Below are 144,179 nucleotides of genomic sequence, written 5' to 3'. Positions count from 1 at the left end.
CCAGGTAGATTTTAGGTCCTGGCACATCCAGAATAATTAAACTCAGTCTCTTTAAACAAGTAGTGAGGTGGTTTGGTGAGAGAGACACATCTGGAGAGTTGTAGCTCTGTTGAGGAAGAATGGAAAAACTGCTATTGGGTAAGTGTTTACCACACCAGTAGTCTCAAAACTTGGAACAGCTCAAGATAGTTAGGGCCCCCAGAGGTCGCTGGGCAGGAAGTAAATGACAGCAAGTAGACAGACCAAATAGCTTTGAGAAGGAAATAGTTCAGAATCTGCTGACACTCATGGAGAGGAGAGTCAGAAGTGGAGAGAGAAAAGAACACATGAACTAAGTCAGAATAATATCATATGATAGAAATCTGAGGGGTTGAGGGGTCCTTCAGATCTTGGAAGTAAAAATAAAAAATGGGGTGGGGGCGGGGAGGGTTCTGTTCATTCAACTTACAAGTTACAATAAGGCTTTCAATCAGGCTAAATGGGATTCATGTGTCTGCTCCCATGGACTACCTACAAAGCAATGAGAAAGTATTTACAGTTGTCACTCTCCACACACACAAAACCTTCTTTCTTAGACTTGAAGGACCAGCACCAGGTGTGCTGGCTAGGCTGACCTTTTTTCTCCAACAGTAGGTAGAAAATTGGCACAGAATACCATTGCACAAGATCCCCGGAAAGGGAGCACTTTGGTTGTCTTAACTTCACATCTTGCCAGTGTTTGCAAAGGTTTTCAATGGCCGTTGTTTATTCATTTAGTAGGCTCATAGCATATATGACAGAGCATAAGCTATCCTCCTTCATTCAGTCCACCATTCTTGATCTCCTTCCTATCGGATATAGTCAGCATTACTCACCTACTAAGGTTCAACCCTTATCGTCTCTTATGACAGCTTTGCTGAGTCTACAGATTCTCTCTTCTTTTGACTCCTATTTACACAACACGGCCATCTATCTATCTATCTATCCATCTATTTTCTAGATGTTGTTATATCCACCCAGGAGTCATATGTTTCTTACTTTGACTCTCACCCCATGAGCTCATATTTTGTAACTGTTTTGTGTCCTTTAGGCCATTGGTGTGATCTGTGAATTGGTTTCTTCGTTTCTCTACTTGTCCTTTCTTAAATTCAGTCTCCACAAGGAAATAGAATATACCCCCCCTCTCACACACACAGTTATAGCCTCTACATGTCTCCATTGCAACTCAAATACTTATTACAGATCAAATATTTATCATATCCTTCAGGTCCTGCAAGACCTGGACCATAGCCACCTAACCAACATAGCCACCCCATCCCTCCATGGCTAAGCTCCAGCTACACTAGTTTTCATTGGTTCTTAAATGACCAAGTGCTTTACTCTTGTTGAGCCTGTGAGTGTTGTTTACTCTTCTGTTAGTCTAGCTACTCACCTGCATCTTCTACTTACGATTAAAAATGGTGGCCACCTCTATCCATACTCTCATTTTCTGGTCTAAATTGTATGTTATCACTACAGAATCCTAGAGCTGAGGTAAGGATTCAGTTTAGTGGGGAGAATGCTTGCCTAGCATGCAGGAATCCCGGAGTTCACTCTGCGTCCCTACATAATGTGGTGGTGCACGCAAGTAGCACACGTGGTGCTTATCACTTGGGAAGTGAAGGCAGGAAGATCGAAGATTCAAGGTAATCTTTAACTGTACAGTAACTTTGGATCTGTCTGGAATAATGTATGAAATATACTATTCTTTTTTAAATGAAAACTTTAAAACTGAGATTTTAACAGAACAGTGGTGAACAATGCACAGAGGTGGTTCGCAGTAGTAAACTACAATGTTGGCAGAATTGTGCGCCTGTAAGGAGGGTATGATTAAATTGTGGCATTTGTGAAAACTATTGCTGATAGACTCACATGCTGAGAACCTGCCAGGCTCATTTTTTTTTCAGAGATTAAGAACTTTGTTAAGGATTTTATATTATAGATCATGTGGAAGCTTCCTGGAGCTAACCATATACTTTTTTTTTCCCACTTAGATCTGTGAAGAGTTTAGGTAAAATTTGTAAATGATCTTGCATTTGAGTCTGAAGTTTAAAAGCAACAGTTACTCATTTTGGGCCAAAAACTACAGGCATGACTGTGCATGCTTACTGGCAGCTCTCAGACCATCCCAGCTCAGCTACTGTGTTTGGCTCTCTTCCCCATGCTCAGCACTGTAAACAAACAATCGGACAACAAAAGCATGGGATTCCTGATGCTCTTCTAAGTTTGACCACAACCAAATTGTAGGGTGTACCTGATTCAGAAGCTCAGCGGCAGCCACGTTTGCATCCAAGTGGCCCCCACACTTCAACAACACCAGATTATCAGAAGCACAAAGAGCACCGGCTTGCATTTTTTTCTGGCTCATGGGACAGGTCAGGCACCCCCCCATAGAAAATTATTCTTCCCTATTTGATCTGTATCTACCTTTTCTCAGATTAAGTGGCATTTCCTTTTCTTGTTTATTACCTGGCAGTTGCCAGTGACGGCATTTTCAGTCGTTCCTATGTTCTATTCCTGTCCAGAATGTCTTGCCAGTATATTGTTTTGAAGCAGGAAATGTAAAGACTTCAGGGATAGAATGTTAGATATCAGAAGGTAGGAAGTCAATCTTTTGGGGACTTTAGTAGGTATAAGAATCTTCTCTGGACTTTTGTTTTCGTTTCGCACGTTTGTATGTTATAGAGCACATTAATTGTTGAGGAGTGTTGAAAAACAGGCACTGTAGTGCCCTGTAGCAATGGCTCATGGGAGTCTTCAATTCTTCAACTTTGCTGAAGGGTAAATCACTTCTATGCAGTTTAATGGGTGTGATGTCAATGGTTTCCTAAATGTCTTTATCAACAGAAAATTCCCAGTGTTTTTCAACACAGACAACGCTAGAATTCTGAAAAGTCAATTCTTTACTGTGACATAAGAATGTACTATATTAATTTCCAAGGCTTTTTAAAAATATCAGTCAATCCCCATCTCTCAGTACAATGGGCACACTGGACTATGTCCTCATTAAGATAAATAAGAAGAAGCTTCTATATATGCATGTGTATAATGTTTCTGCAAGTCTGAGAGGTGGACGGATAATCTGCATCGTGATTAAGATTTAGGATGACTATTATAGTCACATTTTTGTCTGGTTCTCTTGGAAGAAAAATATTTTCTGATGCATCAAGGTCAAAGGGCTTCATAGGGGTGGGAAATTGTTTAAGAGAATCATACTAAGTTTTGAATCGGAAAGGCCTCATCAAGTATTAAATATTTTAAAGTAGTGATAATTTCCATAGTGTGCATTGTTTTAGGTCTTCTGTTGCCCTGTGGGAAATGTTTCAAATGGATATAATGACACAAAAATAGAATGCTTATGAAAAGAGCAACGAAAAAGGTTTAAACATTAGAACCATTCCTATCTGTTAGTAATTAGGCTCCTGAACAATAGTTGCTTATACAGGGAATATTTGGCCCTCATTTTAAGTGAGAAAAGAGCCATTTAAACCATTTTTATGAAAATATGCAAGATCTCACAATATGTGTGTTTGTCATTCACACACAAAATAAAAGTTATTTTGCTTTCCTTTCTATATTAAATGATGCTTATATTTGAAATATTAATAATTAATTGATTAAATATGGAAAATGTGTGCAGTAACCTAAGAAGAATATTTGTTACCAAATCAGCAAGTGATAAGTTTAGACCTATCCTAAGTTAGTCTCTCTGAGTTAATTAAATTTTAGTGAAATTGGGTCTCACTGTTTTTCCCATGTGAAATCTCTGGACTCAAATAATCTTCTTGCCTCAACCTCTTGAGTAGCTGAGACTACAGACATATTCCACTGCCCTTGGCTAAATTGTGTTGCCTCATTTCTACCTTTCTCTATGCTGAGGTCCGGGTGGAGTGGACCCACTATCTCAGGCCTATTAAGCACATGGTCTACCTACTACTGGACTGCATGCAAACTCTTTTTAACTGATTCTAACATTAACTGAAATGACTTAAGAATTCCAGCTTTGGATCTGGAACTGTCCTTAAAGCTGTTGTTCCCCTAACTGGGCTGCTTTGCCTGGCCTCTGTGGGAGAGGATGCACCCAGTCCTGCGGTGACTTGAGGTGCCAGGGTGGGTTGGTACCCAGGGGTCCTCTCCCTTCTCAGAGGAGAAGGGGAGAGGGTGAGGGGAGAGTCCAGGAGGGGGGCTGCAATTGGTAGGTAACATGAATAAATAAATTAATTAATGAAAAAAAGAATTTTTTCCATCCTTCAATGATGATTTATAGGTAGCTAATGGTTGATCGAGAGAGATCTTTTCTTTAGTTGTGTACCAACTAATGAAGTGCCCATGTTTGTGTAAGTAAAATCTGACCCATGGTGTTGTAAATAACAGTAAAAAAAGCAAAGAGGAAGAGAGAGTTACAGAGGGTGAATATGATCAAAGTATATATGTTTGGAAATGTTATGAAACATGGCTATGATTAATTTAAATATGCTTTTAAAATAGGAATGCTGGTTTAAGGCTAGAGTGTTTCCTTAGTGTGAGTCAGGTCCTGGCTCCAAATGTCCCCATTTTTCAAAAAATAAAAATAAAAACAATGCTGGTTTCTACGCTATGCCCCAAACTTACTATGTTAGTAAATCTAGAGTCAAACCTAGTTTTCAGCCTGTCGTTCAGATCAGATTACTAGTACCCCATTACTGTGAATACCTCCGAGAGCCCCACTGAATCTCTCCTGCGTACAAACTCATATGTTTATCACTTTCAAGGCTGGTGTTAATTCCAGTTACCCACTGTTCAGGCCTCTGATCATGAGAACCAATGCAGAATTTTGACGGTAGACTAGCAATCAGATACACCAAATGCCACAGTTATGAAAAGCAGAGAAACTTAATAGATGTCTCCAGGATTTATATAGAACCTTGGGGATTAGGAAAGAGCGCCACCTAGTGGCAATAGAGCAAGGCCAGTTACACATATATACCTATGGGTCTTCACAGCTCCAGAGTAACGTTCTGCAGAAAATTGTTTGGATTGGTACTTGGTTAGTTGTTTGACTGGATAGTATATGTGTGCGTGTGCGTGTGTGTGCATGCACACATGTGTTCCCTTACCTACATGATATATAAAAGTTTATAACTATTTTTGATGAAGAACTTTGCTACCATTAATCAATTAATACGATAAAATGTGTTACTTTTTCATTGCAGTAGCATACAGTAGAGCATCAATTTAAAGGACGGTTATTTCTGCCTCAAGGTTTGAAAGTTTCAGTCTATGTTGGTAGTTTTGTGCAGTGGAATAATACAGGCCATAGAAAGGTATCTGGGAAAAGGGTGGAGAAAGAATGTGTGCCCATGCTAGAATATCTCTTTTTTCCTCTTTTCTTCTATTTGATCCCAACCATAAAAAATATAAACACTGCCTATATTCAGGGAAGGTCTTTCCCTCTTAAATAATCCTCTCATGGACACACTTAAAATTATGTCTAGCTAAAATCTAGGTGCTTCTCCAAATAACAACGGCCCAAGGGAGGATGATAGAAATTTTCTCAGAAAGCAAGATAAAATAGACATTAGAAGTGGATGGAGAGGGCTGGAGAGATGGCTTAGCTGTTAAAAGCACTGACTGCCCTTGCAAAGATCCTGAGTTCAAATCCCATCAACCACATGGTGGCTCACAACCATCTGTAATGAGATCTGACGCCCTCTTCTGGAGACAGCTACAGTGTACTTAGATATAATAATAACTAAACCTTAAAAAAAAGAAAGAGAAGTGGGTGGAAAAAGGTAATGGGTGGGAGAGGGGATGGGAAGAGAACAGGATCGGGGGATCAGGTGTAGGGAGAGCAGGGAAGAGAGAATGGAACTTGGTAGTGGGCACTGGAGGCATCTCTGGGATGTATCAGAGACCTGGGACAGGGGTGGTGGTGGCAGGAAGTCTATGGGGGTGACTCTAGATGAGACTGCTAACAGTGGGGGATATGGAGCCTGAAGTAGCTACTTCCTATAGCCAGACAGGACTCCCAGTGGAGGGATAAGGATACCAACCCACCCACAAAACCTTTGACTCAACTTGTGTCTTCCCTACAAGATGTGCAGGAACAAAGACAGAGTAAAGATGGAGGATATGACCAACCAATGACTGGCCCAAATTGCGACCCATCCCATGGGCAAGAACCAATCCCAAAATGAAACTTTGTTATGCTTACAGATATGATCCTACCATAACTGTCCTCTGAAAGGCTCCACTCAGCAGCCAATGGAAACAAATGCAGAGACCCACAGTCAAACATTAGATGGAGCTCAGAGGGTCTTATGCAAGAGTTGGGGGGGAGGATTGAAGGAATCCTCAGGGGATAAGGACTCCCCAAGAAGACCAAGAATCAACTAAACTGAACCCTTGGGGGCAGAGGCTGAACCATGAACCAAAGAGTATACCTGGTCTGGACTTAATGCCACCCCCCACATATGTAGCAGATGTGCAAGCTTAGTCTTTATGTGATTCCCCCAACAACTGGAGCTGGGTCTGTCCCTGAATCTCTTACCTGCCAGTGAATCCTGTTCCCCTAACTGGGCAGCGTTTTCTGGAATCAGTAGGAGAGGATGTGCCTACTACAGTGACTTAATGTGCCAGAGTTGAATGATACCCAGGCCTTCCCCTTCTCAGAGGAAAAGGGGAGTGGTGGTGGAGGGACTGTGTAAGGGGGGAATGGGAGGAGATGGTGGAGCTGCAAGCAGAATGCAAAGTGAATTAATAAATTAACAAAAAATATAGGTGTGTTGTGGATGGGCCTGCTGCTCTTTGTAATTTGATGCTAATTCTGCTTTCCTAGGAGGGGTTGCAGACAAGGAATGAGTCCCGTACTCAGGTGACTTCTTGTGAACCAATCCCCTAAGGAATAAAGAAGCCAATCACTGGGTGAGTAGGCGGGACTTCTGGGTTGGATGGAGGAAGAGAGGAAGCAGGAGAGAGTTAGGTCTTTTTTGGACGGGGATAGCGTGAGGACAAGATTTAATTATGAGTGGCTCCTGGTTTCAATGGTGGATCTGTCAGGATTCGCCACAGGAGGATTTAGATTTAATAAGACTTACAGATTAGAATTTTAGTTGATGCACTCAGTGATTGAGTTTATGTTGTTTCTGAACTAAGCTTGTGTTGTGTTTTCCTTCACACAGCAGCTTGTCGGGGTTCAAGAGAGAAAGATACGGTTGGCAAAGCATGGATTTGCCTGAGGTGCACCACAAAGGTCACGGGGGATTTGAAGCATGGGGCTGGTGTGGTAGAGACCAGCCAGTGGGAACTTAGCGAGCTGGGTGGAGATGTTTGGGGAGCTCCGGGCCAGAGAGTCCCCACAAGATAGTAACAGGCCGGCCAGATCACCAGAGCTAAGAGTAGCAGGGCACAAGCACTGGAATGTGCAGGCTTTTTAAAAAAACAATATTTCCTGCAACATAGGTGCTTCTCAGTCCATTCAAGTTGACAATCAAGGTAACTAATTAATAAAAGAAATTATTTGAAACCACATATACCACCTTGAATGTAAAATGCTTGGAAGCATAATATATACTTTTTAGGCATCACTGAGTTAGCAGTTTCATGTTGAGTAGTGTAATGGCTTGAATGAGAATGGCTTCCATCAGCTCATAGAGTTGAATAATTGGTTATTGGGGAGTGACATGATTTGAGAGGGTTAGAAAGTGTGGCCTTGTTGGAGGAAGTGTGTCACTAGGGATGGGCTTTGAGGGCCCAAGCCAGGCCCAGAGATTCTCTCTCTTTCTGATGCCTGAAAATCTGGATATAGAACTCTCAGCTACTTTTCCATCAACATGTTTGCCTGTGTGTGACCATACTTCCTGCCATGATGAAAATTGACTAAATTTCTAAAACTGCAAGTAGGTCCAAATTGAATAATTTCTTTTCTTTTCCTTTTTTCTTGGTTTTTGTTTTGTTTTGTTTTAGGTGCACAATGAAAAATTTTATTCATGACAGGTTTCAAAACATGGAAAAGAAGACATAAATGCACAAAGGCATCTCACAAAACTGTCACATAATATAAAAACACCAGAACTGAGCTGTTAAAACCATGGCTCAGGATTCATCCATGTATCTCAGCAACACATTCAGTGCCTTAAGGTGAGAAAATACAGTCTGACAGAAGAAAAAAAAAAACCACTCAGTAGGACAGAAGAACTAAGTAACAATTGGTACTGAGTTCTTAGTGTGGAAACCATACACATGGACAGCATTTCTCATGACAGGGTGACATGGAAACCAAGTTGACTCGAATGGATGATTCGTTTGGATTTGTTTGTATTTTGAAGAAAAAAGACAAGACTGTGTGATAGTTTCCCTTCTAGGCCTTTGGTAACCTTGGTTAGCATCCCACATTCAGTTCTTAGCACCCATGTCAGGCAGCTTACAACTGCCTATAATTCTAGCTCTGGGGAATCTGATGTCTATTGTGATCTGCTGCTGACCATTACTGATTAATAGAAGTTGAATTTGATGTTCACCAGAACCAGTGGACTCGAGGCTAGTACTTCTTCAGAGTTCTTTATTGGCAGTATGTGAAGCTTTTATTCCAGATCAAAGTTCAAAACAAAGCAGGGACAGAGAGACACTGAAAAATATACAGGGAATATTTCATCACTATCACCAGATGTACTCAGGATACAAAAGGCCTTATGGCTTAATGAGGAATGTTTGCACAATGCCCTTTAGCATGCTAAGCTGCATTGATGAAGGGGACATTTTGCCCATAGCATCCCATGGGAAGGTGAAGTCATTCCCCGCAGTGGAACAAAGTTCTATGGGGACAGAGTTCACACAGCAGGCTAGTAGGAAAGTCTATCCTATCTAGGCTGCAAGTGGCCTTTTCTGGCCTCTGTGAGTGCTGCAATCAAAGCACCACATAATTAAAATAAAATATTTTGGCAAAAAAGGTTTTCTAGTTATTTGTTGGAATCATCTTTCCTACATGACAATACATCTACACAGGCATAAAACTCACAAACTATTGTTAGGACATACCGGTGCTTCACTGGTGGTGGTAATTGAAAGAAGTCTATTTACAAATATCCAAATGATCCATCATGTAATAGATATACATCACCTATCTTCGATAAGCTTTATAATTGCTGGTTATAAGTTATTCAACAATATGAAATATTTACCCTTCCAAAACTTTTATCATAATTGGATTTATTTTTATCTGTTTCATGAATTGGGGTACAGATTTAGCAATGGGAGCTTAAAAAATTGAGCAAGATTAATGATCCACCTCGGTTCTCTGTGAGTAGTTTCCTAATGTTGTATTCATATACTTTCAGACCTGTTTTACTCACATCATTTCATATATCAATTTTGTTTTTCCAGTTAAGGTGTACTGTTTATTAAATAAGTCATTGTAGGAGAGTTAATTTGGATCTTTATAAAGAAGTTCATTAGCACAAAATGACTTAGCACAAACATATGCTAGGACACCTGCTGTATACTCAGTTTAAGTACAGTTTTCAGTATTAATAATATCAATTTTTGACGGTACCATCACAGAAAAAGAAATTCAACATGGATCCAAATTTTGATGATAATCCTATTAAAAGAGAGACACCCTCATTTTGTCCTATAATATACCAAAATCATGGACTACAGCAAAAAAATCTGCTTCATAAATAAGTATATACTTGTAGCATGAAATATTTAAAAAGGCTGCATCCCACGATAACACTGTCTACTCCCTGGCCCCACAGTCTTGCTGCCTCCATGGCTAGCCCCATGCAGCGATCATCCATCTAGCTGTTGCAAATCCCTGTAACCAGATAAAATAAAAAATCTAGAGGCTTGTAATTTACCAGTCATATTTATATTAGTAAATTCTCAACCCACAAAACGCCCACATGATGAACTCAAAACTCAGTTGATATAAACACAAGCTATACACCTAGTTGGGGCAAATGTGCCCTACTTATTATTTAATCATCTTTCTAAGAAATCCCCAGTACTTATGGCTCCCAGGACTGTGTGGTTCTGGCTCTGCTTCCTCTCCTAAAGGTTCCATCTTGTCTCCCTTCCTCTCCCTCTCTGTACTCTCTGTACTGCTCTCTAAAATTCTCAGCCTGCCTTCCTTTTCCACTGCCCAATCACAAGCTCTCACCTTATCTTGTGCCTCCCTCACCTGCATATAGACAGCCATCCACATATACTCATTAGCCTCACTATATGACAAACCTAAGTAAGAACAAAGATCAAAATTGGAGCAAAGTAGAATTCTTTATATATATATACACTTTTTATTAGGTATTTTCCTCATTCACATTTCCAATGCTATCCCAAAAGTCCCCCATACCCTCCCACCCACTCCCCTACCCACCCACTCCAACATTTTGGCCCTGGCGTTCCCCTGTACTGGGGCCAAAGTAGGATTCTTTATTAGCTCATTTTTACCTTTCTTTTGACTCTTTAGCACAGAACCCATCAATAAAAAATATTTGCCACAGAATACTTGGTGGAGTATCTCATAATTCTCTTTGTAAACTAGAATGCTAAAGATGGCTGATCAAAGTCCTATTTCAGTCAACTATTTTATATCAGCAGAAACATTTGGTAATGAGATATTGAGGTGTGGGCCTTCAAGCCACAATGGATTACAATGGATTAAATGCCTGTGAATCTTGGACAAATTTCCAACCTATTTGGACTTTTATTTGGTAAAACTGGAATACTACAAGGGAATAAAACGTGAAATCACAAGTCTTTATTGCTTTATTAATTTGTTAGTCAGAACTCTTACATTGCTTTGGGATTTTAGTGGATATTAGAGCAATTTTAGGGAAAGGTTTAAAATTATTTTTGAGTTCAATAAATAGACTTTATTGTGAACTTAGTAGCTCAATTAAAAGCAGAGTCGAATTAAAAGATGCATTTGTCAAGGCTATTGATAGCATAGCAATTATGAATACTTGCTGCTATTGTAGAGGACTTGATTTGAGTTCCCAGCACTAACATGTCAGCTCACAACTGTTTTTAACTCCACTTCCAGGTGATCCAACTCCTTTTCCGACCTCTGTGGGCTCCTGTATGCATATTCTTAGGCACTGTGCTGTGCTGTGAGTTTTCTGTTAACTCAAAACAAGCTGGAGTCATTTCGAAAGAGGAAACTGAAATTAAGAACATTCTGCAATCAGATTAACCCATGAGCAAGCCACTAAGCAACACTCCTCCATGATCTTTGCATCAGCTCCTGCCTCAAGGTTCCTGCCCAGTTTGAGTTCCTTCCCTGACTTTCCTCAGTGATGGACTGATGTGGAACTAAAAGCTGAAACAAACCATTTCCTGCCCAAGTTGGGTATTGTTTTATCACAGACTAGAAACACACACACAAACCACACATGCACATGAAATAAAATAAAATAAAATAAATATTACCATCCAAAGTGATCTGTCTTTTCTGGCCATGGTGGTGGATACCAATAATCCAAGCACTTGGGAACAAGAGGCTGGCAGATTTCTTTGAGTCTAAGACCAGTCTGGTCTACATAGCGAGTTTCAGGACAGCCAGGAATACATAGGGAAACTCCATTTTTAAAAAAAAGCAAACAAAGTGACTACTTTCTTTTAAAAGATACATATATAAATATTAGTGTATATTAATATATGTGAATATGTTTTTAGTTTTATATGTATATGTGTGTGAGAGAGGAGGGAGGACATGGGAGGAGCCCTCAGAGTTTAGAGACATCAAATCCTCTGAAGCTGGAGTTACAGGCACTTGTGAGCCACTTAGTATGGATGCAGGGAACCAAACTCAGGTCCTCTGCAGCAAATACTTTTATCATCTCTCTCTATCAATATATTATCTAAATTTTGTGACCTTAATATTTTGTGAGGAACCTAAAACAAGAAAAACATAAAACATAGAGCTTACAAGATTTTGTCCTTTCAATTGAAGCAATTACAGAAAAGGACAAGGGAATACGAAGAAACAAATGTTAAGAGAATCAGGTTATCTTGTATAATTATTTTGGCCATCAAGCCACCATCAGCCATGCATGCCACTTTAATTAGCTAACAAATCCCTCCACACAGAACACTAATTTCCATGGTGGAGTTTGTAAAGTAGTTCAAGAGACCCCGCTATCAGAATCAACTCAGTGGATGTGTTCACTTCTAGAGGAGATCAGGTGTATTCGGAGCAATATACCCATAGATGGAACTATGTTTAGAAAAAAAAAACTTACTTTTTTCCTATTTGATAATTCTTCTGTGAACATGTTAGAAGTAGTTTTCAGAGCATTTAAGATTCTCTTAAGAGGGAACTGGGAGAGATGGCTCAGTGGTTAAAAGTATTTGCTGCAGAGTACCTGAGTTTGGTTCCCTGCATCTATCCATACTAAGTGGCTCACAAGTGCCTGTAACTCCACCTCCAGAGGATTTGATGTCTCTAAACTCTGAGGGCTCCTCCCATATCCCCCTCCTCTCTCTCTCTCACACACACACACACACACACACACACATACATATAAAACTAACAACAGTTTTAACTGTTTTAAAAATTATTCTCTTCAGAAAAAGAAATAACATGAGTTTTCAACTCCCCTGAACTACAACTATCTCTTTATGCACATAAATTGGTAAGATAAAAATTCACCCTTAAGATACCCTTACCCTACTCAAAAGTACCTGAGTGTTTATGAGCATCTTTTTTATTAGATATTTTCTTCATTTTCATTTCAAATGCTATCCCAAAAGTCCCCTATACCTTCCCCCCACCCTGTTCTCCAACCCACTCACTCCTGCTTCCTGGCCCTGGCATTCCCCTGTATTGGGGCATATGATCTTCGCAAGACCAAGGGCCTCTCTTCCCATTGATGACTGACTGGACCATCTTCTGCTACATATGCAGCTAGAGACACAAGCTCTGGGGGGGTATTGGTTAGTTCATATTGTTGTTCCACCTATAGGGTTGCAGACCCCTTCAGCTCCTTGAGTACTTTCTCTCGCTCCTCCATTGGGGGCCCTGTGTTCCATCCTATAGCTGACTGTGAGCATCCACTTCTGTGTTTGCCAGACACTGGCATAGCCTCAGAAGAGACAGCAATATCAGGGTCCTGTCAGCAAAATCTTGCTGGCATATGCAATAGTGTCTGGGTTTGGTGGTTGTTTATGGATGGATCCCCGGGTGGGACAATCGATAAATTTTCTAGCATACCTTGCATGCAAACAATTTTACCTGAATTAAAACTCCCTCGTTGTGGTCATTCATCAATCTAGTTCTCTCTAGTAAATGTAACCCATCTCCCCGAAAATGCATGTATTCCGAGCCCGTAAATTTTATGCATAAGAGTAGCTGAAGGTAACACACTTTGGGTTTCTCTATCATGTCCCACTATTTTTGTGTGTGTGTGTCTGTTTAGTGCCACTTATATTCTGTTTTAGATTCTACTGATTTTTACTATATTTTTGAAATCAGACTGTTCCAGTTTTGTTCTTTTTGCAGATTACTGTGGTGGTTAGCCTTGGTTGCCAGCTTGACTACATAAAATTCAAGCAGCTGAGCACATCTAGGATAGATTTTCTTAGCTGAATCATTTGCGGTGGAAAGACCCACACAAATCGAGGCCATACCTTCTGATAACCAATCACATAAAAGGACATGGAAGTATCAGTCTGGCCCCATAACCATGCATCTTTATTAGTTCTTGTTTTCTGTGGTGCTCTCCTTCCGTTGCCAAGACAATAGTAGTGGTTGCAGATTCTTCCCCCAATAATAAAGACTTCACAAGCACTGAGTAATTAGCTATGTTTCCACTACCAGGCATGTTAAAAGTTACTTAAGTTCAATTAGAGAGCTGTTGGCTATCACCAAGATGAGTGTCACTACTTCACCTATAGAGTTATTGTGCAGTTCATAGGCATCATAGCTGGCTAAGACTGTTGGTTGTTTCCCCACTTTGGAAGCTACCATGGACCCATCTGGTGGGTCAGTTTCAGGTTAGGGATCTCTGGGCCATGTTTTAGAAGTGCATGATGTCTTCAGCAATAAGAACGTACTCTGAGGGTTAACGGAGAGCAACAACCCTGGCCAACAACTCAAAAGAGGGCTTCTCATGTCTGATACTGAGGCGTTTGTTAGGAGATCTTCAGCTTTGGAGGGAGCATTGACAGCCAAAATTCATTACGTATATTATAAGCTCTTTTTCTTTTTCTTTTTTTCTTTCTTTCTTTTTTTTTTTTTTTTTTGGTAAGTGGTTAGTAGTGGTTAGTAGTATGATTCCTTCTGGCTTTTCCAGATATATACATATATCCACCTCTGTCCTTCTTCAATGGCTGCATCTACAGAACAATCCTACACCTAAGGCTCAGAGAACATTGCAGGAGAAGCTGAAGGAAGAGTGTAAGAGACAGAGAACAGGAGAATTTACTGTGAGATTTTGTCTCTTAGTAACACCAGAAGTTACGCCCATAAAGACTCAGCAACATGAATACCCAAATGTGAGCTGTACAAGGATGACAGAACATAACAACGGGAATGGGGAAAAGCCCATAAGGCCTCATATAAACCAATCATTTTATCAACCAATTATTTTTATTAAAAAAGTGCTGGGAGGATGTCCTAGTCGGCCATCAATGGAAGGAGAGGCCCTTGGTCTTACAAAGATCATATGCCCCAGTACAGGGGAATGCCAGGGCCAGGAAGCAGGAGTGGGTGGGTTGGGGAGCAGGGCAGGGGGAGGGTATAGGGGAATTTCAGGACAGCATTTGAAATGTAAATGAAGAAAATATCTAATAAAAATGTTGGATATTTATTGCAATTATGAAAATTCTCAAATGTATATTCAGTATATTAATAAGAATATATATTTCTGAAAAAAAACAATATCCAAATTTGTGTCAAAACTTGCAACAACTATTTTAACCTTTCTATGTGGCTTATGCATGCACATCAGTCCCATACATGTGTACGCACATGTATGAGATTGGAGCATCATGTGGCGGCCAGAGGTTGGCACTCTGTGCCTTCCTCTATTGCTTTCCCACCAAGCATCTCTCAGTGACCCTGTAGTTCACAGATTGGGCCACACTAACGGACCAGCAAGCCCCAGGGAATCTCCTGCCACCTTTGTCTACACTGTAATAGAACTTCCTTTTCTCACTAATCTCTAAAACCATGGACCAGGCAAATAAAATATAACTAAGTTTCAACATTCATTTCTACCAAACTAACAGATCCACTCCTTGAAAGCATGACTGTGATCTGTGAAACTGGTGTCAGGGTCTGGTGAAGAATACAGGTTGATTGTACATGTTTTTCTCAAGGGAAAAAAGTCCAGAGTATAAGATTAGGTAACTGCAGATTTTAACATTTGCATGTCTAGTACCTGTATAGAAGTATTAGAGTTAAACATTCTTATTGGTATACATGATATAAATAAGTTTAAGTTTATATGAATTATGTGTTGTCCTTGCTGGTCTTCCTATTTTCACATTACTAAAGTGTTGTTCTGTTCCAACCTTTGTAAATATGCCAAACAAAAGATGGTATGAAAGGACCACCATTTATGTTAACTTGTCCAAAATAATTTAAATTATTTACTATATTTAATTATGTATTTAATAAAAATATATAATTTAAATATTGTATATGTTTATACAAATTTACAAAAAAACAGAAGCCAGATCCGGCTTAGCATATATGATGCTACACCTTTATGTTAGTTGGAAAATTCAATCCCACATGTTTCTCCATGAACTGTACAGCTATATCCATATTTGTTGGAGCATGTGCAATTAGGAATATATTCATATGAGAGAATGTAAAACTATTGCTTTATTTTTAACTATTGTACAAAAGTGTTGTGTTTTATAAAAGAGAAAGAGCCGGGATATGTTTGGTAGAAGCGCAGGATGATAGAGTGGAAGGGGGCTCCTTTGTGGGCTCATGCTGAGGTATCCCTTCCCCCTGAGGTACCAGCCATACAACAGATACAGTATGGAAAAGAGTTTATCTAGGGCATGGTGAGGGGAATTGAGGAGGGAGTAGAGATAGAGAAAGGCCAAGAGAGAGACAGAGAGTAGAGGAAAGTGAAAGGAGAGGCCAGTCAGGAGCCTGTAGAGGGGGGAGGGGAATGGGGACAGAGAGGGTAAGAGAGTAAGTGAGTCAGGCACACCTGTTGCCAGGTTACTGTGGGGCAGAGCCTAGAAGGAATGCTAAAGAAAAAGTTTTTCTCCTCTTGCTCCTCTCTTGCCTCTCTCTCTCTCTCTCTCTCTCTCTTGCCTCTTGCCCCCTTGCTCCCCCTCTCTCCTCATTCCCTTCCCCCTCTCTCCGCATGGTCGTGGCTTGTTTCTACTCTCTCCCTGTCTGTCTTTCTCTGCCTCTACTGCCCTCTTAGCTCCCCTCCCCATGCCCTGAATAAACTCTATCTATATATATATATATTTTTAAAGAAAGAAAACCCAGTTTTTCTTATGCCATTTTCATACAGAGTTTAGGTTGACTATCCTCCCACCCTTTCCGTCTCCCCAATTTCCATGTCCCCCCTACCTCTGTCTAAGCCTTTCTCATTCATTATTCTTCATTCTACTTTTACATCACATGTTTTGTTACCATATTTATCACTCTTCTTTAAAGTCTCTGTTTACTCCTCTCATGGGTCCCTTTCTGTTCACTTGGCATCCACATCCACATCCTACATTCATCTCTCCCCACCCCTCAAGTACATACATGTGAAACCGAGAAGCCAAGAGCTCTTTTGGGCATATACCCATTGTGTATACCCATATATGCAATCTAACGTATTCAGCCATAAAGATAAAACACATGTAGTGTTTGTTTTGTTTTGCCTGTGATGGCTCACTTAATATATTTCAGTTCTATCCATTTCCTGACAAATCTTGTCTTTTTATTTTCCTTTATGACTGAATAAATTAGAGTGTGCCTATATACTACATATTCATATCTGCTGATGGACATCTAGGTTAATTCCATTTCCTGCTATTGTGAAAAGAGCAGCAACAAGCACGGATGTACAAGTGTTTCTGCGGTAGGAAATAAAGTCCTTTGGGAGCGTATTCGGGAATAGTATAGCTGGCTCACAGAGCAGTGAAATTTCCGGGTTTGAGAAGCCTCCACACTCATTTCCATAGTGGTTGCAGCAGTGTGCACTAATCTTTTTTTTACACTCCAGATTTTATTCCCCTCCTGGTTCACCCTCTGACTGTTCCACATGTCACACCTCCTTCCCCTGTCTCCATGAGGATGTCCTCACAGCCCTCCACCCCACATGACCTCTAAACTCCCTGGGGCCTCCAGTCTTCTCTGACTGAATCCAGACTGGGCAGTCCTCTACTGTATGTGTGTTGGGGGCCTCCTATCAGCTGGTGTGTGCTGCCAGTTTGGTGGTCCTGTGTCTGAGAGATCTTGGGAGTCCAGGTTATTTAAGACTGCTGGTCCTCCTACAGGGTCACCCTCCTCCTCAGCTTCTTTCAGCTTTTCCCTAATTCAACCACAGGGGTCAGCAGCTTCTGTTCATTGGTTGGGTGCAAGTATCTGCATCTGACTCTTTCAGCTGCTTGTTGGGTCTTTCAGAGGGCAGTCATGCTAGGTCCCTTTTTGTTAGCACTCCATGGCTGCAGTAATAGTGTCAGGCCTTGGGGCCTCCCCCTTGAGCTCCATCCCACTTTGAGCCTCTCACTAAACTTCCACTATAAAGGAAGCAAACACACAGAGTGTGAAAGGAGATCTATTCCTATAGAAGTTTTTTTTTAACACAACTTGAACACAAGCTACTTTTACATAAGATCAGAAACATCAAAACAGAGAGTTTCAGGGTTACAAAAATACAATGTAAGTTACACATGAAATTCCTATGATGTCATCTCAGGTATCAGGGGTGGAATAAACTTAGGGAATGAGAATATCCAAGATCAAAGTTAGACTCCACTTTTTTTGCTAGCTATTTAAGCTTGAAATGATTCCCCAAGCTTCAGGGGTTCACAGTGTTCATCTGCAAACAGCCCATGTTTCTATTATATACATCCCGAGACTGCTGGCAATAGGATACAATAACATATAAGAGAGTTTGTAAATGAAAAAAATTAAACGATGAGTGTTAATATTACTCCAAAACTTATTAAAATGGAGACTTGTGGAGAACTGTACATAATTAGCACCTAGTGGTAGTAAGCATACAGACTGAAACTCAATGGGAAAGTCATGCAAACGTTTTCAACCTTCACTAACAATGGTTAAAACATTAATTTTTTTCAAAAAAATGTAAAACAGAAAAACTTTTGGAGGAAAAACCTGGAAAGACCCATATTTCTCAGACAGTCGGCATATCAATAATGTGTTACAGTGATTTACAGAATCATCATGTACTCGGTCTTTAGTCACTTTATTTCCACCACTTATGGTATCTAACAAACGATATTAACTGTCCCCCCCCCCCCAAGGAATCAAGCATGCTTTACACGAGGTGAACAAACGTCTGCTTCTAAATCACATTCAGTGTAGGCATGCAGGAATGCGACACATAAATTGTTACAGCACGTGTTTCTTGACAGTTTTAAACTATGATTCCTTAGGTCCACAGATGTCCCGTTTCCGATGCAGAGAGAATTCTTCAAAAAGTCGTGGCTATTTCATAGGAATCTGGAAACGGGACAGACACGCGTCCAGATCCAGTCACAAGAGGCAGGATCCCAGCAATCGGTATCACTTGCCAGGAGAGAGTCAAAGTGACATTCCTGTTTCCCTTGAGCCCGTGTCCATCGTCAAAGAAAAAATACTTGCTTTTGACGTCTTTCAGGTTCAGCTTGGGGTTCTCGCCTCGCAGAAGGATCTTGTCCCAGAGGACCACCTGGTTCACAGCGTTGCTTTTGGTGGAATATTCTGCCGACAGATAAAGGAAGAGCTGCTTGACGTTCCAGTCGAAAGTCTTCTCCAGATCCGCAGAGATGTGGAAGGTGATGAAGCCCAGGTCGCTCTTCTTTCTGGGTCCGGTGAAGTCTTCCACTTTTTTGAGCAGGATCCTGGAGACGTGCAGGCGCACGGGCGCGCTCCTGTCTTTGAAGGCGGTGGTGAGGATGCAGCCCAAGGTGAGCGCCGCCATGACGCTCAGCGTGAAGGCGAACAGCGAGTTGGCCCGGGACAGCAGGGAGTTCATCTTGCAGGGTGTTCAATCGGCGGCTCCCTCCACGCGGGCTCCACCGGCGCTCGCTGGCTGGCTGGCTGGCTGGCTGGCTCGGCACGGGGCGTGCAGTTCGCTCCGCGGTCCCTCTGCCTTCCTCTGGCTCGCGCGGAATGCCGGGCTCGCGCACGCGTCCCTGGAGCGCGCACCGCCCACGATGCCTGCCCCCTCCCCCGCCCCAAGCCACTAGTTAACCCTACAACCACTGTCTGCTGAGAGTCTAAGGCACTTGGAGCATCTCATAGAAAGCCGCAGCCTGGCTGAATGAGCCCAGCGGTGCCTTGAACTGTCTCACCCTCACACCCAGACACAGTCACGGAAGGTCCCTGGCACCAACCACAGCCCCTGCCCCGGCACACAAAGCCCTGGCCAGGGAACCCTCTCCCTCTGCACACTGCTGCATCATGGCTTCCATACATCCTAGCCCCTCCCCTGGCCTTCTGCAACAGGCTGCTGATGCCTGGACTTCCTTTCCCCCACACTAGGCTAATCCTGCCTCTGCAGTCCATTCTCTACACACAGACCAGCCATTCCCTACAGGTCATGTCACCCCCCTTGCTGGGATCCTCCGCCCTCAGCATACAGTCTTAGTGGCAGAGGAGGCCCAGACTCTGCTGCATCTGCCCTGTCCACCCCTCACCCCCTACCATCCTGATGGTTGTCTGCCAGGCTGCAGCCAGTGGGCTTGCTGTCCTCTGCTCCTGGGTTAGCTGGAGCACACACAGTCCAAGCGCACCAAGACCTGGCCTGTCTGTGCATGGCTTCTTTGCATTCAGGACTCAGTTCTAAGGCCACTTCCAGCAAAGGCTTTCAGTGACAACTCCATGTAATCCCCTGTTCAAACTGTTTTCTGTTTATTTTCTTCACACAGAAATCCCCATATAACTTGCCTGGTTAGTTGTTTTCTTACCCAGTTTTGCCAATGCACAGTGGCCTCTTTCTGTCTTCTTTCTGCTACTTTTCCAGTGCCTAAGCCAGTGTTCTGTATATTCATTACTGAATGATTATTAATAAATTGAAAGAATTACTGACACTTTAGAGAAGATAGAAAATTTACAACTGAGAACTCTGACAAAACACACTAAATTATTTAAGATATTAAAAGATCTTGTTGCAAATAGACATCAGTGCTTTTCAAAACTCAGTGACTATCAGAATCAGCTGAAATCTACCCACCTCAATTCCATGGGTTTTTTTGTTTTGTCTTTTTTATTCAAAAGAGTTTATTCTTCGAGTTTAATAAGCACCAGCAGAAGATTTGAGTGGGGGAAGGTTCCACACTTGGAAAAAATCCTGACTTCTTTTGTCAACATTTTAACCCAACTAATTTAATGGCACCATGCAGAGTTCTGGGACAACTGGAATGTTTTTATTGATGAAATTTATCCAAGTGCCCTGAGAACACAGGTTCTTCCCTACCTGGGATCAGTAAACTCTAGAGAGTAGATCTGTTCATTAAAAGGATTAGCTTCCTTCCTTCCTTCCTTCCTTCCTTCCTTCCTTCCTTCCTTCCTTCCTTCCTTCCTTCCTCCCTCCCTCCCTCCCTTCCTTCCTTCCTTTTCTATGTATGTGAGAACACTGTCTGTCTCAGACACAACAGAAGCCATCAGATGGCTGTGAGCCACCATGTGGTTACTGGAAATTGAACTCAGGATCTCTGGAAGAGCAGTCAATGCTCCTAACTGCTGAGCCATCTCTCCAGCCTAAGGCTTGGTATTCTTATCCTTTTGTTTAGAAGGGACTGGTTCCAGGTAGTGCCCTAAAGATGGAACTCTGATGTCTTCACTCTTACTCCTTTAACCTGATTCTAGTTAGCAGAATCTTCACCCTTGCCTATGGCAAACAGCACAGGTTTAAGTATCATAAATTTAACGAAGAGTTCTAGGAATTCTGAACCACCTGATGATAGTTACTTTAAAGAACTCCTTCCCTCCCCCTGAGACAATAGGATGCTTTCCCATGTAGGATCTCAACCTCAGAGTGTCTCTTGTTCAGGTATGTTCAGAATTGTTACTTGCTAGTGTGGAGGAGACTTGTGGATTGGGTAGTGTTTTACTAAAAGTGTCCCCATAATGGGGACAGAATCTCTCCAGAAGCCGATCCTACTAACTCTACATCAGACTTGTTTCTTCACTCTGAGCCTCAGATTCTGCACTGCACATTAACCATCTTTTCTGGACTATTATAGTAAAAGACAGGGAAGGGAGAAAGCATGTGGAATAGAGATAAAAGCGAGCAGATGGGAAAGGCAGACTCGATTCACTGGAAGCTGTACAGTGATGCTTTTTCTTGTCCCAGCTTTACCCCACAACTCTTCCTACACACCGAACAATGGAACGGAGACTCCCCTAACAGATCTGTGGGCTTTTTTCCTGTTTACTATGTAGCCAGTCCATGATGATGTTAAAGATATTGCTTGACTGAATCAAGCAGGTCAAGTGCCAGAAAGTCCCATATGCTGAGGGGCAACTACATACCATACACTGTCAGTTGCTAGTTTTAGACATTTTTAAAAGCTATCTTCTGAGGTGGGTAGCATTACTTCCTTTGTACAGATAAGCAGATGTTTTAGAAAGCAAATAATATGCTCAAGCAATTCTGTGAAGAAATCAACTTAACACTGAGACTATCTTGAAGGGGCATTTATTGGCTAAATTGTGGAAAAATTAGCACATATATGCATATACATATATATGCATCAATAGCCAAAGGTGGTAACTTCTGAGAAAAATGTGACTCTGAGTCAGATTGACTCCAACATATTATAAATGAGTAAATGGGCAGGAAAAATCTCTATCACATCTCAAATGTCAAGTATTAATTTTAGAAGAAAAATCTGAATTAGAAAAGCAACACATGACAACACCATAGTGATAAGTGATTCAGGCATAAATCATAAGTGAAAGCATAGACCGCATCAGTTTCCACAGCAAGCACTGGGTTGTCATGGTAACCACACTGTCCAAGGAAAGCTGGGAAAATAACAATGGTGGTAATCTGATTTCTAATATGTGCTAGGATCTGAGTAAGAATGGCAAATGGCATGATTTGGTTAGTTAATTTCAAGTATTCCTCATGATAACCATTCCTAGCAGCTCCAGTAACATAAATATACATATGTTCATATGATCACAAATTCATATATACTTATATGTGTATACACACACACACACACACACACACACACACACACACACACACATATATATATATATATATATATATATATATCCTTCTTCCTGTCTTTCTCACCACCCAAGATTCCAAGGATGCATTATGGTAAATTTACTGAGAGGTGAAGAAGCAAAACCACACCTTTCAACAGATTAATTTTGAACCATATATATTAATTAAAGCTGACTTTTCTATGTTCTCTCAACAAACTGATTTTTCTATAGATTGTCAACAAATAAAAACTGGCATTTTGATCCCTAGTTCCTGTATATTTTTGATGACTTCTTGAAACATATGTGAATGTATAGGAAAATGGATGTTAAGCAGGAAAGTACTTTTCACAAGCTAGAATTGTGCTTCTAACCATTTTTTGTATCAGTTTTTTTGAACAATAACTATTGCATATTTGTTCACTAACATTTTGGGGAATATATGATAGCCTGTATTTGTATTTTTGAAATACTGTCATTTAAAAATCACCACAAAATATGAAGCACTTGTGTGGATTATCTATGTACAAGAAGTTATGTCTGTATATTAAATACTACAAGATGTTGCTCCAGTAATTAAATCAGTCAATTGGGAGGCACATCTTGTTCATGTGTCCGAAGACTTTGATTATTTATATGTTAATTTTTTCCAATCTAATCTAAAGACTCATCACAATCCCAGTAAAAATTGCTATCCTTCGTTCTTGATGTGTTCCTCAGGTACAGGTGCTTCACTCAGGAACCAATTCCTGCCTTACTATATATATATCCTGCCTTCCCTGGCATGGCAATTACTTACCTGATAAATGTATTTACAGGGATAGCAAGGAGTTGCTCAGCTCAAGTCCTCTCCTTTCAAAACCCTTGGAGATGGTCTCTTCTGAGCAAGCCTGCTTTCTGCTCTGCATCTCAAGGATGGGTCTTGCAGAAGACTCCCAGCTTTCTTTCCTCTGTCCTTGGCATCTAGGCAGATTCCATGCTAAAAACAGGCATACATACATGCCTGGTTCACTTCTTCCTACAATCTTGCTCTAGATTGCTTGTATCACTACATGATATCAAAATATATTTCACACTTGAGCTCTGAGGTATACAACAAATATCTCTGGAAGAGAACACATCCATTCACTTTGAGATGGTGATGTTAGAGGAAGGCTGACAGATGGTACAGCAGGTAACAGCAGTTGCTTCTCTAACACAGAATTTGGTTTGGTTTCCAGCACCCACAGGAAAGCTCACAACCACCCATAAACTCACTTCCAAGGGACCCAATGATGCCTTATTGTGGATTCTGCAGGCACACATGGTGCACATATATGCACGAAGGCATTCACATATCACAGATCATTGACTAAAGGTGATATGGGAGAGAGCCTGTGGTTGGGCCACAAGAAAAGATGCTTTTTTTATTAATTGAAGCCTGAAACTGGAGAATGTATTGAGCCTATGATGCTGCACTTCAACAGTCCATGTGAATTTCCTATCTGAAGGAGTCCTGTCTATATGTGCCAAAACAAAACAGCTCTCTTGAAAGTTTGTCCTCACCGAAGATGATGGACAATGTTTCAGAACATGCATCTTTCAAAAAACACTTCTCAATACAAACTTAAAAATACATATTCAGATTGAATATTAGCCATGCTACCTCCTCAGGTTATAGCTTTCAAAGAATCTTATGGAGCCCCCAGTGGTGGAAAACTGACCACTGTTCCATATCAGATGAGGGGAGATCTGCAGGTAAGCCATACAACCTTAGAATCCAGCAATAAGATGGAATGTTCCATTTGAATAGGTGAGTATATGGAGAAAGATCAAGAAACCTAAATGAATCAAGGCAGCTAGGGAAGTTGTCAGTGAATCCTTGATGAGTAGAGATAGATGAGTGATGATAGAAATCTATAATGGCTGAATCTAGCAGTGTTGGGGGGGGATTCCATAAGACCTTCTTTGTCATAGATCATGAATATTAAATTTAGTCTATTTGAACTCAATAATAACAGTCCAACTTTGGAGCACAGGGTCCCCAATGAAGGAGCTAGAGAAAGGACCCAAGGAGCTGAAAGGGATTGCAGCCCCCTAGGAGGAACAACAGTATGAACTAACCAGTAACCCCAGAGCTCCCTGGGACTAAATCACCAATCAAAAAAAAAAAAAAAACCACATGGAGGGACTCGTGGCTCCAGCTGCTTATGTAGCAGAGGATGGCCTAGTCGGTCATCAATGGGAGGAGAGGCCCTTGGTCCTGTGAAGGTTCTATGCCCCGGTATAGGGGAATGCCAGGGCCAGGAAGTTGGAGTGGGTAGGTTGGTGAGCAGGGGAATGGGGGATGGTATAGGGGGTTTTCAGAGGGGAAACCAGGAAAGGTGGCAACATTTGAAATGTAAATAAAGAAAATTTCTAATAAAAATAAAAACAAACAAACAAATTAAAAAATAATGGTCCAACTTCATGATTCATATCACTGGGAATAATTCTAGAGTTTGGAAAGAAAACCCAGTCAGACAGTGTGCATATGCTCCATTTTCCTCAAATGAAAAACAGGAACCATAAATGCATAGTTCTAAGGGATAGCACACTAATACACTCTTCATGGAAGCATCTGGCAAACCTACAAGTGAAGCAAGCAAATTACCTGATACTTTATCTATCTTAAATGCAGACCCAAGAGAATCACTCAGAATTGACTCCATATCACTATCCATTTCTAAAATGAAAAGTGTGCAAACAGATAGATTTGCAGTTTTCTCACAGTGAAATCCTACCTTTTTGATACTCTCATGCCCATTGCTTAAACAGAGAAGAAATTCGGTAAAGTAGTCTTACTTTGGAAATGTAATTCATGTCATCTTGCAGAAAACCTCCAGGTGCTACCACCAGGAACTTTCTTAAGAAAAAAAAAGACTATGCAATTTTGCACAAATATTCCACTGTACTGACTAAGCAGGTAGCTGCTTCATAAACCAGACTTGATTCAGTAGAGTGCCTTTCACATAGCTGCTCCATTCCCTGAGAGCAGTGCACCATTCGGGGCAGGGGTTGTTGTGATTGTGTGTGTGTCCGTGTGTATGTCCGTGTGTGTGTGTGTGTGTGTGTGTGTGTGTGTGTGTGTGTGTGTGTGTGTGTAAGATGCTGCAGTCAAGAACTGAGGAGTGGAGACACTACCCTCTGATATGACGGAAACATGGAAACAGATAGGCATTCATGGTTTCATTAAGGTGTCAGGACTTAAGGCTCTTCTCATAATGGTTTTTTACCATTCTGGTCCTAGTGCTATTCGTGAGCACCTGTTGATAACAAAGCAGAAAAAGAAACATGTGGCTTCACTATTATTGTGCCCACAGAGACATTTTGGGATGGTTTCAACCAATATTTTTAGTATTCTATATATTACATCTGTGCTGGCTAGTTTTATGTCAGCTTAACACAAGCTAGAGATATCTGAAAGGAGGGAATCTCAATAGAGAAAATGCCTCCATAAGATCTGGCTGTAAGGCATTTTCTTAATTAGTGATCAATATGGGAGGGCCCAGCCCATTGTGGGTGGTGCCTTCCTTGGGCTGGTGGTTCTGGGCTCTATAAGAAAGCAGGATGAACACACCAGTAAGCAGCACCCCTCCGTAGCCTCTGCATCAGCTCCTTCTTCCAGGGTCCAGCCCTGTTTGAGCTCCTGTCTTGGATTTCTTTGATGATGAATAGCTGTGTGGAAGCTTAAGCCAAATATACCCTTTCCTCCCTAACTTGCTTTTGGTCATGGTGTCTCATCACAGCAATAGTCATGCCAACAAGGGCATTTTGTTGGTGGTGGTGTTGTTATATTTTCTTTATATGTTGCTATGATAAAACATTCTGGTTTGAACAACAATGTCTCCCATATGCTTATATATTTGAATACTTGGTTAGCAGTTGGTAGAACAGTGTGAGAAGTATTGGGAGGTGTTGGAGGAGATGTGTCACTGGGGAAGAACTTTGATGTTTCAAAAGCCCATCCTCCCCTTCTCTCTTGCGCTCTTTCTGTCTCTCTCCCTCCCTCCCTACCTCTGCCCCCCTCCCTCTCTCCCCCTCCCTCTCCATCTCTCTCCCTCGTGCTTGCTCAGCTACTGCTATAGTGCTATGCCTGTCTGTCTGTTAGACTCTTCAGCATGCTGGTCATGGATTCTACTACCCTCTGGAACTGTGAGCTCCAATTATTAAATGCTTTCTTCCATAAGTTACCTGGTCATGGTGCTTTGCCACAGAAGTAGAAAGGGAACCAAATATAAGGGGAAAGGGTTTGTTTGGCTTACATTTTCAGATCATGGTCCATCATTGAGGGAAGTCAGGGTAAGAACTCAAGAGCATGGAAGGACACTACTTACTGGCTCTCCCTCTATCCCATGTTTAGCTTGCTGTCTTTTATAGTTTAGTACCACCTGCCTAGAGATAGCATTGCTCACAGATGTCTGGTGTTCTTATTAGAGAAGCAGTGATAAATGAGTTTTTTGATACATGTCTTAGCCCTGACACTCAGACACACATGACATTTGAAAGGTTATTGTAGTCTCATTCGATGCCTCGTACACTGGGTAGTTCTCTCAAATACTGTTAAACAGTTGTGTAAGAACAAGGCCAGTCCTGTTTCCCGTGTTAAAAAACTCAGGCTCATTCTTACATGTTACTGTTTTGTTGAGCATTGTTTTGCGTTATGTTCATAGTGATATTGGCCTGTTGTCTTTTTGCTGTTATCATGTCCTTTTCAGGTTTGGGTGATATGGTAATGAATGAGTTTGAATGGGGGGGGTGCTCCTTCTCTGTGGAATATTTTTAAAGGCATTGGCATTAGCCTTTAAAACTTTGGTTATATTCAATGGTGAAATCATTCACTCCTGAAATTTCCTTTTCTGTCACTAGTGTTTTTGTCTAACTTAGAAAGACCAGCTGTCTCTTGATTGCCCAAGAGTGATGACACTCCAGCAATTTACAAAGATGTGGCAGAGGACAGTGTATGGGACATACTCTGTAGTAACCCCCATGAGAATGGTGGCATGATGTGGGTTTCCTCCAATTCTGTTGATAACTGACTCTGTTACTGGTAAGTGTAACTGATACTGGAATGCTCCGGTAATGGGAAATGGTCTGAAGCACTTGCCCTCTGAGTATATTCTAGTACATGTTCCAGGGTTTCATAGGAAGGGTCAGCAGTGAGTGATAGGAAACTGTATAGCAATGACATAACATACATACATAGGGGATCCTTAGGAGTACAGATATAGGAAAAGTTGCGTTCTTCTGTTCTGATGTAACTGTGGTCATCTCCACTCACAAGTGCAATATCAAATCCCTGACTCTATACACACACACACACACACACACACACAGAGAGAGAGAGAGAGAGAGAGAGAGAGAGAGAGAGAAAGAGAGAGAGAGAGAGAGATGCATGTATGCATGTAAAGAGAACAGTGGCCAGGGTATTACATGGAGTCTTTGCGATGTAGTGCTCAATTAGGAATTAGATTAAGCAGTAATAAGTTGCATTTGAAGCAAGGCATAATTCCTCTCAGCTAAAATGATCACAGAAATGAGGAACAGTGAAACTAGGCCAGAACCAGGAAGTGTTTCCTGTCACTGGACCTTCTTTTCCTCAGGCTCCTCTCCATTTTCATCCCTGTAATTCTTTCAGACAGGAACAATTTTGGGTCAGAGTTTTGACTGTGGGATGGCAACTCCATCCCTCACTTGATGCCCTGTCTTCCTGCTGGAGGTAGGCTCTATAAGTTCCCTCTCTCTACTGTCTGAAATTTCATCAAAGGTCCCTCCCTTTGAGTCCTGAGAGTCTCTCACCTCCCAGGTCTCTGGTACATTCTGGAAGGTTGCTCCAACCTCCTATCTCCTGAGGCTGCCTGTTTCCATTCTTTCTGCTGGCCCTCAGGGCTTCAGTCCTTTTCCCTCACCCAATACCAGATCATATTTCCTTCTTCCCCTCCATGTCCCCTTTCCCTCCTATGTACCCCCACCCACCCAGAAGATTACTTTCTTCTCCATCCCAAGTGGGAATTGGGGCATCCTCACTTGGGCCTTTTGGCTTGTTCACCTTTTGGGCTTCTGTGGACTGTATACTGGGTATTCTGTACTTTTTTTGTGTGTGGCTAATATCCACTTATCAGTGAGTGTATACTAGGCATGTCCTTTTGGGTCTCAGTTATCTCACTCAGGATGATAATTTCTAGTTCCATCCATTTGCCTGAAAATTACATGAAGTTATTGTTCTTAATAGCTAAGTAGTATTCCATTGTGTAAATGAACCACATTTTCTGTATCCATTCTTCTGTTGTGTGACATCTGGGTTGTTTCCAGCTTCTGGCGATCATGAATAAAGTTTTAATCTTTATTGTGTTGACCTTTGAATTTTTAAATTATTATCTAATTGATTTTGAATTTTTAATTATTTATGTGTATAGATGTTTTGCCTGCATGTATGTCTGTGTACCACATGCATGTCTGGTGCCTACAAAGAACAGAAGAGTGCATAATATCTTGTAATCATATAAGCCATTACAGGGCAGAAGAGATGGCTCAGCAGTTAAGAGCACTGACTGCTCTTTCAGGGGTCCTGAGTTCAATTCTCAGCAACCACATGGTGGCTCACAACCATGTATAGTGAGATCTGTTCTCCTCTGGTGTGTCTGAAGAGAGTGACAATATAATCACATACATAAAATAAATAAATAAATAAACAAATAAATAAATAAATCTTAAACAACATGTAAGCCCATTATGTGGTGCTGAGGATTGAACATGGATTCTTTGGAAGTATAGTGAGTGCTCTAAACTTCTGCTCCATGGTTAGTAGTTTTTTATTGTCAACTTGACACAAGTTTGAGTGCCTTGGGTTCATAACTTCAAAGGCAAAAGGCCATATCCATTCTTTGGTTTCTCAAAAATCTACTCTACAGCAAGGTTCATTCCCTGGGAACCCACTGGCTCCATGGGCCAGGGAAGCAGGTAGGCTATCTTCAGAGCTTCACTCTCCCTCCTCTGAGCCAAATCCAACCCCCAGTCTCATTCCCAGCTCTGTAGCAGGCCACCTGCTGTGGCCTCAGATCTTCTTCTCCAGACTTCTTGTCTTTATTTATCACGTCATGTCTTTATTTCAGCAGCCATCTCCCTACAGGCATTTCCTAGGAATTCAACATCAACAGCAGCCAGAGAAGCAGAGAGGGGAGCATCACTCTCCCTCCTCTCCTCCATGTTCAATCCCCCAGTCTCATCGCCAGGTCTGTAGCAAACTGTCTGCTGAGGCCTTTTCTCACTCTCTGCCCCTATTCCCAGGGGACTAAGCAGATTCTGGTCACATACCCTGCTCTCCTCCCTCCAGGTGACACCCCCTCAGCTCCCCCACCCTCACTTCAAGCCCATCTCTATCTCTGTTAGCTCCCAATACTAAGAAACACATTCTATCCAGAAGTCCTAGTAGCTATCTGACAGGATTTCAGATGCATTCCCCACCAGGCAACCCACAGCCACCACACTCTCCCAAGGACCAGAGAGGGCAACAGAAATCAAGGGACAAAACACCCAACCAACAAAGACAAAACCAGATATCAGCAGCTAGAATTACAATCATTTATGTGCTGAAACACCAGCATAAAACCACAATTAGTAATAGCCAGAACAATATGTCTCCACTAGAGCCCAGCAATGCTATTACAGCAGGCCTCAAGGAATGTAACTTGGCTGAATCACAAGACAAAGACTTCAAAATAGCAATTTTGAAGGATGTTAGGGGTCCTTCAAGAGAAAATGAATAAATCCACTAAAGAAATCTATGAAAACAGAAACAGTGGAAGGAAATAAAACATATAGTTTAAGACATGGAAGTAGACATAGGATCAATAAAGAAAATTCAAACTGAGGGAAAACGATATCATCCAGGAACCTCAAAGACAAGCCTCACCACAGAATGCAAGAGATGGAAGAGAGAACCTCAGTCACTGAAGACAAAGATACACTAGTCAAAGAAAAGAAGTCTTTAAAAAAAATTACATTGTTACTTGTTGTTATGGTTACCTGGCTAGTTTTTCTTTTTTGTCAACTTGACCCAAGTTAGTTATCTGGGAAGAGCACACTCAGTTGAGAAAATGTCTCCATCAGATTGTCATAGGCAAGTCTTGACTAGATTGATTAGATAGGGCCCAGTCCACTGAAGGTGATACTGACCCTGGGCAGGTGGTCCTGGCTTGTGTGAGAAGCTTGCAATAAGTCTGTGCCAGATGGGGTAATAGAGCTGAAAGAAGTGGACCCAGTTCCCCATTCCTAATGTAGAGTCAATCTCCAATTGATAGCCACTTGCAAATGAAAATGGACTTTCTCTACCAACGGATTCTCACTAGGGATACCAACTACTCTTAAGGGCAGGCACTGTGCCTAGATGGCCAACAAAATATCAATACAAAGTCATCTTTTGGAGATTTCTTGTCTCATAATACTGTGTCAGGGCATTTTCTTTTTAAAGTACTTTATTTTTTGTAAAGTGTTAAAAATTTATCTTATTTTCTAGTTTTGCTTTCTATTATTTATATATCTTCTCTCTTTTTACATGAGAGATCCTTAGTATATATATTAAGGGTTCCAATTTAGTGTACTTATGGGATTCCCGAGTGTGCGAACACGTAGGTCTCTGATTCTTGTGCTTTCTCTTCGTCTCTTTTCCTTCTGTTTGTTTGTTTTGTCCAAGTCCAGTGTGTTAGATTATTATTTCTGAGAAGCCTGTTTGTTTTACAATGAGAGACAGAAAAGGAGAATGTGGATAGGGGAGGATGTAATGAGAAACTGTGAGTAGAAAGAGAGGAAACTGTAACCAGGATGTATTATGTGAGAACAAAATCTTTTTTCTGTAAAAGATGAAAGGTAACTGAGTTTGTTCTCACAGACCATGACCGAGCAAACCAGTAAGCAGCTCTCCCCCATGGTCTGTGCTTCAGGTCCTGACTCCAGCTTCCTGACTTCTCTGGATAACAGACAACAAGCTATGCACTGAATGAACCCTTCCTCTGCAAACTGCTTTTGATCTGTGTTCTATCACAGCAATAGAAACTTATCTAAGACATTACCTAGCTGGAAAATTAGTGTGTGTGTGTGTGTGTGTGTGTACATGTAAAACTGGGCAAATATATTTGAACTTGCAGAGACTGTGGCCACATGTACAGCATCTGCACAGATCTAAGACAGACTGGATCCTAGCTTTGAGAGGGGAAGTAGACACAAGCTCCCATCCCTTACCTAGTATCTATCTCCAATTAACAACTGCTTGCAAATGAAAAATTAGTTCTCTCCAGTGGAGTCTCACTGAGGATACGAACAACACTTAAGAGCAGGCCCCATGCCTAGCAGTAGATGGCCAAACAGAAAATGAATTCAATGGTATTTTTTGAGAGATTTTTTGTTTTGTTTGTCTCATGATGATCCTTTGTCTGGGCTCCCCCCATCCTTGTAGGTCTTTAGCTAATCTATTATGGTTTCTGAGTTTGTGTCTTTATGGGATCTCTTTGTGTGTGAGTATGTCTCTGCATCTATGTGTGTTTCTTGGGCTTTTTCTTGGGCTCTTTTTTTTCCTGTTCATTTGTTTGTTTTGTCCTATTCAAGCTTGTTTGGTCTTAATCTTATTTTCTTTTTCTTTAGATAACTGTCTGTTTTCTAACGAGAGAGAGCATAAAAGGGTGTGGCTTTGGGTAGATGAGGAGGTGAGAAGGATCTGGGGAGAAAAAGGAAGCATCAGAATATGAAATGAATCTATTTTGAATTAAAAACATTGTGCAAATCAAAAGCATCACAAAATATATCAATCAGACCCAACGAATGTACATCTTAATAAACTTCACATTGGGTTTTACACATTTACTACCAAATATATTTTATGTACTTTTCCACCACCCCAAAATGAAAGATCCATGACCGAATTAGAACTAGAAAAACAATTAAATTTAAATTCTCTTTCATAAGTCATGTCCATTACCTACACTCACTCCTTCATAATTTTCTAATATTAGTCCATTCTTCTTCTAATTTTTATATGTTATACTATTCCCTCATGTGCATTTGTTCACATATATACAAATATTATTGGCTAGGTTCTCATATGAAGAACTTGTGGGTTTTTTTTCTTTTCTGAAGTTGTATGACCTGGGTTAATATCATACATTCTAAATCCATCCATACACAAACACACACACACACAAATATAATTTATATATACATATATATATATATATATATATATAATTTCCATTAACCACTCATCTGTTAATTGACAACTAGGTTGATTCCAATTCTTTGCTATAGAGCATAAAGTAGCAATAAACAGGGATATAAGTATTTCTGTGGTAGGGTATGGAGTTTTTAGGGCATGTACCTGGTAGTGAAACAGCTGATTTATATAGTAGTTCTACTTTTAATTTTTTGATAAATTTCCAAACTGATTTCCACAATGGCTAAATTAACCTGCACCCCCATCAATGATGAATAAGGGTTCACTCTCTCTCATCATCCCAAACTTTTGTTGTTAGAATGCCTAGATAGTCATTCTGACTGAGGTGAGGTGGTATCCCAAAGTCATCTTAATTTTTATTTCCCTGGTGGCTAGGGATATGTAACATTTTAAAATATAATTATTGGCCACTTGTGTTTCTTTTTTAGAAAACTGTTCATTCCATTCACGTGTCCATTTGTTGACTGGTGGTTTTACTTCCTTGGCATTTAATTCCTTCAATTCTTTGTAAAAAAAAAGTTGGGATTCTGATTTCTGAGGTTCCAGGGGTCACTGCAGGACCTAGAATGTATACTGCTGTCATTCCAGAGGTTACTTTGGATCTGTGGTTCTTCAGTGGATTTGAAGTTTGTATCCTGCCTTGCCACCTTCACTCCAGTGAAGTCTGGGACACAAGCCCAAAAGCTTGTCCACAGTCCTGAGGCAAAAACTTTCACGGAATCTGGCCTTCTGGAGCCTTGGCATCCCATAACATGGATGCTCCAGATATGTCCTTGTGATAGTTAGTGAAGGGTTTAAAGTGCTTCCCTTCAGTATTGTTTTATTTTAGGTGCCTCCAAGGAATGATTTGACAAATACCTAAGTTACATTGAACTTTGCTCCTGGCCTTTACCAATGTTCTAGGCAGTCCTTGAGATGGCCCTAGGCTTGGAATTTTGTAAGAATGTTACTCATTCAGACAAAATGCCTCCAGTGTTGATAGTTAGAAACCAGGCATTGCAGTTTGTGGGATAGGAGCTAGAAATCTCAGGGCTAGTTCAACAAAGTAAACTTAAAATTACAGCCAAGTCACTCCCATATGCAGGAATTTACAATGGTCTAGGAAGAAGAAGGGTTGTGGTTTAAGGAGGAACTAGAGTATTGTATTATTCATGAAAAGGTTAGCAAGAGCAGAAAAACCCTGGTGGTGGGTTATACATAGACCAGAATTGCACCTGGGCATATTAGCCCTTTCACCTGACTCCTGTGAATAGCTGACTTTAGATAGGGCTGATCTTATCTCAGTTGTAAATACTGCCTGGTTCCTGTTAGCTTTTATGTATGCATTGTCTCTGTTTTGTGTATAGAGCTATTATGCATCCCAATGTACTTTTGCTGATGTATCACCTAACTTCCTTGTTTTTCTTCTGTATTATAAGTCTGATGCTCGCTTTGAGAAGTTACATTCAGACCAATACTCCCTTGTGTTCACGTCTGTTTGTCATTTTTATGCTGACTTCTTGCCCACCTGAGTACCAGGACCCTGATTCTCCCGCAGATTGAGGGACTGACTGAGTCCAGTCAGAGGCACTGCCTCCAGTAGATTCATAGAATCTAAGAGGTGGCTAAAACCTTGACTCCATCTGCTCATCTAGGTGGTGAATATCCAGATCCACACTTCATCCTGTAGACACAAGTCAAGATGAGACTATTTAAGCAACATATTCCATAATGAACACCCAGTTTCACCAGACTCCATAGTTGAAATCCATGCAGCCACCCTCAGAAGACTCTCAGACAACAGAATATCCCAACTGGCATGGAAGAAGAGAAAGTCAAAACAAATAAACTCTAAAACATAATAAAGCAACATACAAAATATATAGAATGAAGAATTACAGCAACAGGTGAAATATCAGAAAAAATTAGAATTTTATTGTTTAAAATAATTACTGATCATAAAGAAGAATCAAACAAAGCAGTTCATGAATTAAGGAAATATATCCAAGCTCTTGACAAGACTGTCTCTAAAGTGAATAAACTAGAGGAAAAATTTACAGAAAAAGGTGGGTGTTTGGCTAAGTTTCCAAACACAAGAGGCATGTAGAACTCCAAATAGATACAACCAGAGAGGAAACTCTCTATGACATATTAGTTAGAATGTAAAAAATACAAAATAAAAAATTCTAAAAGCAAATGAGAATAAAGACAACTCACAGATAAGGGCAGAAATATCAGGATTATGCAGATTTTTCATTAGCAACCATAAAAGCCAGAAGAACATGGAATGAAATAGCTCAATATCTAAAATTAAACAACTCTGAACCAAGAATGCCGTGCCCTGCAAAAACTATCCCCCAAAACTGATGAAAAACAAACAAAGGTATTTAAAGACAAACACAAATTAAGGCAATTATGACAACCAAGATGGAATTGCTAAAAGTTCTTAGTGGAAATGAATACTTTACAGAGAGGAAGATGAAAAATAGCCTTCTTCATGGGAAAACATGAAAAATGTGATTATTAATATTTTGTATATGTTAATGCTGGAAATTAATACGGTGGCAGTTCTTCCTTAGTCAGATAGCTCCCCCAAATAATCACACAGAGACCTTTTAATATTTCGAAGCTTAGACCTTAGCTGGGCAGACTCACATCTAGCTCTTAGTTAGTCCAACCTCCCAGCCCCATCCAGCCACGTGGCTATCTATACATTTCATGCTTGTAGTCATGTCTCTCTACCGCCCAATCACAGGCTTTAGCCTTTTATTGACCAGTTAATTTGGAGAGCAAAGTTTGCACAACAAAAGCTGGTGTATGTAAGAATTTGCTCTTGGGAGAACCAGATCTAGGGGTACAGAATTTAGCATTTAAATACATAGCAGCACTAGACAAACCCCAATAAATACATAAAAGCCTGCACTCTGAAAAATACATATAAACTAGATGTGAGAAAGAAATGGCCATTTCCAACACAGCAATGTAGGTTATGTTTGTGATTTGTGAATCCATGGATTTCCTAGGGCTGGCACAACCTTTATGTGTTTATTATTTGCTTGTTCATTTGTTTTCTTAAGACAGAATGTCAGACTGGTCCAGAATTCACTATGTAGCCCAGTCTACCCTCAAACTCCTGGCAATCTTTATGCCTTCACCTCCCAAGTGCTGGAGTTTACAGGTATGAGCCACCACAACACCTGACATTTTTTAAAATTACTTTTTTTTTTTACAGTCCAGTCATTACCCCTCTCCAGGTCTTCCCTCCCACAGTTCTTCATCCTATTTCTCCTGCCCCATCTCCAAGAGGGTGTCCCCTCCCACGACCCGCCCCCAAGCCTGAAGTCTCTCCAGGGTTAGGGTATCCTCTTACACTAAGGCCAGATCAGGCAGTCCTATGTTGTATATGTGCCGAGAGGCCTAGGATCGGCTCATGTATGCTACCTGGTTGGTGGCTCAGTGTCTGAGAGATCTCAGGAGTCCAGGTTAGTTGAGACTTATGAATTTAAATTAGAGATTTATTTTCTTTTTTCTTAAATGTAAAACAAAGGCTAGGAATATGAAATCTAGACCTATGCAGGGCTCTGATTCTACATGTGGTAGGTGAAAATCCTACCACAGCTCTTTTGGATTCTAGTGGGCCCTCCTTCACTGATGTTACCCCAAGATTTGCCTTTCTCTTCACACCATTTTAATACTTTGTTTAGCACATCTCTGTCCCTTTTCTAATGGCCCCAGTTGTTGGATCTAGAGACTACCACATTGGGAACACACAATTCTACCCAACATGATGAATCAAGCAAAAGAACAGGCTCAATGTAATGAGGTATCTTATAAATACATAAGGTATACACACACACACACACACACACACACACACACACACACACACACACACATCACCAAAAGAGATTTTCTGTGGGTGTTAGTTACAATTTGGAATATTATGCTTTCTTCTTTTGGTGTCAGCTCTTTTTCCTATAACATGCACCTACTCTTGCAAATATACTAATTATTAAAATTGCTGGGAAGTAATTACTCAGTGTTTCTAAAAGGAAGAAAGGCATTAACCACAAAACAAGAAGAGAGACAACTTTAAGTGGTGCTCAGGGGAGGGGAACTTTTCATAGTATTTCCAGAAATGATTCTGTTAAGTTCCAAACATTACTACCAAATTTTTCTTTGGGGAGGACAGGAAATCAGTGGAAAGCAATACTAGACAATTGGGTTTGCTTTGCTCCTGAATGTTCCAATGGCTTCCCAAGACTCCAATGATGAAAGGCTAGGTATCCACTGGTCCTGAGAGTCTGTGAAGGATAGGGGTTTTCTTGTCTTTCTTTTAGGCATTTCCTTGGTCTATGCTGAGATGAGAAGGAACCTGCTTTGAGATCCTGTTAAACTTTTCTCACTTCCACTTAACCACTCTCATTTGGAATGTTCTTTAAACAGATACCACTGTGTGTTATACAAGTAGTATCATTGTGTATTTCTCAGAAAAGTGTGTATTGTGAGAGCATTTGGTGCAGATTCTGTTAAGCTGGAGTGGTGATGATACCGCTTCCTAAACTGTGACCCTTCTACTTACTGTGATTTTAAAGCTTACTATTTCTGCAGCTCTGGGCTGATCCCTACAGCATGATGTGCATCAAGCAGCATTCCACTGAATAACTACATAACCTCAGAATTTGAGTTTTTGAAGACTGGGCCATTCTTGCCCCTGCACCTAGATATAAATTAGAATAGGTATTGTCCCTGTCTTCCTTGGTCCTTCTGCTTTTTCAGTGCTGGGATCGAGGGTGTGTACTTCTAAGTTAGGCACATAGGGGTTTAAGAAATTAAAGAGAGAGAACGGGCTTAGTGTCTGTTATGTGAATTGTTTTTTAGGAGAGGTAGGCAGATTTGACTCACTGCAGATAGGACAAGAATGATGGAAACAAAGATTAATTCCAATAAAGTGTAGCCTGGAGAACCAGTTGATTGTATTACAGGAGCTTGGGTTACAATGACTTACAGGAACTTTGGCAGCTTTTGAGTGGCCATTTCTTTCTCTGGAGGAAATCTTTCTCTTCCAGTAACTTGTGAGCTCTCCTTTCTCATAACAATAAATTATTAGGTCCAATCTTGTGCAGGTCTCTCTCAGATAATTACAACTAACAGTTCAAGAGGGCAACACGGCACAGTGTGTTGCTCCACAGTGACAGAGTGGGGAACATCCTTAGGCCAAGGAAATTAAGCAATAGCGTCCCAGAACTAATGTATGAATTAATTCACAGGAGTTTAGTTAGCAATTGGGAGACTTCATCTGTGGATTGAAATTCCAGCTATCCAGAGGATGGGTAGACATTTCTCATAGGTAAGCTTTCCATTCAACAAGCAGTCAAAGCATGTCTCCACTTCCCCAGATTTCAGCAAAGGCTACAAAATCAAGTGTTGTTTCTCAGCCTGCTTCTCCTGGCAGTCTGCCATTGTCAGCTGGCTCCTCTCTTCATCCACCTCGACAGCCCAGCAATTAATGACTCCATAGTGGGGGCAAAGGTTAGAGCCTGTATAAAATCAACTTAATACTCAGCTCCACTGCGTCTAGGAGATTCTGGGTAAAACTGAGTCTGCCCAGGGCCTCAGGAGGGATTGCAAAGGAAATTAATACACTTTTGCAGGCAATTCTTCATGCTACTGAAAGTCAGTGAAAGAAATATACACCCTTCAGGACTACTCGTGCAAAATCAGATCAAGTTCTACATGTGCTGCATTGTTAAACCATGCAAGGGGTCTGACTTCATGCACATTGACTCGTAGAAAGCTTTGCCTTTAACTTATGTGGAGCAGATTGGGTTCTGGAGGTATAGAAAAGATAAGATGAAAGGCACAACAGTTTAAATTAAAGATGAAAAATTAGGCAGGAACAAATGGAAAGATGGTTCACAGTCAAAATGCACTGAGGCATTGCTACATGAAACTGCAAGACTCCAAACACAGCCACAGAATAATGTAAAAGAACTGCACCTAAAGATTCTGTCAATGCTTCCTCCAACAGAAAGACGGAAAAGTTTGCCATGAGTCTGAGTGTAAAGTGACACATAGGCATGTGTCTGTTATTAGTGTGGAGATGTGTGTGTGTGTGTGTGTGTGTGTGTGTGTGTGTGTGTGTGTGTATATATATATATATTAGTAGTGAGATAGTAATAAAACATATTAATTTTATATGATAAATTTTAAAGAAACATGCATATGCATAAACATATTAATATGTAATTAAATGTAGATTTCAACTGTCTGGGGATTCAATATTCTTTAAAGACCAAAATGTTTACATTTCCAAGTACTCTACCCTATCTGTATGACTCCAAAGTCCATATTCTTAAGTATTTATAAAATACCGTTTTTTTCTGCTTAAGGACTGGGGCAACTCGGGCAACATGAATTTCCAAAAGTTTCAAAAATTTCCAAAGTTGTGTAGGTAAGCATGCGTCCTGTATTAAGGGCTCAAGACTTCTGATTTCAGTTTATTGACCAGAAGGACAAACCACCTTTATACTTGGTCTTTCTGTTTTGCCTCCTTGGAATAGAGCAAGGCTGCTATTCCAAGGTATACATTAAAGACAAAAGAGGTTGGTAAGAAAAAAAACATCTAGCAGCCTTATTTATAATAGCCAGAAGCTGGAAAGAACCTAGATGCCCCTCAACAGAGGAATGGATACAGAAAATGTGGTACATCTACACAATGGAGTACTACTCAGCTATTAAAAAGAATGAATTTATGAAATTCCTAGCCAAATGGATGGACCTGGAGGGCATCATCCTGAGTGAGGTAACACATTCACAAAGAAACTCACACAATATGTATTCACTGATAAGTGGATATTAGCCCCAAACCTAGGATACCCAAGATATAAGATATAATTTGCTAAACACATGAAACTCAAGGAGAATGAAGACTGAAGTGTGGACACTATGCCCCTCCTTAGATTTGGGAACAAAACACCCATGGAAGGAGTTACAGAGACGGAGTTTGGAGCTGAGATGAAAGGATGGACCATGTAGAGACTCCCATAGCCAGGGATCCACCCCATAATCAGCATCCAAACGCTGACACCATTGCATACACTAGCAAGATTTTATTGAAAGGACGCAGATGTAGCTGTCTCTTGTGAGACTATGCCGGGGCCCAGCAAACACAGAAGTGGATGCTCACAGTCAGCTAATGGATGGATCATAGGGCTCCCAATGGAGGAGCTAGAGAAAGTAGCCAAGGAGCTAAAGGGATCTGCAACCCTATAGGTGGAACAACATTATGAGCTAACCAGTACCCCGGAGCTCTTGACTCTAGCTGCATATATATCAAAAGATGGCCTAGTCGGCCATCACTGGAAAGAGAGGCCCATTGGACTTGCAAACTTTATATGCCCCAGTACAGGGGAATACCAGGGCCAAAAAGGGGGAGTGGGTGGGCAGGGGAGTGGGGGTGGGTGGATATGGGGGACTTTTGGTATAGCATTGGAAATGTAAATGAGTTAAATACCTAATAAAAAGTGGAAAAAAAAAAAAAGAAAAAAAACATCAATTGAAAAGAAATGACAGGCTGGTTTATATTTTCTACGATCAGATATTTTATCCTACAAATAAGTTAAGGATTTCTCATTACACAAGTACGTAAATATTTTAATTTCTCCTAGGTTAAAATATAATTGATATGTAGGACATTCTCAAAGTCATGCATTGTGAGAAAAATATATACAGAGGAGGCCAGTCCAATATTTTGTACAGAATTCTGTGTCCCAAGTTTTGCTCCCTCCCAGATTTATGAAATATTAATGCATCTATTTGTGGTGGTTAAACATGTCAACCTGGTTGAACTAAGAACCACCTAAGATGCTAGACAATCATACTTCTGGTATGACTGTAAGGGTGTTCGAAACAATTAACTAATATGAGAGGATTCAACCTGAATCCAGGCAATACCATCCAATAGGCTGTGATACATAGAAAAAGAAAGAAGAAAGGACAAACCCTCAGCTCACTTATGCTTGTATTTTTTGTTTTGTTTTGTTTTGTTTTGTTTTGTTTTTGCTTCTTGCCTGCTGTGAGATGAACAGCTCCTGCTACAGGCTTCCAGTGATAAACATTTTTCTTGCTGCTCCTGTAAAGCAATTAATTCATTTGAATTTGCACTGAAAATCCCTGAACTCATGAATAAAAATTAATCTCTCCTTCTTCAAAATTGTTTCTCCCAGGTATTTGCCATAGCAGTAAAAATTTAACAAGCACATAATTTTACAAATGCCTTAGGCCCAGCTCCCAAAAGATTAATATTAAAGGGTTGTAGCCATGTAATTAGAAGCATAAATGGAGATTTGTCATATATACCTTGTCTTTGCATGCATATGTACACATATTATGTATGTATATTAGACAATAAACCACCGACATGTATATGTGAAATATATAAAATATACTCACCTAACATGATATTTTCATTTACCTTTTCTGTATCTCTGTATGTGTCTTAGTAAGTTTCTTCTATTCCTGAACAAACATCATGACCAAGATGCAAGTTGGGGGGGAAAGGGTTTATTCAGTTTACACTTCCATACTGCCGTTCATCACCAAGGAAGTCAGGACTGGAACTCAAGCAGGTCAGGAAGCAGGAGCTGATGCAGAGGCCATGGAGGGATGTTCCTTACTGGCTTGCTTCCCCTGACTTGCTCAGCTTGCTTTCTTATAGAACCCAAGACTACCAGCCCAGAGATGGTCCCACCCTTGATCCTTACAGCTGTATCTCATGGAGGCACTTCCTCAAGGGAGGCTCCTTTCTCTGTGGTAACTCCAGCTTGTGCCAAGTTGACACACAAACCCAGCCAGTACAGTGTGCCTGCATGAGTTTATGTGTACCACATGCATGCAGGAACCCATGGAGGCCATAGAATAATAATACCATCTAGCTTTGAAGTTACAGACAGTTACGTGGCACCTAGTGTGGGTTTATTCTGAGAACTAAGCCCAGGCCTTCTGCAAAAACAATAAGTGATTTTAGCCTATGAGGCATATTTGTAGCCCAATATACTATTTTTAAAAATGAGATAGCGTTTTTTAACCTTTTACTGATTCTTTGTGAATTTCTCATCATGGATCCCAATTCCACTCATCTCCCCATCTTTTTGTTTATGTCCTCTGTCCTTGCAACCTCCCCCCCAAAAGAAAATACAAAGCAAAATAAAACATAAAATAAGTCTCATTGTGGAAGCTGTGGGGTATCATACACATATTTACTTGCAAGGTCATGGCAATTGGTCTGGCTCGAGGCCTTTGCTCAGATAGCCTGTTGTTTCCCTGTGTCATGGAGATCCTGCAGCTTTGGGTCTGCAGGACTGGCCCTTTCACATGCTCCAGCAGTTCATAAATGGGGTAGATGTTGGGGTGGACCAAATCAAAGCCCTGGGTGGTAGCTGAATTGGTGAGTCTGCCAACTTTCCAGTACCTATACCATCTGGGCAAGCTCTCCAACACAGCCTGGCTAGCTCACTGAATGCTGCAGCCAGCAAGGGCCAAGGACAACTCTCCTGCTCTCATGCCCTCTAGGCTGCCTCACCATCTTCACCACCAGAGCCAGTTCTTCTGTGCTGCCCAGGCAAAGGACAGGGCTGGCTCTCCTGAATGCTGCAGTCAGTGAGGGGCAGGGCCAACACTGCACAGCCCTTGGACATCAGCATGGTCCAGGCAGCAGCCCAGACCAGGGAAGTCCAAATGGCTTTTAGTGGTAAAGTGAGACATGGACATGGACACGGGGCCCTGCTGCCACATAGACACAGATTCAGACATGGCCCTCAGCATCAGCACAGGCTTGTGACTTCACCATGGCCTCAGGTGGCAGGGCAGGCTACTCATATCAGGCTGTTCCTTTGTACCCTCGAGTCTCCAGTTCTGCCTCTCTTCACAATGCTCAAACTGTTCTGCATCTCTTTCTCTTCCATCTGTCACCATATCATCGTAGCTCCTACTGCTGGTGGGCCATGTGGTAGGCCGTCTACTCGGTATCTTCTGCCTGCCCTCTCAGCATGGCTTAGGGGCTGAAATAGCATTTTTAATGTCATCATGATGGTCTAAGACAAAATCATTTTCTTAGGACCACGTTTGAAAACTTAATGCACAAGGGGTTTTTTGTTTTGTTTTGTTTTGTTTTCTTCTTTTCATATATGTGGTTTGACTGCCTGTGTGCACACATTCCTATGTGTTTTTGTAAGCCAGAGATTGATATCAAGAATTTTCCGGGGCTTGAGAGATGGATCAGCGGTTAAGAGCACTGACTGTTCTTCCAAAGGTCCTGAGTTCAAATCCCAGCAACTACATGGTGGCTCACAACCACCTGTAATGAGATCTGATGCCCTCTTCTGGTGCATCTGAAGTCAGCTACAGTGTACTTAAGATATAATATTTAATTTAATACATAAATCTTTTTAAAAAGAAGAATTTTCCTTGTTTGCTTTTCGACTTTATTCTTTGTAGGCAAGATTTCTCGATCAGACGCAGAGCTTATCAGTAACTTGTCTAGCCAGCCACTCTGAGGAATTACAGGTGAGTAACCAGGCCCACTCAGCATTCGTATGGGTTCTGGGTATCTGACCTCTGATCCTTTTACTTGGGTAGCAAGCATTCTAGCTCTTCAGGTGCTCTTTTGTTTTCTTTTCTTCTTTCTTTTTTTTATTGGATATTTTATTTTTTTACATTTCAAATGTTATCCCCTTTCCAGGTTTCCCCTCCAGAAACTCCCTATCCCATCCTCCCTCCCCCTGTTGCTATGAGGGTGTTCCCTCATCCACCCACCCACTCCTTCCTCTCTGCCCTGGCATTCCCCTACACTGGGGCATCAAGTCTTCACAGGACCAAGGGCCTCTCTTCCCACTGATGTCCAATGAGGCCAATCTCTCCAGCCAGTGTTGTTGTTGTTGTTGTTGTTGTTGTTGTTGTTGTTGTTATATTGATATAGTATAGTCTTTCTTTGTGGCACAGGTTGGCTTAGACTTCATATGTTGCTCAGGCTAGCCTTGAACTCATGGACATCCTTCAGCTTCCTGAATGTTGGAATTACAGAGGTACATCACTGCATTCATCTTAAATGCAGCTTTTTCCATGCTTTATCTATCTATATATTTGCTTTTCATTCATTACTTTGAATTAGCTTTACATTGAGAAGATTAGAGCTATAATGTAGAAGTCAGTATAGAAGTAGCTCCACAGTTGGCCAAGGGGTCCTGGGGAAATCTCTAAGCAGCCCAGGCTGTTGCTAAGACAATGAGTAGCTCTTTGCAAACTGTGGGACCTTGTTGTCTAGGACAATATCCACACAACTCATTGAACATGGAGAAGTCTGGCTGGAGTCGATATGAAGCCTTCACCCCTACATTCTAGTATCTTTGGTATGGGAAGGTACTCTGCAGGATACCAAAAGAGAAATACAAACACCAACTCAGCTTCAAAACCTTTGACCTGCCTATATCCTGCCTACAAGATATGCTAGGGCAATGGTGGCACAAAATGGAAATAGCCAACCAATGTCTGACTTGACTTAAATCCCACTCCATGAGATGGAATTCCTATCCAACACTGTTTGGGTGACCAAGAACCAGACACTAGATGGACCACAGACCTATGGTAAAACCAATGTTACTGTTCTAAAAAGCAAACAAACAGAAAAACCAATAAAATGATTCCCAATGATATGCTGCTGTGCTCATGAATCAGTGCTTCAGTCAGCCATCATCAGAGAAGCTTCCTCTTGCAGCAGATGTGAACAAATACAGAGACTCACGAACAGACATTACTCAGGAGAGAGAGAGAGAGAGAGAGAGAGAGAGAGAGAGAGAGAGAGAGAGAGAGAGAGAGGAAACACACAGTTCACACAGTTCTAAATGGATGTCTACATCAAATCCCTACTCTCAGAGCTCAGGGAAATCCACGGAAGAGGAGGCAGAAAGAGTGTAAGTGCCAGAGGTGATGGAGGTTACCAGGACAACAAGAGTCTCCCAATGGAACAAGGCGCATATAAACTCACAGAGACTGAAGAAACAAGAACAGAACCTAAAAGCGTCTGGTCCTCCACTTATGTATTCTAACTCTCAGCTTAGTACTTTTAGGAGATTCCTCCTGAGTCTATGATCAAATGAGTCTCTGATTCTTGTGCTTACTCTTGGGGCTATTTTTCTTCTCTTGGGTTGCCTTGTCCAGATTTGATTTAATGGTTTTGTTTTCTCTTATTATTCTCTTTATTTTTGTTATGTTTACTTGTTATCCTGTACTTTTCTAATGAAACAGAGAGGAAGTAGATCTGTAATGTAAGCTGGAATGAAAGGGTATCCTGAGGCACGGGGGTGAGGTGGGGGGGGCAGGAACCACACAGCTCTGAGGGGAAGCCTCCTAAGCAGAGGGAGGCATTGCAGCTCCCAGGGATGCATATCCACAGCTGAGCTGAGGAGCTCAGAAGCCTCAGCCCCTTTGCTCCTTCTCTTCCCTTCTCCGCTTCATTGTTTCTTGTCTTTTGCTGAAGAGAGAGTCACACCAGGCAGTAAATCTCATAAAAGAGAGGAGGGGGAGGAGGAGGAGGGGGAGGAGGGAGGGGAAAGGAGGGGGAGGAGAAGGTAGGGGGAGGAGGAGGGGGGAGGAGGAGGAGGAAGGGATGAATCCAAGGATGGCTGCCTTGTGCTCCCTGTTTGTGCAGCAAAGGATTGGACAAAGGGTGGGGCTTATATAGGATATCTTGGGGGGGGGGGCGGGCAGAACAGAGCTTTTCAGGGCAGAGATTTCCTGATTGAGGATCAGTGGGATTTCAAATCTTGAGCTTAGGGGTCGGTCAGTTTTTCCTGCTCGGGGTTTTCTCCCCACATTCTTTTCACTGCACCAGGCCAGTAAGTTAGGGTTCTAAGTCCTTGCCAGCAGCAGGAGGCTTTGGCCAAGGCTTTCTCTGGAGCTGCTTAGGAAGGCTGGAGAGGAGGCGCTGTCACTGTGGGACAGCTTCTGTGGGACAGCTCCTGCAGTAGTATTTCACCAAGGTTGTAGGCAGAAGCAGGAAAGAAGGTGTATGAATAGTTCCTCACAGTGGCAGCAAGCTAAGGCATTGCCGTTTTGACAGATGCCACCATTTTTTTAAAGATGCTGTCATTTTGGGATCTTCAGTGGCTGTAGACTGGGGCAGGAAGGAAGGAGGGGCTGGAAGGAGGGGACACTGCCACTTTGACAACTTTGCTTTGTGCTGCTTAGGGAGTACATAGAGGGAATGGGAGTTGGGGAGGGACATGTAGTAGTAGATTAAGGGGGAACTATAATAAGGATGTGTTGAATGAAAAAAAAATTAAAAGACAGAGTAGTTTCGACGATAAAGCAATAAATATTTAAAATGCCAAATAAAAAGAGAAAGCAACTAGATTACCTAATCTATGTTGAGTGTACTGTGTGTTACATACACAATAAAATGCAACTGAGCCTAAATGAAAACGTTTATACATGTGTATACAAAAGTGCAACCTTATCTGTTAAAAGAGCAGCTGAGGTGATTAACAAGTGACAGCTATTGGGGAAGGACAGTCAGTTTTTCTCAATGATGAGGCCTCCGAAATGCTACTCATACTCCAGTATATATGGTTCCTCGTCCATATATGTACCGATGATGCTATGGTTCCTCATCCATATATGTACGGATGATGCTAAGTGGAATTAGTGTGGTGTTATACAGATGTGAGGCCTCAAACTAGTAGTTTTCCTGCTTCAGCCTCCCAAGTGGAATGATAGGTGTGAGCTACCATGCACAGCTATGAAATACTCTTAAAAATATTAGCAACACAAAGACACAGTATAGCAAAATAGATATGGCTTTATGGAGCTCATTCCAATTATGCATCAGTGTTGCACTGTCAGGAAAGCCATTAATATAGTTTGTGTATTAATGTGTCTCAGAAAATAATTGTAAGGCCTATCCTTCACACAGAATTGTCATTCACAGACTAAAAAGACCTTGATTCTTAAGAAAATAGATTAGGGGGCTGGAGAGATGGCTCAGCGGTTAAGAGCACTGACCGCTCTTCCAGAGGTCCTGAGGTCAGTTCCCAGCAACCACATGGATCTGATGTCCTCTCCTGGTGTGTCTGAACACAGCTACAGTGTACTTGTCATATACATAAAATAAATAAATGTAATCTTTAAAAAGAAAAGAAATTAGAAGTGGTTTTTTTTAGTTTAAAAAGTATTTGGGATCTTCTTTACATTGAAAGGGGTTTAACAATTTGCAGAGTTAATTAAGTCAGAGAAATTGCAATTACACAAAGGCACTTATGTATACCTACGAGAAAGATGAAATCAGAGAGTTTTTGAGTCTGTTAGTACTCAAAGAAAAAGGTATGATTGAGAGATCTTGCCTCAAAAGAATAAAGTAAAAAAGCAATCAAGGAAGATTCTTGATATCAATTTCTGGCCTACAAAAACACATATGTATGTGGGGATGCCTATACCCTCCCACATACATACATACATACATACACATGAAAAAAACACATATGTATGTGGGGGTGCCTATACCCTCCCACATACATACATACATACATACATACATACATACATACATACATACACATGAAAAGAAGAGAAAGAAAAGAAAAAATGCATGTGCACTAAATTCTCAAAGTGGTGCTGGGTGTGATGGCACACACCTTTAATCCCAGTGCTCAGAGGCAGAGGTAGACAGATAGCTGCTGAGAGTTTGAGGCCAGCCGGTCTACAAAACCAGTTCTAGGACAACCAGTGCTTTTACCCAGAGAAATCCTGTCTCAAAAAACAAAAACAAAACAACATGAAGCAAAACTCTCAAAAGCATATCCAATTATAGCACCTAAGAAAATAAATGTGTGTCTTAAGCCATCATGATGTTATTAAAAGGAAATTTATTAAATTGATATATCACTTTCATAAGATAGAAGTACTACTGTTGTTAAATATTTATTTCCAAAATATCTATACACTAAGTAAAATCCCAGAAAAAATATAATAGATATTATTGATTAACAACCTTATTTTAAAATTTATATCAAATGTAAAAATACTAAACTATTATTGCATGCTGAAAAATATAAAAGTTGTAGAAACACTACCTCCTTTGGAAAAATTTATTAACTTGCAGTATTGAAAAATGGTCTATCAGAGAGTGTAGAGTAGAGACTGAAGGAATAACATTCCAGAGACTGTCCCACCTGAGAATCCATCCCATACACAGACACCAAACCCAGACACTACTGTGGATGCCAAGAAGTGCATGCTGACAGGAGCCTGATATAGCTGTCTCCTGAGAGGCTCTGCCAGAGCCTGACAAATACAGAGGCGGATGCTCACAGCCAACCATTGGACTGAGCTCCGGGTCCCCAATGGAGGAACTAGAGAAAGGACACACAGAGCTGAAAGGGATTGCAACCCCATAGGAAGAACAACAATATCAACCAACCAGACCCCCTAGAGGTCCCAGGGACTAAACCACCAACCAAAGAGTACACATGGAGGGACCCATGGCTCTATCTGCATATGTAGCATAGGATGGCCTCGTCATGCATCAACTGTAGGATAAGTCCTTGCTCCTATGAAGGCTCGATAGTGTAGGGGAATCAAGGACTAGGAGATGGGAGTGGGTGGGAGTGGGTGGGTGGAGGAACACCCTCATAGAAGCGGGGGAGGGATGGGATGGGGGTCTCTGGGAGGGAGGAAACCGGGAAAGGGGATAACATTTGAAATGTAAAAAATGAAAATATCCAATAAAAATAGCTTCTACAAAATTAAAAAAAAAAAAACAATGAAATGTTTGGGTTAAAAAGAAAAAATAAAAATGGTCTATCAGCATGAAAATAGAAAAGTAGACCAGAGGAACAGAATAGGAAATCCAGAAATAGACCCCCATATATATGGACAACTGAATTTTGACAAATATAATTCAGTATAAAAAGAACACTATTTCCAATAAGTTGTGTAAGAGCTAGTGGAGATCCATATTGAGAAAGGGAAACTATGACTCATATACGGCTCATATACAAAAGTCAAGTCAAAATGGGTCATAGTGGTCTTTCTTTCATTCTTGTTTTATGAGAAAGGTTTGCCCTATTGTATTAGTCAGGGTTCTTTAGAGTCACAGAACTTATAGATAGTCTCTATATAGTAAAGGAATTTATTGATGACTTACAGTCTGTAGTCCAATTCCCAACAATGGTTCAGTAGTAGCTGTGAATGGAAGTCCAAGGATCTAGCAGTTGCTCAGTCCCACAGGGCAAGCAGACGAAAGGGCGAGAGAGTGAGTTTTCCTTCTTCCAATGTCTTTATATGGTCTCCAGCAGAAGGTGTAGCCCAGATGTGTGCCACCACACCTTTAATCCCAGATGACTTTGAACTGGGAGATCTCCCTGTCTTAATCTTCTGGAATCCATAGCCACTATGCCTCAAGATCTCCATACCAAGATCCAGATCAGACACTTCTATCTCCCAGCCTCCAGATTAGGGTCACTGGTGAGCCTTCCAATTCTGGATTGTAGTTCATTCCAAATATAGTCAAGTTGACAACCAAGAATAGCCACTACACCTATGTAGCCTAGGATGGCCTTGAAACCCACTATAATCTTGCCTCAGGCTTCCAATTGCTGAAATCATAAGCATGCACGCCATTTCTGGTGTTGATCATATATTTAACCATAAAACTTAAATATATAAGAATTCTAGCAGAAACCACGGGAATCAGTATCAAGAGACAGGCATAGCTAGGCATAGCAGTTCATGTGTATAATCCCAGCACTTGAAAGGCTGGAGAAGAAGGATCAAGAGTTCAAGGGTAGCCTAAGAAAGACTTTGTCTCAAATGAATAGAATAGGAAGTGGACAAATAGGCCTTGCACAAAGCTATAAGCTTTGATTCCTTCAAATGTGTGGTTGAGAAAATGAAGACGAGCTCCTGACTAGAAAATAGCATTCTGGAAACACGCATCATATAAAATATCCAGAATAAAGAAAGTCACATAAAAGTCAACAGGAAAATAGATAATCCAGTGAAGAAATGGGCAACAGCATACATAGGGAGAGGGTGAAGAAATGGCTCAGCGTTCAAGAGCATGTAGTGCTTTAGCAGACGACCCAAGTTCAGCTCCCAATGCCCAATTTCTGGTGGCCTATAAACATCTGTAACTCTAGCTCCAAGGCACCCAATACATCTGGTTTCCATGATCACCTGTAGTCATGTCCACATACCCACCCACCCACCCACCCACCCCCATAATTAAGGATAAAATACAATAATTAAACCTTTACAAATAAAAAATAAATATTTAACTAGCTATGCCACTAAAGAAAAATTTAAGAATATCAAGCCATCTCAGAAAAAGGTGTTTAACATCATCAACCATTTGAAAAGAATAGTAAAAACTATGATCAATAAGGAGCTATTAGTATAATGATATAAATAAAAAAGAATGAATATAGCAAATACTGACAATATTGTGAACAATGAAACAATGAAAATAAGGGGTTTGGAGAGCTTGATAGTGTCTTACAATACTAATCTTCCATTTATATTGCTCAATCATATTGTCACAAAAGGTATAATTGCAGATAGTCTTTATATCTACTTTGTGTATGAATGGCCCAAATCCCAATTAAAAACAAGCTTAATAGGAACATATACATACAAATGTACCCATACATAAAATATCCAGAATATAGATATTTAAAGGTGAATTTTAAAAGCCAGATCTGAGCCTAGAGATGTTGCCTAGTGGTACTGTTCTTGCTTACCACAAAGAAGACCCTGCCCACCCACCCCAACCCCCACCTCCAGAACCAGAGAATAAAAAGCAGAAAAAGGCTCCAATTTTTTTTAAAGCCTTGCATGGTTCCATTTAAATGGCCATGAAACTTAATCTACAGTGACGGAAATACCATGCATTGCTGGGATAAGGCAGTGAGAGTTGTGGCATGTCTGACACTACAGAATTTACATTCTGGAAAAAAATGATTATGAATTTAAACATATCTGGTAATTTAAGGAATGTATCTCATTGTAACTGTAATATAGTGTCTGATATTGTTCTGAAAGGACTGAACTCTGAACCTGGGAATGTGAACCAGTAAACAGCATTCTTTCAAGGTCTCTGCTTCAGCTTCCCTTGATGGCAAGCCACTTGGAAGTGATGAATAAAATAAACTCTTTCTTCCCTGTGTTTATTTTCTATTGCTGTGATATAGGCCATGACCAAAAAACAACTTGGGGAGAAAACAATCACCAAGGGAAATCAGGGCATGAAAGGAACCTGGAGTCAGAAACTAAAGCAGAAGCCACGAAGGAATGCTGCTCAGTTTACTTTGCCGTTCACTTTAGGAACAACAGTCATTAAAAAAAAAAAAAAAAGAAAAGAAAAGGAAAGAAAAGAAAAGAAAAGAAAAGAAAAGAAAAGAAAAGAAAAAAGCCGGGTGTGGTGGTGCACGCCTTTAATCCCAGCACTCAGGCAGGCAGATTTCTGAGTTCAAGGCCAGCCTGGTCTACAAAGTGATTTCCAGGACAGCCAGGGCTATACAGAAAAACTCTGTCTCGAAAAAAAAAAAAAAATGTTTTTAAAAAAGGAACAACAGTCATGTCCAACAGTGAACTACGGACTACACCGAACACTTCCACATTGATTATTCGTCACCAAAATGGCTCACAATCTCGTCAAAGGCCAATGTGATGGATGCATTTTCTAAATTAGGATTTCCTCTTCCCAGATGACATTAGAAAGTCATGTTAAGTAGGCAGAAAGAAAGAAAGAAAGAAAGAAAGAAAGAAAGAAAGAAAGAAAGAAAGAAGGGAGGGAGGGAGGGAGGGAGGGAGGGAGGGAGGGAGGGAGGGAGGGAGGGAGGGAGGGAGTTAGGAAGGAAGGAAGGAAGTTAGGAAGGAAGGAAGGAAGGAAGGAAGGAAGGAAGGAAGGAAGGAAGGAAAGGAAGGAAGGAAGGAAGGAAGGAAGGAAGGAAGGAAGGAAGGAAGGAAGGAAGGAGAGGGAAGGAGGGAGGGAGGGAGGGAGGGAGGGAGGGAGGGAGGGAGGGAGGGAGGAAAGGAAGGAAGGAAGGAAGGAAGGAGAGGGAAGGAGGGAGGGAGGGAGGGAGGGAGGGAGGGAGGGAGGGAGGGAGGGAGGGAGGGAGAAAAGAAAGAAAAACTGGCTGGCACAATCCCACAGGTTGCTTTTGTTCATTACTTTATCACCGAAACAGAAAGCCAACTAGTACAGAATGCCTTTGAATCCACTGCATATTTTAAGCATCCCCTGGGATGTACAAGGTAATTAGTTACTAATTACTATTTATACTGTCATTTTCACAGAGGAGAAAATTGGTCCTAGAGAGAGTTATCCCTGTCATTTCCTCCCATGAATGCCTGGCTTCTACATGAAAAGTTGTTCAAAGACACCCTGGGGCACAACCCCAAAGTCTCAGGGGAAGGGAAGATCTCAAGTGTCTTATAAACAAGACATTCCCCAAAGAGCTCTCTAGCAGGAAGGAGCAGGCTAGGGTCTGAGATTCCCTGAATGTCTCCTCACTCTGCAGAAAAGTTCAGCACTGCTCCCCCCACCCTCACAACTATTCACGCCCTTAGCTGAGTGCAAACACCGGAATGGTACCCTTCTGTTGTCACCACACAATGTCAGTTTCTGTTATTAAGTTGTCAGGGCCATCATAATTACACCAGGTTTCTATGGCAACTATAACATACAGGGTTACTCTCCACTCTCCACACTGGAATTATTTCTTCACATCTGAGGGTCCTTAGGTAAATTTTGACTGAGAAACAGTGATTACATATCCTGAACCCTCATCTTTCTTTTTTTATGATCTTTTTTTTTAATTAGGTATTTTCCTCGTTTACATTTCCAATGCTATCCCAAAAGTCCCCCATACCCACCCCCCCAGTCCCCTACCCACCCACTCCCCCTTTTTGGCCCTGGCGTTCCCCTGTACTGGGGCATATAAAGTTTGCAAGTCCAATGGGCCTCTCTGCAGTGATGGCTGACTAGGCCATCTTTTGATACATATGCAGCTAGAGTCAAGAGCTCCGGGCTACTGGTTAGTTCATAATGTTGTTCCACCTATAGGGTTGCAGATCCCTTTAGCTCCTTGGGTACTTTCTCTAGCTCCTCCATTGGGGGCCCTGTGATCCATCCAATAGCTGACTGTGATCATCCACTTCTGTGTTTGCTAGGCCCCGGCATAGTCTCACAAGAGACAGCCATATCTGGGTCCGTTCAGCAAAATCTTGCTAGTATATGCAATGGTGTCAGCGTTTGGAAGATGATTATGGGGTGGACCCTCATCTTTCAAACCTCTTGGGCAGTTCTGCTCTCAGTGGTAGATCTTTTAGTAGGCTTGCTGCTGTTCTTTATCTGTGTCTTGCCGTCTCAGGAAACGTTCCTATCTCTTTCCTAAAAAGTTTGGTAGATGCCCCTCCTCACCCCACTCACACCCTACCACCTTGAGACTGAAACGTAAGCCAATTAAAAGATGAGGTTTCATTTCAAATGTCAATTCTAATTGTAGAAGATCATTAAGTTGTATAGACTTTGGATCTGGCTAGTTTTAGTGTGTGATGTTTTTATTGACAATTTTTATAATGAAAAACTATTTTAAAATATGAGAAAAAGAGGATATACTGAGTGATTCCTAATAGGGCAATACTGCTGAATGTGACTTAGATTGGCTGGGAAATAGATTCTTAATAATGAACTCCCAAATCTGACTGACTTGCCATTTCAGCAGTGCTTGGACAGCTACAATAGCCTAAGATTGTGACATGTGTCTATCAAGAGAAAGATTGCCGTGAGTTATCTTGATAATACAAGGAAATGCTTCAGGATCCTTTCTTTGAGACACTTCTCAAAGTGCTAAAAAAGACTCCTCTTTTAGATGTATATTCACCAAGTCAATAGGAGAATGATAGGAGCTGACAGGAGCTTCTGCGTGGCTAAGACAGCAGTTTGCAGTGACAGCTTTTCGTTTGCTGAGTAGGAATGACTGTGGTGGAGTCTTGTCTTATGTATGCATAGAGGAGTGGGTTAGAAAGCGTGCATAATGAATATCCTCCTTAGAACTCCCCTCATGAAGGAATTGAGAAATCTTTTTTTTCGGAAATCGATGCAAATAATATCATTCACAGATTATAACTAAAATCGTAACATAGTCCTACCAAGTTTCCTTGTACAGCTATCTGCCTTCTGTTTAGATTTAAGTGCTAGAGGAAAAAAGTCATGAGAGCACTATATTCTTAAACAAGTTCACTTAAAATGTGAGCTAGCATAAACAAATATGCACCAATTACTCTTTGAGAATAAGTTATGAGTTCAGACACTTCCAGTCATACTTTTGGTTTCCAAAAATCCTCATGTCTTTGTGGAGACTTTCAAAACTTTGATGAGTAATGGATAGGAATTTGCTCAATATACAGCATACACATGAAGGAAAACAGCTTTTAGAACTGGAAAAAAAAAGAGTGGGGTAGGACTGAAGAGATGGCTCAGAAGTTAAGAGAGCACTGGTTGCTCTTCCAGATGACCTGGGTTCAAGTCCCAGCAACAATATGTCTACATCCCCAGTTCCAGGGGATCCAACCTCCTCACACAGATATACATATAGGCAAAACACCAATGTACATAAAAAATAAAAACAAGCCATTAAAAATAAAGAATTAACACCAAAATAGGATATATTTATCATAGTGAACCCAAGTTCCAGATAGATAGATAGATAGATAGATAGATAGATGATAGATGGATAGATAGATAGATGATAGATAGATAGACAGACAGATACATACATACATACATACATAATGTAGGTAGGTAGATAGGATATAGGGAATTCTACCTAGGGCCTTGTATATGGCTAGTAAAGTTCTCTACTATTCAACTACATCTTCAGGTCTGAAGTCTTTTTTTCCTTCAGTTCTGGGGTTTGAAACTACAACCTCTATCCACAGTATACTTCTAGGATCTTTATACTTCTATTCCATAGCAAATTTCCAAAAAGTATACTTGTCAGATAATTGCAACTCAAGAAACTTACAGCATTCATCTCTATCAAACTAACAGATCCACTCAGCACTATGCATAGTGAGTTGTTATAGTGGTATCTAGGCCTAGGTAAGGCTTTGCTGTGAATGCATTCCTCAATGACAATGTGGCCAGATATTTTTTTTTTTTAGGTTTGGACATCTGCAGTCTTTATGCTCAGCATCTTTAGAAATTATATGAACTTACAGTTTCTGACTATAAAATAAAGTCAGATCAAAATGAAGTATGTGCTCGAGTATTCTACCTATATTTCTGTCTTCACATAACTATTGTATATTTCTGTTCTGATAAGCTGAAAAGATAAAAAAATATTATATATGTTTGTGATGGAAAAATTATCACCATGCAAGTAGTTATTTCAACTCTTGCCATTTCCCAGACAGAGAAATGGAGATCCTACAGAAACTAAGTGGAAACTCTGGAGCTAACACTGAAACACAGGACATTCCACCTTTGAAGTTTTATCCGGTGGGAAATACTGGTTCTCAAATGCATATCCATGAACCGCGTAACCACATGTGCAGCTGTTTAAGTGCACGTGGTGTTATATTTACATGACGTGACTACGGGAAATGTTACTCATTAGTTTAAACTGGTCTTAGGGGGGAAATAGCCCTTTCTGTTATCAGTGTAGTGTTACTGGATTGTTTGGTCTTAAGAGCAATTGAATAAGCAGTTACTGTATGGACAGTGTTTATTTTCCCACCTTGGAAAAGGCCATTTCAAATGTTATTATGCAGTATTATGTGTATTTATTTAATAAGGTATTTTGCAAACATTCCAATGTTTTTATATTATGAATCAATTAAGTGGAGATTTTATGCAGAGAATGAAGCGCACTCATTTTGTTAGCATAATCCAAATTAAGTCTTTTCACACAAGGTAGGAGACTTCTTTTCATAAAGGATAAAAAGTATTTCCAGAGAAGGGGAAAAAAAGAAATCTTTAAGAGAAATTTGATCACTGTACTGTCTGAGATACAAAAGAAACAGAAGTTGAATTTGGTCATGGTATTTTATCAGAGTGATATAAATCCTAAGAAAAGGGGTGAAGATTACATGTATATATGGGTATAAGGACAAATATTAGAATGCTGGCTTAGTAAAGTGGTTGTAGGTTCTCCTCCAAGACTCGTGCAATAACTAGTACTAGGTAGATGATTAGGTTCCCAGTATCAGATATGATTTCTCTCATGTTGAGTATGTCTCTATACAATTGGAGAGTGCTTGAGTACTGCCAAGGTATGTGTGGCATTGCTGTGCCCTTGAGGTTATTGTACCATACTGGCTACTGTGGTTCACAGGTGTTACAGTTCAGCAAGACTATTGGTCGCTTCCCTCCTTTGGAAGCTTGCTTGGTGACTTTTAGTACCATGAAGCTAGTCCCCAAGGAGGAAGATTTCAGGTTTGATCCAAATTGTGCCCTCTGGGTCCTGTGTTTGAAATGTACAGTAATTTCAGCAGTAGTTATCTTCACCACTTGGGGAGCCAAAGGCAACAGCAATAACCTATAATTTTTTTTTGAGGGGGATACTTTTGGACAATCCTGATCAATAACTCAAAAGAAGAATTTCCATGCCTGATTTGAGAGTGGGTGGTAGGGAATATTGCCAGCCCAGATGTGAAATTTTTATTTAAACTATATATATTCCTACACAGACCTGGTGTATTGTGTGTATTTTAGGTAGATAGTTCACAATATGATTCCTTAGACCTTTTCAAACATTCTGTTATTTTACCCTTTTTCTCTCCTTCCATTATTTATCCTCCCCCCCCTCCCTAATTAGATGCATTTCCCACTTCCTCCTTCAGATTACAGGCACTGGGAATCCCCCACCTATTGCTTCCCCGTCCCCCACTCCTCCGGCAATGGTCTCCTTTTACTTTCCTGGTTTCTGCAGTTACACCAGGTTATATACTCACATGTGAAGATGAGAGAAGCACCAAATATAATCATTCATTTACCTGCAAATTTATTACTTCGGTTTTTGTTTTTCACACCTTAATAGCAGCTGATGAAAAAGCAGAGTTGGGGAGCCCAGTGCGATCTGATACCATCCATTTGTGGATGGCGGTGGTGGTGGTGGTGGTAGTTCCTAAGGCCTCAACCCTAGACAAATAATAGCTGCAGACAACCAAGGAACACTGAGAGTGAAAGCAATACCCTGGGGAAGAACACAGCAATGGATTATTCAATACCAAATGGTCAGCCCTGAGGATATAGGTTATGCAGACTGAGCAGGTTGTATTTAGGAATATATGTATATATTCACATACATGTATAACATATACATACACAGGCAAACACATAGAGATACAGGCATAGACACACACACACACACTATGAATTTGAAAGAACAATGAGATTATCTGAGAGGGTTTGGAGAAATGTAAAGGAAGAGGAAATAATGAAATTATAATTACATACAATAAAAATATTTAACAAAAAAATCAAGTTGTATTTCAAATTTAAATTCTCGTGTTTGCTTGATGTAACAAAACTTCTGAATTTCTGTTTATTTGAAGAGAGCTAATGCATGCACTGCTTACTATTTAGGTTATAGAGAAAAAAAATCTATGAATGTTTGTAAAAATCATACCACAAGTGCAATTATCAACATCCCAATAATGATTAAATAATGGACCTACAAGAGTTTTAAGCAGTTAGCATTTATTTAATGGCATTAAACATACTAGAACATACGATCTCATGTTAAACATGCAAACATTTTCAAACTTCAGCAACAGTGCTAAGACAAAGATACACTGCACAGCAATCTTTGTTGAGAAACCACTGTAAGACACACACTTAAAGAGAGGCAGAATCATTTACAGCCTCAAGATACGTTCACTATTTAAATGGTCACATTTGCTGGCAAGGAAGGAAAGCAGTAAGATTTCTGACTCGTGTTTAACTATTTTGCATGTCAGACTCTTACGAAACAAATCACAATTTTTCTAGTAATCAAACACACCCTAGAAGATATAAGAAAACGGCATTCAATGTGGACCTACAAGGAATCTCAGGAATAAAATACAGTTATTGTGACAATACCAAAACATCTAATTTTAAAATTCTCCCCAAATTTTATATATCACATGGGATAATGTAGTGAATATGACAAAACTGTGTATTATTTTCAATCCTCATTATCCAACTGTCTAATAATAACCTACTCTGGTGAACTTCTTTGTTGTTTCATTGGTAGAATAAAGAAAGTTCCAGAACTCTATTAGCCTTTCCCTCCAACTATAAAATTTGATGTTAATTCTTATACAGAGGAAGAGTGATAACCAATGTCACACACACACACTAAGATCAATGAATATAGTCTCTATGTTAGGCTCAGGGAAGCATGAGGATGAGTGCAGCCAGTCCCAGAACAAAACCAGCATGTTTTAAAATAAACAAAACAAAAGAGAAGTCAGCAAGACTTGAGGGAAATGATGAGGAGATGCGATTTCTTGAGTCCACAGATGTCCCCGTTTCCAATGCAGAGAGAATTCTTCAAAAAGTCGTGGCTATTTCATAGGAATCTGGAAACGGGACAGACACGCGTCCAGATCCAGTCACAAGAGGCAGGATCCCAGCAATCGGTATCACTTGCCAGGAGAGAGTCAAAGTGACATTCCTGTTTCCCTTGAGCCCGTGTCCATCGTCAAAGAAAAAATACTTGCTTTTGACGTCTTTCAGGTTCAGCTTGGGGTTCTCGCCTCGCAGAAGGATCTTGTCCCAGAGGACCACCTGGTTCACAGCGTTGCTTTTGGTGGAATATTCTGCCGACAGATAAAGGAAGAGCTGCTTGACGTTCCAGTCGAAAGTCTTCTCCAGATCCGCAGAGATGTGGAAGGTGATGAAGCCCAGGTCGCTCTTCTTTCTGGGTCCGGTGAAGTCTTCCACTTTTTTGAGCAGGATCCTGGAGACGTGCAGGCGCACGGGCGCGCTCCTGTCTTTGAAGGCGGTGGTGAGGATGCAGCCCAAGGTGAGCGCCGCCATGACGCTCAGCGTGAAGGCGAACAGCGAGTTGGCCCGGGACAGCAGGGAGTTCATCTTGCAGGGTGTTCAATCGGCGGCTCCCTCCACGCGGGCTCCACCGGCGCTCGCTGGCTGGCTGGCTGGCTGGCTGGCTCTGCACGGGGCGTGCAGTTCGCTCCGCGGTCCCTCTGCCTTCCTCTGGCTCGCGCGGAATGCCGGGCTCGCGCACGCGTCCCTGGAGCGCGCACCGCCCACGATGCCTGCCCCCTCCCCCGCCCCAAGCCACTAGTTAACCCTACAACCACTGTCTGCTGAGAGTCTAAGGCACTTGGAGCATCTCATAGAAAGCCGCAGCCTGGCTGAATGAGCCCAGCGGTGCCTTGAACTGTCTCACCCTCACACCCAGACACAGTCACGGAAGGTCCCTGGCACCAACCACAGCCCCTGCCCCGGCACACAAAGCCCTGGCCAGGGAACCCTCTCCCTCTGCACACTGCTGCATCATGGCTTCCATACATCCTAGCCCCTCCCCTGGCCTTCTGCAACAGGCTGCTGATGCCTGGACTTCCTTCCCCCCACACTAGGCTAATCCTGCCTCTGCAGTCCATTCTCTACACACAGACCAGCCATTCCCTACAGGTCATGCCCCCCCCCCACTTGCTGGGGTCCTCCGCCCTCAGCATACAGTCTTAGTGGCAGAGGAGGCCCAGACTCTGCTGCATCTGCCCTGTCCACCCCTCACCCCCTACCATCCTGATGGTTGTCTGCCAGGCTGCAGCCAGTGGGCTTGCTGTCCTCTGCTCCTGGGTTCACTGGAGCACACACAGTCCAAGCGCACCAAGACCTGGCCTGTCTGTGCATGGCTTCTTAGCATTCAGGACTCAGTTCTTAAGGCCACTTCCAGCAAAGGCTTTCAGTGACAATTTCCTGTGTAATGATCCCTGACCCTTGATTCTTAGTCTACCTACCCTAATTATTCTCTTAATCATAAATGACTACCAAATTGCCTTTCCAATTGATTTGTCTTCTTAGTCCCAGTTTCCCAATCTTTAATGACAGGTTAGTGACCCTGTCTTTCCTGTCCTTTATGCTTGTCCCCAGTGCTTAAATCAGAGGCTTGTATACAAATCTGAATAAATAGCACTTAGTTAAGGAAGTAGTATTTGACACATCGGAATAGACAAAAGAAGCAGATACTTGCAAGCAAGTAGCCATAGCATCACTTGAGCACGCATTCAAAATATCCAAAAAGCTTGTAGAAACCCCACATTGCTTTTCAAACCTAGATGGATATTAATTGGAGAAACTACTGAAAATGTAGAGCCTTCTCTCCTCGTGTCCCTGCTTTTGATTTAGTAATGGGGTGGGGAGAGGTACAAATATCTCCCAGTTTAATCCATTTCCCTTGATAATTTCGAAGAAAGCTTCTTACTTGGAAAATTCCAGGCCTAAACAGCTAACGTTTGAGTACCACTAATTTAATGTCACCCATGCTGAGTTTTCAGATAACTGGGTGGTCTTTATTGTGGTAATTACTCAAAGTAGCCCAGTCCCTCAATCCACTTGAGATCACAGGGTACTAAGAAGCTGAGTGCACAATTACCGAGCAGTAGTTCTTGGAAATATTATCTTTTCCCACTGAATTACATTCGGATCTTTAAAAAAAAACTAGTCATTAATATTGATATGGATATATTTCATTATTTAGTTCCTTTGATTTAGCTTCTCACCTCGATGTCTACAGAACACTTTCTTGATTATTATAGGTTTATCAGAAATTTTGAAATCGGGTGTTGCTTATTCTCCAGTTACGTTGTGTTTTCAAAAATCTATGTCTTTTGAGTTTTCACTGCATGTGAAAATCAGTGTGTTATTTTCTTTGTAAAATTTTTTGGATTTTTATTGGAATTATAGTGACTCATTGTTGGTGTTATTTAAGATAATTTAGGGGGAAAGACAGTCTTCTCCAGATATAGTGCTCAGTCAAGTGTACTAATATTAGCAAAAATAAACTGTGATTATATCTACTGGACTACACTCAAAGAGTGAAATCGAAGGGGCTATATATCTAAATGAAGAACTATAACATTTTTATCAGAAAATATGCAAGAGTAACCTTTTGCTCTTTTGGTTAGACACTAAAACCCACAATTTCCAAGTGAGAATCACTAAAATGTTCTTTTTTTTTAATAAACTAAAAAAAAATGAGCTATTTCAAAACTCTACTAAGATAATATAAAGAAGTTTCTGAGAGAAAATATTTCAAAACCATAGTAGCTAAGAGAACTAATAATTAGAATATAAATTGTCACAAAATTAAATATGAAAAAAACTGGCATTTCACTAAATCGTTAAGAATTAAATATATAGCCAGGCAGTGGTGGCACATGCCTTTCATCTCAGCATCCAGGAAGCAGAGGCAGGAGCATCTCTGTGAGTTCGAGGCCAGCCTGGTCTACAGAGTGAGTTCCAGGACAGCTAGAGCTACACAGAGAAACCCTGTCCTAAAAACAATGATGGTGATGATGAAGACAACGCCAAGGACAATAATAAATAAAAAACTGCTCAAGGTCCTCTCCACTGTTACAGTATGGGTGGAGAGGGGTTCACAAAACCTCACTCCTAGCTGAGAAGCTACAGGCAGCTAGCTGACAGCCAGAGGGAGAGAAAGTTAGTCTTCTTCGTGGGTGGTGCCCCGGCAGTTTCCTCATGCTACAGTGGACAGCCCTATACCCACATGTGTGTAACACTAATTAGACCCATGTATATACGTGTGTGTGTGTGTGTGTGTGTGTGTGTGTGTGAGTGTGTGTGTGTGTGTGTGTGTGTGTGTGTATGAAGTGTGGGGAAGGATGTGATGAGAGGGGCCTGCAAAGAGATAAGAGGAGGAGAAAATGAGGGATGAATTTAATCAAAATGAAAAAGTCATCTATGAAGGGAAAAGAGAATGAAAATAATTAAGTAGACAAGTAATGACGGTAGATTAAAGTCAAGTTGATGAAAAGATGCTCAACATTGGTGTTAGAAAAAGGTCTGGGATTCCCAAGAAAATGGCCACACATTCCAAAGCATTCTAATGCGAAGGGATCCTGTGCCTCTCTCTGAGTGATCAGAGCTCCTACCTTCCACTCCCACACAGTTGGCTAACTCCAAACAGTGCAGCTGATAAGCAAAGGGCCACTTGTGAGAACACCATGCAACCTTGAGCACATATTTTGATTTCAAGAAATGCTGACCCTGTGGGAATTTAAATTTCTGCCAAGTGGCTTTTCTAAAAACATTTCTTAAATGGAGTTTTGTCTTACTTAACCCTGGAGTAGAAAAGACAGCATATTTTGTTTACATTTCACCCAGAATTAATCACTAAGGAGAGAAAATTTTTTTAAAAAATGATTATCAATTAACTAATATTATATTCTGAGAGAATAGCCAATAGTTTGAAACACTGAGAAAATTGTTAATTCTGAAACTTTTATACCCTGCTAATGGGGGGTGAAAAAAATTGGACCAACACTTGAAAACACTTCTGTAGTCTCCTTACAGTGTTAATTTCGTGTCTCCTGGATGAGCTGGCCATTAAACTCTTAAATATTATCACAGAGGAATAAAACACCTTTGTGAAATCAATTTTAAAATTTTATTAATACAAAATCTATATTGGCTGCATAAGTCTAATTTTGTTGCTTTGCTGATTCTCTGAAACACGTAAAAGAAGGAAAAATGTATTTTGGCTCACAATGTTAGGTATTTCACTCAGAATATAGTAATGTCCTTCTGTTATTTCTGGGCCTTGGATAATGCAAAGAAAACATATTGGCAGGCAGTCTGTTGAGAGATGGGGGGGTGGAAGGAAGAAGAGAAGGAGGAAAAGGAGAAGGCAGGAAGACTACTAGGAAAAGAGAGAAGCTCCCAGCGATTTACTCCCCTGAAAAGTTCCCATCACTTCCCAATAACACCATTAGTTTATGAATCCATCCAGTGTACAAACCCACTTATTAGGTTAGAGGCCTCTTGAACCCCCTTGATCCAATTACCTGCCCATTAATTGAGGAGAAAGTCTTCAATATATGTGTATGGGGTGTGATATCTTCACATCTAAACCATAACATTGACTAAAGTGCCATATTTACTTGGGGACAGTCAAGGTGTTTGTCAGGAAGAACAAGAGCTGCAGTATTCAGTATGTCTTAGAAAATAATAATAATAATAGCAATAACAATAACAATTTCTGCCAATTTGTTTCCCAAAATGGATATATTTTTATAATTGGGGAAACTGAATTTTAATATTATTTCTCATAATGCAAAATTCTTGCAACTGATATGACATTTTAAAACAAGTAATAAAGCTCTTTAAGTTCTCACCTTTCTTACTCTCATCTCTAGTCCTCCTTCTCTCTCTCCCTTCCCCCTTCTTTCCACGTGGCCATGGCCAGTCTCCCTCTTTCTACCTTCTCTCTTTCTCCCTGTCTTTCAACAATAAAGCTCTAAAACCATAAAAAACCTAAGAAATAAATTCATGTTGTCTTCATAAATTCATTACAGACTAGATTTCAAAACCTGAGCTAGGAAAGAATGCATATTATTATATTAAATGGCTAGAAAGGACTTATACTTAACACTCATTATAGAGATACATAGAAGTCACAGATTATCATTTAAGCAGTCAGAAATAATTTATCATTGTTTAATAATGTAAGGCATTACATTATCTCCTGAGGTCTCTTTGATGGTCCTCTAAGCATTATGAAACTGGGGGAAATCATTGCCTTTGAACAGAGACTCCAGTATGGGTTTTCATAAGATGATCAGTGAATTCCTGATAAGGAGACTTGGTGAACACAGTCTCTTTTCAGAGATCAGGGCTCAGGTGTCTGTAGGTCTTTGAGAGGGCATGAAGGGTGGTATCACCTGGCTGATGTGACCATCAGTTGCATTTTGGGCAAGAATCAGAGACTATGCAAGTGCCTCTGGGGACAGGGATGAGACATAACAATACAGAGCCACAGTAGCTTGTCAACTTGCACTGAACAATGTGGGACTTGACAATCTTATTCCCCAAGTAGTCTCTCTGCATGATGGCCCCATGGAGGCTCCAAGGATAGTTACCTCCTTGAAACACTTAACACCAAGACCAACATGACCACTGTAGTCCACAATAGCGACAAAAGCCTTGAACCTGGTCCCCTGTCCAGCCAGAGTCTGCTTCTGCACTATCATGACCCTTTACAGATGCTCCCGGGAAAATGTCAATAATCTAGGATTCTCTGATGGACAGGGAGAACAGGTAGATATCCTTCAGAGACTTGATCTTCATGTGCTTGACCAGGCAACCCAGTTTGATTGATGGGGGTCCACTCCTTGTTTTTGGATACTGCCACAAACTGTGGCCCCTAAGACCTGTGCTGAAACCTCCATAGACGTTCCCTCCTAATCCTGGGACCCTGAGTCCTCAGTGCTTTCCTGCTACACTGGTAGTAATGGCCACTTGGTGTTTTCCAGAAGAAGGAGGAGGAGGAGGAGGAGGAGGAGGAGGAGGAGGAGGAGGAGGAAGAGGAGGAGGAGGAGGGTGAGGAGGATGAGGAGGAGGATGATGAGGTGGAGGAATGTGAGGAAAAAAGAACAGGATGGGGAAGAGGAGGAAGCAGCACTGGAGGAGGGGGAAGAAGAAGAAAAAAGAGGAGAGGAAGAGGAACAGAAGAAAGAAGAGGAGAGGAGGAGAAAGAGGAGGGTAAGGAGGAAGGGAAAATGAGGAGGAAAAGAACAAGAAGCAGTATAACTGTTTTTTAAATAATACCAGAAAATATAAAGTCTACACATTTTCAATATAGGATCAATGAAAATATGGCTACTAGGAAAGAATTCAAATAAAGATACCACAGTGCTTTCAAATCATCTATATATTTCAACATCTATCTGATAGAGTCACTGATTTTTATTTATTGCCAGAAAAATACATGTAAATACAGTGCAAATTCACACAAAACATCTTGCTCTTCTGATAAGCACATATGAATATTAATATAATGCTTAATAATGTATAACAGTAAGCATTTTATATATATTTCAGATAAAGAGGATCTGACATAGGCATTAAGGGCTGCTACTAAGCATATCAAGCCGATGGAATCAGCCAGATCGAAATCATAAGATAAAAACAGCCTTTCTCCTTCTGAACGTCTGTACTCTCACAGACGCTATCTTATCACATGCTTTTGTTCGGTTCCATGAAATCGCAGGAGGAAAGCATCATACTCCACTGAAGATGAAGGCGTGTCCTGTCCTGAGCACTCCTGCCCTTCTGATCTGGTGATGCTTCAACAGAAGTCACTATCTCCATCCTTAGAGCTCACCTCCTTCCGCACACACTATGATCACCCAAATAAAGAGCTCCCCAGAGAGAACAAAGGAGCCAGGAACCACCATGATCCAGTAAGTTAATCCTTGCCAGGCATCATGGTAGTTACTGGCCAGTGATGAACAGCACTGAAACTGTTAGTGACTAGGCAAGTATCATTATGGGTAGGCTCCTGTCTTAATGTACCTTCAAAGCATACTTTCATTTCTTTTCCATTAAAATTCTATGGTGCGATTTGAAAACACCCAGAAGTATTCTATCCATCACTTTAATATTTTGCATATGTGCTGTTTTGAGCTAAATATGCAACAAAATGCATCTAGTATCATTTCTTTTTAAAATTTTAGCTTATCTGCCTATGCTCAAGCATGTAGTCCTTAACTTAGCGTGTATGGGGATGGGCCATTGGGCCCATTCATTCATATGTATAGATGGAGATGGAGATTGGAGAGGTAGATGCAGATACAGATGCAGCTGTACACACACACACACACACACACACACACACCACACACACATACACACACACACATACACACATACACATACACACACACACCACACACACACACACAAACACACATACACACACACACACCACACACATACACACACACACACCACACACACACACAAGTGCGTACATATCCCTGAATAATTCTTCCTTTACTCTGGGCAAATGTTTTGCAAATGATTTTATTGTTCTCCTGGCCTTTTTAAGATAATACATATTTTGACTGTTTTGTGTCTTATCTTTGCTTATTTTCACACTTAACAAAACATAAAATCTTACATTTGGTTACAAAACAGCCAAGTCCTGATGAAAAGCCTGTTGGCCGGGCATAGTTGCACATGCCTTTAATCCCAGCACTTGGGAGGCAGAGGCAGGTGGATTTCTAAGTTCGAGGCCAGCCTGGTCTACAAAGTGAGTTCCAGGACAGCCAGGGCTCTACAGAGAAAACCTGTCTCAGAAAACCAAAAAAAAAAAAAAAAAAAAAAAAAAGATAGCCCCAGAGACACCAAAAGGTACTGGTGTTTCATCAAAGAAGGGATAGTCAGCACTTCCCCTGGGTTCAATTTGGGAGTGATTTTGAATTTTACACTTCTCTCCCCATGTCTTCCTTTTGCCTGTAATTTGTGGTATCTGGTTTGTCTATGGTCTGGCTGTTGTGCATATCTGATCCATCCCTATTGCCCTATTGCTTATCTCTTACGTGCGTGCCGTGCCACTAACAAAGGACTTTGCTCTGCAATTCCTGAACAGCACCAAAAACATCACATGAGGAAAGAATGGGGGATAGTTTACAGAAATCTTTAACAGAGTTTTACAAGAGGGGATTAAATTATTTACTTCAACTGACCCCAAAGCACTCAGCATGACCAACATAGTGTTGTCATGTAATATCTATTTGTTGTTTCCAACTTTTATGGTGCATGTTTGTTATATAAGGATATTTTTGACCTGTTTTTTGTTTTCAGCAAATAGTATCCATCACACACACACACACACACACACACACACACACACACACACACACACACACGAGCACATTGCTCTCTGGGCTCTCTGGATTGGGGGCATAGAAGCATATATAGTTTAAGATTACAGCTTTGCATCAACTTAGGTTGTACACACTTGATTACATGGAAAATCCAAGGTAAGTGGGGTTGGTTGTTGCATTGTTCTCTTAAAAGTAGGTAAAACAAACAGGCAGAGTACAGCAGAATATCAGACTAAGGTGACCTCAAGCTAGTTATTAACTTGGTTATGAGTTCCAACAAAAGTTGCGGGGCTGATGAGATGGCTCAGTGGGTAAGAGCACCCGACTGCTCTTCCGAAGGTCTGGAGTTCAAATCCCAGCAATCACATGGTGGCTCACAACCATCCGTAACAAGATCTGACTCCCTCTTCTGGTGTGTCTGAAGACAGCTACAGTGTACTTACATATAATCAATAAATAAATCTAAAAAATAAAAATAAAAATAAAAAAATAACATAACCCTGTCCAAAAAAAAGTTGCAATCTCTTAGAATATAAGAGATATTTTCATAAAGTTGTATCACCATATAAAAGGTACAGCAACATCTCCCCTAGGCCTTTCTGCTGTCTGCTTTATCTTTCAAGTTCTAACAACAAATCTGAGCAGGAATAAGGATTCATAAGAACAGGGCTATGTGCTTGCTCTTATTAACTGATGGTCTGGACCATTGTGTGAACATTCAAAGAGAGCCTTTCCTTGTCTTAGCCCCCCATGGACACCCTGCTTGTACATGGAAAGTACTTTCAGGACACCCTGGAACAGGATAGCATGTTCCCAGGGCTGTGAAGTTTCCATACTTCTCTGCTTTAGGAAACATTCCAGCATCAAGGCTGGAAACAGAAATTATGGGACATGAGTCTGGGGTCTCTCTGTTTCCCCATTCTCCAAGGATATTCAGCCCCCACTGCGGGGCTCTCATGCCATCAGCTGAGTCTAAAATACTGCAGTGGGGGGAGGTATTTGCTCTTTGAACCAAGCCCTGGAAATTTCTGGTACAATATTGTAACTGAAGTCGCCAGCAAGACAGCAGGTTTCTATGGCAACTCTGCTGCACAGGCTAGTCCTTCGCATTAGAAATCCTTCCACACAGCTGTCTGCCTCTTGCATTTCACTGAGAGAAAAACACTTCACTCTTCAGGCAACTACTTGAGAAATCACATTAGTTAGTGGAACTATACTAGAATTAGGCAGCGTTCTTTTAACTCTGCTCATTATGATAAAGGAAGGGAAGTCTACACTGTCAACCATTTTGTTTGTATAAAATTCTCAAGAATAAAAATATAACAAAAAATGGCCTTGGGAGGGTATTACCAGTATACTGAGATTCAAGGATGACATCCCCTTTAGCAAACAATGGGAGGAATGTGTGGATGCTGGTGGTGGTAGTGCAAATCTGTGAGCAGGCAATATCAGCACTGAAGAGGCTGAGACGAGCGGAACACTATTCAGAGGCCAGCCTGGGTTAGTGTCTTAAAAAGAAAAAAAGAGTCTGTCTACAATCTTGTGGTTAAATGATGTAGGAATACAGAAAAATGTCATTTATATAATACTAGGTCTATTTGAAAGAATTAGGTGTAAAACAACTGGTCATTTATTAGGGTCATGCCTAGTCATTTTAAACATATATCAGTTTATACTGAGGAGTATTTACCCAACACTCCTAACGTTTTCTTTCACATAGAACGGTACCTGTGGACAATGTACACATTGCCTCTCCACATAGTCCTTCATGACAGGAAAGACTTACTTGATTGGAGAGTTTGGAAAGAGATATGCATTATTCAGCAGAGGCCCTCTTTTTTTCACACACACAAAAAAGGTAACAGAATTCTTCTGCTCAACTATCAGGAATGGATCTTCCCACAGCTTTATTCTTCTGTGTCTTCCTGGCTCTCAGTTCTTACAGTCTTACTTCAAAATAGCCAACAAACAAATGAACAACAACAAAAAGGACAGACACAGGAGCCTCTCGGCTCTAGGGTACTTCCTGCAGCATAGATAACTATTACGAGTACATAATTCAAGGAGAACTGAGTGATGTGGCTTAGGTCTGCCTGCACACAGGACTCCTGTTGCTTAGAAGAAGTACAGTGGGACAATCAAAGTGCAAGGCCTGCAATATATATTTATGTTATGTCTGGTGGAGGAGTTCTGTCTATGTGTGCCTCAGGAATGTGACTGCCTTGCCAAGAGCCATTCTTGTTATAAGAAGAAATATTTCAGAACGCGTTTGAGAAAACACTTTCAGAGTGACTATTCGTTGTTTGGAATGAATGCTTAATAAGCCAACTTTTGCGCTTTTCTTTGAGAGTGGTTTGTGACAACACTCCCTCAGCATCTTAATTCACAGGACTCCAGTGGCCCACTCAGCTTACTGAATTAGGTTCCAAATGTTTTAAGAGCCGCTAGAAATTGGTATACTGTGAAAATTAGCATTATAAACCCCTTCAAAAAAGAATTGACTCCCATAAACCTACACCATAGATTTTAGTTAAAATTATAGGAAAGCTTTATTGAGCCTCACAGGATAAAATAATTCAATTCTCATTTAATAACAGCAAATCACATGGGGGAGGAACGTTTACTAAAAACATAATATTTTTGCTATTTATGTCTGTCAGTATAGCCATCATTCTTTCAGTATTCTACCTGTTGACTCCACTCCGGTAGGTGACTGTTTTCTTGTTCTCTGTGGTGTCTATTATTTGAACACATGAGCACCTGGGGGTTCCAAACACCTGGGTGTGGGGCATAAATCCATGCCAGGAAGTTTGGTAAGGTAGAGCGGGTTGAGACCCAGAGACTCAGTGGGCACACACAGGAGACTTAGGCGACTCCCAGCTCCCTGCCAGACTCCTGGCCTAGAACACATGCCACACTCCTCACTTAAAGAAATGTGTTCATTGGTCATGTAGGCCCAAATAGAGTTCTCTATGCTAATGAGGTACCTAGAGACCCGAAGGGCTTAGCCAATAAGCTTCCCTTCCCAGACATTCCTTCCTGCAAAAGGCATTTAATCTCAGGCCCACCCTGAGAAGTGGGGTATGGTTTTACGTACCCATATTCTGCCATGACAATAAACTGCCATGACAATAAACTGACAATAAACCGTGGAGTGTCTCTTCACCAAGATCCACCAAGGGGAGCCTCAGAGAAGACACTGACAGCAGAGATGCAGCTTAATTCTCCCATAGAAGACCTCTCTGCGCTCCCAGCCACGACTTCCACCTAGCCTGCCCCCACCAAGCTAAGGACAATCACCCATGGGACAAGCCAGAGCTCCCCTTTCCCCTGGCCCTGGGCTAGCCGCTGTCCCCAGCCCATGGCCCCTCTCCCCACTCCATTCTCTGCTCTTCTGCAAATCCCAGCAGCACCTGGATGTCCAAGAGCCTGAGAACCCCATGGCCCCAGCATCGTTGCAGGCCCGGGACTCCCGAACCATCTCCAGCATTCCCACACCTCAGACTCTGCTTTCCCATCCCTAGAGCCTAGTGCTTCCCTACAGCCTAGCACCCACCCAGGTTCTCTCTGCGTTCTGCCTCCCCAAGAGGCTGTGCCCAGAGGCGGGAGACACTGGGGCATTCAGAAAACCTACTCACATGGATAATGTATTTTCTACTGCTGTGATTAAACTATAACCAAAATAACTTGTAAAAGGAGGGGCTTGTTTATAGCTTACAGATCCAGAGAATCAGGGTCCATGATGGTGCAACAAAGACGTGGTGGCTGGAGCAGAACTGAGAGCTCACATTTGAACTGTCAACAGGAAACAGAGAGAACATACTAGAAATGGAACATGGGTTTTGGACCCCAAAGCCTGCTCCCAGTGGCACACTCCCTCCAGCAAGGCCACACCTCCTAAGCCTCCCCCAAAGTGCCAACAACTGATGACCAAGTATTCAAAGGTTTGAGACTAACTGGAAACATCTAAGTACCACAGGAGAATGCTGCTGTGGACATTTGCTGGAAGCTCAGCTGTGGCTCTTGCCTAGAATTCATTGATCATGCATAGAGCCCTCCACATTTTGGGTTGCCAGATTAAAACAAATGATAATCAATCAATGATATTCTGATGGCTCATCAATTTTTTTCTGTATGTTTCTTTTTGTATAAGAGGTTCTTTCAGTACAAGGTTGAGATATAGTTGCATGGTGGCACACACCTTTATCCCCAGCTTTTTGGAAGCAGAGGCAGGCAGACTTCTGTGCGTTTGAGCCTAGCCTGGTCTACAAAGTGAATATGTATATATTTTTTCCCAAGAAGATTGTTCTGTATAATGAGATTGAATCTCATCTAATCAGAGACTTTAAATAAGATGCTTAACCTTCCCAAATAAGAAGGAATTTTCAATCTTGAACTAGAACCTTATATTTAATTTTCTTCTTTATTTCTTCTCTCCAACCCCTCCCATTGCTCATTCTCAAATTGATAGCTTTTTTCTTTATTATTTCATATATATGCATATAAATGCAACCTGCACTCAGTCCATTTAGTCTTACACACACACACACACACACACACACACACACTTGGGTTGATCATTTGGTATTGAATAACTGATTGGGATGCTCTTCCATGGAAAAGACTATTTCTCCTACTCTTAGTATTCCTTAGTTGCTTGTAGTTCCTTGTCCCTTGGTGGGATCTTTTGAGGATCCTTTTATGTCTGCATGTCTATTCAGCTCTTGTTTTACTAGAATTTTAGGTCTTCTCTTGTCCCTACTGTGCAGATTCTGGCCTTTTAGCATCTATCATTGTGTAAAAATATTCCTGAAAATAAATTAACCTCTTATTAAATATAGACATGTATATATATAGATATATACATATATATATACATATATATAAAGAAAAGTATACATTATTGCTTCTGTTTCTGTGAATAAAAAATGCAGTATTACTTCATTTGAATTAAAGTAAACTGTCTATATTTTGATTTGCTAAATTGAGTAACCTAAGATGAGGCGTCGGAATCTGTGACTTTAAGGATTCTCTGAGATGCACTTAACTGTAAAGCACACCTGGGTAAAATGAAATCAGATTTTCAAAGAGATAAAACCTAGTAATTCCTAGTTTGAATTTCATAAAGGAGAAAGACTTCTAATCCACGGTTGGTGCCAAATGTGTGTATAAATGTACTGAGGCCCATGATATTACAATTTAACGCTTTAATGACCTTTGGTACAAAGGCCCTACTTCTACCAACAAGCGCTTCTAGTGAGGGTTTAAAGAAAAGGTCTTCAAGGTTATTCTGCTGTGAAACTTGGACACTGGGGAGGATCAGGGTCCCACTCACCTCAAGGATCAGTGACTACCTCTTGAAGAGGTGTTCAAATCTGAATCCAGTTTCAGATACACCGTATTAGAAGTTGGAGTTAATCTCCTAGCTCAGTGGCACAGACAAGGACGTCAGCTTCTGTGTTGTAGCTAGGGGGAGAAGTTTCAAGCTTTGATATCTTGATTGGCAGGAAGCATATCAATAGCAAATACATAAGGGTATGCACCTGTATGAGACTTGATCTGCTCAACATGTTTGCTGTGTTTACTTGTCCTGCATCTCCAGCATATAATGCGATTTGATTCTCTTCTCTTTACCTTTGCGGAAGTTTGTGGCAGGTGCTGAAGCAGAAGTCGTCTGAAGCCAGTATTTCATCTGTGATAGGAAAATGTTAAAGTTATAGAAAGAATGACATAGTATATGCCATAACTCAGGAGCACAGAACAATTTCTTAAGCACAATGTGGCTCTACAGGTTTGTTTTCCTTTCTGTTGTCCAGAAAGCAGCTCTACAGGACTCCTTGAAGTCACTGTAATTTAAGGTCATAGCAGAAGCTAGCAAGTTATAGCATGGAAGTTGGATGGAGCAATGCCTTTGACTTCCATAAAGTGGTCTGCATCATTGAATTCTTTGATGTTCTTCTGGAGCTTCACGAGTGGCCATTAACTTGGTATCTCGATCTTTACGGTTCCAAAAGGACTAATTTCCACACAAGTTCAAAGCACGGAGATGAATCTGGAAAGAGATAAAAAAAATGTTATCTGTACAAGGGCCTGACAAACTAATCCCTAAGTAAAATGCATACCATGTCTTGTGTAGTGATTTGGGATGTGGGCATGGGAGTTCAGATTATCTTTTAGCACAACAAATCTGAGGATACATTATTTAGCTCCCATCTTCTCTGAAAATTGTACCACCATTTAAATTCTCATAGTTACTGAAGTATTAGTGTAATTTGAGACACTGTTAAATGGATGGACAAAGGGTACCTGTGGAAACCCTCCAAAGCTCTTATCTCTTCTACTTGGAAGAAACACATTCTGTCTCACCTCATAACTTGTAACAGCTAGCTACAAGCCAACGTCTAATGTCTGTGTAGTGTGGCCAATTTGCTTGAGAGAGAATACTGCAATTAATTTATCCATATGGACCATTTGTGGTGGTTTGAATGAAAAATGTCCTCCATAGGCTCAGCTGAGTTCCAGGTTTGGCACAAGCCATGTAGGGAAGGCTATGGCAGGCAAGTGTATTCTCTGGAGATGGGCCACCCCTTTGCATGGCTGTGATGGGTGCACTCTGAGTGGCATGAACCCCAGAGACTTCATCCCAGGATTGCTTCTTCCTGCTGATGTGCCTTTCCTGCCACTATTACATAGCCTAATGATTCCTGGGCATCAGCCCACCATACAGGGCAAATTTCCTGCAGACCAATATGGACGTGTACTTTCATGTAATAGTGATGTTTAGATAAATTGATGTCATAATTTCTGATAATGATTTTATAGAACTCCTGAATTGATTCAAGTAATGTTAATACCCCTGTAGAATAAAAAGCTGAAAATAGAGTTCTCTATCACAAACACATAAGTTGCACTAGGAAGAAAATAGACTTAAAACAAGTTAGTGATCAAGGAAAAGCATTCTAGGTAAGGTCCAAGGATGAGGCCAGAGGTGTGCAGCATGATAAAGCACAGCCATATGCAACTGTTGCCTTGAACTTACAATGAGCTTATACAGTGAACTGTTGCCTTGAACTTACAATGAGCTTATACAGTGAACTGTTGCCTTGAACTTACAATGAGCTTATACAGTGAAATGTTGCCTTGAACTTACAATGAGCTTATACAGTGAAATGCTAAACGCTGCCTTGAACTTAATATCAACTTCCTGCTGTAACTCCTTTTTTTTTTTTTTTTTTTTTTGGTTTTTTGAGACAGGGTTTCTCTGTGTAGCCCTGGCTGTCCTGGAATTCACTCTGTAGACCAGGCTGGCCTCGAACTCAGAAATCCACCTGCCTCTGCCTCCCAAGTGCTGGGATTAAAGGCGTGCGCCACTATGCCCAGCGCATCTAACACTTTAAATACTTACTGTCTAGTTGAAATTTGGATCTCTTTACTAATCTACTCAAAACAGCTACCAGATAATAGCATATATTTTTGCAGAGCAATATTATTTTTTTAATATTCTATTGTTGGAATGGCACACAATTATTTGATTTTCCTCATCATATTTTCATATAAATTTCATATATTTTATATATGTAGTTCAAAAATCAAAGACAGTCGTACAAACTTTATGCCTCACACTATACCCTAGAATAATCTGGGAAATTGATATAAAAACCTTGTCTCTGGGTTTGTATTCTGTCTTCTCATAATGAAACTGAAATTGTGGCACCATGAAAGCTCTATGCACTGAAGAGAAAAGACAATTTGGATGGACAACGTCTTTGCGGAGACTTGTGGCAACACCTACAAGAGAAACCAATGAAGCTCCACCAGCAAGTGCACTGTCAGTCCCGAAAGAGTCTCGGCCACTTGCGCAAGCATGGCTTCGAAGTTAAGCATCTGCCTGCTCTCCTCACTCCAGGTTTTGTTGCAGTCTCCACATTTCACTGCTCTGTATTTTGCCTTATGCTATAGAATAAGCATAAGAACCTGCTCCTCGAGGGTCAATAGTAAAACTAAGGCAACAAGAAAGCAGAGCAGTTAAGAGAAGGGACCATGGCTCTTAACCCTTCTCCAGCCTCTACAGGTAACCTGTCCCAGAGCTTAGCTCTGCCTCAATGTTGACATTTTTAAATTTTATATTATGATTTATTACTATAATTGTAAATATTATGAATTATTGTATAATTCATCCAAATTAATATGAAATAATTAATGATAAATATATTTCATATATCATATGATATAAAATATATAATTCATAAAGAAATCATAGAATTATCTATTCATACAGTATATAATAATATAAGAATAATATATTCTGAATTTCAACACCTACCACAAACTCTATGTTAATGTTTTTTGTCATGGGTACACTGTTTCCTTCTGTGGAGTCAGGAAACATGTGCATATGTAGGTAAGTATATTTGTATATACACATATGTATATATACATATATGCACATGCCTTCACAGTGTTACAATTTCAATTATATGTATATACATATATACATATGCATATACACATATGCACTGCACATATACACCAATGTACATATATACACAAACTTATATACATATATGCTTATATACATATATGCACATTTGGTGGATGGAGCAGAGCCCCAATAGCCACACTTTATTTTTTCTCTCAGCCTTTTTATAGCTTCTAAGACAAGTTCTTTATAAAATTGCAGATAAAATGTTATTTTTAAAAAGGGAGTTACAAGCCGGGCATAGTGGTGCACACCTTTAATCCCAGCACTTGGGAGGCAGAGGCAGGTGGATTTCTGAGTTCGAGGCCAGCCTGGTCTACAAAGTGAGTTCCAGGACAGCCAGAGCTATACAGAGAAACCCTGTCTCGAAAAAAAAAAACGAAAAATAAAATAAAATAAAGTGCTAGATGCTTTTTTCAACAACATGGTCTTAGGTAGTGGCCTAGTTTGCTTAGTCCTTTCAGACCCCTGATCATGCTCCATTAATCTCTGCATTCAAACGAAACTATGGCTCAGGTAACATTATGGTTTGAACAGTGGTACAACCTCCCAAATACTCATTTGTTGAAGCTTTTTCTTCAGTCTTCAGGGAGTGAGGCTTTAGAAAAATGTTGGGATCATCAATGTTCTGCCCTAATCAATGGGCTATTGCACGAGTCAATTCCTATCTGGTGCTCTTACTAGGAGGTGGTAGACACTCAAAACTAGGGCTGTGTTAAAAGCCTCTCTCTCTCTCTCTGTCTCTCTCTCTCTCTCTCTCTCTGTCTCTCTCTCTTTCTCTCTCTCTCTGCTTTGAGGCTGCCATGAAGTAAGTAGCGCTCCTTAACTATTCCACCATGATATAATGTCTCATGGTAGGCCTAAAAGAGCTATCTTAGTTCAGTTTGCTTTACATGGCTTGCTGAGCCTCCTTCTTTCCTTCCTTCCTTCCTTCCTTCCTTCCTTCCTTCCTTCCTTCCTTCCTTCTTTCCTTCCTTCCTCCCTCCCTCCCTCCCTCCCTCCCTCCCTCCCTCCCTCTCCCCCTCTCTCTTTATTTATTTATTTATTTATTCACCTTACCTCTGGATTGCAGAGCCTCTTTTGTCCTCTCCTCCTAATCCCACCCTCACAAATCTCTCCTCCCCTTATTACCCTTTTCCCTTCTCCTCAGAGAAGGGGAAGACCCACTTGGGTATAACCCTGCTCTGGGACATCAATTCTCAGCAAGATTAAACACATCCTCTCCCACCGAGACCCAATCAGCAGTCCAGCTAGGGGAAGAGATCTAATGGCAAACAAAATTATTAGAGACAGCCCCTGCTCCAATTGTTAGGGGATTTACATGAAGACCAAGCCTGTTTCCTTATAGAACCCAGGACCACCTGACCCGGGTCCCACCCACCATGGGCTGGGCCTTACAGAATCAATCACTATTTAAGAAAATGACCTACAGAATTGATTGAAGTCTGATATTACAGGATCATTTTCTTGATTGATGCTCCCTCCTCTTTGATATCTCTAACTTGATGTTAAGTTGACATATAACTATGCAGCTCAGTAATATTATTCAGAATGTCTTGCATTAATATGTAGCACAGATTTCATGGGTTTTAAAATAAAATCTTGAGAAAGTATTACAAAGATATATAAAGAAATATAACTTCATATATAATGATAAAGATATTAAGCTACAGGTTTTAATGAAAAAACACTAAGACAGCTAAAATTTTCAAAAGAAATATAAAGTTTGTATTTTTCTCCCCCTTAAAGCAATGATCTGGTTAATGTGAACTGAGTATTGGCGCAATGGGTTTTAGTATATTTTAAATTGTATTATTACTTATTCTAATATTCTTTAATGCCTTCCTGGATAAAACGTAGTTGGATTTTTATATCATCTTGTGTTTAACAGTGTCTTTAAACACTCAGATAAATTTTATTACAAGAGTGCAGGTAAACTTATTAGCATTCATATAATAAAATAAATATGTAAAATCTTATTGAACATTTCATAATGTTATTTTATAAAAGCAATTACATGCAGATACGGTCATAATAAAGGTAAAGGAGGATTGAAAATATCACACGTGACCAGGATTTGGTTTTTTGTTCATATACATAGCCACCAATCTACTTAGCAGACTTTTAGCATAAAAATAAGCTGTAATATCGTCCATCTCATATAAAGTTTTCACTTTATGATAATAGCAATGCTTAACTTTCTGTCTGATGACTCCCAATACTTCTACCGGAAATCGTTCCTTTTCCAAGCAATCTTCCAGAATGTTCTGAAAGGTAGTTGGACTGCAGCAGCTCCTCTAGCCTCTCCTTCTCAGTGGTGTTCAAACTGTAGTTCAGGATTCCGTCACGAGGTGGCACCAAAGCACCCCGTTATTAAATGTCTGCAAAGAAGCTTCTACAATGTGCAGAAAAATATGACGTCGTTCTTAAAACCAGTTTATAAAGAGAATGATTCCAATTCTTTTAGAGGACATAAAAATTATATTATGTGCATGAGAAACTGTAACAGAGAACCTTGGAAGAATGGTGGGAAGATTTCGTGGAAACCTGCATAGAGTAAGCTAATAGAGGGTGGAGGTCTGTTCCGGAAGAGGACCCCTGCACAGTGTGGTCCCCACAGAACGAGTAAGAGATAAGTCAGGGAGTACCCGCGAGGCTTGTGGTCATCAACAAATGAAATGGCTTTCCTATACAAATGAGGTTTTCCGGAAGATCTAGAAACACAATTGCCTCATTTGTTATTCTGTGCAAAAAGATACTCCTCCTTAAAAGGAAAAGAAGCCCCTTTACCCTTTCACTGTCTTCATTCTGGTGTCATGACCTATAAAGCCCACCCACACACAGATGTACGATCCCCTCCTAAGAGCAAACGTGGGGTGCCTGTGTCTGATTCTGAATTACTTTGCTCCATATAACAATTTGCAGATCCATTCATCTTCCGGAAATTTCACGGAGGGGGGGGGGATATCGAGGGTAATAGAATGCACGTCGGATGAACACGACCAAGGCACTATCCTATGGGGAGGCAGGACACAAGCGCAGGTGAGCTTCGTGAGAAGATGAGCAAAGGAGCCTTTTCTTTGTCTTTTAAGGAGGAGTATCTTTTTGCACGAAGTAACAAATGAGACAAAACAATTAATTTACTGTGTTGCTATGCTGGGACCAGCGTGGCCTTGGTGGGAACAGGATGACATAGTTCCCGCCCCTGGGACAGGGCCAGCAGGTGTGGGCCCCTATGAATATCGATGGTTGCCATGGGCATAAGGCTTGTTTGTATAATAATGTACATAAGTTCGCGTTCCTTCAAGGAATGCCCGCCGTTAGTGCTAATGACTCCATGATCAGCGGAGACAACCCCAGTCTGGGTGGCGAAGGTGTGGCTCATGTTTCAGCAAAATGGTAAACGCTGGGACCTTCAGGGCTGCCCCTTAAGGATGTGTTAAAGAATTCTAAAAACACAAGTTCAAAAATATATCATTTCTCAACTGTGTAAAAATAGAAGGATGCACTATGAATTGTATAAGGCGCTTCACAGATCTAAAGGCACAAAGAGCTAGCTTGTCATAAGATACAAAGAGGCAGCTACAAATGCAGGCAGATTCTTGAGTTCAAGGTCAGCCTGGGACAGAGCAAAGTTAGGCCCAGGAGTGGTAGAAACGGTAGTTTCCTGCCAGATCCTACCCAGAGATCTATTCAACTGTGTTTAACTTTGGCAGGCAGATCTCTGGATTCTTTTACAATGTTAAAAAAAAAAGTGTGTGCTTGTGGTCTCCCAAAGAATTAAGGGGCTGGGGTCACAGGTTGCTGATTCATCTGCTAATGAAAAGGAAACCTGGAGTAAATGACTGGATTGATATGTAAAATAAAAGCCTGGGCTTTTGATCTGTAAGAGAGGCGCTAATTAGAACAGCTTGGAGAACTGTAAAACACAGAGATGGGTATGGAGCTCTCCAGAGAAAGCAGAGCCAAGAGAAAAAAAGCAGAACCTAGAACAGTCTGGAAAGCTGCCTTGAACACAACATAGGTTGCCAGCTCTGACCCACAATTTGACTTGGAGTCCTGTTTCACTGCTCCCAGACACCCCTTCCCCCCACCCCCAACCGCACTCTAAGCCAAGGCTAGTCCTTGACATTTCCAGGTCTTTTGGAAAACTTCATTTGTATATTAAAGCTCACAGGTACTCATGGATTTATTATCTCTTACTCTCTCAGTATCAACAAAACCATATGTGATCATGTGCTAGATTAAAATAATACACAAACCAAGAAATAGAAGAGGGGGAAAAGAAAGATGGAGGTGGATGCTGCCTGGGCAAGCGAGTACGGAACCTGCCGGGAAGGACAGTGGAGCAGACATTCCTGGATTTTCTGGGATTACAGGAAACCACTTTTGTGCTATCAGTGTTTGGACATGTAAGGCTGAGATTGATCCCTGCCTCCCACCCAGCTAAGATAAATGTTCAACAGTAAGTGTCCAGGGTGTCTAGGTGGAGGAAGAGGAAGGAATAGCTCCCTTCAAATCCTGCCAGTTACCTGAAGAAGTGTGTGGGTAGAAGCTGACTTACCTTCTGTGCAAATCTCTGAATTCTGCAATGTTAAAAGAAAATGGGTGCACGCTGCCTCAGTCTCTGTGAGTTTATATCAGCTTTGTTCACTTCATTTACAGGGCCTTGTTCTCCTGCTCTCCTCCATCACCTTTGGTTCCCACACTCCTTCTGCCTCTTCCTCTGTGGGGTTCCCTGAGCTCTGAAGGGAGGGATTTGATGGAGACACCCCACTTAGGACTGAATATTCCAAGGTCTCTCTCTTTCTGCATTATTTTTTGGCCGATTCTCTACTTGTTCTCATCCTAAAAACAGGTTTTTTGTTTTTTCTAAGTTTTAGATCTAAGGCAGATATCATGAAAATAATTTAATTTCTCGGTTTCTTATGTAAGGAAAAACACTAATGAAGCAAAAAACTCAAGACTTTTAGAGGCAGAATTTCTTCTTGTGTATTTGAACATCTTGCAATATCTATTCAATGATAGTCCTTTGAACAATCAAATTCCACACAAGTTTCATGTTGCTAGGAAGACAGATGTGACTTTGAACTTGTTATATCTAGTGGGGAAACCCCCACCCAACTCCTGATTCAGCGTGCACCCAAAAAATCACGAAGGACCATCTCTTGATGTAATTACATGAGGACGTTTAATGACGGACGGAGCTCTGGACTGACATGCATCCCACACAGGAGATAACAGATGTCGGCCACGAGGCTTGAAAGCTAGGGGTTTTTATGGGGTAAGGGGCTTAGGGGTGTGGAATTTAGCATAGCGACACACTATTGGCTTATTCAAACATTAACAGAAAGGGCATCAGGACTTTGTTCCTGTGGGCTGGGGGCTTATCTTTGTTCACATAGCAACCAGTTGATGTATGACTTTACCCGGCACCAAGGGGCAAGAGACAGAGGGGAGGTTCCGGCCAGATGGTGTTGACTCAGATAATATAGCCCTGCTGGTCCTTGCATACCTTTTTATCTTTACAGTCAAGATGTTCTTAGGAATGCCTTAACAACAGCCCTGCCCTGGCATGCCTGGGGGCTGTTCTGCTTTGTTCTTAGTCCCAGGCCGAGGCCATGGGCTCCTAAACTCACAAGTTCAATATTTTATCTTCCTTCAAACTCACTTGGTGAGCTGCAGGACAGGTCATATTTAGGAAACAAAGGTATAGTATTTGTACAGCATCGGCTCTTGAACATCTAGTTACATTTCTATATTTATAGGAGTATGTTGGGCACAAGTACAAATTCAGAAGTACCCAGACCATAACTCCAGCTCTCTGCTCCCTCCCTAGAAGACAAAGCTTTGCTTGTTCCCAGCATTTCTTTGGACACTAATTTTTCATTCCTTTATCAGATATTTTTTTCTTGCTATTTCTCCTATTCTTCCTTCTTTCGTTCCCTTCCATTCTTAACTCTCTTCCTCCTTCAAAGATTCCAAAGAGATGCTTCCACATTGTCTGTTTTCATTCTTTTTTTAAGCCCTGACTCTTGAACTTTATCCTATTGCAATTGGTTTCTGCCCATATCAATGGAATGCACATCTTCTCGAAGGAAGCCAGCTACTCTTTAAATCACGAAGTTCACCTGATTTATACAAATATATTAGCATACTACATTTTATCTCTAATGACTCTCCAAAACAGGCATGTCATGCAGCCTATTTATTTTTTCCTTTTTATTTACTCTTACATTACTTAGAATCACATTAATTATTTATTCATACATTACATCCCTACTGAAGCCTCCCCTCTCTCCACTCTTCCCAGTCTCTTCCCTCACCTCTCCTCTTCCCCAAATCTATTCCTCCTCTGCTTCCCTTCAGAGAAGAGCAGGCATCCCAGGGATATCAACCAAAATGGCATAATAAGTTATAATAAGACTAGGCACAAGTCCTCATATCAAGGCTGGAAAAGGCGGCCCAGTAGAAGGAAAGGGGACCCAAGAAGTAGCAGCCTGCTTCTTCAACAGCAGATCTTTGACAGTGTCCCAGGCTCAGAAGTATAATATAATGGATACTAATCCAAGCTGTTTCACTCCCTGACTGAGCAGCCTTGAACAAAGACATCACTTTCTCTGTCTCAGTTTTTCACTCATAAATGAAGATTCGCCACATTTTCTGCTTTGTGAACATACAGTAATAACTAAATGACTGGACACCTTTTATTTATGAAGTACTTTTCAATGTGCTGGAGAGATGCTTTCGTGGTTAAGAACACCTACCTGTTCTTCCAGAGTACCTGGGTTCAATTCTCTCTCTCTCTCTCTCTTTTTCTTTTTCTTTTTCTTTCTTTTTTTTTCGAGACAGGGTTTCTCTGTGTAGCCCTGGCTGTCCTGGAACTCACTTTGTAGACCAGGCTGGCCTCGAACTCAGAAATCCGCCTGCCTCTGCCTCCCGAGTGCTGGGATTAAAGGCGTGCGCCACCACGGCTGGCCTGGGTTCAATTCTCAGCTTCCAGTGGTGGCCTCAAAATACTGTGTCACAGCAGTTCCAGATGAGCTGGCTCCTCTTCTGGCTCAGTAGGCACTGCATACACATGGAACACACAAAGACATGTAGGGAAAACGCCTACCTATAAAACAAAATGAAAATGAATCTTTGAAAAGTACTTTCCACATAGCAAATTTTAGCCATTTTAATGTCATTTTTCTCCTGATTGGTCATTTGTAACCTTACTAGCCCTATGGCATGAACTGGTGCTTGCACTCAATGGACTTTGAGGTATGCTACTAAGGGCACTGTAGGTTACAAAAGTTAATGTTTAGTTTATGCATATACGTGCTGTGATGGTTTGTATATTCTTGGGCCAGGGAGTGGCACCATTTGGAGGAGTGGCCTTGTTGGAATAGGTGTGACCTGGTTGGAGTAAGTGTGTCACTGTGGGTGTGGACTTAAGATCCTCATCCTAGTTTCCTGGAAGTCAGTCTTCCACTAGCCATCTTTAGATGAGGATGTAGAACTCTGGCTCCTCCTGCACCATGCCTGCCTAGATACTGCCCTGCTCCCACCTTGATGATAATGGACTGAATCTCTGAACCTCTAAGCCAGCCCCAATTAAATGTTGTCCTTTATAAGACTTGCTTTGGTCATGGTGCCTTTTTACAACAGTAAAACCCTAACTAAGACACATGTATGTATTTCTATAGAAATACAGAAACTAATGAAAAAAACTCATGTAGAACATTATACGCAACTCATTAGAAGACTCTTTGATAGGTCTATTATAGTGCAATATTACTTATTTACTCTTCCGTGTTGCTTATAAGCAGAATACACATCTACTGTGCTTGGAATTGTACAAAATAGTCAAAGGGGAGGAAACAAGCATTCTCAAATCCAACATCATAAAAGGCATTGCCATTTAGAATGGGAAATGTTCTTTAAAAAATGTTTCATTTTACATATATGAGTGTTTGCCTTCAGGTATGTAAGTGCACCACACGTGTGCCTGGCACATATAGATGTCAGAGGAGGGTGTTTCACTCCCTGGAACTGGAGTTACAAATACTTGTGAGCTGCCGTGTAAATACTGGGGACCAAAATATGGTCCTCTGCAAGAGCAGGTTCTTAACTACTGAATTATATCTGTAATTCCCAAGAACAGGGGATATTCTTGAAGCTTACAAAGGCTGTCAGGATAAGGAAAGATCTTGCAGAAACAATAGAATTTTCCTTCAATTTCAGCCCATATCAATAGGCATTAGTTTACATTAATTTCCTGTTAACTGGAATAAATGAAGCTACTGGTTTTTTAGCTGTATGTTCTTCAAAGACATGTTGACGTCCCACTTCTAAGTACAATGTAGTCTCGCTATGAGTTACGATGTTAGTAAATGTGATCATACTAGGATTAGGTCAATATGGTGGGACTTAAGTTCAGTATGCCTTGTGTCCCTGTAAGATTAAATACCATTGACACAGAAACATACAGCTAGAGCAGTGGATGGCAGGGGCATAGATTAGAATGATGTCCCTGCAAAGAAGAAAAATCAACAATTCATGACCTCCATCAGTGCCCGGGGAGAAACAAAGAAGGATTCTTCTCAGAGACTCAAAATGAACAGGACAGTTAATACCCGTGTTTGAGACATTCAATTACTACAACAGTGAAGGTTTACATTTCAGTCGTTTTAAGGCATATTTATGGTGGTTTCCTTTGTTTTTTTTTCTATGAGCTGTAAGACTGTAAGCATTATGTAAAAGTCAGAAGTAACGACGTTGAAGAGTTATAACTACTTAGGAGCCACAGAGCCCATGTTCAAATCTAAGTTTTATCCATTCCACAGATTTACCCTCACTGTGCCTCAGTTCGCTTTTATTTAAAATCAGATACCAGTAGCCACTCCATGTGTGTTGTTATAGATTTAACAGTTACAAGAGCGTCAAGAACTAAGGAAATCCTAAGTCTTAACAACTTTCATTTTCATTCCCGAATGAAGTGTCATTTTATATCATGTGGATTAATATTTATTGGCATGCATTAACTTTTATAATATGATGTCCATAGTAGTGGTATGAGAATAGTTTATAAAGACATCATTATCTTATTGTATCATTCTGTTTCTTAAAGATATGATTCATTTTTGTCTACTAGTATATCTAAGTTAATAATGCTAATGCTTCTCCATGAATAATAGAGTTTAAGGTATATTTTACAAGTTTCTTTCTTTCATGTATTCCTCACTTTTGTCTACAACAAGAGAATCCCTGATTTGGGAATTAAAAAAAAATAGGACCAAGTAAGTATCCCCAGACCATCCTACAGAAAAGCAAGACAGAGATAGCAGGAGAAACTTAAAGCTAGGGGAACTAGGAAGCAGATAGTTTAGAACTAGTTTTTCTATCTACATGACAGTCCAAGAGGTGTACCATCAGCCAGGGATGTTAAAGATTCTCAAGGGATAAGCAGGTACATCTCCTAGATAACCCACATTGTTAGCAGTCAGTATATACCTGCTTTGCTGGGTTTCATTGAAGTACATTAAGTGAAATGAGTTTCCCACTGAATTCTCCAAGCATAAAGGCTATTTAATTGGCATTAGTCCCTGTGTTTACCTACCTAATTAATCCAGCAATGAGTCCAGAGGGGAGGCAAGGTGACAGACAGTGAAACTGTCCAGCACTCAAGCTCCAGAGTCTCCCCTGGGATTCAGTACAAAAGCAGAGTCACATTTGGTCCAGGGCCCTGGGAACAGCCACAGAATATGCTCTTGCTCATTAAAGCCTAGAAAATAAGAAAATGGATATGTGCATTGTAACAGCTCTAATAGAATATATGCATGCAAGAAGGCTCATTTTAGTCCTCTAATTGAAAATATGCATGGAGGAAGGTGTGTTTCGATTGCTCTAATAGAAAATATACATGAGAAGAAGCACAGTCTATTAGTTCTAATGGAAAATATGGAAGGAGGCACATGTCCAAGTCACATGCCAAATGTTAATGTCTATTTGTTCTTCTTTATCCCTCTAAATAGATTAAACATACAAAAAATCCACATTTCATATGAAGATTTGTACTTTTGAAATAAAACTGCAATGACATTTATTAAGAACAAACCCCCAAAATTCTTGTTAATAATCATTACAAGACAGGAAGGGGGTTACTATAATTACAAAAAAAGCCCTTTGAATAAGTTTAAAGTGTATATGTGATTCTTTGTATCTTAATTGAGAATTTAAAGATATTGCAAGTTTTACAAGTCTGTAATACTTCCTACAGAGCAATGTCTACATGAGTTTTCACTTTGGTTACAAAATTTACAAATGGCACCTGTTACTTTAGAAATAATGGGAAATGTAGTTAATTTCAGACACAAATAATCAGCAACCATACTAATCATTAATTTAATAGTATCATGCCTTCTTCTGTTGATATTATGTTCTCTGTGTATGTAGTCATAATGGACATTCATTGTCTGTGGCGTCTACTTGTCTTGACACTCAATAGTTGCCAGATGGCATGAAATAAATTTTGAGTCATCTCACATTTATAGTGAACTCTATCTTCCTTTCTGTCCTTCATTATTGAGATATGGGAGGGGGCTTTTGTGAGTAGTCATCTCACCCTGGATAAATATTTCACAGGAGAGAATGAAGAAGATTCAATCAGAAAATGGTGTTTTCCTTAAAACTATCAATGTTATAGCTCTGTATGCATTTATCTGAAATACTAACATATAAATAAATCAGTTTAAGTAATGAGATAAAAGATACTAGTTTGGATTTTTAAGTTTTTTTTTTATTTTACTCGATTTTTTTTCAGTTAACGAAACATTTATTTGTGACTGATTAGCCAGCAATTAATGAAAAATAAGGCTTTGAATTTTCCTCTTATATATTTTTACATAATTTTATTTTATGTGTATGAGAGCTTTGCCTGTATAAGTGTACCACATGTCTGTCTGGTTTCTACAAAGGAAGGTATAGGTTCCTTTGGAAGCAAAGTTATTGGTGACTATGAGATACCATGTGAGTGCTGGAAACCTGTGGAGAGCTCTTGGGGCTGCTTCTAGGAATCTGGCAAGAATATTTGACATTGGGCCAGGACAAGGAAGTAAGCTCAAAAAACAATAGAGCTGAGAAATATGTTCTTTGTATCTTGGACATCTTGATAAGTCCTGAATTCAGTGACCACGGGACCTTTGCTTATGCTTTGCTTGTTCCTTGACTACTTTGTTTATGCCTTCGGACTGACCATATTCTTCGTATGTACCTAGAATGATATAAAAGCAGACTGGGAAAAATTAAATGTACTTCAGCTGCAGTATTAGCTGGGGTCATACTATAATGGTGTCTAATTGTCTTTTCTTTCTTGAATCCTCATTCCCTCCCTCCAGACCCTGCGGACTGACTGAGCTGGCTTGGTCAGGAACCCAACCTGGTGTTCCTACATGCTGAGTTGTCTCTCCAGCTTTAGACTTTTACTCAGGTTTATCACAGTTGCTTGCTTGTCAGCAATTTACTGAGATCACATTGCCCACTTACCTTCTTTTGTCCTTCCCATCCCTACTGAGCTGGTTCTTCCAAACTAGTGTCCCTCCTACTTGGATGTCTTCTGTTTCCATAGTCAGGTCTTCTGCTTGTGTCCACAGCAGCTTTGTGTTCCTTAACTCCATATCCAGACGACAGCTTTGTAGAGTCCTACTCCCCATCCTTCAGCTCTTAAAGCCTTTTTAGCCCTTCTTTGGCAATGTTTCCTGGGTCTCTGAGTACGTGATACAGATGTCCTATTTAGGGCTTAGCACTCCTTTGATCTTAGCACTCTGGCAAGTTATGGAATATCTGTTTTCACTGTCACTCACTGATAAACATGCTTCTCTGATAAAGGCAGAGAGCCTCACCAATCTGTGGGTATAAACACAAGCATATAGAAGGCGATTTACATACATGTTCATTTAGCAAAACATCAGTATTAGATTTCCTCCTGGGGCCCATGACCTGCAGCCATAGTCTTTTAGTCAGGTTTACATTGAGTACATATTCTGTGCTATGGAGTAGGCTTCAGTTTTAATCAGAAATTGGTTAGTTTCTCCTAGAATAGTCATGCCAGTATTGCACCAGTGGTAATATCTATAGAAATGTTATCAATATTAACTTATATATAATATGACAATTTTCACCCATTAAAAGAGAAAAGTGGTATTATATTTGTGCATATTTTAAAGTTGAAAGGTTAAAGCAATAACCAGTCAATGCTAAGATGGAGGACCCTCTCTCTATAGAAACTAATTATGTACAACTCTGTCTTAGTTTATTTTCCTAAAGCTGTAATAAAAATATCCTGTCGGGTGTGGTGGCACACGCCTTTTTAATCCCAGCACTTGGGAGGCAGAGGCAGACGGATTTCTGAGTTCGAGGCCAGCCTGGTCCACAGAGTGAGTTCCAAAACAGCCGGGGCTATACAGAGAAACCCTGTCTCAAACAAACAAACAAACAAACAAACAATATCCTGACCAAAGGAATTTAAAGGATAAAGTGTTTATTTGGCTCACAATTCCAAGTTATAATGCACCACCGTGGGGAAGTCAAGCAGCCGGAACTTGAAGCAGCTAATCATATTACATCCATAGCCAAGAGCAGAGAGCGATACCTGTATGCAAGGATTCATTTCCATTTCTCCACTCTTATATAATCCAGGATTCTTAGCTTAGAGAATGATGCTATCAACAATGGTTTGGGGTTCCAAATAATCAAAATAATCCCCAACAGATATTGCCTGCAGGCTAACCTAATCTAGACAACCCCTCCCTGATACTCCTGGGTGATTTCAGATTCTGTCAAATTGACAAGTAAAACTAACCATCACACTCTTAAAAACCTAATTCACATTTAGATCCATGTAGTACAAGGGTGGGTGGGTGGGTGAGCTACCAATGGAGTAGGAGTAAGCAACTCTAATTTCTAGTTTGAGCAAAACATTTTCCACGAAAGAAAATCAGCTCTTAAGAAGTGGTTGATTGGCTGGGCAGTGGTGGCACATGCCTTTAATCCCAGCACTTGGGAGGCAGAGGCTGGCAGATTTCTGAGTTCGAGGCCAGCTTCGTCTCCAGAGCGAGTTCCAGGACGGCCAGGGCTACACACAGAAACCCCGTCGAAATGGTTGATCATACTATTTGGACAAAGAATGTGTCAATTAAGCCTAAATTAAACTAAATTACAGTAAGTCCTCAAAAAGAACAGAAGCTAAGATAAAGGAATCCCCACAGCATAAAAAAATAGAACATTTTTAATATCTAGTGACTGAAATAGATTAAAACATCCAATATAGAAATAGCAACAACTAATAAAGATGATTAACAAAGTAATAGACCAATTTAGCTTCCTTGGGGGACTTGGGAAAAGAAATTCACTGTTTGAAAAATTGAAAATACTGCAAAAGAATTTAGCATTCATGTTATCTTTCCTAGGCTAACACACTTGTCTATTACTAATGAATAGAGTAATTTACAGCAGAATCTCAGCTAATGACTATAAAATAAATTACAGAATTAGAAAATCAACTACAATAAGTCACAAAGATAGATTTTTGTTTGCATAGTTTGTAGCAATCTAGAGACTTAAATAAAAATTATCTTTTGGCTGCTTCCATATAGAAGTTTCATTTCTGCATAATATCATGGTGTATTTCATTTTTAGACTCTTGGCAGTAGCTGTTTATACTGGAACTCTTCCCTTTTCTACCCAGAATTTTAGAAATCTCGGTAGGATGAGTTTGTATTCACTTCAGTTCCACTCAATGATATTCATAATGTAGTTCAGAATTCCGCCAAGAGATGGCACCAATGGACCCCATTATTGGGGAAAACTGCCTTGGTTTAACTATGTATGACTTGAAAGCAGGAAAGTCAGGAAAGAGAAGAACCAGTGAGAGGTGGGGAGAAGAGGGGGAGAGTAGTATGTCAACAGTCGAGCAAGGTACAATGACACATCAGTATATCAATGAAATTCATTGTTCTGTGGTTAAAAATTAATTGAAATACAGAAATAAAGCACATACATTGTGCTTGTATATCATACAAGGAGAAAAATACCTCAATTATGACCTAGCTTATAGCTCTACAAACAGTAATTTTAGTACTGTTCAAAAATACCTTTAATGAATGTAAACTCATTTCATCCATGGGATGAATTATCAGGTAGCCCCAGCCTTCTGTGGCAGTCAGTAGCTTGTAGGGAGGTATTCTGAAGTGCAGTGCACATGGAAGGTAATGAAGAAAGAATGGCGGTGTCAAAAGTGAGGTCTTGGTACCTGTGTCTGTGTCCGGGAGATGGGTTGAATGAGAGGGGATGGAAGGCAGCCTGACAGGGCTCTACAGAGAGGAGTGAGTTTTTTCGTGATGATTTTTTTCTCTCTCTGGTCATCGAAAGATGCCATCTTCGACTGTGTCTCTGTAGCCATGGCAACCAGAGAAGAACAATATATTGCTAGCCAGGCCCTTAGTAATGGTAATGTAGCTATTGTCATTCCTTAGGGAGAGTCCCGCAGACCCTGATCTAGGATGCTATGAATAATCCCTCTTCTAGTTGCAAATTATCTTACAAGATACTAGGGTATTTAAGATAAATAAAAGGCTGATTGAAAGTAAGGTTCCATAAAGCGATTTCCAAGAGGTCACCATTCCCCATTGGACTGGATTTTGCTGTGAATGTAACCCCTTATATCTGTTTTGTAAAAAAGCCTAACACATTCATTGATCTCATCAAATTTTACTTTGATGAAATTGTTTTTCAGATCCTCACATCTAGGCTCTCAGATAGACGCTGTTACTTGGGGTAAGGGTCCTGCTCAGACAGCAAAGTGCAGTCTCAATTATTTCTAAGAAAATGTCAAGTAAACGCTAAGGTCATCTTGAAGGGGTTTCTACCAATTCTGAAACAATTGGTGCATCAAAATATATAATAACCAAAAAGTCTAACAAAAAATGGGAGCCTGAGTCATACGGATAAATGTATTAATAAATATGTTTTAAATAAGAGAAAAGGAAAATTTTTGCACTAATTATTCTAGAAGGATTAGCAGTGCAGGAAATGACAGATGTTTTAGTAATAAGTGATTCAGGTAAGAGCCCTAAAATGGAAGCTCTAGTGTTATCTGCACCAAATCACACAGCAGTCACTGTGTCACCATGGTAACCATGCTAGCAAGAAGAGATGGAAAAAAACAACAAGTTACCACCCTATTTTGTTTTCAGTATGAGACAGGAACCCATGTACGCTGACATGATGCACAGTAATTAACCTTATGTGTCCCTCTATCAACTTACACAGCAAACACTACTGGAAGCCTCAGTAATCCATATATTAATGTATACATAAAACCCACAGGTTATTTCCCCCTCTCTTGCCTTCTGTCTCTTCTCCCTCCCTTTTCTTTTTCTCTCTTCCTGCTCTAAGATTCCCAGAAACTCATAGAGACAAACTGCTGAAGGGTTAAAAAAGAAGAAGAAGAAGAAGAAAGAAAGAAGAAGAAAAAAGAAAGGCCACACAATCAATACATTGAATTCTGAAAGCATATCTATTTAAAAAAATCTTTTAGAAAATATCTTTTTCAGGTCTCTAGCGACGGCTCCTCAATTAAAAGCAAATATTGTTCCTGCAGAGGGCTCACATTTGGTTCCCAGAATCCAAATCAGGTGGTAAAGAACTGCCTCTACCTCCAGCTCCTGGGAAGTCAGTGCTTCTGGCCTCTGTGAGCGCCAGCACTCATGTGCACACACAGGATTAAACACTCACCATCTAAAAATTAACGTTTTTGCAGATATGATCTATTGCACTGGCTCTAGGACACATTTTTTTCTTTTTTAGTTCCCATACATTGCCAAAAATCTAAGAGGCAAACCAAAAAGCACAAGTAAGTGCAATTACCTTTTCTTATCTGAGATTGTTAACTCTTCAATAACTACTGTCAAACATTTGGCTGCTGAAAGGTCAATGAAAGGAAAATATATCACAAGTGAAATTTAAAAGTTACCAGGATGTAGATGTAGCCTAGGGGTAAAGTACTCTCCATTTGATCCACAGTATTGAAAAGAAAGATTGCTATTTACAGTTGTAAAAGTTAGCAATAGTCTGCCATCTGATATCTACATATTGCTGAACACTACAAAACAGAAAATAAGCATCTAAATAGGAGACAGCATATCTATGAGTTTCAAGAAAGCACTATTAGACTGTTTTCTTCCAGCTATTCTATGGATATAATGTGACTGCCACAAAATTACTAACACACATCTTTAAAAAATAAATTAATTAATTAACAATTTGGGTTGATTGTCAAACTCCTTATGTAAATTGAAATACAAATGCCTATTATATGAAATAACATTGAAAAAAGTCAAGTCAAAGAAAAAACCAATCTGATTTCAGGAATTCTTATAAACACAAACTACTCCAAAATTAATACTGGCATCAAAGTAAAGGAGATCAAAGGCAAAGAATAAAGGATTCAAAAACAGACAGACCATACACATTTGACCACCAATTTTTGAAAAATATACAAAGAAAATTCAGTGGAGGACAGACAGGGTAGTCTTTTCAGGAAATGATGTCGTAGCAACTGGATGCTCATATGCAAAAATGTAAACTGAAATTGATATGTTATTTCACAAACAGAACTCATCAGAATATACATCATAGATCTTAACATAAAACTCAAAATGCGACTTAAGAGACTGGCTCATTGGGTTAGAGCCATTTTCAACATTAGTATAAAATAAAGTCAGCGTTGCTATACACAGAGCAGTTATTCCAGCGCTATGGACAAAGACAGAGGGCTCCCCGGTACTTGCTGCCTACTGAGAGCCTGGTTATAGGCGGAGTGAGAGAGAGAGAGACTGAGGCAAAGAGCAAAGCTTCTCTGGCCTCCATTCAATCAGGGTACATCAATGTACACACTGGCATACACACACATGCAAGTGTACTACACAACACCTCTCTCTCTCTCTCTCTCTCTCTCTCTCTCTCACACACACACACACACACACACACACATTTTAATACCTTTTTTTTTGTTTTTAAAAAAACCTCAATGCTATAAAAAATGTAACGGAAAATCAAGGAACAAATCCTATAAATCTTGGGCTATGTAAAGATTTCACAAATAAGACAGCAAAACAACAGTCTATGTGTAAGCAAACTAAGAATTTCCTCAAAAGCGAACACTTTAACTCTTTGATTTAGACAGCTGAACGAGTTGAAAGGCATAGTTGCAACTAGGATAAAATGTTTGAACTTCATCCAGTTGTTAGAGGATTTGTAGAGTATAGAATATTGGACCAAACTCAATAAAAATAAATGCACTTTCCCTAAGTAAATTATGAGCAATATTTAAAAATAAACTCTGCAAGAGATACAGATATATGAAATAGCCTCATGAAAAAAAATGTACACTATTAATCACTAAAGAAATGTTAAAAAAGACAACCTGCGATGATATATTATTACATTCTAGGATTACATCCAAAACTCTAAAAGGCTGAATGTAAATGAGCACTGGCAAGTTTATTGAGGATGAAATTCTCCTACACAGTTGACAGCAATAAAAAATGTGCAATCATTTTGTAAGCAGTTTGACAATGTTTTTTTTTCCCCAATGTCAATCTTAGAAGTTTCCCGTGACGATCCAGCCCTTGAACTCTTGAAATATACGTCTAGACTATTAGCTATCCCTAGTCCTGCTTGTGGGAGCCTGGGGTCGCCTTTGACAATACACAGTGCAGAGTCACGTAGATTATTAGCCACCTCCAGTCCTGCTACTGGTAGCTTGGGAGAGCTAGGTATGGTTTGGCCCTACAGATAGTGGCAGAGTCCTGTAGGAGCAACTTCCATTCCCAGCCTTCTGGGTAGAAAACAGGCCATAAGTGGCTTCCGTTGAAGAGACCAGCCTGCATGTTTAACATTACTGGCGTTCCTATCTTATCTGTGAGTACAAGGACCTTTGTGCTCCCAACACAGTTTGACTTTGAACGGAATTTCATAAACAAGAAAAAAAAGAGAAGACATTTTTGACATTTTTGCTAACACCATACTATCATGACTTTTGAATACATTTATTTATAAAACATTGTATAAAAAGTGGATACTGAAGAATGTCCACAAAATCTTCAAATGGCCAAGAAGGCCTTCTCATCAACTGTGTATTTCAACTTTTTTTTTTTTTTTGATTTTTTGAGACAGAGTTTCTCTGTGTAGCTCTGGCTGTCCTGGAACTCACTTTGTAGACCAGGCTGGCCTCGAACTCAGAAATCCTCCTGCCTCTGCCTCCCGAGTGCTGGGATTAAAGGCATGCGCCACCACGCCCGGCTAACTTTTATTTTTAATCCTACCTGTCATGAGTAAATGATAGTGACAGGCAGGCTTGAGTGACAGGAGCAAGTGACACCATCTAGTGTTACAGTTTTCATACAGGCTTCCCGCTTCTTATCTCTTAGCTTTATTAGGATAATCAATCTTATGTTGGCCGAGGGAAGTGGAGCAGAGTTCAGTTCTGTAAGTGATATCAATACCACTCTTCTATGGACCCTAGGAAATTGGGATTTCTCAGACCTGACCAGCAGTTGGCTTCACAGATTCATGTGTATTGCCTACAAGGCCGACGTTCCTAGCCCTTGACAGAAAGCAGTGTTACAGCTCAACAGCCCGAGGTGTCTGACAGCACTGGCCCTAAAGGCGTGGCATATCTATCAAATTATTCTAATAATCAGGGTCTGCAATTGCTGTTGATGGGTTTTTCCAGTCTTTGGCTTTCTGTCCTGTCTACTTCTGCCAACTCCCATATTCCTGCCATGGCTGCTCTCTTGATCTGTTTAGTTGCCTTTTTTTTTTTCAGCTGTCAAGTAGACAGCTGCCTTTTCATTTCAACAGCTTGGCTTGCCTACCACTCAGCTGTTGCTGAAGCTAACACTGCAGCTCAACTGTCACTGCCCTTCTTCAGTCTCTAATGCTTCTTAGTTTTCCTTAAGGGAATACATAAGACAGTGTATTCTCCAGCCACTCTGTGTGACCATGAACTGGGAACACGGTTTTAGGTTACTCTGAATTGCATGTTCCAACGTGAAAGGAGTTTCCCTTAATTAGTCCAGTGATACTAGTGATGCTAGAGGTACAGAAAAGACTACTTGAGAGAGGTCATTTATTAGATACCATATTTCAACAAACAGAAAGGCATGCCAGGACAAATATATCTCCCACCCGACTCACCAAGCCTGAACATGTCTTTCCAACCAGCTCCTTACATGACACAGAAAAAGATGTTAGAGAAAGGTATTCAAGACAATCACAGAACATCTAGATGCACAAGAAGATATGTGCCTGTACCAGTCATATGACATCTTGCATACAAATGGGACTTTGTATTAGTGCCAATCACAGCCTTATCTCTTTATTATCAGACATGCCAGTCCCTCTGCTAGGCCACCAGGGAAAGTGCTCTTCCTTTGGCCTAGATAGAAATGTTTGCAGCGTCATCTAGATTTTATCAAGGTTTATGATTGCAAAATGTCTTGTACTAAGTATTTCAAGAAGCCCTTGTGTTCTTGCTCTGATGGAAGGGCATCCTGAGACACAGAGGCCCAGGACCACACAACTCTGAGGTGGGACAGTATTCCAATGGAATTTTGACAGAAGCCACCATTTTGAGGGTGTTTTACTGCAGCCGTAGGCCAGGGCAGGAAGGAGGCCAGCTGCAGCTTTGACAGCTTTTGCTGCAGGCCACTTAGGGGATACAGCCCTGGCTTTGTCTGTGCCTTCAGGAACTCAGGCAATCTGATGTGCCACTGTATACAGGGATGAGCACTGTATGTAATGCTCATCTGTGGAGCATTCGAAATGCCTGTTGCTAGGATAAGAGGTAGGGCAATTAGCTATTTGAATGATTGTCCTTTGTTTAAAGCAACCAGAAAAGCATGGGAGACTCTAACAGCTGTCAATTAGGAAAGCAAATTATTCCATTTCCTACATCTTAGCTTATTTACAGGAAAATGAACATCAGAAAGAGTACTTACTTATAAGAAAGTAAATATCATTGACATTTATCATTATCAATAATAGTAATTTTAACAGGTTTTAGCAACAGTTAACACCTGTCCAGTGCCCTAGGAAGAAGTGCTCTTCTCACCAGATCATTCTTCTCCATTAAGGAGATATCACAGTTGCCATGGTACCAGGTTTCTATAGCAACCATGATGTGGAGGTGCATACATTAACACATTAGAGATTCCTCACAAGAGACACCAAAATGCATTAGTTAAATGTATTAGTGACAAGCTCAAAGTTACCAATATGTATCAGTATCACATTAAAGAGAAGAAATGAAAGACTTCCCCTTGGAGTCGTTTAATAAAAAGCCTGCCCAATTTGGATTATCTAATTCTTTTCCTATCTCCCCTGTCACTCTGTAGCCTATGGGTTTTGGCTATTTGTAATGTTTGTTTTATGTGTCTAAATCTGTGACTGCATAAATTCTGCCTTGTATTGTCTGTGTCTGTATCTGTGTGTCTAACAAAGGGCTCTGGTTCTGTCTTATTGAACAGCACAAAAAGCATTACATGGGAAGGGGAATAAGGGATACTTTACAGAAATCCTTAGCAGAGTTTTACAAGAAATTAAGTCATTGATTCCACTGACTCCATTTGACCCCAATAGGAAACAAAAATGCTATCAAACAATATTTGTATGTTGCTTTTAGTGTTTATAGCAAATATGTAGTTTAGAAGGTCACTTTAGACCTATTTGCTGTTTTCAGTAAATGGTTACCATAACAAACACACAGATACACATATATACTCTTTGGGTCAGAGCCATGGAGGAGTAAATATCTTAAGACTAAAGCTACATATTACCATAGTTTATAAAAGCTGATTGCTTGGGAGATCTGTGATAAGTAAGGTTGACTGTTACATTTACATGCAGACTAAACAAACAGGCTGAATACACAGCATGATATCATTCTTATTTATTTATTTATTCCATCTCAAATGCTGTTCCCCCCAACACATCTCCTCCCCTTCTCCCCTGAGAGGGTAGGCCCTCTGGGTATCTCCTCACCCTGGCACCATCAAGTCTCTGCCTGGTTAGACACATCCTCTCCCACTGCAGCCACACAAGGTAGCCCTATGTGTCTGGGGCCTCGGTCCAGCCCGTGTATGCTCTTTGATTGGTAGCTCAGTCTTTGAGGGAAGGATTGAAGATATCATTCTTAAGTCTTTGGGGATTTTGTGGTGGTGGTTGTTTTTGTTTGTTTGTTTGTTTGTTTGTTTGTTTTTTTGTTTTTCGAGACAGGGTTTCTCTGTATAGCCCTGGCTGTCCTGGAACTCACTTTGTAGACCAGGCTGGCCTCGAACTCAGAAATCAGCCTGCCTCTGCCACTTGAATGCTGGGATTAGAGGCGAGCGCCACCATGCTCAGCTTCATTCTTAAAGTCTTAAATGACTTCAATGTGCATTACTAACTTTGTCTATGAGGTCCAGCAAAAAATTCAATTCCTTAGAATATAAGATGTTTTCATTATACTATATCAGCACTTGGAATTTTAACCAAGACACTAGTTATATCTCTACTGGGTATATCCACAAAAGACTTTATATCCTCCCACAGAATAATTGTGCAACCATGTTTACTGCTGATATATATATATATATATATATATATATATATATATATATATACACACACACACATACATACATACATACATACACAACATATGTGCTATATATCATATACATATGTGTGTATATCATGTATTTAATGTATATTATATTAATACACACATTATATATGTATATATTAATGTGGGTACAGGTCATAAAGCTGCAAAGTGGAGCATAAGGAGTGGGCAGAGGTTTAAGGAAAGAACTGGAGAGGTTACCAGAATCCATATTACATGAAGGTGCTAAGGGAATAAGTGTAGGTAGAAGGATTTGAGCATGGCAGAGAGTGAATGGCAGAGAGCAATGGAGGACAAAGATACAAAAATACAACAATGAGATCTATTAATTTGCATACTAACTCAAAAACAAGGACATGCATACTAAAAATTTCATGTTAGTATGCATTTAACTTCTTTCTAATATTTATTAAAATCTATATTAAAGATAACAACTTTAATGCATGCTTATATGTGAGGGAAAATGCAGAAAAAAAATTAACTTGGAATGTCCAGCCCCAGTTGGCAATTCTACAACATGACTAACTAGGCTAAAAAAAAAAAAAAATTGCAGAAAAGAGGGCAAAATGATTGGAGAGTCAGAGAACCAGGAAGTCTACTGCAAGATTTTTGTCTTCTTCTTTTTTTTTTAAGATTTATTTATTTATTATATGTAAGTACACAGTAGCTGTCTTCAGACACTCCAGAAGAGGGCGTCAGATCTCGTTACGGATGGTTTTTGAGCCCCCATATGGTTGCTGGGATTTGAACTGAGGACCTTCGGAAGAACAGTCAGTGCTCTTACCCGCTGAGCCATCTTACCAGCCCGATTTTTGTCTTCTTGATATGATAGGGATGTTATACTCATGAAATCTCAACAATAGGGCTACTAAAGAAGACCTGAACCAATTGAAATGCTGAGATAGATGGGAGAGAATCTCACAGAGACTCTTTTAGTCTTTTCTATTTCTGTGATAAGACACCATGACCAAGGAAACTTAGAAAGGAAAGTGTTTATTTAGAGCTTACAGTTTCAGTGCGATAGAGTCCATGACCATCATGTCAGAGAGCATGACAGCAGGCAGGCAAGGCATGATGCTGAAGCAGTAGCTGAGAGCTCATATCCTGAGATACAACCATGAAGCAGAAAGATAGAGACTAAGAATAGCATGAGTCTTTTGAAACCTCCTCCAAGCCTTCTCAAACAGTTGCACCAGCTGGGGACTAAGTATTCAAATATATGAACCCATTTGGGACATTCTCATTCAAACCACCATAGGATCTCACCCTACCTGGCGATTTCAGGTAATTAATGGTTGCTTAGAGAATAATTAGTTTCCCCAAGAAATGATCCCCTTAATTTGTTGTTCAATACTAAGTTGTCAGCTCTATAAACATACACAGATAAGCAATACTAAGTGGATTCAGCAGGTTGTATTTATATATTTATTCACACACACATACACATATACATATATATACAATTGTATGTTTGTGTATGTAACGATAATCAATAAGAGAAACTAAGAGAAATAACCAATCTAAGGAAAGAGGCCATGAATTTGAGAGAGAGGAGAGGGTAGGGGAAATGATACAATTACCTTTACTTAAAAAAATGAATATTTTAATACCAAAAAGTATTTAATTTGGCTTTTGGTTTTAGAGTGTTAGGATCCAGGATATCAGAACAAAGTCATGGCATTGAGAACAACTGAGAATTCACATCTTCACCTGCAAGTAGGAGGTAGAGAAAACGAATGGGAATGGTCTGAATCTTCTGAAACTTCAAAGTTTAACTTGAGACACATGTTCACCAACTGGGAACCATGTAGTCAAACACAGAAGCATATTAGGGCCATTCTCATTCAATCCACCACATTTCATGCCCTGGCCCCTCATTGGCTCATAACCATAACATAACACAAAATTCACTTAGTTCAGATTAAAAAGTTCCCATAGTCTTTCAGCTTCAACACTGTTTAAAAGTTCAAAGTTCAAGGCAATATCTTAATTGTCACTCCCCATAAAATCAGAAAGCATATATATTTCCAAAATATAATAGAACAGAATATATATTGTTATTTCAAAAGGAGGAATTTGGACATAGTGAGGAAATAATGGACCAAGCTAAATGTTCTGCAAAATGTAGGGATTTGGGGAACATAGATCAACATAATAAAGGCAACAGACAGCAAGCCAATAGCCAATATCAGACTAAGTGAAGGAAAAAAATTAAAGAATTTTCATCGAAACCAGAAACAAGGTAAGACCTCTTTCTCCACTCCTATTCAGTTTAATGCTTGAAGTCTTAGCTAGAGCAAGAAAATAACAGAAGGAGATCAAAGGTCTAAACACAGGAAAGAAAGAAGCGAAATCAAAGCATCCTTTTTTGCTGATGGTATGATTCTGTACATAAAAGACATCTGAACACTCCACTAGAAATCAACTATAATTGATAAACCCTTTCGTCTAAGTAGCAGTATACAAAACTGACACACAAAAGTCAGTAGCCATCCTATAAACAAATGACAAACATACTGAGAAAAATAGGAGGGCAACAGTTTGATTCATAATAGCCCCCACAATACCTTGGAATAAATCTAACAAATGTGATAGCTAATCTCAATTTTCAACTTTGACACACATGGGAAAAAGGCACCTCAATTGAGAATTGCTTCCATTAATTGGACTGTGGGTGTGTCTATGGGAGATTTTCTTGAATACTAATGTAGGAGGGCCCAGCCTACTGTGAGCAGTATTCAGGTGTCGCTGGGCTGTATAAAAGCTAAGAAAGATCCTGAAGCAAGCTAGAAAACAACCCTGATCTCCTTTATCAGTCCCTGCCATCCTGTTTCCTACCTTGGTTTCCCTCAGGAATGGACTGTAAACTGTAAGTCAAATAGCGCCTCTATGCCCCAAAGTTGCATGTAGTCAGTGTTTCATCACAGTAACATGAAGCAAATGAGGAAATCAAGGAAGTGACAACGTGTACAGTGAAAACTTTTACAACACTGAAGGAAGAGTTTGAACAAAAAATAACAGGAGTTAGAAAAATTAATATTGTGAAAATGGCCATATGACAAAAACCAACTCTAAGTATTAATAGAATTCCATCAAAATTCCAAAGCAATTCTTTACTGAAATTGAAAATAATAATCTTAAATTTCATATGTAAACACAAAAGACTCAAAATAGTCAAAATGATCCAGAACAATTATACCAAAGTGCTACAGTAATAAAAGGCACCATGAAACTGGCGTAAAAACAAACAAATTGGTCAATAAAATAGAATTGAGGACCCAGATATGTACAGGTCAAAGGTCTACTACACTCTGTTGCCAATGGAAGAAATATCACCTGCTGAACGTATTCTTTGATGAGGCGATAAAAGAAGGCTCTGTAACTTCAGGTGACTTTTGTGAAGCTCACAACTATGATGCTAGTTTGGGCCACATAATAAATATATGAGCTACTTTTCTGTTGTTGTAATAGAACACCACAACCACAGGCCACTTAAGGAATTTATTTTAGCTTATCCTCAGGGATAAGAGTCCACCACGGCAGAGAATCAGGATACTGAGATTGAACATCCTCAATTACAGGCACATTGCAAAGAGAGCAAACTACTAATAGGTGAGGCCCCTTTAAAACACAAAGCAGTCTAGTGACATGCTTTCTCCAGCAAGGCTGCACCTCTTAAACAACTGGGGATCAAATGTTCAAATGCCAGAAACTACAATGTGTAATGGAGACTTCCCATTGAAACCACCACAATAAGACATAAATCATCCACGTGAAAAAGGTACACACACACACGGGGAGAGAGAGAGAGAGAGAGAGAGAGAGAGAGAGAGAGAGAGAGAGAGAGAGAGAGAGAGAGAGGAAGAAGAAGGAGGAGGAGGAGGAGGAGGAGAAGGAGGAGGAGGAGGAGGGAGGGAGGGGAGGGGAGGGGAAGGAGGAGGAAGGAAGAAAGGAGAGGAGAGGAGAGGAGAGGAGAGGAGAGGAGAGGAGAGGAGAGGAGAGGAGAGGAGAGGAGAGGAGAGGAGAGGAGAGGAGAGGAGAGGAGTTTGGGTGCCAAGCAATGAGTCCATTTTAAGAAGTACATATTTCCCAGGTATCATGCTAGGCATTGGTTAGTGACCACTATCACTGAAACAATGATTTCCTGATCATAACAATCAAAGGGTGAACTGAATAGGCTTTATACCAGGGCCTTTTTATTTTCTATTCTACATCCAGCAACACTTAACATAACATGAAAGCAATTAGAAGTCATACAAGCATTTATAATTCAGTGGTAACCAGAAGGAAAGCTTCAGGCTTATACTTGTGTGATCACTGATGTTGCCAGCAAGCCTCTGGGCAAAAACTTCGATGACCATTTTACAGAGGGAAAAGCTGGGCTAAGGAAAGCTATCTCCTGTCCTATGCTCCAGTAAGGCACTGTCTGTACCTAGAAGCTGCCTACAGGACATCAAGGAACAGTACAGTACACTCCTGGGGCTAAAAGGGTCCTTTTTGTCTCTCTTCCTAACAAAACATGCCGACACCAGGCCCAGGGCAAGAATGAATAAATACCAGTCTGAGCTCCCTGTTCCTGTCTCTCCACCCTCCATGGAGATTTACCTCCCATCACACGATTTCACTGAGGATAAACAAATGCAGACAAGATCCTGCTCTGCAAATCACCTGAATTTGATGCTGGTGTCCTTTTGTTTTCTCAGTCTTTGTGATTTCTGAGGAAACATCTCAGAGGAGTTATAACACTTAGTGTAGACATTAGACAGAGTTTGTTACAGGGTAAGTAAATCTGACTCAAGGGATAAGAGTGGGCAATAGTCCAAGGGACCACTGTACACCAGAACTGACAAAAGTTTATAATAGTCAGAGAGACCACTGTGCTAATCTACATTTATAGGCAGACTTCACAGTATTTCTAAAGTCTCCAAAACAGACAGCTTTCCTGAGAGAGTTTTCCCTTCTAGATGTTCAACACTTCCATTTGGTTTGACTCTTTTTTAAAAAAAAATTATTTTATCTATTTACATTCTAGATGTTGCCCTTCCTACTAGTTCCCCCTCCCACAACGCTTCATCCCATTCTCCTTCCCCTTTGCCTCTGACAGGGTACTCTCCCTCCCTAGGTTTTCCCCTTCCCTGTGGCCTCAAGTCTCTACAGGATTAGGTGCATCCTCTCCCACTGAGGCCAGACAACACAGTTCTCTGCTACATATGTGCCAGGGGCAGGGCGCAGTCAGATGAGCCTGTGTATGCTCTTTGATTGGTGGCTTAGTCCCTGGGAGCTCCCAGGGGTCCAGGATAGTTGACTCTGTTGGTCTTCCTATGGGGTCACCCTCTTTCTCAGCTTCTTTCAGACTTTCCCTAATTCAACTACAGGGGTCCCCATCTTCATTCCAATGGTTGTGTGTAAGTATCTGCATCTGCCTCAGTCAGCTGCTTGTAGGGGCTCTCAAAGGACAGCCATGGCAGGTTCCTGTCTGTAAGCACATTATAGCATCAGTAATAGTGTCAGTCTTTGGTGCCTCCATCCCCACCCCATGAGATGGATCCCAAGTTGGGATGGTCACTGGACCACCTTTCCTTCAGTCTGCTCTATTTTTGTCCCTGCATTTCTTTTAGGCAGGAACAATTCTGGGTCAGAAATTTTGATGGTGGGTTGATAACTCTGTCCCTCCACTTGGGGCCCTGTCTATTTACTGTAGGTGTCCTCTTTAGGTTCGCTCTCACCACTTGGTTTGACTCTTATAGTATAGAGCAATAGTATTGAAAAAGTGTAATATAAAAACAAAAACTAGGCCTTTAGGCCCAGGCTTGAGAATGTGACCTTTGTGACTCAATGCTCCAAGGTATGCTAATCATAAAACAGATAGCGACATTCCTCCACCCACCCACTTCCTGGGTTCAGGGAGAGTTTATTCAAAAAGGACCACCCTGACCATTCATGGAACCCCCTATGCAAATGTGCTATTGTTAGGGGCTCATAGAAACTGTCTTGAGAAATAACCCGCACAATTACCAGGTATTCCTTGTGACTCTTGTGACTTTGCACTTCCTCATGACTCTTAACTGGTATCTTTGGTATTTTCCAACAACACCCTCTCCACCCCCTTGAGCTGTAGTTTCTTACTTTAAATACCCCCTTACCCAGCTACTCCATTCGCCAAGGTCCTCTACCCCTGAGTGGTGTATGACTGTGGGCCTGAGAGCTCTCTTGAAATAACAGTCCTCTTGCAGTTTGCATCAAGACAGTTTCTCGTGAGTGATTTGGGGTGTCGTCTCTCCTGAGTCAGAATGTGGGGGAGTCCTCACGTTGTGGGTCTTTCAGTATATAAAGCCTCTTGCTAGACAGTCTTATGAGGTTAGGGTTACTAGAACCACATTATCCAGCTATCAATTAATAACTTCTAGATAATTCAGAACGTCTTGTCTCCTTTAGGGTCACAAATATGACTTAGGTCCATTCCTCTGGCTAATAATTAGAGTCCTGCCATTCCAGTTTTTGCTTTTATACGCTGTTGATTATGAAGCAAGGACTAGCTATAACATCCATCAAGTCTGCTAATATCCAACAAGCCATTCAACAATCTCACCAGATCAGGACATTCTCCATTAAATAGTCATTCTGGTCAAGTTTGGGATTGCAGTTTAAGTCTATAACACCAGCACTTAGGGGCACAAGTCAGTAAGATAAGGCTGACTTGTGCTACATAGAAAATACTAAGCCAGCCATGGCTACACAGCAAGGCATCCTTTAAAAACAAATGTCATTCTGGCCATTAGTTGCCTAGACAGCAATTAGGTTTCTATGGCAACTATGAAGAACAGGCTGTTCTAAAACTGAAAATGCCTCGAAATGGTCCTTGCTTTTGGTGCACCAACCTATCCCTTAAATTAAAGTACCTTCACTCTTTATGTTATCTGGTAGAGCATACTCAGTGAAGATGCAGACAATTTGAGAAAGACTGCTTAGAGCACAGACTAGTCTGTTCCTGGATGTGGGCCTTGTTTTTCTCACCAGATCACCTCAGATCTCCATTACAAAGGCACTAAAGATGAGGGGTTTCTATGGCAACCAAAAAGCAGAGGATGTTCTACCAACTGAAATGCTTCCACAAAGCTTTCTGTTCTCTTGCTTGTCCCTGAAAACAAAACACTTCACTCTGCAGACCACTTGAAACAGTACACTCATTAGAGAAACCAGACCAATGCAGGCAATCAGCAGAACACTGCTCAGATGATGGGAATAAAGCATGCTTTTGTGAGGAATTTTGTCAGCTATAAAAGTGAGACCTTATCAGTAAACAGAGTCTCTCGACTTCATCCAAGGGCATTTGGCATTTTCCTAACCCTCTGAAAAAGAACATATTATAAGGGTCCATGATTCCCCAAAGAATGATACCCCGGACTCAAAAAGTATGTAAACACACGGAGTGTTTTATTCTGCAAAAGTCCATCATGCTGGGGTCTCCCATAGACAACCAAGTGAGCTTGCAGGCCTGATTTAAAGAACATTAGGGAATTCTGGGGTAGGTGACCTCCATGTTAATCTGTTGGATCCATCTCTATGGACATGCCACTACCAGGGTGTAGGGGCTGGAAACTGGCTGGCGAGGTCTGGAAACTATTACTGAGGAAGTTGCTGAGGAAGTCTGGAAACTGCTGGGATCCATTGTCCTTGCCTCAGGCCAGGTGGCAGGGCAGCTTCTGAGGCCTGGACTTGCCTGGAACTGCCCAGTTCCTAGAAACAGAGATTTAGGCCTAGTCTCCTGAACTACCAATTTGAAGCCTGTCGTGGAGTCAGCCTAGCCTTCTTAATATAAGATATAAGTAACACTATGAAGTTAGCCACCTATGGTAAGAAAAAAATTAAAACAATCACCAGGCTGATCCAGGAACAATATAATTTGTCACTTAAGGAATTTCATAGTTATTTTAGGGGAGGAAGATAGGCCTGCAAGAGTATAATCAATTCCTAGATAGAAACCTAATCTTTAAGTATACATTCGCTTATCCTGAGAAATTTTTATCCTCCGTTATGTCTATATTCTCCCTTATGAGCATATCTCACTGACACACATATGGCCTGGGTAAACATCCACTCCTTCTCAATAGCAGGAATGGCTTACACAATGGGAGAATTTGGAAGGAGAATAAGAATGTACATCCCACTTCCTCTCTCTCTCTTCAAAATCCTTGGTAGCAACCTATGATGCAACACTTGTTCTGTCTGCCTGAAAACTTGGGCCATTTTTAAAAATTTTTTTTTCTTTCATGCATTTATTTACTTGGGGGGCTGGAGATTTGGATTGGCTGTTAAGACTCCTTGTTACTCTTGCAGAGTGTCAGGGATCAGTTCCCAGTCCTCACGTGAGGACTCACACATGCACCTCCAGGTTCCTCTTTTGACTTCTGCAGGCACTAGGCACACATGTATTATACATACATAAATGTGGATAAAAAATATATATATAAAGCAAAATAAATAAGCCTAAAATTTGTCTCTGTCTCTGTCTCTCTGTCTCTCTGTCTCTCTGTTTCTCTGTCTCTGTCTCTGTCTCTCTCTCTCTCTCTCTCTCTCTCTCTCTCTCTCTCTCTCTCTCTCTGTGTGTGTGTGTGTGTGTGTGTGTGTGCATGTAGGAGTCAGTTCTGTCCTTCCATCATCCCTAGGATTGAGCTCTGGTGATCAGGCTTGGCAGCAAGTACCTTCACAGGCAGTCATCTCACCAGCCATGAGTTGAGCCTTAATTAAAACATGCCAAAGTTCTACTTTTTCTGTGTCTCATTGATTCCCTATTACTATGGTAATTGTTTGCAATGTTGAGTCTTTGAGGATATCCTTAAAATACCTTTCTGCACTATTGATGAGCTCTAAGTCAGTACAAAAAAAAATAAGACAAAATAGCAACACATCAGGATGTTGGATAAACTGGCTTAGAAATTCTAGGACATGGGTTTTCTACTAATGAATTATAGTCCAGGAATTAACCCTGTATTAGAAAAGTCACACAGGAGAGTAGAGCTTGCCTCCAGGAAGTGTCTGACCCCAGGACTCAGGTGAGATCTCCATTTTCTCTCCAGCGACTCTCTAAGGTAGGTCCACTCAGGAGCACACAGGCCACAGAAGCAGCAGAGCAGCTGGGATACGGTCCTACAATCCTACATCAGCAGTCAGGAGGTGGGGTTGTTCCGCAGCCCTCTGTATACTGGTCTTGCCAGGAGAGAGCTGGTCTCCTAGCAGTGCTGACACAGGCTTATAGACTCACAGGAGGAACAAGCTCCAGCCAGAGACAGCAAGAAAACCTAACACCAGAGATTACCAGATGGTGAAAGGCAAATGCAAGAATCTTACCAACAGAAACCAAGACTGCTTAGCATCATCAGAACCCAGTACTCTCACCACAGGGAGTCCTGTATACCCCAACACACCAGAAAAACAAGATTTGGATTTAAAATCATATGATATGGTAGAGGATTTTAAGAAGGACATTAATAACTCCCTTTAAGAAATACAGGAGAACACAGCTAAAAAGGTAGAAGCCCTTAAAGAGGAAACACATAAATCCCTTAAAGAATTACAAGAAAACAACCAAACAGGTGAAGGAATTGAACAAAGCCATCCAGGATCTAAAATGGAAGTAGAAACAATAAAGAAATCACAAAGGGAGACAACTCTGGAGATAGAAAACCTAGAAAAGAAATCAGGAGCCATAGATGCAAGCATCACCAACAGAATACAAGAGATGGGAGAGAGAATCTCAGGTGCAGAAGATTCCATAGAAAACTTTGACACATCAGTCAAAGAAAATGCAAAAAGCAAAAAACTCCTAAGCGAAAACATGGAGGGAATCTAGGAGACAATGAGAAGACAAAACCTAAGGATAATAGGTATAGATGAGAATGAAGATTTTCAACTAAAAGGGCCAGTAAGTATCTTCAACAAAATTATACAAGAAAACTTCCCTAACCTAAACAAAGAGATGCCCATGAACATAAAAGAAGCATACAGAGCTCCAAATATTTTAGACCAGAAAAGAAATTCCTCCTGTCACATAATAATCAAAACACCAAATGCACTAAACAAAGAATATTAAAAGCAGTAAGGGGAAAAAGGTCAAGTAACATATAAAGGCAGACCTATCAGAATTACACCAGACTTCTCAACAGAGACTATGAAAGCCAGAAGATCCTGGACAGATGTCATACAGACACTAAGAGAACACAAATGCCAGCGCAGGATACCATACCCAGCAAAACTCTCAATTACCATACATGGAGAAACCAAAGTACTCCATGACAAAACCAAATTTACACAATATCTTTCCACAAATCCAGCCCTTCAAAGGATAATAAAGGGAAAACTCCAACACAAGGAGGGAAACTGTGCCATAGAAAAAGAAAGAAAGTAATCTTTCAACAAACCTAAAAGAAGATAGCCACATGAACAGAATCCCAACTAACAACAAAAATAACAGGAAGCAACAATTAATTTTCCTTAATATATCTTAATATCAATGGACGCAATTCCCCAATAAAAAGACATAGACTAACAGACTGGCTACACAAACAGGACCCAACATTCTGCTGCTTACAGGAAACCCACCTCAGGGACAAAGACAGACACTACCTCAGATTGAAAGGCTAGAAAAAAAATTTCCAAGTAAATGGTCCCAAGAAATAAGCTCGAGTAGTCATTCTAATGTGGAAAAAAATCGACTTTCAACCTAAAGTTATCAAAGAAGATAAGGAGGACACTTCATACTCATCAAAGGTAAAATCTACCAAGATGAACATCTATGCTCCAAATGCAAGGGCATCCACATTCATTAAAGAAACTTTACTAAAGCTCAAAGCACACATTGTACCTCACACAGTAATAGTGGGAGACTTCAACACCCTACTCTCATCAATGGACAGATCCTGGAAACAGAAACTAAACAGAGACAGTGAAACTAACAGAAGTTATGAAACAAATGGATTTAACAGATATCTATAGAACATTTTATCCTAAAACAAAAGAATATACCTTCTTCTCAGCACCTCAGGGTACCTTCTCTAAAATTGACCATATAATCGGTCACAAAACAGGCCTCAACAGATAAAAATATTGAAATAATAACATGCATCCTATCAGATCACCATGGGCTAAGGCTGATCTTCAATAACAACATAAACAATAGAAAGTCCACATACCTGGGGATCCATCCCATAATCAGCCACCAAACCCAGACACTATTGCACAATGCCAGAAAGATTTTGCTGAAGGGACCCTGTTATAGCTGTCTCGTATGAGGCTATGCCAGTGCCTGGCAAATACAGAAGTGGATGCTCATAAGATGGAACACAGGGCCCCCAATGGAGAAGCTAGAGAAAGCACCCAAGGAGATGAAGGGGTCTGCAACCCTATAGGTGGAACAACAATATGAAATAACCAGTACCACCAGAGCTCGTGTTTCTAGCTGCATATTTAGCAGAAGATGGCCTAGTCGGCCATCACTGGGAAAAGAGGCCCCTTGGTATTGCAAACTTTATATGCCCTAGTACAAGGCAACGCCAGGGCCAAGAAGCAGGAGTGGGTGGGTAGGGGAGCAGGGTGGGGGGGGAGGGTATAGGGGACTTTTGGGATAGCATTTGAAATGTATATAAAGAAAATATCTAGTAAAAAATAAATAAATGAAAAAATAATTAAAAAAAAGAAAGTCCACATACATGTGGAAGCTGAATAACTTTCTACTCAATGATAAATTTGTCAAGGAAGAAATAAAGAAATTAAAGACTTTTTAAAAGAGTTTAATGAAAATAAAGCCACAACTTATCCAAACTTATGAAAGCAGTCCTAAGACGAAAACTCGTATCTCTGAGTGCCTCCAAAAATAAACTGGAGAGAGCACACACTAGCAGCTTGACAGCACATGTAAAAGCTCTAGAACAAAAGAAAGCAAATTCACCCAAGAGGTGTAGATGGCAGGAAATAATCAAACTCAGGGCTGAAATCAACCAAGTGGAAACAAAAAGAACTATACAAAGAATCAACCAAACCAGGAGCTGTTTTTTTTTAGAAAATCAACAAGATAGATCAACCCTTAGCCAGACTAACTACAGGGCACAAGGACAGTATCCAAATTAACAAAATCAGAAATTAAAAGGGAGACATAACAACAGAACCTGAAGAAATCCAAAACATCATCAGATCCTACTACAAAAGCCTATACTCAACAAAACTGGAAAACCTGGATAAGATGGACAAGTTTCTAGACAGATACCAGGTACCAAAGTTAAATCAGGATCAGATTAATGATCTAAACAGTCCCATATCCCATAAAGAAATAGAAACAGTCGTTAATAGTCTCCCAACCAAAAAAAGCCCAGGACCAGATGGGTTTAGTGCAGAGTTCTATCAGACCTTCAAAGAAGACCTAATTCCAATATTCCTCAAACTATTCCACAAAATAGAATCAGAAGGTACTCTACCGAATTCATTCTATGAAGCCACAATTACTCTGATACGTAAACCACAGAAAGACCCAACAAAAATAGAGAACTTCAGACCAATTTCCCTTATGAATATCGACACAAAAATACTCAATAAAATTCTCACAAACCGAATCCAAGAACACATCAAAAAGATCATCCATCATGATCAAGTAGGCTTCATCCCAGCGAAATGTAATTGGCTATATAAACAAACTCAAAGACAAAAACCACACTATCATCTCATTAGATGCTGAAAAAACGTTTGACAAAATCCAACACCCCATCGTGATAAAAGTCTTGGAAAGATCAGGAATTCAAGGTCCATACCTAAACATAGTAAAAGCAATATACAGCAAACAAGTAGCCTACATCAAACTAAATGGAGAGAAACTAGAAGCAGTCCCACTAAAATCAGGGACTAGACAAAGCTGTCCACTCTCTCCCTACTTATTCAATACAGTACTTGAATTCCTAGCCAGACAATTAGACAACAAAAGTATATCAAAGGGATACAAATTGAAAAGGAAGAAGGCAAAATAGCACTATTTGCAGATGACATGATAGTATACATAAGTGACCCCAAAAATTCCACCAGAGAACTCCTAAACCTGATAGACAACTTCAGTGAAGTAGCTGGACATAAAATTAACTCAAACAAATTAGTGGCCTTTCTCTACACAAAGGATAAACAGGCTGAGAAAGAAATTAGGGAAACAACACCCTTCACAATAGTCACAAATAATATAAAATACCTTGATGTGACTCTAACTAATGAAGTGAAAGATCTGTATGATAAGAACTTCAAGTTCCTGAAGAAAGATATTGAAGAAGATCTCAGAAAATAGAAAGATCTCCCGTGTTCATGGATTGGCAGGATTAATATAGTAAAAATGGTTAGCTTGCCTAAAGCAATCTACAGATTCAATGCAATCCCCAATAAAATTCAAACTCAATTCTTCACCGAGTTAGAAAGGGCAATTTGCAGATTCATCTGGAATAACATAAAACCTAGGATAGCAAAAACTATTCTCAACAATAAAAGGACCTCTGGTGGAATCATCATCCCTGACCTAAAGCTGTACTACAAAGCAATTGCAATAAAAACTGCATGGTACTGGTATCATGACAGACAGGTAGATCAATGGAATAGAATTGAAGACCCAGAAATGAACCCAGATACCTATGGTCATTTGATCTTTGACAAAGGAGCTAAAACCATCCAGTGGAAAGAAGACAGCACTTTCAACAAATGGTGCTGGCTCAACTGGTTGTTAGTATGCTAAAGAATGAGAACTGATCCATTCTTTTGTTTTGTTTTGTTTTGTTTTGGAGACAAGGTTTCTCTGTGTAGCCCTAGCTGTCTTGGAACTCACTCTGTGGACCAAGCTGGCCTCGAACTCAGAAATCCACCTGCCTCTGCCTCCCAAGTGCTGGGATTAAAGGCGTGCACTACCACTGCCGAGCGAATTGATCCATTCTTATCTCCTTGTACAAAGCTCAAGTCTAAGTGGTTCAAGGAACTCCACATAAAACCAGAGACAGTGAAACATATAGAGGAAAAAGTGGGGAAGAACCTCAAATATATGGGCACAGGGGAAAAAATCCCTGAACAGAACATCAATGCCTTGTACTATAAGATCAAGAATCGACAAATGTGACCTCATAAAATTGCAAAGCTTCTGTAAGGCAAAGGACACTGTCAATAAGACAATAAGGCAACCAACAGATTGGGAAAAGATCTTTACCAATCTTAAATCTGATAGAGGGCTAATTTCCAATATATACAAAGAACTCAAGAAGTTAGACTCCAGAAAACCAAATAACCCGATTAAAAATGGGGTACAGAGCCGGGCATGGTGGCACACCCCTTTAATCCCAGCACTCGGGAGGCAGAGGCAGGCTGATTTCTGAGTTCGAGGCCAGCCTGGTCTACAAAATGAGTTCCAGGACAGCCAGGGCTATACAGAGAAACCCTGTCTCGAAAACTCAGGTGACAGCAGATACTGGCAAGGATGTGGAGAAAGAGAAACACTTTTCCATTGCTGGTGGGATTGCAAGCTGGTACAAACACTCTGGAAATCAGTCTGGTGGTTCCTGAGAAAATTAGACATAATACTAGCAGAAGATCCAGCAATAGCACTCCTGGGCATATACCCAGAAGATGTTCCAACTGGTAATAAGGACACAGGCTCCACTATGTTCATAGCAGCCTTATTTATAATAGCCAGAAGATGGAAAGAACCCAGATGTCCCTCAACAGAGGAATGGATACAGAAAATGTGGTACATTTACACAATAGAGTACTACTCAGCAATTAAAAACAATTAATTTATGAAATTCTTAGCCAAATGGATGGATCTGGAGGATATCATCCTGAGTGAGGTAACCCAATCACAAAAGAACACACATAATATGCACTCACTGATAAGTGGATATTAGCCCAGAAACTTAGAATACCCAAGATACAATTTGCAAAACACATGAAATTCAAGAAGAAGGAAGACCAAAGTGTGGATACTTCAGTCTTTCTCAGAATGGGGAAACAAAATTCTCATGGGAGGAGTTACAGAGACAAAGTTTGGAGCAGAGACTAAAGGAATGACCATCCAGAGACTGCCCCACCTGGGGATCCATCCCATAAACAACCACCAAACCCAGGCACTATTGAGGATGCCAACAAGTGCTTGTTGACAGGAGCCTGATATAGTTGTCTCCTGAGAGGTTATGCCAGTGCCTGACAAATATAGAAGTGGATGCTTACAGCCATCCATTTGATGGATCACAGGATCCCCAAGGAAGGAGCTAGAGAAAGTTCCCAAGGAGCTGAAGGGGTTTGCAGCCCCATAGGAGGAACAACAATATGAACTAACCAGTAACTCCAGAGCTCCCTGGGACTAAACCATCAACCAATGAAAACATATGGTGGGACTCATATCTCTAGCTCCATATGTAGCAGAGAATGGCCTTGTTGGTCACGAGTGGGAGGAGAGGCCCTTGGTCCTATGAAGACTCTATGCCTCAGTATAGGGGAATTGGCGCCAGGGACAGGAAGCAGGAGTGGGTGGGTTGGGAAGCAGGGTGAGAGAGGAGGGGATAGGGAAGTTTCGGAGGGGAAACTGGGAAAGGGGATAGCATTTGAAATGTAAATAAAGAAAATAATCTAATGAAAAGTAAAGCCGCGTATGTCAAGGAGTACAGTGCAAATCTATCTCTGTTGTGAACTGAAAATAACTGCCTATGCATGCCTAAGGTTGTCCCTGTTGCAGAAGCCAGTGTCCCTGAACACTGTCTTTGAAGAAACACTTCCTACAGACAAGAAAGTCCCTTTTCCTCTCTTGCATACCCACTGAGCAATCATGGCAGAGCATAGCATGCGTGGGCTGGTGAAGTTACTCTTCATTTCTTGAAACAAATGACTTGCAGACTCTTAGTCATATAGAGCAGGACTGGAATTGAGATCTAAAAACCAAAGAATGAATTGAAAGTCATATCGAATTGATTTCTTTCATGGAAATTCCTCCAAGAAAGAACTGATGAAATGATAATACCATATATATATTATAACCAAAAGTATAAGAAAGCCTTTCCAAGGCTTCAGTCAAAGAAAATCTATATTTTTGTTGCTAACAAATCCCAGAAAAAGGGAAAGCTCATCATATCCACAAATTTTGGATATCCATTTGTTTTCAACAAAATGTCCCCAAACAACAGCCATTTATTATCTCTTAGGGTTCTGTGTGATGAAGCCTTTGCTTTCTGAACTATGAACTCTCTTCAGACAGATACAGCCTAAGACATCATAGTGAGCTGTCACCTAAACAATGCATGCTTGCTGCTAAGCACGCAACTGTACACAAGGAAGTTGCTCAGTAGGTTCCCTGAAACACCTAGAGAGGAGCCTGGGCACTTTAAACTTCTGGAGTAAGTATATCAGGAATGGTAGTTGCTGGGGAGCTTAAACTCCGCCTTCCTGTTAAGTAAGAGTCTACGTTTCTAGCACGAAGCTAGACTTGAGGATTCTTCTTCTTGCTCTAGGGGAAATTTAAGGCTTGATGACAAAGAGATACCGCCTGAAGATAATGTTGCTTGTGTACTCTGAAACCTGTCAAGTTTATCGAAAGGATGAGTCTGCAGATGGCTGAGACTAAGTAGCTTTTGAGTGCTCAGAGAGCAAAAAGGAAGAGAGATTTTTCCCCAGATAGGAAAGTCTGATGGTCCTTCCAGTAATAGGGACCAATATGAATGTTTGAGGTGAGGTTTGGATGGACCACCTAACCTGGGCCACCACCCATGAGGTTTTCCAAATGGGACTGAGGAACAGAGGGCCATATTATATTCCCCTCTTCTTATGCTTTCTATGCATGATGCTCTGGCATCTGCAGTCTCAAGGACTGGAGAGGGACTGTCTGTCTCAGAATTCCCCAACCTGAGTAAACAACTCATCCAATCGTCATCACTCCTATCCAAATGGACCAGTGCAGAGCACCATTGCCATCCTCACTACACGGCTCCTCTACGGGACTCTTACACTCCTTACATAGAACTTACATATAGCAAGCCTTGGTACCACACAATTTGGGGATGTTCCTGGACTGTAGCGCCTGCGACTGAGAGGCACAGACTCTTCTCATGGCAGGGATCTCTTGACATATTTTGTAAGCTGTGCCTGAATAGTCATGAAAGAAAGCTACTCTGTGAAACAATGTCCCCAAGACAGGAAACCAGAAGGTTCTGAGACACCACAACATTAACCTAGCATTGTGGCTCACAATTCTAATCCCAGTACTCTGGATGTGAAGGCAGGAGGGCCAGAAATTCAAGACCATCCTCACCTATTATAGAAAGCTTGAGGTCTGCCTAGGTTGAATGTGATGCTGCCTTAAAAAGCCAAAAAAAATTAAATAAATAACAAACATGTATAATTCCTGTTAGTTTATGTATTTTTTTTACTTACGTATGTGTACCATCCATGTGCCCATGGAGGCCAGGTATTGGATTAACTGGAGCTGGAGTTACAGGTGGTTCTTAGCATCCCACTGTGGTTTGGGGTTCTCCCTTCTCCTCAAGGGTCACTGGCCACGGGTCCTCGAGGACAAAGGGAGCAGAAGTGATGAGCAGGGTTTGGAGGGCTGTGAGTATGATGGAAGGATTTCCAGAGATCGCTGCAGTGAGACAACAATATAGGGGCTTTTAGGGGTATGAGTGGAAAGGGATAACTGATCAGAGCATAGGGCCTAATTATCATCTGGGCAGGAAGCCAGAGCAGGACTTGTGTGCTGAGTTACGCAGGCTTGCAGAGAATTCTGCACAAGGTCACTTTTTCAGAAAGGCGAGGCGCCTGTGTTCAGGGATACTCTGTAGATAAGGTTAGGCAGAGCAAGGGAAGTTCTGCTGAGAAAGGGAGTCGTCCATTTTGTTTCAAGCATCGGAGAGCCATCCAGACAAAGGGGACTGTTACCTTAATAGCAGGGTTCTCGAACAGTTATTGCTGGGATCCAAACTCCAAACCTCAGGAAATGTAGTAGCAAGTGTTTTCAATCACCAAGCCATCTTCCCAGTTCTCCTATAAAAAAATAAAGCAAATGTAATGACCAATTGCCCATAAAACAAATCAAGAGGTTATAATCGTGGCATTCTTGCTAAGAGGAGAGAATTTAGAACAAATGGTTTTTTAGAAGACTAAAATACATAATAATAATTAAGGCTAAAATTTACTAGGAAGATATTAGTTGTGAATATGTAAATTACCCAGTCACATACTGAAAATATTTACAGAGGAAAACTTACAGAATGAGCAAGAAGAAATATAAACTTGTATATTAACAAATGTACAATGTTAACATATTTCTTACATCAAAGGATATTCATGTGGGAAAATATGGTATGTATTGAGAAAACTTCAGGAACACAGAATCAAGGTTATTAGAGACAGACATTCATAACTGTGCTACCTGATATCAGACAGTATATTTCGCTTCAGTTGAATTCAAAACACTTAGGGACTTTGGCTATATCATGGACCTAACTGTGCAGGCTGTAGTGACAGTGAAACACATTAATGTGTCCTATTAACATAAGCTAGTAAAATATATAATATATCACAGCATTTAAAACAAAATTGTTCTACTATAAATGTTTGGAATTTTATTGACAAATATGAAAAGATCTGGGCATTCAGGCACTTACCATGATTTAGTTTAGAATTTGATGAAAACTTAACACTGGTGATTCTGATGATATTAAAAGAAAACATGAGAATCTGTAACTATAGAAGTTTCTGAAGATTTTAAAGCATTATATACTCATATCAATAATAATGAAAGGAACAGAACACATATTCACAAGGAAAGTCAGAGAAGTAAGCAGAACATAAAGTAAGAGAACACAAACACAAAGACTAAAGGTGAACATGGATGTAAATAAACTCTGCAAACAACACTGCAGTCGTTTTATGCACAAAGGAAGAGATAAGCCATGGGTGGAATGTTATCCAAGCTGCCATCAACCATCAAATCGGGCAAAATATCTAAACCTAAATCATAAATAAGAGTCAACCAGAAATACAATAAATCCCCAAAGCTCTGGGAAAAGAAAGATATCTTCAAATTTGAGGGCTCTAACAACACAGAAAGGAATCTTGAAATTATGGAAAGAAGAAACATTGTATCCTCAAGTGTATCAAACTACTAACATCACCAACCTCTTGTCAGGACCACTACCTGGATGTAAATGTTTTTATCTCGAGGCTTGGGGGAATCTCAGGAATCATGAAAAAAGTGGTAAGGACTTCCTTCAGCAAAAAATGGGTAAGGACATTTCCCATCCAACATCTATGACACTGAATGGCCCAAAGGTGGCACTAAGATTCCTATGAAATAGAACAGAATGTGTGTTCATCTCTCTTGTTTCCTGATGACTCCAGGGGAAGAGCCATTTTTTTTTTCCTCTATCAAAAATCAGAGCACTTAGGATGGAAAGGAAGCAGGCACTGGCCTTGTGAAAAGATACAGTGCTGAAGTCTTGAGCAAGGTTTCCATTTGAACCTCTAGGTAAAGTCAGTATTTCCTTTTCCACCTCAGGCAGATGTGAAGAGACTGCCAGCATCAGATCTTTGTTTGCTTGATTTTGCCTATGTTTTTAACCAGGAATACTTTCCCTTTAGATCAGTGTTTCTTAATTTTCCTAATGCTGAGACCCTTTAATATACTTCCTCATGTTGTTGTGACCACAACCATAAAATTATTTTTGTTGTTACTTTATAGCTGTAATTTTGATACTATTATGAATTGTAATGTAAATATTTTTGGATATTTTTGACAAAGGGGTTGTGGTTCACAGGTTGAGAACCATTGCTTTAAACGGATGATTTGAGCAAGAGGAACTGACTAATGCCATTCACTGGCCAGTGCACAGTCATTCTAGAGAACAACATGAAAACATCTAGTAAAATTGATGTAATTTGATGTATGTAATTTGACTACAAAGTACATAACTAGCAGAGCAAGTTGAATAATAGCAACAGAGTATTCTGTTGAAAATTTATATTACCCAGCTATAATGATTATGGCAGTATAGTGGTCACATAAGAACAGAAGAACTGATTAATTATATCAGACAGAGAGCCCAGAAAAATAGACCCAGGAATATGCAATAAACTATTATTTTGATATAGGACCTTGCCATGTATCTCAGGATGGCCTCGAACTTGCCATTCTTTTTGTCTCAGCCTTCTGAGACAAAGCTTAAGCTCATAGGTGACTAGACCTGACTTCCCAAGTTATAATAAATTAAATCTTGGCAGGATTGCTGGACATACATAATTGGGTATGGATTGCCACTTTAATAAATAGTTCTGGAAAATTTGAATAGACCCATGCAAAAGAATGAAATGCCACTCACTAAAGGCAATGAATCAGAGACTGACATGCAATTTCTGAAAGAATAAAAGCTGTAGAAGAAAGTACAGAGGACAAGCCACTAAATGTTGGCATTGAAACCTAGCTTTAGTCTCAGCTGCCTGACATATAAACAGAAGCCAGGAATTGGATCTTTAAATGGTGCTTAATTCAGACAGCTGGCATCCCGGGAAGTGAGAGAAAACTCAGCCTTTCCAGTGCCTTCCTTCCTTATCATGTTTTAAGATAACAGGAACAATGGCAATAAATAAATCAGCAAATCATGCCAAAGCTCAGGCTTGTACCCCGGCCAGGCAGTTGGCCTTTTCTCAGGCATTCCTCTTTTCTTGCATTATTGCCTCTGTTTAGAAAGGAGAACTCTGCTTTGCCTCTTTAGCAGCTGTCTGTGTAGTGGGTTAGGATCTGCATACACCAAGGCCATTGAGTCCTGTATTGCTCCTGAGTCACTTTTTGGATGGCATGTAAACTTAAGGTTGACAAGTCTTTACTAGTGTACATTGTTCAGCTGCCTTCAGACTGTATATATAGATTCCTTCCCTACAGAATTAAGTTCTAATGTGTTCTTATAATATGAAAATAAGAAGTGTCCCTATTTTTCTCTACAATGTGAAATAAAAATGTGCTCTTAAAATATAGACTACAAATAACACCAAGGTTGTTTGACAAATCCTCAAGAAATTATATTGATATTCCTCGAGGAATGACTATATATATATATATATATATATGTACATATATATATATATATATATATATATATATATATATATATATATATTCTTAAAGGAAGTTAAGCCATTTGGGCTGATACTGTACCCCACAAGAACCATAGACTAACACCAATCCAGTATCAGGCACAATGAACCTACTTCCAAATGGTTGGTCAGGGTAGTCCATATGACAATATAGATTACTGATGTAGCCCTTAAATTGCATCTCAGGGTTGAGGCTAGCCTCTGAAGACATCACATATTTAAGACACAGGACTTGGATGGTTCAAGCTGGATTTGACCAGAAGGCATGTTTGCTGTAGTCTAGCTTCCATGGTTCTCGAAGACACTATGCAAACTGCTAAGGGAGGGAGGCAGTTAAAGTTTTACCCAGCTGAAACTCATATGAACCACAATTTACTGCTGTGACCAGACACCATGACCAAGGAAAGCCTTATAAAAGAGAACATTTAATTGGGGCTGGCTTACAGGTTCAGAGGTTCAGTCCATTACCATCAAAGCAGGAGTATGGCAGCATCCAGGCAGGCACAGAAGCTGAGAGTTCTATATCTTCATCTGAAGACTGCTAGCAGAATACTGACTTCCAGGCAGCTAGGAGGAGAAACGTATAACCCACACCCATAGTGACACACCTACTCCAACAGGGCCACACCTTCTAGTCCTGCCACTCCCTGGGCTGAGCATGTACAAACTATCACATCTATCTTTGGCACTGTGCTATACCAGCATAATCCCTTACTACATTCTGAATCTATCACAGATAAATGTAGCTACCACCCCTTATCAAGAAGTCACTCTTTATAGCAAATGGAGGCCATTGTAGAAATGTGGGTATCAACAGGTTGTGTGAAGACAAATCTCAAAACATCCATCTATATCACAGCTCCTGCTTCGATGGCTCAGGGAACATTGCAGAAGAGAGCATCCTTGGCAGTGACACTAATCTCCGCATTTCCACTGGGTTTGCAATAGTTCTTTTGGTGTACTTCTTTCTTAGATAAAGGTCATTTTAACAGATGCCCTTGGCATTTCCTACATTGAGACCTCTCACTATAAACTCTTCATCAAGTCCCTCTTGCAATGCAATAATGAAGGAGATTCTCATTTTCTGAGCATCTTCACTCACTTGCAGTTGGTGACCCACTCGTGCTACTGTGAGACTGAACTTGAACTAAAACTCCATTGGTCACCTGACCTCCTCTGTAGGTCTCCTCACAACAATGACAGTTGAAAATTATTAGCCAGTGGCCCCTCAAAGGCCGATATATTTCAGTTCCTTAAATTACCCCTGTGAAAACCTTTGAGTCTTTATTAATGACATAAAAATTGACTGTGATCCAGGGTCTCTCCTTGAGGAAATGTGTGCCACTATATCAGCCCAATACGGGAATTGACTAAGAAACCATGGTAGTTTTGTATTTAGATTAATTTTTTGTAAACTGTCGTAACACCTTTACACACACACACACACACACACACACACACGCGTGCACACACACACACACACACACACACCTTACCACCACCAACAACAACAGCAACAACAATAACAATTATTGTGTGTCTTTTCTTGTCTATGAAGAATATGTTATAAGACCTCCTCCCTCACAGTAGATGGACTCCCTGAAAGTACAGATAGTACTGAATCAATATAATGTGACTCTCCCTTTTATTTTCTACAATATTGCTACATGATATTATAGTTCATCTGCTTTTCTGTGTTTTAGGGCCAGATGGCCCCTTTGCCTTACTACCTTTATGCTTTGGTGCCATTATGAAGTGTTATTGTATTTCCACAGTCAACCTAATAAACTGGCTAGTTGCTAACTACTTAATGAGCAGAATAGGGGTGACTCACATTCTGCAGGACAAGGGAAGGCACTGTAACATACCATCTTGTTCTCAGGATAGCAAGTGATTTGAAACTCATGGAGTTTCAGTTTCTTGTTTTGTTTTTCTTCCAGATGACAGTTGCTCATGGGTGACTAGAACTCTAGAAAACAAAAACTATGGGTAGAAAAGGACTTCTATGTTACCCCGCCCCCATCAATAGTAGATTCCTCATGGGACTCCAAAGTCAGCCATGTTGGAATTTGTCCAGTGGCAGGATGAGATCTTCTATTTGCATTTCAGAAATCATAACAAAGAAGACCAATAGAGTGGTTGCAAGTCAAATACTCCATAGGTCACTACCCAGAAATTACTAATATTTTAGCTCTAGTTCAAAAGAATAATGCAAAACAACAATAACAGCAGCAGCAGCAACAACAACAACAACAACAACAATAAACCCTACCTTACATCTTCAAAGCACTCGAGTAGAAGTAGGGCACCTTCAGTCAGCAGGTGTAGGGCCAAATGCCCCCTCAGCCTTACTGCCTTCATCCTTCAGTGCCATTATTAAGTGCTGCAGTATTATGAAGTGGAAGCAGGTTCCTTCCAATCAGGTCTTCAGTTGATTGGATGTGGAGAGTAATTGGTTTTTATTCCTACATTAGTGTACTTTGTTACTACAATGAAATAAACACCTCAGGCAGGCTAATTTAAAAACAGAAAAAGGGTCTTTTGCTCAAAATTCTGGATGTTCAAGTCCAAGGTTAGGGAAAATATGAAGTTAAACACTGCTCTGGTCCCTAGTGAGGGTTTATCAATTGATGATGTCACAATGACAACATTGCAGGTAGGAGGAAGAGATCACACCATTCAGGAATGCTACTTGCTCTTAGAACAATGCACTCTCTCACTAGGAATGGTGGCCATTTGAAACTCAAAGCTCACCCCCAAGTGAAACGCCTCCTTCTACATGGCCACATCCCCTAATCCTTCCCAAATAGTTCCACCAACTGGGGACTAAATATTCAAATGTACAAGACTTATGGAGGGGGCTCATTCCAATCACCACAAGGAGTAATATTTACTCAACAGTTGATAATCATGTTTATGTTCATTAGACAACTTAGGTGCTAAGATAATGTTGATGTCCTGTGGTTAATTGTGTTCTCTTTTATGACTGATGGTGATTTTTCTGATGGATATCACACTTTTCCATGCTCTAGGCTTGGCTGGTGGGTATGCATATATGGTCTGATCTCCCACTGATGTTGTGAGGCAGATGAAGTCTGGAAATTTATCCAAGGTCAACTAGAGTTAAATGGCTTAAGACTGAGGCTCTGGCCCAAAGCTATATCTCCTCTTTATGCCACCATGGAATCTACTCTAAAGCCATAAGCCCAATTAAATTCTTTGTTTCATAAGTTGCTTTTGCCATGGTGTTTTATCACAGCAATGAAAATCCAATGATTACCCTTTAAAAACAATAGTTTCCTTTTTATTTTTCTTAGGTAAATATAATTTAGTTTATGACAAAGAGAGTGATAATTAGCTTCAAATAAAATATATATGGTTTTACTTATTAATCACCACCATCTGACAGGGTTCAACAAATGTCTTTCTTCATCTTAACAAAATATACTGCAAAGTAAATTGGTAGAAATTAATATTGTGAAAATGACCATTTGAACAAAAGCAATTACAAAATTAATGAAATCCTAATTATAATCATCACAAGAAATGGGAAAAAATCCTAAAATGTATATGGAAACATAAAAGACTCTCAATAGCCAAAGCAATCCCAAAACCCAAAAACAATGCTGTAGGGCTACTACAGAATTCAAGATATGTTACAGAGCCTTAGTAATGAAAATAGATTGGTAGTGGCACAAAAACAGACATGGAAAACAATGGAACAAAATCAAAGACCCAGACATGGCAACATACTGCTCCAACCATTTATATTGTACAAAGGTGCCAAAAGCATACACTGAATGAAAGAAAGCATAGTCAACAAGTGGGAAAATTGAATCACCACATCCATAAGAATGAAATTAGATATGTATCTATCACCTTGCACTAAACTAAAAGGATCAAAGACTTTAATTAAAGCCTGAAAGTGCTAGAAGAAAAAACAAAAACATCACCCTACAGAACACACACACACACACACAGAGAGAGAGAGAGAGAGAGAGAATATTTAAATGGAGTTATGACACTTGCTTTTGCTTGCCTCCAAGAGTCATAGACTCTCTGACCAAAAAAAAACAAAAAAACAAAACAAAAAAAAAAACAAAAAAAAACAGTGCCAGGCATAATGTTCTTTCAAGTTCTTGGTCAGGTGAGTAAAAAACTCCTCAGATTATATAAGCTATTGATGCTGGCCTTAGTTGCCTCCCAGAATCTGAAGGTAAATCCCCATTGTTGAAGACAACACATACTTCAGACATAAGACTCGGGATCCAAGCTGGGTTTGATTTAAAACCTCCTCCTGGAGGAGTAGCTTTTACAGTACCAGAAGGTTCTATGGAAACTGACAAACAAGAAAAGTAATCAATAGTCTTACCCAACTATGATGCCTATGAACACCGATGGCAAGCATGGCAAGATGTTTCCAAGGTGCAGTAGTAGCATGTATATCTTGGTGGTAATCATCAGTTCTCTAATCAGACTTGAGGAGTAGTCAACAGGAGGAGAATCATGCCTGCTACTGGAACCTAGCCACCCACTTGGGGCTAGGGAGCTCACAGATCTAGAGGAGAACCTACTAGCACAACTTTACTAGACAAGCACAATTCCTAACTATGGTCTACAACTCAGACCCACAGAGAAGAGATTTTTACCCAAGAAGCTCTTCTTTTCAACAGATGGAAACCATTATAAAAAGCTCCCTCTGGTCTAAATGAAGAAAACAACTGACCATTGAGTGCCCAGCTGTAACTAATACATCTACAGTATAACTCTATACCTACCTTAGTCAGGCTCAAGGAGAAGAAATATTGTAAGAGCTAGAGGACCAGGATGTCTGCTGGGAGGCTGTATACTCTATATAGGACAAAGATATCTCACACACGAAATCTAAACACTGTGTCTCTCTAAAGAAGACCTGCACAATGACAACACCAACTGATAGTCCAACACGGGTGGGGAAAATACCATAGGTCTCTTATTCCTATATTAAGAACTATAAACAAGAACTACTGAGAGTGGGAGAATTAGTCTTTTCCAAGAATGAGTCCTCTAATTGATTCTCCAATATCAAGTGGCCAACCCTAAAAACATACACTGAACAGACTCAGCAGGTTGCATTTATATGCCTATTCATTTATGTGATGGTTTGAACTGTGTATGATATAGTCCAATAAATATAATCCAGTAACTTTAAAATGATTAAATATCAATACACTGAAAAGTTATTAAACCTTTGATATGGAATCCTATCATATATTATAATATGATGACACTTGGAAATATAATACAAAATAAGCATGTCACAAAAGACAAATAGGCACTGCTCTAGGTATGTGACACACATAGGATGTTCAAATATGTAGAAACAAAATATGGAATGGTGGTTATCTTGAAGTTAGGAGAGGAGGGCAAAAAGAAAATTGTTTTATGTGTAAAAAGTTTAATTTTGCAAGACGCTAAATTTCCGAAAAATCTATTGACCCTTTTTGTGCCTATAGTAAGCACTATTACATTCTGTGTTAACAAATTGTACAGCTAAAAAATCTTAAGTGTTTTAACATGATGAAAGTCATGAGAAGTAACGCTCCAATAAGTAACTGGGTAAAAGTTTTGAAAATGTGATGTTTAAAAGAAGATATACCAATGCCAGACAAAAACATGAATACATGCTGTACATGATTAATGATCAGGAAAATGTAAATAAAAGGATAGAAAAAGTCTCTCTGCTCGCTCTTGAGAGTGGTCACAAGTGAAAAGAGTAACCATAACAAAGGTGGGCCAGGTGACAGAAGATAAAACTATCACACCGTCAGTGGAAAAAGAGCATTTATAGTCACTTTGGAAAACATGTTAACAATTTCTTATAATGTCTATATTTTAAATCTACATGTGACCATGCTTTTGCACTCCTAAGTATTTACCACACAGGAAGAAAGCATGTGTCCACAGAAAGATATAAAGCCAAATGTTCATAGCAGCTTTATTTACAAGAACCATAAATTGAAAATAAGGCAAAATTTCCTCAACAGATGGATGGGTAGAATAAATTGTAGCAGAGTTGACACTCCATATGTCCAGGTTCCACATCTGTGAATTCAACAAACTGTGAATCCAAACTATTTTTATAAACATACCATCTGTTCTAAGCATGTATTGGCTTTTCTTGTCTCTATTCACAAAGCAATATAATATAACAATTATTAGCATAGACTTGACATTATAAGTAATCTGGAGACAATTTAAAAAATAGAGGAGGATTTTAACATGTTGTATGCATGTGAGGCATATGAGCAGCCACAGATTTTATCATTTTCATCAGCTCTAGATTCAATTTCCCTCAGACACTGAGAGACAACAGTTTATGCACATACTGGAAAACAAGGTGCCATAAAAATAACAAACAACTACATACAAATACATATGTATATGTGTGCCTAAAATTCCATAGGCTGAATAAAAGAAGCCAAGTCAGTTAAAAAGTCACACTGAGAATAAGTGACTGATAAGCATTTATGCCTAAATGAGACATCTATATGATATATACCCAAACCCCAGGGAACATCAGGAGAGGCAGAAGAAATGTGGGGAAAGGTGCTATGAAATATTGTTATCCAGTTGTGGCACAACCACTGCACTCAGGAATCCCTAGTAGTCATTGATAGATATATACCAGCACAAGGCTGAACCCTTCAACATTTTGCCATAAGTAGAGAAAGTCCACACAAAGCCCTACCTCTTCCTGAGGAGCTCATAAACATAATGGTTGCTCTGGGATGGAGTGTCTTTTTCTCACAAACCCTGAAGGACAAATTGGAAAGAAGTTCGGAAGGAAAGAAAAAGGAATAATACAGGATAATGGGAAGTGAGGATAATCACAATAAATTGTACATATGTAAAAACCCAAAGTATTATAGCTGTATAAACTTTTATAAAATAAGTTCCTCATTGAAAAAAATTCAGCCTCTGTGTTTCCATTTATATAGAATTCCAGAAAAATGAAACATAATTTGTAATCATAGATCAGTGGCTTCATGGGGCTGAGCTGAGAAGGAGAACAATGTGAGTCTATGAATATAGAACTTAAAATGTCATATTCTGGGAGGATGAACTTGATGCTATTTATGGAAATCTTGTTGTTGGTATCCCCCACCGCACTGAAAAGAGAGGCTTCTCTGATAAAGGCTAAAGGTAGGCTTTATCTAGGGGGAAAAGCATAGATGTTTACAAGGCAGTTTGATGCCATGGCAATTTAAACAAACAACTGTAATAAGTTCCTCACTGGGAACCATGACATCCCCAACCACGGGATTTTGATGAGATTTACAGTTCCAGGTTTGAAATCCTTCCTGCTGAGCTTGCCTCAAACCTAACCATTTCAGTTGTGCTGCTGTTACACCAGTGCGCGCATTTTTACCTAGCAGGTTAATTAGTACTGTAGCTCTGAAGGTTCACAGGTAGGTTAGACTGCCGATCTATTTTCTCCCCTAGCAGCCTGTACAGCCCCTGACATAATGAAGGCTGGCTAACAGGAAGGATGCTTTAAGTTCATTTCCAGCTCTACTTTCTCTTGCAACTAAAGTAATGGGGCTTTATCATCTATTCTGTGGGCAACCAAGAGGAATGCAAAGAGACTTCCGTGGCCTTCCCGGTCAACAGCTCATAAGAGAGTATTCTATACCTGGCATTGGGATTTTTTTTAATAATTCAAGGCTGTTTAGAATCAGCATTATCCAGCCCTGAAGGATCTCTATCATGTCTTCTTTTTAACTTTTGTTTTAGTTAGCTTATAAAATAGTAGGTTTCCATATGTTTTTCATATACTGATCTTGTTGGTTAATGCTCCCAACGTCCCCTTCCCTTCACCCATACCCGATTAAACCTTTTCACGCCCATTATCTTCCCCTAATCTCATATAACTTATATTCTGGCATCCTTCCCTTGCCCCTTAAATCATACTCACCACAATATGGCCATTGTCTTCTTTCCTTGCTGCTAAAGGACTTCCAAGTTAACCACACAAATCTAAAGATTTAAAATTAGGGTGCATATATGAGAAAAAACATACATCTATTGGGGCCCATGGTTTCTCTCTCAGTATATTTTTTCCTGAACTCTGTCTATTTACCTGCAATTCACTTTTTAGCCACTGAATAAAATTTCACTGTGTATATGCACCACATTTTCTTTTTCCATTCATTATTTGATGGACATCAAGGCAGAATCCATTTCCTAGCTATATAAATATCTAGGAACATGGTTGAACACGTATCTCTGTCATAGGGTGTCAAACTCTTTGAATATATCAAGGAGTGGTATAACTGAATCATACAGTATTTCTATATCTAACTTTTTGAGCAACCCCGACACTGATTTTTATAATGGGTCTATATTAGTAACATTTTTGTTGCTGTGATAAATCATCATGACCAAAGCAACTTATAGAAGGAAACTTTTATTGGGTCTTACAGTTCCAGAGGGATTGGGATCCATGACCATCATAGCATGGGAGCATAGCAGCAGGCACGCATGCAAGCAAGGAGGTATGGTGCTGGAGCTGCAGCTGAGAGCTCACTTTTAGATCTTCAGACAGGAAGTGGAGAGCATAATGAGAGTGACATTTGAGTCCTTTGAAAGCCCAAGCCTACCCCTGGTGACACACTCCTCCAACCAGAGCTCAGCTAATCTTTCCCAATCAGTTCCAACGACTGGGAAACAACTATTCAAAGATAAGAGCCTGTGGGGACCATTCTCATTCAAAGCACCCAGTGGCTGTTCCTGTTTATACTCCCACCAACAGTGAATACGAGCGCCTTCTCCCCCACATCCTTACACCATCTTTTGTTATTTGATTTCTTGATGAATGCAAGTCTGTCTAGTGTGACACAGAACCTTAAAGTAGCTTTGTTCTGCCTTCTTCTGATGGTTAATAATGTTGGACAAGCCTGCCAAGAACACAATTGAGAAAAAATTGTCTCCTCACTAAATGTTGCTGAGAAAACTGGATAGTTACATACAAAATAATGAAATTCTTTTTGAGAATTTGGATCCCTAAATTGCACTATGCCCCCTCCCAAAAATTTAAAGTAGATTAAAGATAAAGTGCTAGGTGGTATATTTCACTGATAGATTGCTTGTTTAGCATATAGAAAGTATCACAAAACAGAAACACCAAACATAACAAAGAAGATATCAACTTAATACCTGACAATTTACAACTCATAGAAGAACATGTAGGATGTTCCTTAATATTGGCAGAAGTGGCACTAAAGTCATTGGCACAAACAAGCAAGAGTATACCAATAAAAAATCAAAGATAACCAATAAAATTAAAAACTGTACCTTTAAAATGAGAGAATATACTTGTAAATTCTATCTATAAGAATATACTTGTATATTGCTACTATATACAAGTATACACACACACACATGCATGCAACAAAAGCCAAATCACCTAATTTTACAATATATAAGCAAAAACTTTTAAGAGACATGTTTAACATCACCTAATTCTAAAATACGTAAGCAAAGAACCTTAAGAAATATTTTTTTCAAAAGGACATAGATATGGAAAGAAAGCATGTGAAAAAATATGCATCATCACTAAGAACCAAGAAAATGGTAATAAAAATCAAAACCAAATAACATCTCATATCTGCTTCTATAGCTAATGTCAAGAATTATATGTAATAAAGGTTTGCAAGGATGTGGTGAAAACAGAACCCTTCCAAACTGTTGATGGAAATGTAGATTTATCTGGACAGTATGTAAGCAATATGGGGCTTAATACATATTAAGTACAGAATTACTAGCAGTCCAATTCTCTATCCAAAAGATATGACATCACTAAATAACAAAAATGTCTGCACCCTCATGTTAATTACAGTACTAATGTAGTAACTCATGTAATGACAACGTGTATTTATAACATGTAATAATAATGTGATAGAGGGCAAGAGAGAAGCAAGCAGAAAGCAAGAGTAAGAGAGGGAGGCAAGAGAGTGAGGAGGGGGCAAGCAGCCCCTTTTATAGTAGGTCAGGCCTACCTGGCTGTTGCCAGGTAACTGTGGGGAGGAGCATACTTGACAGTTGCTCCACGTAACTGTAGGGTGGAGTTTAGACAGAATGTTAACATTCCCCTGTTTTGGTTTAATTAAAAAAGAAAAATTAAGCTGGGCAGTGGTGGCAAGCGCTTTTAATCCCAGTACTTGGGAGGCAGAGGCAGGCAGATTTCTGAGTTTGAGGCTAGCCTGGTCTACAGAGTGAGTTAAAAGAAAGCAGGGGCTACACAGAGAAACTCTGTCTGGAAAAACAAACAAACAAAAACAAAAACAAAAAAGGAAGGAAGGAAGGAAGGAAGGAAGGAAGGAAGGAAGGAAGGAAGGAAGGAAGGAAGGAAAGAAGGAAGAAAATAATAAAAATAAACAAAAATAAATGTGGTCATTTCATTGACCAACTTCTCATCAACTAGGGCTGGTAATATTACCAGGGGTGGTAGAAGGAGAAACTGATTAAAGAGTACAAAACTGCACCTATCCAAGATTAGCCTAACTATGCTAGACATAGCATTATTATACTGTAATTAAATCTCTGTGAGTTAATGGCCAACTTGATCTGCATAGAGTTTCTGGATAGTTAATAGTGAGACCCTGTCTCAAAAAAAAAAAAAAACAAACAAAAAAACAAAAAACAACAACTCCCCAAAAAGTCAAAAAACAAAACAAAAAAGCTTCAAAAATGTAGTATAATTTGGAAATTTGGTCAAAGTATACTTTCTCTCTCTCTCTCTCTCTCTCTCTCTCTCTCTGTCTCTCTCTCTCTCGCTCTCTCTCTCTTTCTATTAGATATTTTCTTTATATACATTTCAAATGCTATCCCGAAAGATCTCTATACCCTCCCCCCACCCTGCTCCCCTACCCACCCACTTCCACTTCTTGGCCTTGGCATTCCCCTATACTGCGGCACATAAAGTTTGCATGACCAAGGGGCCTCTCTTCCCAGTGATGGCCAACTAGTGGATGCTCACAGTCATCTATTAGATGGAACACAGGGCCCCCAATGGAGAAGCTAGAGAAAGTACCCAAGGAGCTGAAGGAGTCTGCAACCCTCTAGGTGGAACAACAATATGAACTAACCAGTACCCCCAGAGCTTATGTCTCTAGCTGCATATGTAGGTCAAAGTATATTTCAACTGTTCTCACAACCAAAACATGGTATATATGTATGTATGCATGTGTGTATGTATGTATGTGTGTGTGTGTGAAAAAATAAATGCTACCTTGTTTATTGATCATTTCTGTCTTACAGGTATATAAATTATTGTATATACATATGCATATCTTTTGTTTTATAAACATCCATTACGCTATATTTAAAGATTATAAATCAGGAAAATATATAAAATAAGAATTTACAGAATAAATGTGTGGGTTCATGATAATGGCACACAGATACAGCTACTATTTTTGCAATAGGTACAAACCATATTTTTCATGGGAAAAATAAGTAAATTAATTGTTTCAGGACTAGGCATATACAACAGTGGTAGAGCACTTGCCTAGAATGTATAAAGACCTGGGTTCAATCCCCCAAAGCACAGAAAATTAATAATGTAAACAGTTTGTGTGCATATTTGTTTTGTGTGTATGTGTGTGTTTCACTATAACTGAAACATGACATTGTATGTGCTATATTTTCTGGGTCTTAAATTCGATAACCACATATACACACACAGGTTCAGTTTCTTTTTCCTATTGGATAGATGCTGAACCTCTTATCTTTGGGTTTAGAGATTCCAAACATGATGGATGTAGAAGGATTTCTACCAGTGAATGAAATTTTTAAAAAATTCTGGCTCTGGGCTGGGCGTGGTGGCGCACACCTTTAATCCCAGCACTTGGGAGGCAGAGGCAAGCGAATTTCTGAGCTCGAGGCCAACCTGGTCTACAGAGTGAGTTCCAGGACAGTCAGAGCTATACAGAGAAACCCTGTCTAGAAAAAAAAATAATAAATTCTGGCTCACATAGTTAAGTCAGTGCTCCAGTTCCCTCCCAGGATTATCTGAGTGCTCACCTGAGACCTGTCGAGAGAAGATTATTTTTGCTCTTCTTAAATAGTCTGCCCCTAATTTTTGAGAAGGAAAACAGATCATAGTCCTTAAAATAATACACAAAACAGTATAGAGTGGAAGTGTATGGCCAGTTCTGTTTCCCAAATGTTACATATGCATTAAACACGTTTCTTTTGGTACTGCTGTCTTATATATTTATTGACTATCAACTTTCCCACTGTGTTCCAACATAGTGTCACTTACAGATATGATCCCTTCTAGGAAGCCCTCCACCAATACAAAATAGAATCCTTTATAAGGCTTCCCGCACATCCTCCCCACCCACTTTCTGATATCCGGTGTCCAGGATGCCAAGACTGCAGTGCTTGTACCAGTTTCCCTGAATCATGCTCTGAGCTCAGAGGCAGGCTGTTGCATAGCAACAGTGGTTCTGAGCGAAATAGAGCCCCAGGAGGACGAGTGACCGGATATGATGCAAGTGCTATTAGAAAAGCGAATAAAATCACCATATCCTGGCCCACATCTCTGGCGGAAGCCTCCTTACCCCACCAGAGACCAGGTCAGCATCCTGAACCCCAGGGAGCCTGTAGATTCTATGTAGAGGTCCCAATTCCTTGATAGAGAAATTACATGGAGGGATCAAGTGGTGATGTACTGTAGGAACACAGAAAAGCCAAGGAATCATCCTAAGGCAAAACAAAGTACTAAAGCATACTAAATGTACATGGAAACATGTAAATCTAGTCAGATGTTGTACTACGTAAAACATACAAATAAAAAGGTACACTATGTATCCCAGTCTGGCCTTATACTCAATATCCCCTTGCCTTGCCTCCCAGATGCAAGAATGGCAATCATGTGAACACATAGGCCAGAAGAGGGTGTTGGATCCTCGGGAAGTAGAGTTACAGATGGTTGTGAGCTCCCATGGTTCCTAGGTGTTGAAGCTAGAGGAAAGCACTAGAAACACAAGTCAGAAGACAGGTGAGGCCAAGGAATTCGTAGAAATACTCATCACCCCACCACTGAACTCACAGTTCTGCACTGTTTTAATTTGGTTTATCTGAATTGTTTTAGATAACTTGTTTATCTAAACAGAATATTAAAATATAAAAGAAAACACCTGAAGGTTCACAACAGAAACAAACACAATTAACAAGAGAGAGAGAGAGAGATGGGGAGGGGGCGGGGAGAAAACTATAGCAAGCACGGCGGAAACATGCACTGAGACATGGGGCGGGGGTGGGGCGTGGAGGAAGCAAATAAATATATGGTGGAGAGATGCGGCGCACTTTGTGAGCTATGAAGAGAGGTGGAACTAGAGACAGTGCTGAGGAACAGCCCGCCCGGAGAGGCCTCAGGGTATGGTGATGTCTGGACCCATTCTGTTGAAGACCACATCTGGGCCCATGGCCCTTCTGCAACAGGGGTCTATGTTGATGCTGCGGCTCATGTTATCACTGAAAGCTATGTGCATGTCCAGAGTCTCTACTTGAGCCTGAAGCCATGTTGATGTCAGAGGGCAGAACTGACCTGCCTTTGCCCTTCATTGTCCAGTGCATGGTTGGTGCCAGCAGTGATTTGGGTTTGGGAAAGCTGGTCCTACCCCTTGCTCGAGTGGTATGGGTGAGCTAGTCCTAGATGGCTGCAGCTTTCACCTGGCCACAGAGAGAGCTAGCTCCAGTGGTGTAGGCTGGTGGGCAGACCAACTTAACTACCACCCAGGCCTAGATCCAAGACTTTGAATAGGCCCACCCCAACATTTTCCTCATCTATGAGCTGCTGAAGTGCATGAGTTCTGCAGAGCCAAAGCTGCAGGATCTCCATGGCATAGGGCAACAACAGGATATCTGAGTGGCGTCTCAGACAAGGTTTAGCATTGATGCTGTACTAGAAACCAGAGGCCTTGAACTAGGCTAATGACTCATGCCAATGAACATTCCCAAGTAAAGCTGTTTGGGCAAACTACTGTGTGATCCACCACAACTTCCAGTGCTGCTATGGCAAACGAATATGTGATGGAGAGGCAGGAAAGACACAAGCAGAATGGTACAGCTGCTGCTGCTGCTGGAGGAGCAGATAGATCACTGACCAGAGGGCTCAGCAAGATGGTGTTTGCTTGTTTTCCCTTTTATTTTCTAATATTTATTTTGTTTTTTTTTAAATTTCCTTTTGTGTGAGTGTAATTACAAAGGTGGAGGGCAGATATGGAAGGACTAGGAAATGAGTGGGATTAGAGTGTATGACGTGAAAAATCACAAAGATTCAGTAAAAATTATGTTAAAAAAATAAGCTAGAAAGAAGATGTAAGATAAAATGCCAGAAGGAAAAAGAAAGAAAGAAAAATAGATAAAATCATACTTCCAAGTCAGTCCCCAAAGCAGCCCACTTCCTCTTCTCACCAACACTTGGTCCATGCACCTAACCCTGTGTGCTTAGAGCTCTGTGCTCTGGGAAAGTGCACTGTTTGTTGATCCCTACATACACCTTCCAATTTCCTCGGGATCCCCTTTACAGAAAAGGATAGTATTTGAACAGGCCTCGTACTCCACATGCATCCCGGGATGCAATGCCATCGTCATTACTATCCTATAAGGGAAGAACAGCAATCCCAACTTTTTTACAGATCAGAAAACTGTATCTTCAAGGATGTACGAACTATGCCTGCCTTTTCTCTAGAGTAATTCATGGGGGAAAAAAGCACAAAAATAAGATTCTGGGGGCTTGGGTTTTACTTTCAGTTTCTTCTATAGCCTCAAGGGCAGCATTTTCCTTAGCCAGTTGACAGTCCAGGTCTTCATTTACTAATCAGAGGTTCTTGCTTGAAAAAACAAAATGAAAGCCGGGCGTGGTGGCGCACGCCTTTAATCCCAGCACTCAGGAGGCAGAGGCAGGCGGATTTCTGAGTTCGAGGCCAGCCTGGTCTAAAAGTGAGCTCCAGGACAGCCAGGGCTATACAGAGAAACCCTGTCTCAAAAAAACCAAAAAAAAAAGAAAGAAAGAAAGAAAAAAGAAAAAAAAGAAAGAAAGAAAGAAAGAAAGAAAGAAAGAAAGAAAGAAAGAAAGAAAGAAAAAAGAATAAAAAGAAAAAAAATGAAACAAAACACGAGCAGGGGCTGGCAAGGAGAACTGAGCTGGCAGAAAGATTTGCTGTACAACACTGACTTCCTAAGTTCAAACCCCAGAACTCTTGTAAAAATAGAAAGCCACATTCTGTAGATCACATCTGTAACCTCAGCATGCCTGCAGTCGACTTGGAAACAGAGATAGGAGAAGAGGCCAGAATCTTGCATACGCAGCAGAACAGTGAAAGGAATGAAAAGAGAAACCCTACTTCAAGACAACGAAAGTGACTCCTCAACTCAAGATTGTTCTCTGACTTCCACATGCCACTCTGGCTTACTTATGCGCGTGTGCGCCGCGCCTCGGGCACACACACACACACACACACACACACACACACACACACACACACACCTAGCTCTCTCCCATCTTCTCCTCTAAGCCTTATGAGACTATTCTGTCTACTGCCACTGGGGTATTGAAAGTAGTCCATTTGTCTTTCATAAAAGATAATATTCATAGCTGAATCTTCTTTAGTAATAGGGACTATTTATTGAATCATTAATTTTCCCCATGAATACTATAAATATCCAACTATCCAGATTCTATTGAAAACATCTGGGAAAAATGAATTCAGAAATCACTTTGACAATGTTTCCATCCCTCACGTGTGAGATCCCTCCTGACCCATGTCCAGACATTTCTGCCCAGTCTCCTCTCCCTGTGCTGAATCACCCTCATATATACTCCTGTGTCCTTGGCGACTTTACAAATATTCTTATGATTGTCCCTGCAGGATCTCCTTTCCCTTTCCTCTCAGATCCAATCTCTGAACCACTGCTGGTCACCTTCTGACGACAAGAATCAGATTATTTCTTTGTCATCCATTAGCCCTCCATCCTCAAAATACAATGTGGCCCAAACCTATGATTCTCATGCCATTGCCACTTCATTCCAATTGATCTGCATATTGTCTGTCCTTCAGGCTTCAGGCACTGAGCTTGGCCTCCGGTTCACAGCCCACACACTGAGGGATACTGACAACATCATCTGTTCCTTCCTTGCCTTATCTTGCTACGCAGTAATCAGCCCAAATGCCACTTCAAGAAAGAACTGCATTGACAACCCCATGGAAGCAGCTTGCTTTTTGCTGCTATTTTTTTTTCTCAAAGCATAAGGGGAAATTAACCACTTGGAATAAAGGTGAAGTTAGGATGAGAAAGCATATTAAACAATAGGGAGGGAGTGGTAAAGTCTCGCCTGTATAAACTTGTATAAATCAAAGCTTTGTAATAACTGAGGACAATCTTCCTCAGATTGTCCATAACTCACTATCCCTAGACATGACAGACATGACACTGACTGCAAACACATAATAGACATATGGACAATTTCTTGCTTGCTATTATCTGTTCATATATTCTTTCTGTAGGTAGGATATCATGTCAATGTCCGAGGCATCATACTTATAGAGTAAAGGAGGCAGAGTGGGGTGAGATATTCATATTTCCTAGGAGCCTACTATAAGTCACACACTACATTTTTATTTGTTCAATTTTTTATTATTATTCAAGGCCTCAAAAAGATATTGGGGGATATAGCCATCTTTGCTTCCTTTCTACAGGCTCAGACTAATAGAAAACTCTAAGTAGGTATCAAATGGAACCCAGAGCCACCTTGAATGGAGTGATCCCTATTTTTAAGTACTCTCAGGCATGCATGCCTGCACACACACATGCACACACTCTTTTTTTTTTCGAGACAGGGTTTCTCTGTATAGCCCTGGCTGTCCTGGAACTCACTCTGTAGACCAGGCTGGCCTCGAACTCAGAAATCCGCCTGCCTCTGCCTCCCAAGTGCTAGGATTAAAGGTGTGCGCGCCACCACACCCAGCTGCACAGACTCTTATTTACTTTTGTTATTTATTTTTATTTTTGAAATTGTTTTTTAATTCTAACATTTCTACCTTTCCACTTTTATCAATTGTTATTATGTGTATATATGCATTTGTATATACTAATATACCCAAATATAACATGTGAGCCCATATAATATTACATGTATGACTGTTTTCAGAGCTGTTTGGCACTGAACAACACATATATTTTAATAGAAGTTAAGCTTTTATTTAAAATAATTCTCTGAGTCATACTGATATAATACAAAATAATTTACTTGTAAATAAATTAGACAAAATAATTTACTTGTAAATAAATTAGACAAAATTAGACAAATAAAATTAGACAAATTAGAAATTTCTACTGTATATTAAATAGCAAAGAAAGGAAAAGGTTAAAAGAATCCAAAAAGGCACTGAAAAACTATCATATGTAATAAGAAATGCAGGCAAGAAACGGAAATGGATGCTCATTCTGCATCAAATCCCATAGCAGAGTAACCATGGTAACCATGTTAGTCAAAGGCTAGGAGAAAGGAACAACAATTGCTGTTGATTTCTTTTATAATATGTGGTAGGGACTGCATCAAATTGAATTGACCACAGTAAGTAATCTCAAGTTGTTCAAGTGCTGCAGAAATATGAATTTTTGAAAGCCTCATTAATCTACATATACTTACCACACACACACACACACACACACACACACACACCCCACACGTTTTGCCACAAGCAAGGTATGAGAATTTTATCTTCTACAACCTTCAAACTGTTTGGTGTAATCAGTCTTTAATTTAACCATTTTTTTTAATTTAACCATTTTTATAAAGACACTGTCATTTTGTGATTTCCCCGTATCTCTTACCCAAGATCCTAGAACTTCATTAAAATCAGGTATTGGAAGTGTGTTAATAAAGAAAAATCCCATAATTCAACAGATTCCATTATGGCTATATTTAACTTTTCCCTTTTCCCTTCCCTTATTCTTCTCTCATACGTCAGCCTCTCTTCCCCTCCCTCCTCCAAGTTCCCCTACAAATGCTCCTCCGGCTTCCTTCAGGAAAGAGCAGTTCTCCCAGTGGTATCGTCAGAACACAGCAGAACAAGATGCAATAAGACTAGGCACAAACCCTCACATAAAGGCTGGAAGAAGCAACCCAGTAGAAGGAAAAGGGCCCCATCAGTAGGCAAGAGTCAGAGGCACCCCCCATTCCTCCTGTTAGGAGTTCAACAAAATCCCCAAACTAAATAACCACAGCCAGGATGCAGAGGGCCCAGCAGCACACCTATGCTGGCTCCATGATTTTCGCTTCAGTCTCTGTGAGCCTCTATGAGCCCTTCTTAGTTGATTCTGTGGGCTGTGTTCTCCTGGTGTCCTCGACTTCTATGGCCCCTACAATCCTTTCTCTCCCCTCTTCTTCAGGGTTCCAGAGCTCTAATATTTGGCTGTGGGTCTCTGTGTCTGTTCCCATCAGCAGCTGGAGGAATTCTGTCTGATGACAATTGGGTTAGACACTGATCTACGAGGACAGTATAATATAATAGTGGTGGTGGTGGTGATGTCAGTTGTGTTTGGTTCTACCCTAGGTGTCTGAGCCATCCAGCTTCCAGATCCTGGCTATCCAGGCAGTGTCTGGCATGGACTCCCTCTCATGATGTGAGTCTTAAGTTGGACTAGTCAGTTGGTGGCCATACCAACAAGTTCTGTGCCACTTTTATTCCAGCACATCATATAGGCAGAACAAACTGTAGGTCACAGGTTTTGTGGCAGGGGTCATGTTCCAGTCACACCATTGAGTAACTACCCTGGTTACAGAAGATGGCCGGTTCAGGCTCCATATCCTCCATTACTAGGGTCACCCTCATAGGTTCCAGGAAGTCTGTACTGTGCTAGGTTTCCTCTTCATACTCTCTCCCTCTGTCCCTCCCTTTCCCCGACCTGTTCCCTCCTGTTCCCATCCCCAACCACCCCCAGGGCACCCCCCAAATCTATTCTATTTCCCCTTCCCAAGGAGTTCCGCATGTGCCTCATAGACCTCTCCTCTTTACCTAACTTCTCGAGGTCTGTGAATTGCAATACAAACATCTTTTACTTACTAGCTGTCTTAGTTAGGATCTCCATTGCTGTGAAGAGACACCATAACCAAGGCAACATATATAAAGATAAACATTGAATTGGGGCAGGCTTACACTTTCAGAGGTTCAGTCCATTATCATCATGGTGGGATGCATGGCAGCATGCAGGCAGACATGTGCGAGAGAAGGAGCTGAGATTTCTACATCTTGATTAGAAGGCAAGTAGGAGACACTGTCTTCCAAGCAGCGAGGAGGAGGAGGATCTCATTGCCCACTACCAAAGGCTAAGCATATTCAAACCACTATACCAGCGAATATCCACATAAGTGAGTACATATCATGCTTGTCTTTCTGAGTATGGGGTGCCTTGCTCAGGATGATTTTTTTTTCTAGTTCCTTCAATTCGCCTACATATTTCATTATGTAACTTTTTTTTCCTAACAGCTGAATAATACATTGTGTATTGTGTAGATGAACACATTTTCTTTATCCATTCTTCTGTTGAGGGACATCTAGGTTGTTTTCAGTTTCTGGCTACAATGAATAAAGCCAGTATAAATATGAACAACTATACTTGTGGTATAGTGGAGCATCCTTTAGGCAGATGTCCAAGAATGGTGTAGCTGGATTTTGAGGTAGATCGAGTCTTAACTTTCTGAGGAACCACCATACTGACTTCCACAGTGGCTATATAAGTTTACACTCCCACCAGCAATGGAGGAGTATTCCCCTTGCTCCAATCTTCACCACCATGAGCTTTCACTTGTATTATTAATGTCATTTATGTTGTTGTGCTTTTGTCATTACCCATAAAGACAGATATAAAATGGAATCTCAAAGCTTTTTGGATTGGCATTTCCCTGATGGCTAAGGATGTTGAACATTTCTATAAGTGTTTCTCAGCCGTCTGAGATTCCTCTATTGAGTATTCTTTGTTTAAATCTTCACAGGACGAACATAACAAAAATGGCTATCCTACTAGAAGCAATCTACAAATTCAACACAATCCCCACCAAAATTCCAGCCAATTCTTTCAAACCTTGAAAGGAAAACACTCAGTTTTACATGGAAAAACAAAAAACCCAGGGTAGCTAAAACCAATCCTGTACAATAAAAGAACTTCTGGAGGTATCACCATCCCTGATTTCAAGCTGTACCTCAGAGCTATAGGAATAAAAACTGCATGATATTGACATAAAGACAACAGACACATTAAACAATGGAATCAAATAGACCCAGAAATAAACCTACACACCTATGGACACTAGATTTTTGACAAAGAAATCAGAACCATACAATGCAAAAAGGAAAGCATCTTCAACAAATGGTGCTTGCTGGTCTAACTGGTGATCTGCATGTAAAAGAATGAAAATTGACCCATCTCTATTGCCTTCCACAAAATTCATGTCCAAGTGGATAAAAAACCTCTACATACAGCCAGATACACTGAATCTAACCAAAGAGAAAGTGGGCAATAGCCTTGAATGCATTGACAAAGGAGACAACTTCCTGAACAGAACACCAACAGCACAGGCACTAAGAGCAACAATTAATAAATGTAATTTCAGGACACTAAAAAGCTTCTGTAAGCCAAAAGACACCATCAATAGGACAAAACAGCAACATACAAAATGGGAAAAGATTTTCACCAACCTTACATCTTGACAGAGGAGTAATACCCAAAAAATCAATAAAGAACTCAACAAACTAGACATAAAGGAACCATAAAATCTTATTTAAAATGGGAACATGTAAATTAAAAACTCCTTAACTATTTACTGATATTTTTTTCTTTTCTGGCGATGACATGTAGACTTGTCTCTAATATATATCCCTCTTGTTTCAGCATATTTCCCAATCACTTCCAAAAGACGGAAAAGTCAGACAAATGAGATGGCTGAACATGTAAAAATACTTGTTGCACAAGCCTACTGAATTAAGGATGATTTACAGATCCCATGGGATCCTCAAAGTTGTCTTCTGACTTGGCACAAGCTAGAGTCAAATGAAAGGAGGGAACCTCAACTGAGAAAATGCCTCCATAAGATCAAGTTGTAGGACATTTTCTTAATTAGCGTTAATCGATTACTAGGAAAGGCTCAGCCAATTGGGAAGCTCATGCAATGACACCAGTGGACGGTGTCAATTCTAGGCTAGTGGTCTTGGGTTCTGTGAGAAAGCAGGCTGAGCAAAGCATGAAGAGCACAGCAGTCAGCTGCAGCCCTCCCCTTCTGCATCAACTCCTGCTTCCAGGTTCCTGCCTTGTTTGGGTTCTTGTCCTGATTTCCTTTGATGCCATAGAAGCATAAGTCAAGTCAACAGTCTCCTTCTCAGCTTGCTTTGGTCATGGTGTTTCATCACTTCAGTAGAAACTCTAAGCCAACAGACATGCTTTCCGTCTCTGTCTCGGTTTCCCTCTTCCTCCCTCTTTCCCTCCTTCCTTCCATGCCCCTCTCTCACACACACACAGATATTACATAAAAACTCACACACACACACACACACACACACACACACACACACCAATCAGCCATCACATACCGTTTTCATCCTAGAATGAGGTCTCAGTCAGCAACTACTGCTTAAACATTTGTTTGGTAACAGCTCAATAAAAATGCAAAATGTTATTTCAATATACTGGCATTTATAAATCTCCAGAAAACATGAAATATTGAGAAATAATCCTTCCTTAGATGAGCAACATCTATACATTAAACACCATAAAACTTTGCTAAGAAAATGTAAAGAAGATCTGAGTAATTAAATGTATAAAGTATTTTAATGATTTAGGACGTTTAATTTCATCCTGATGTGGTCTCTTCAAACTGATTAATCTATTCACTTCAACTCCAACAATAATTTATGGTTTCTTATATCAGAAATTGACATGTTTATTGTAAAGTTCATGTGAAAATACAAAGGGCCTGAACTACAAAGCTACTTTTGAAAAACAATTAAGTTGAAGACCAAAGAATATTTGATTTCAAGCCTTCGTACAACCTACCACAATCCAAACAGTAGAGTCAGTTATCAGGCAATGCAGAGTGGGCTCAAAAACAGGAAAATAACAGGATTTATTTTCTGACAAAGGTGTAAACTAAGTTCAGTCATAAAGGATAGTCATTTCCATATGCTATACTAGGACTTGATATTTACGTACACAAATAGGAACTGTATTTCATCTATTATACCATATGCCAGAGTCAACTTAAAATGTATTATAGATAAAAATCTAAAACCTAAATCTGTAAAACTTCTAACATAAAACATAGTAAACATCTGTGTTTTTCAGTTAGGTGACAATTTATAGATGGGATACCAAAATCACAATTCATAGTTGAATCCATTAATAAACATAAAAGCAAATAAATGAATAAATTGAGGTGCTAGATAGTTTAGTGGTTAAGAGCACTTGCTCTTCTTCCAAAGGACCCCGAGTCACTTCCCAGTATCCACATGATCCAACAGTCTTTAATCCCAGGGACCCAGTAGTCACTACTGGCCTCCATAGGCAGTGCACACACACGTTGCAGATATATATGTGGGCAAAACACCCATACACGTAAAACTAAATAAAAATTTTAAATTAATATACTGGAACGCTCCAAACTCCAAAATGTCAGATATCCTGAAAGCACTGACTAGGAGAAAAATATGTAAATGGAAATTTGGGGGTGTAGGATCCCTGACACACTGGTGTCCCTTTTTTTGTGTGTGTTACCAAAGAATTCTTTATGTCACATGTTCAACATTCTTTCTTGTTTGGTTCTTCTTGAGGTTCTGGAGGGGGAAGAGCTTTGGAGGGGTACGACTTGGTCTTAGAGAGATATTTAGGATTGCTGTATAATAATAAAATGTCTACCTGTCTTAAGTCTAAGTCACTAAGCTTCAGTACATTACCTGCCTTCTATGAGTTCCTCTGCATTGAGAAACTGTTTAGCATCTCATCATAAAACAGCAGGGGATTAAGTGAAAAGATTTACTGTTGCTGCTCCTTTCTTGGGTGAATAAGCCAGAAGCCTCTCTGGCTAAGCTGGTTAACTCTTTGTGAACCAGAAAGGAAGGTAAGGAAAAGAACTGAAATGCTTTATACAGGCAAATATGCACAGACATGTATACATTCAAACATTTGTACACCCACACTGGCCTGGCCCAACCATTTGTCACAATCAAATCCACAAGTATTCATGCATGCTTACAATCATACAAATATAATTACATACGTACATATAGACAAACAAACATACACATTTGGATGGATGGATGGATGGGGCAAAGCTCTCCAAGGCAAACCATTCAATCAACAACTTTATTCCTTTTCTCTTGTCTTTTTATACCTTCTTAGGCAAAAAGTTTTTTAGAAAATTACTTCAGGACGGGCAGTGGTGGCGCACGCCTTGACTCCCAGCACTTGGGAGGCAGAGACAGGCAGATTTCTGAGTTTGTGGCCAGCCTGGTCTACAGAGTGAGTTCCAGGACAGCCAAATCTACACAGAGAAACCCTGCCTCAAAAACAAAACAAAAAAATTACCTCAGAGATAAAATGGGAGTTACAGAGGATGTTGATAATAAATTCAAAGCAGTGTTTCACTATAATATACTCACTATAAATTCATAGCAACAGCTTTTTACATGGCCTTGCCTTGTCATTTGCACACCTGTGACTTTATCCTTGGACCTAGATGTTTTTCCTTGAACACAGAATTGTCCCAAGTCTATTTCTCTTTTTAGTGTGATTATGAAAGCACATTGTATTTTTTATTATACAGCCTCTTCTTACCATTCTGAGGAATGGGCACATTCTATTCTTAATTCTGACTTTATTATATCTTTCTAGTAACTAAGACCACCTCTAAAACCTTTCTTCCTAAAATTATTTGAATCAAATCGTGAATTCTAAAGAATTATCTCAATTGTCTATATAACATCACTACAAGATAGTATATCTTTGTAGTTCTGCAGAGATCTGCTCAAAAGGGTGGGCTATTACTAACAGGAAAAACATATTGCTAGCAGAATCTTCACTAAAATGGACCTCCTGGGTTTTGCCTACTGGAGCAAATCCATCATAGATTTTAAATCCAAGATGGATCCATCTCACTCAGGAGGATAACCTGCTAGTTTTTAGCTTCTCCTAATGACAGCTCCAGACGTACCACCATGATAGACTTCCCAAGTAAATGGGGTCAAGAGACTATGAGATGAACCTTTTGATCCCATGAGTCAAAGTGAGTCCTCCCTTAAGTTGTCTATTCTGGTCTTAGAGATAATGACAGTAACTGACACAAGGAGAATGGGGACAGTTGGACACAAAGAAGGAGATTTGGGGATTTTAGTTTCCACACAGCTCAGGACTGGGTGGAAACTTTCTGTTTTAGAGCACCATGATTTTTTTTCTTGAATGTCCACCTGGATTTGAAATTTTGGACCAATATCTGCCTTTTATTCTAGATAAACAAGTTTGTGTGAACATGAGGAGAAGATGAGGTGTAAGAGGAAGTATTTTATTTTCCTTCCTTCTTTCCTCTCTCCCTTCCTTTCTTCCTTACACTGTCACCCCACCTCTGCTTCTGTTTCTCTCTGTCTGTCTGCCTCTGTCTCTCTGTCTGTCTGTCTGTCTGTCTGTCTCTCTCTCTCTCTGAGACCAATGGCAGAAATAGGTAGGCCAAACAAAACAGAATGGAGGATATTATGTCCTAGAAAATAATAATAATGATCTTTAAGTGTATGTGAGTATTTTAGTGGACATGGTAGACATGATCGAGTATAACTAAAGTAGGGGAAACTATTTACCGAAAGATCAAGGTTATACAGGACATATCAGCCTTTATTCTCCCATGAAGAAATACATAAACAAGTTATCCACAGATCAAAGTAACTCTGAAAGACTCAAAGCCCTGTTTGACAATCTGCATCAACACGGTAGAGAAAAACAAAAGCAGAGAAACCCAGGCTATCAATATTGTACAGGAGATGAGAGCTACCGTATTCCTTAGGAGTTTGCGTTCCCGTCACAGCTGCAACTCATTCCCTGGGTGGAAAGGGTTAAGAACAAAGGAAACACAGGCTATCAATATTGTCCAGGAGATGGAGAGCTAGTAAAAAAGCAGCCAGTGTTCAGCTTCATCAGTGCCACAGCAGCCACCACCTCCAACACACATGTTCTCTTGACCTCTCAGATGAGGTTTTGTTGTTGTTGTTGTTGTTGTTGTTGTTTTTAAATGAAGGCCTGATGGGGTCCAGCCTTCACACAGGATTGGAGTTCTCAACTGGAACTCCCTGGAAGCAGGGATATCTGGAAGGCGCTTAAGAAAACACAGGGGCAACTTTTTTGGGTACAAGCTGACAGGCAAGTTTCAAGTTTCGAGGTCTCTCTCTCTCTCTCTCTCTCTCTCTCTCTTTCTCTCTCTCTCTCTCTCTCTCTCTCTCTCTCTCTCTCTCTCTTTCTCTCTCTCTCTCGTACTTAAGCTCCATCCTCAGGCTGGAGGGTGTGTTCTCTCAAGTGCTCCCTTTCTTGCACTCACACATACTGCACACACACACCTCCATGCGTGTGCTCTCTTTCTCTCTCTCTCTCTCTCTCTCTCTCTCTCTCTCTCTCTCTCTCTCTCCCTCTCTCTCCCCCCCTTCTCTCTCTCTCACACACACACACTCCCTCACCTTTAACTTGCCTCAGCCTTTTCTTGTTCCTCCAAAAAGCAGGTAGAAAGAGACATTGTATAATTATTATCAAATGTGTCAAATTCAAAAGAATGATCACATCTCACAAAGAATTAAGAATTACCATTGTTCCCCAAAGTTTCAAGCTTCCCCTCTTCCCAGGCCCATGGCCAAATGAATAATTGCAAGCTTATCATTATTTTAACTTTTAACTCGTTATATCAGCGCTCGGAGCGCTGAGGTCAGCTACATGCGATTCCCTGCAAAGCTGCCAGGCAGTGGTCCGAAGACTCAGGTTACCCCTTAACTCAGCAGCTCCCCTAGCTTCTGCTTCTACACGTTGCACACACTGCCTGTCCTAAGAGTCCCAGGGTTTTAAATGAGTTTTTCTAGTATATCATTTTACGCATTCTATATCTTCTTTCAGGAGTTTAATCTTTGCTTGCATATCCATGCATATCCAAAGCAGACCAGGAACCACTCTCAAATATTGTGCAAAACTCATTTTATAACTTCAATAGCTTTTTCCTTTCTGAATTAAAGTATCCCATGTTTGTGTTTCCTTATTCCATTTTCCCCTTATTCCATGATTG

At 40.3% G+C, this 144,179-nt stretch overlaps 2 protein-coding genes, 1 long non-coding RNA gene and 1 pseudogene across 7 annotated transcripts; all 4 read right to left on the bottom strand.

The window, feature by feature from the left end:
- Window positions 1-17,725: 17,725 nt before the first annotated feature.
- Arxes1 (adipocyte-related X-chromosome expressed sequence 1) lies at window positions 17,726-19,305 on the bottom strand. The gene has a single exon (NM_029541.3). It carries the CDS (start codon window positions 19,164-19,166, stop codon window positions 18,624-18,626), a length of 543 nt encoding a protein of 180 aa, NP_083817.1. The 5' UTR covers window positions 19,167-19,305; the 3' UTR covers window positions 17,726-18,623.
- A 38,007-nt stretch (window positions 19,306-57,312) lies between these two features.
- Arxes2 (adipocyte-related X-chromosome expressed sequence 2) lies at window positions 57,313-58,852 on the bottom strand. Its single transcript, NM_029823.2, has one exon. The coding sequence runs from the start codon at window positions 58,711-58,713 to the stop codon at window positions 58,171-58,173; it is 543 nt and encodes a 180-aa protein (NP_084099.1). The 5' UTR covers window positions 58,714-58,852; the 3' UTR covers window positions 57,313-58,170.
- Window positions 58,853-63,090: 4,238 nt separating this feature from the next.
- Window positions 63,091-65,063, bottom strand: Gm15016 (annotated as a pseudogene).
- A 3,958-nt stretch (window positions 65,064-69,021) lies between these two features.
- Window positions 69,022-117,752, bottom strand: Gm31214. Of its 5 annotated transcripts, XR_003953080.1 has the most exons (9): window positions 115,342-117,752; window positions 114,614-114,718; window positions 114,110-114,317; window positions 86,506-86,865; window positions 84,581-84,745; window positions 81,866-82,093; window positions 72,041-72,549; window positions 71,833-71,963; window positions 69,022-70,292 (listed from the first exon to the last, which is right to left on the bottom strand). It is a non-coding gene; the product is annotated as a predicted gene, 31214 (long non-coding RNA). The 5 variants fall into 5 exon arrangements; XR_878241.2 differs by lacking the exons at window positions 114,110-114,317; window positions 114,614-114,718; window positions 115,342-117,752 and adding an exon at window positions 89,270-89,798; XR_878237.1 differs by lacking the exons at window positions 81,866-82,093; window positions 84,581-84,745; window positions 86,506-86,865; ... (1 more) ...; window positions 114,614-114,718; window positions 115,342-117,752 and adding exons at window positions 77,175-79,721; window positions 81,744-81,784.
- Between the last annotated feature and the right edge of the window lie 26,427 nt (window positions 117,753-144,179).

Source organism: Mus musculus, chromosome X (assembly GCF_000001635.26).
Source record: "Mus musculus strain C57BL/6J chromosome X, GRCm38.p6 C57BL/6J".
Taxonomy (NCBI): domain Eukaryota; kingdom Metazoa; phylum Chordata; class Mammalia; order Rodentia; family Muridae; genus Mus; species Mus musculus.
Note: the sequence above shows the minus strand (reverse complement) of the source record. Positions and strands in the feature narration are given on the sequence as shown.

What these genes read in the sequence shown, in the direction of transcription:
- Arxes1 (NM_029541.3), bottom strand. Translation starts at nt 19,166, where the DNA reads ATGAACTCCCTGCTGTCCCGGGCCAACTCGCTGTTCGCCTTCACGCTG.
- Arxes2 (NM_029823.2), bottom strand. Translation starts at nt 58,713, where the DNA reads ATGAACTCCCTGCTGTCCCGGGCCAACTCGCTGTTCGCCTTCACGCTG.